Source organism: Leopardus geoffroyi, chromosome E3 (assembly GCF_018350155.1).
Source record: "Leopardus geoffroyi isolate Oge1 chromosome E3, O.geoffroyi_Oge1_pat1.0, whole genome shotgun sequence".
Lineage (NCBI taxonomy): Eukaryota > Metazoa > Chordata > Mammalia > Carnivora > Felidae > Leopardus > Leopardus geoffroyi.
The window spans coordinates 9,078,651-9,200,546 of record NC_059340.1 but is presented as its reverse complement, the minus strand read 5'-3'; the positions used below and the strand labels follow the sequence as shown (position 1 = coordinate 9,200,546).

At 53.0% G+C, this 121,896-nt stretch overlaps 3 protein-coding genes and 2 long non-coding RNA genes across 8 annotated transcripts; 2 read left to right on the top strand and 3 right to left on the bottom strand.

Moving 5' to 3' along the window:
* Positions 1-479: 479 nt before the first annotated feature.
* On the top strand, positions 480-56,864 carry SRRM3 (serine/arginine repetitive matrix 3). 4 transcript variants are annotated; one of them, XM_045460384.1, is made up of 15 exons: positions 480-675; positions 21,674-21,938; positions 28,337-28,438; positions 37,346-37,474; positions 37,575-37,655; positions 38,162-38,191; positions 38,638-38,700; positions 38,820-38,855; positions 40,674-40,724; positions 41,191-41,295; positions 41,649-41,826; positions 51,945-52,312; positions 53,177-53,401; positions 53,511-53,648; positions 55,320-55,713. In XM_045460384.1, exons 2-15 carry the CDS (start codon positions 21,706-21,708, stop codon positions 55,546-55,548), a joined length of 1,968 nt encoding a protein of 655 aa, XP_045316340.1. In that variant the 5' UTR covers positions 480-675; positions 21,674-21,705; the 3' UTR covers positions 55,549-55,713. The 4 variants fall into 4 exon arrangements, with proteins under 4 accessions (XP_045316340.1, XP_045316341.1, XP_045316343.1 ...); XM_045460385.1 differs by lacking the exons at positions 480-675; positions 21,674-21,938; positions 28,337-28,438; ... (4 more) ...; positions 38,820-38,855; positions 40,674-40,724 and adding an exon at positions 53,996-54,075 and having other exon boundaries at positions 55,320-56,864; XM_045460387.1 differs by lacking the exons at positions 480-675; positions 21,674-21,938; positions 28,337-28,438; ... (4 more) ...; positions 38,820-38,855; positions 40,674-40,724 and adding an exon at positions 50,934-50,953 and having other exon boundaries at positions 55,320-56,864.
* A 5,813-nt stretch (positions 56,865-62,677) lies between these two features.
* HSPB1 (heat shock protein family B (small) member 1) lies at positions 62,678-64,202 on the top strand. The gene is made up of 3 exons (XM_045460382.1): positions 62,678-63,193; positions 63,714-63,777; positions 63,883-64,202. Exons 1-3 carry the CDS (start codon positions 62,830-62,832, stop codon positions 64,070-64,072), a joined length of 618 nt encoding a protein of 205 aa, XP_045316338.1. The 5' UTR covers positions 62,678-62,829; the 3' UTR covers positions 64,073-64,202.
* A 14,044-nt stretch (positions 64,203-78,246) lies between these two features.
* Positions 78,247-106,786, bottom strand: YWHAG (tyrosine 3-monooxygenase/tryptophan 5-monooxygenase activation protein gamma). The gene is made up of 2 exons (XM_045461988.1): positions 106,271-106,786; positions 78,247-81,728 (listed from the first exon to the last, which is right to left on the bottom strand). Exons 1-2 carry the CDS (start codon positions 106,355-106,357, stop codon positions 81,072-81,074), a joined length of 744 nt encoding a protein of 247 aa, XP_045317944.1. The 5' UTR covers positions 106,358-106,786; the 3' UTR covers positions 78,247-81,071.
* On the bottom strand, positions 98,625-106,264 carry LOC123589623. The gene is made up of 2 exons (XR_006708423.1): positions 105,533-106,264; positions 98,625-104,593 (listed from the first exon to the last, which is right to left on the bottom strand). It is a non-coding gene; the product is annotated as an uncharacterized LOC123589623 (long non-coding RNA).
* A 1,307-nt stretch (positions 106,787-108,093) lies between the features above and the next one.
* On the bottom strand, positions 108,094-115,184 carry LOC123589622. Its single transcript, XR_006708422.1, has 2 exons — positions 114,724-115,184; positions 108,094-108,359 (listed from the first exon to the last, which is right to left on the bottom strand). It is a non-coding gene; the product is annotated as an uncharacterized LOC123589622 (long non-coding RNA).
* Positions 115,185-121,896: the final 6,712 nt, after the last annotated feature.

Below are 121,896 nucleotides of genomic sequence, written 5' to 3'. Positions count from 1 at the left end.
AAGGTCTTGAAGAGAGTAACCAAAGGGTGACTTTGACTCACAACTCCAGACGCCCAACCAAGCACCACCAAAGGTCCAGCGATTCCATTCCCAAATTCCTCTGCCAGTTACGATGGTCCTCCCCCTCCACCCTTCCCAGCCTCTGTCCAGCTACCAGGATGCGCGATAAAAGGGGCCTCCTGGGACATCTCCCGGCCGGATCCCAGGGCCCTCTTAGACACCAGCTGCTCAGTCAGTGTCCTGGCGAGAATTCAGGATGCCGGGTTCTTTTTCCAGTTCCAAATTAATAACCTCCCTGGCCCCGGTTGACTCTGGAGACTGGAGTGCTCCCACCCGCAAGGACTGGACCTGATATAACTACGGTGAAGGAGAGTCCAAGACGGACGCCCCGTCCCCGGCCTCCGCTGTGGGGGTGGGGGGCCTCCGGGCCTGCGGAGGGCGCTGTGGAGGCCGGACCGCTCTGGCCGGCAGGCGGGCAGGGAGACCGCCTCCATGGTGGTGCGCTGTCCAGCATTTCAGCAATCGGCGGCGGCGGCGCCCGCGGGGAGACGGAGGGCGCGGGGCCGTGGGGGCCGCGGAGCTGCCCTGTCGAGTCGAGCGGAGGAGGAAGCTGGGACTAGCGGGGCCGGAGGGCCTGGCTTCAGCACCCGGCGGAGCGCGGCGGCCAGCGGGGAGGTGAGAACCCCTAGTGGGGCGGGGGCATTTCCCAGAGGGGTTGGGGCTGGGGCTGGGTTGAACCTCGGGCCTCCACAGTCGGACAGGGGCTCGAGGTCCGCAGGCCCGCGAGCAGATGGTAGATTGGGGGACTGCAAGAGTGTTTGATCGAGGGTGCCAGGCACCTGGGAAACAGAGATGAGGAACATTGTTCATTTCACTGAGAGGAACGGAGAAAGTGGGAACCCTGTGGGGTCATGGGCAGGACTCCCCTGGGCATAAATGGCCATGGCCTGGCCCATGAGGATGTTAGGGAGACGCTCAGTTGCAGCCCAGCTGCCCTCCCCCAGCTGAGGAGAAGGACCTGCTCCCTAGGGAAGGGAGAGATTAACGCAGGGACCCTGTGGAGAGGCTGGTCACTGGGAGGGGTGGAAGGCGCAAGCCCCCACCTGAATGCTGGGCTTCTGTCCAGAAGGGGGTGGCAGCATAGGGGACAGCCTGGCCCCTTTCCCAGCTGCCCAAATGCCCCTAGGGAGGCAGGATCTGGCAACGAGAACTGGGTCTCACACAGGATGGCATTTACTCTCACACTGGGAAGAGGATGGAGGGCACAGAAGAGAAAATAGCCACCAGGAGTTTAGGGGGGTTCTCTGTGGCCTCTCTGAATGCCCAGGGAGAGTTTCTGAAGCTCCGAGTGGGCCCAAGCTCAGAGCAAATTCCTGGTAAAAAGGAGAGATAAGAGAAGAGACGCAGCCTCTGCCTTGCATCCTCTCCCCCCCACCCCCCCTCCCAGGGCTCCTGCCCGGGCAGTGTTGAAGCTTCCTGCAGTTCCTGCTCCTGGCAGCAGGTCCATTGTGGGGATGGGTTTGGCGGGTAGAGAAAGAAGGGCACCCAGGTCTGGCCTGGTACTCCAATGCCTATGCTCTGTCCCAGCCATGACTTCTCACTCCCCTAAGACCACACTCACTTGCCCACTTCTGGCATCAGAGGGCCTGGGCTGGCCCTTTGTCCTGTGTCAAGGGAAAAGGCAGGAACTTAGGTGGAGAGCAGGGCAGGAGCTGGAGAGTTTCTCTGTGCATCTTAAGGTCATGGCCCCGGCATGTACCAAATTCTCCCCCAGCCAGAAATAGGACCAAGCTGGCTAGGAAATCGCTCCCACACATTACCAGCTTTTTGGTTCCTTAACTTTATGCCCCATCCCACTCTCCTGTGAGGGGTGGAGGAGGAATTCTTGAAGGGTGAATAAAGTACTTGATTGGATTTTAAGAGGTGGGGGTAGGTGGGTAGGGTGTCATGGACTCTGAAGTCTGAGAGACATGGGTTCAAATCTAAGCTACATGACTTCAGGTAAGCCACTTAACCTTTCGGAGCCCGTTTCCTAATCTGTAAAACAGGTGTCATGTTAACAGTCTCTACTTGGCTATTCCAAGAAATAATCCAGATAAGGACTGAGAAACTACTTTGGGGCTGTAAAATTCTGGGGGAGTGTTTGTCAGTTGAATGCAAGTAAGAATTTCTTAAGGAGGAGCTGGATAAAGGTGGGAAAGTTCTTAGCATTGTTTGAAGCACATCTTTCTCTTCCCAGAGGAGGGGGACACTGGCTGAGGGCCTTGGAGCAGGCTCCACGCTTGGCACAGTGCTACTGTTGATTCAGTCAATCCTCACAAAAACTTCCCAGGGAAGCCATCGCTGTCCCTATTTCACAGCTGAGAAATGAGACTCAAGTAGCTTTCCCAAGGTCACGAAGCACCCAAGCTGTCTTCCCTGGGTGCAGCTGATGACCTGTCCCAGCCCCTTGATATCAAGGCCTACTTAAATGCCAGTTTCTTGATTCATGATGCCCGCTTTCCAGGTGGGGAGCCTGAGGCATATGAGTGAGGGTGTGCAGTGCAGTGAGGAGCTGACTCCCCCAAGGTCACTGGGATATTTGGAGGTAGAATGTGCTTTGAACTGGCCAGCTGTGTGCCCCCACCGCAACCCACCCCTGCCACTGTCACGCCTGCCAGGGGGGGAGTCTGGGTCTGGCAGGCCCAACTGCTCACTGCCGTATCCACTTCTCACCTCCTCTGCCTGCCAGCCTCTTGCTGACCTCAGCAAGCCAGTGACTGCCTGTTCCTTTCTGAGCGGTTAGCCCCCCCCCCCGCCCCCCCGAGATGGGGCCATGGTCACAAGCCACTGCTAGTACTGCTGGGGTCAGCCTCCCCTACTGGCTTTTCTCTTCCTCCACCCACTGCTTGCTGCCCCAGGGGCAGAATCAAGGCTCCTCCTGTCCCAGCAGCCATCAGGGGTTCTGCTAAAGAGATAAGGGGAACTGACCCTCTCCCTTGACTCCTTCCCATATTCTGAGCCCCTGCCATGGACCTGTCACTTCATGTACGTTGCTTCACTTCATCCTCACATAACCTGGTATCAAAGGTGGCCTTGATCCCTTTCACAGAGGAGCAAAACCAGGCCTGGAAGTGATGTGACTTTCCCAAGGTCACAGAGCAAGGTCTTGGTGCAGCCCACACCCACTGCCGCAGGGGCCCAGCGAGGCTTCCACAACATCACTCTGTCCTCAATTCCCCAGGCTCTCCTGAGTGAGGGTCAACCAGGGCACTGTGGGCCGGCGGGAGGTGGGAGGAGGTGTGTGGCACAGGCATCTGAAGGGCTCTGGGACAGGATCCCAAGGACCTTCCTTCTGGGCCCATCTCTGACCCTGGCTGCTTGTGTGACCTTGAGCAGGTCCCTTCCTGTCTCTGGGCCTTGGTGTCCTCAGCCATAAAATGATGGGGGTTGACCGAATGACCCCCCGAAAGCCCTGCCATCATGACGATTTTAAGATCTCTCTGCCCTATAAATCTGTGTGTTGGGAAGCCCGTGGTTCTATTGGCAGAGATAGAAGTCACCGCCAAGTGTTTCAAGGTTTGAGTTATTAGTTGGAGCTGAGATTTAAAATTCACCTGTCCCTCCCAGCTACGAACTTGGGGTCTTAACTAAAGGGGGGGAACAAAGCTTGGAGAGGCCCAGTGGCTTACCTGGAGACCCCAGATTCTTTGGCTGAGCCAGGATTTAGCCTTCCTGGCCCAGGACTTGAGGTGACCTGCAGGGACACTGAAGGTGCCCTCCACATGCCCCCCAGAGTTGTTCGCCAGACTCTAGGAGGCTCCCAGGACACACATACACAGGCCCCAAATCCACGGAAGCAGCAGGAGTGCAGTGCTTGAGGCTTATTCATGGTGTCGTGGGGAGAGGGAGGGATTTTGCAGCTGATGCTCTAAAGAGAGGATGCAGGGCCCTGTAGAGGGAGTGAGTCTGCCTGGTGACTAGTCCAGTCTGAGTGGGGAGGGAAAGCCAGGCAAGAAAGGGAAAAGTTCCTTCTCAATTCTAACACCCACCTGGGCCCAGCGGAAAGGTCAGGGGCTCAGAGAGGTGGGAGGATCAGAGAGGGCTCTCAGAGTGGGTACAGAGAGGAAGGGGGGTGGGCTGCTCTATGGTGGGGGTGGGGGAGAAGAGGTCACTGAGAAGGTAGGAGGCCCAAAGGAGCTGAGGGGGCTTATGACAGGCTCATCACCAACAGTTATAGACCCCAGCCTGGCCCAGGCTAGGTTTTTCACTGTGGCTTTGGTGCCTGCTGACACCTCTGGGTTCTGCCCCTTCTCCTTCCTCTGGGTCATGAGCACAGGAGGGTGAAAGCTCGACCCCTAGAGGCCAAGCCCTGTTGACTCCATGTCATCCAGAATGGGGGGCTCAGGGGGCCTGGGCAAGTGACCAGGTCCAGGCTACCCAAGCTGGCCCTTGGCCTGGGAGAAAGGCCACAGTGGCCATGTGTGCTTTGGCTCCAGAGCAGCCCCCAACCCCCAGGGACACCCCTGTCCCCAACCAAAAGCCGCCAGCCCATCCACCTGCGGCACTGCTTCCTGGGCACTCAGCCTGGCCTCAGCCTCCTGCCGCCCCCAGCCTGGCCTCTTGCCCACCGCAGAGGCTTCCGTGCCAGCTGGAGCTGGCAGGCAGAGCACACTTCCCTTAGCATCTTGCCGGGGTCTTTGAGGCCTATGAGGCGGTCTGGGCCCAGTGAATCGAACCCCGGGGTGCAGGCAGCTCACTGAGCTGGGGAGCTCTTGGCCTATCTATTTTATTCCTAGCTTTGAGTATGGCCTGTGGCTCCGAGACCCCTCCCATACTGAGCTCCATCCCCACCACCATCCCCCCAAACTCCCCGGGATGGAGACAGGTAGATAAAAGCAAGTTTCATTGGATTCTTGTGATTCTAAACATAGTACACCTTCCTTGTGCGAGGCCTGAGAAGTAGAGAAGCCAAGGAGAAAATGGAAATCATCTGTAGTCCCACCACCCAGAGATAGCCACTGTGAACATCAGAAGGTGGGGGGCGGGGGGAGGGTATTTTTTCCAGGATTTTGTCCATGTGTTCATAGATACACAGAGTTTAAAAACCGGGAGCATACTGCTGAGGGAAGCCAGCATCCCATTTTTCACTCTATCATGAGAATTCTCTGATGTCTTTAAAGATTCTTTAAAAAGCTGGCTTTTAGTGGCCATTTGAAGGCTGGACATGGGAAGAGCCACTTCCCAAGGGAGCCCGGGAGACCTGTGGGGAGAACCTTCCACCAGCCCCCCTTCCCTCTTAGGTGGAGCACACCTTTGGAGTCTGCTGGCTGTGGGTTTCCCTTGGTGAGGATGGCTTTGGGCCCTGTGACAGTCAGCCCGGGACCAAGGTGGGGAAGGCCAGAGCTGCTAAAGGGAAAAGAGGAGCATGTGAGGGTCATACATCCCCCAGGAAAGGGGAGAACCTGAATCCAACAAGACCTAAGAAGAAAGCTTAGGCGATTGCCGGTCTCTTGGACTCTGATCTCATTTGGGCCCCAACCTCCACGACCACATCTGTTTCCTCCCTTGTAAAATGGGCGTAATGCTACCTGCCCCCAAGTGTGCTATGAGAAGTGACTCAGGAAAGGATTAAACCCAGTGCGCTCAGTGGCCATCATCTGAGTGTGAGACCACACGGTCAAGATCTACTGAGTGCCTCCTATTTTCTGGGTCCGGTCTGAGCACTGAGGCACAGGTGAACCAGACACCAACCCTGAACTTGAGGAACTCCCTGACTAGTGGGAAAGGCAGGCATGAGGGAACTGACATTGACGACCTGTTGAGGTTCTGCCAAGGCTAAGATGACCATGGTGATGTGGGCAGCCAGAGGAGGCTTCTGGGAGGGGGGCACTTACGTTGGGCTTTCAAGAACGACAGGGAAGGGGCCAGACAGAGAAGGCTGGGGCATGACACCCAGACAACAGCATAGGCACAAAGGTATGAAAAGTCCTGGTGAATAATCTAATGCAGCCGTAGCACACAGGGAATGCCTGAGAATAAACGGCGGAGGGCAGCCCAGCGGGGAGTGAAGAAGTCCCAGCCAGGTCTAGAAATACCTTAGGAACCACTGTAAGAGCAGAGGATTTATTTGGAAAGCAACAGAAGTCATGGGAGGCTTTGCAGCATTGTCATGAACTGGTCAGATCTGCCCTTTAGGAAGCCCACTCTGGCTGCACTGGGGTGGAGGGAAGGATGGAAAGAGGACAAAGAGGCTGGGCGTTGGGGGGAGGTGACTGCAAAGGGGACAGGTACCGGAGACACGCCTCTGGGAGATTTGACATGTACGTGCACGTGCACGTGCACCAGGCTAGACTCATTCAGGGAGGAAGAAAGACCCATGGGCCAGGGGCAGGGCTAGAATGGGGTGGGCAGCCTGTCCCCGCACCCAGCCCCAGCTGCTGGCACAGCCCTCGGGATCAAACAGAGAACCCCAGGCTGGGGGAGCGGGCTTCAGGGCTGGGAGAGGAGCTGAGCCACCACTTCTCCCAACAGGGTGCCACTTCTGGGGACTTCTGGGACGGGAAGGAAGCTAGAACACCCAGCAGGTCCTGCCTCCAGGCAGCCCTGTCCCCCCTCCCTGTCTGGACCTGACACATGCTTATTGGTCTTTGTGAGCCATCCTTTAGTGTCCCCAGAACATCTCTCTTCTCTGCCTCCAAATTCTCTCTCCCTCTGTCCCCCTGCTCTTCGTGTATCAGAAAGCAGAGAGGATCATTCGCTCATTCATTCAATCACTCATTCATTCATCAAACTTTTGCTCAGCAGCTCCTCTCACCTTAAAAGTTCAATTATCATTGTCATCCCCAAATTCTGTGCTAGGCACTGGAGGAAGGGAGGAGCATTCCCCAGCCTGGTGGGGAACAAGGCCCATAACCTGGTGAATGTTTTGAGACAGAATATGGGTTAAGGGGGGGAGCATTCCAAGGACAGCTAGGGCCCTGGCGGTGGGGGAGGTTGCCTGCCCAGTGGACTTTGGGGCCAGCTTCACAGATGGACTTGCTAAGAGGAGTCCAGGTTTGCCAGGGAGAGGGGGAGAGGGGAAGGCATTTTTGGCAGAGGGAACAGCATGTGCAGAGATATGGAGGGAACACCAGGCACTTGGGGAACGGCATGGCTGGAGAGTCGGGGTCTGGACCCAGGCTGGGGAGGGAGGCCTCGCGAAGGGCCACAGTGCCGGTCCGGGGAGCCTGCCTTTCTCCTGTGGGCAGCAGAGAAACCATGGGATGTTTCCAGCAGGTAAGCGAAAGGCCAGAGCTGTTTCGGGAAGGTCACCACTGAAGGGCAAGCATGATTGGAACAGATGGAGAGAACTGGGGGCCTGCGGTGTGTTTTCAGGACACAGGTCACATGGCCGAGGGCCTCTCCTACGGTAGCTCAGCTCCTCCCAACCTGGGACACTCAGAACCACTGCAGCCATGGTCTCTAGGCGTAGGGTACCCGCCTCCGGATTTCTAGAACAGTCCGTGAAAAGCAGATTCCTGGGACCCACCCAAAATGATGGATTCAGAATCTGTGTGTGGGGCCTGGGGGTCTGCAGTTTTTTTTAAAGCTCCCAGGTGACTGTCCATGCTAGAGTTGAAAACCGGCGCCTTATCACTTTGCATATGCTGTTGCCTTTGCCTGGATGCCCTTCCTCCCTCTTCTCCTACCTCTTCGAATTTCAGCCTCTGCTCACAAGTCTTCTGGACAATACCTTGTTCCAAACTCTCCTCCCTCCATGTGCTCCCGAGTGTCCCATGCTACTTCCTTCTCGGCCCCTTTCACATTCTGTCCTGGCGGGTCATTTAGTCACCGTGAACACTCATTTGGCATTTCCCGCTCAGTCCTCAAAATATCCTATGAGGTAGCCAGGTCACAGCAGGGGATACTGAGGCACAGAGAGGTTAACAAGGTCACCAACATCACCCAGCTAAGACATGGCAGGAACAAAGAGGCTGCACCATTTGATGGTACCCCAGGAGCTCTCTGAGGGCTCTCTGCATTACTCACCGTTGTAGGTCCCGGGTGCGAACACGGGGTCTGGCATATGGGAGGTGTTCGGTTTCCACATCTGAAGGATGGGCTTAAGGATGACGATTCCCTTCCAGGGCTACTCTGCAGCTCGGGAAAGTCCATGGCCCCGACAGGGGTCGAAGCAGCGAGGTGCCCAGTCTGGAGCGGGTGTGGTGGCAGCAGAGGCAAGGACTCCTCTCTGCGATTTTAGAGTGGAACAGTCTTCCAAACAATAGGCCTCTCTCCCTCCTCTGCTGTGCTGAGGGGCGGCCTCTCCCACATAAGTCAATCCTGGCCAGGGAGCAGGGGAGGGCATGTTACTGGGGTGGGATCAGACGAGGCCCTGATGAACATTCTGGGGCTGATGGCAGAGCAAGGTGAGACTTGGAGAGGCTACAGCTGCACGAGCCGCCCCCGCCCAACCTGACCTTAAGGGACTCACCCCTTCCTGGAGCAAGGAGAGCCCCCCACCATTCCTGCCTCCCACCCACAATCCCTCAGGAGCCGTAGGTTATTGTCAATGATGTTGTTAATTAACTGCTTAATTAACTATTTAGGCTAATCAGATTAATTGACATTAATTGGCTACCATTTGTCAAGGACCCTGGAAAGCTGTGCCTCTCAGAGTTGACGTGTGTGACTGGGGCTGAGCAGGGGAGGCAGCAAGGAGCTGTCACAGTGCCGCAGAGCTGGGGGAGCAGGTGGCAGGCCGTGGCAGGACCAATGGCACCAGGACTGTGGCTCTCAGGGCTGAGCCCGTGAACTCCTAAGTCTGGCTCTTTATACTTCAGGAAGTGCATCCCTCTTCCTGCCCCTCAGTTGCATTAAAAAAAAAAGGTCTGATGAGGGACCAGAGGGAAAAGGGAGATGCTTTCCATCCCTAAGGGCTCTAAAGACCTCGGAAGGGGGAGAGACCTTAAAATCCTAAATAAGCCATGATATAAGTAGGTCACCACAGAACAAGTGCGGGATGGCATGCATGTATTCAGTTAAAGGAAAAAAAGGACAGATGAGCAGGATAGGGTAGATAAAATGTGCACAATATTAAATGTGATAAAATGATCAGATTTGTATTATTTAGTCAATTACAGCCCCCAAACCCTACAGTACATTTTTGTGCCTGTTTTAAAACACAACTTACAGTTTTAAATTATAGCACTTGAAACAAAAAAGAAAAAACTACTATGAAATGCATCCTACGTTTTGGAAAAAGAAAAAAAAAATGCCAACCCACTCAAAACTGGGAGTGTGAATTTGTCTTCAGAGTCGTTCTCTTAAGATTAAATGGCTCCCACATCTAGTGCAGCGCTGGGCTGGAAGTTGGTAGCCTTGACTTTTTCGCTGACCCCTTGAGCGTCCCTTCTCCTCTCGAGAATCCCTGGCCTATCTTCCTGAGAGAGTGTGTAAGTGCAGCGCAGGAGGTGTGTATTTCGAGTATTCTGGAGATGAATACCAATGTGGGTGGAGAAAGGGGTCCATTTTTGCAAGGAGGGTCAACCTGCCAGGATGAGGGGGGTGGCTTCCTGGGTAAGAGAAGGGCCTTTTGACAGAGATCTCTAGCTTGGTAAGGGAAGACCTGGAGAACAAATGTGGGGTCTCTCTTCTCCCCTTACTGCCCGATCCTGCAGCCCCTGGGGGAGGAAGGACCAGGAGAGACTGGAGGCTGTTGCCTAGCAACGGGAGGCGCATCTGGATCGATGGGAATGGCAGGCGAGGCTCCAGCCCCCAGCCCGGCTCTCTCTTTGATCTCACCCGGCCCAGCAGAAACCTGGGGGGGATGCCCAGGGCAGCCTGCTTGATTAGAGCTGAGTCAATAGAGGGAATTTTCCATAATGAGATTGTGTGGGCAATGGAGGCAGCTGCCCTGGCTTCTCCTGTCACCCTCCCCAGTGGGTGGAAGGGGCTCGTCTGTCTGTCCTGCACACATCCCTCCAGCTGATTACTCCTGGAGCTGCACATCACCAGCAACTTTGATTCTTCTAAGTCTTGGACTGCCAGAGACTCAGAGCCCAGCCCTTCCCTGGCCCCAGTAGTATCCAGGCTCCTGACACTTCGTCCAGATGGGGAAACTGAGGCTCAAAAAGGAAAAGAGATCTGGTCACACAGCTTCTAGCTCATCTTGCCCTTCCTCAGCCCAGCTCCTGGGTGTGAGCCTGAAGGATCAGGTCCTTGAGGGGAGAAGGGGGCAAAGGGGATAATGGAAGCTGATGTCAGCCCACGGGCTCCTCTGACTTCACTCCATGTTCAGCCCCAGAGGCCAACTAGGAAGAGTCCTCAGAGAGCAGGGAGTCCTGGCACACAGATGCCTCTCCCTAGGATGCCTCACCAAGGCCACCTGGCTTGGACCCTCCCCAGGACACAGAGATCACCTCTCTGGCAGCCCATGCCACCAGTGACAGGTCAGCCATACAAAGCTTCTTTCTCAGGCTCCCTATGCCCGAACCTCAGATATCCATTCTAACTCAGGCAGCCACAGGGACACTGTCTGCTCCCTGGCTGAAGACTGCAGCTCCCGAAGGCTAGCGAGGGCCCGGAAGAGGAGTAGAGTGGGCTGAGTGGGATGCGTTCCTTTGTTCCACTAGGGTGAGGGGAAGGGAGTCTAATAAACTCCTTGTTTGTGTGGTCTCAGCACTGGTCTACACACGCCTGCCTTCCGGGTTGAACTGGTCGGCGTTATTGTCAATGACCAGTATTACACGTCCTGCTCTGGTCCACTGGTCTATAATACTGATCTGCGTGGGTCTGTGGGTTCCCGCACTGTCCACTGTTGATGTACCCAGTCTGAACTCCAGCTTCAGGCTCTCTGTGGCCTGTCCTGGGCTACACTGGTCTGTACCAGATCTCACCTGGGCTGAATTGCCTATACTGTGTGCTCCTCTGTAGGGAGCAGAAGGCCGAGGCCTCCTTGTCTCTAGGGACCAGTCACCGAAATCCTCTGCCCTGGGAACCCAAACCAGAGCCAACAGGAGCAAAGACAGAGGTTCTGGGCTGATAGGCAGGGGCCTGGGTCCCAGGGTAAGTCCTTTGTATCCATTCAAGACAAGCTAAACTCCAAGGTTTACAAAGTATATGACAATGTGACCTCTGTGAAAATGTGAGCACACGCAAAGTCTGGGCATACTAAGAGCAGTAACCAGGGACCTTTCCTGCTGAGGTCTCTGGCAGTGGTAAAAACAAAAAAACAAAAAAACAAAAAAACAAAAAAACAAAAGGAGTGAGCTCCCCATCAGTGCAAACACAGGCTGACTTTCAGCAAAATGTCACAGATGGTTTAATAAAGGTTCACAGCTTGGTTGCTTTGTGCCAAGCCCTGTGCTGGGCACAAGGGACACAATTACCCTTGGAGAGCCCTTGGAGTCACTGCCCTCACTAGCCCAGGGAGCAAACAGTCACAGTAGGACGAAGAGAACTGGAGAGTAGTAGCCAGTGGGTAAGGCTCTGAGAGCACAGCAGAGGAGCGTCCCCCAGTGGAGGTTGCAGAAGGCTTCCTAGAGGAGGTGATGCTTGTGCAGAGTCTTACAGGAAAAAAACGGAAAGGGAAGGGCATTCGGGGCAGAGGGAGCAGCGTGGGCCAGGGTGTTCTTAGGTGGACCAGAGTGTCGTGCGTCTGAGACACAGGGTACCTGGACAGATTGTTCAGGACCCAAGGGCCAGCTAAGCTGCCTGGGCTTTGTCCTGTGGACAGTAGGCTTGCCCGCCCTCCCTTGCCTGCCCTGGACAACCCATCCTGGCTCTAGGGACTCAGATAGCCCGGCCGCATCCATTCCATGGCAGACCCAGACTGCAGGGAGGGGACAGCTCAGAGCCCTGCCCGGGGCCCAGTGCAGGGCTTGGATGGGGGGGACCGGAGTGGGACCACGAGTGAGCGCTGCAGCCCAGGCTGTGGTGCCAGCACCCCTACGGGCCAGGCTGCCGGCCCCTCCTAGAACCAGCCGTCCAGGCCCAACCCAGCCAGACCCAGCCCAGGGGCTCCGGCCAGAGCCTGCCTCTGGCTCCAACAGGGGCAGCAGGAAGCTCTGACTGCTGAATAATTGAAAGGAAGGCTTTCAGCGATTCTCCCTCCCCCCTGCCGCGTCTTCTCGAGGGTTGGGTAACAAATAGCAGTGCCAGCACCTCCCAAGAGAGGCTCCAAGGCAGGGAGGAAGCTCACGCTGCTAACCCTCTCGTTGCCAGGCTGGCTGAGTACTTCCTCCCAGGCCTCCTGCTGCAGCAGGTACTGGTCTCAGTGGGTGGCTGGCTGTGAAAAGCCGCCTTGTTGGCCCGTCTTTACAAGTTGGTGCTGATTTGGAGAGGTACTCATCTACCTGGTCCCGTTCTGATTTAGACTGATCTATATGCCTTACTGGTTAACTCACGCCTGTCGTGGTTTAGACCGGTTGGCATCATTTATGGGGAAAACTAGCGGTTAACACTTACTCATAGAACTTACTGTGTACCCTTAATTTAAAGGTGAATTACGTCACCCCTAAGCAGGGGAGGGGTGTAGGTATTTATATGAATCCCATTTTACGAATGAGGAAACTGAGCACAGAGGTTAAGTCGTTTTAAGGCACACAGGAGATGACTTGAACACGGGCTGGCTCTTCGGCCACTTGCTGGTCTGCGCCTGACTAATGTGCATCGGGCTGTCCCTTAGGGCCAGACCGCTCCATCCAAAGGGCGGGGATCACCAAGAGTGAGGGCACTGGGCAGCAAGAGAGAGCTTTCCAAAATGCAAATCTGACCATGACCTCCCCAGCTCAACAGCCTTCACTGACTTCCTATTGCCTGCAGGGTATGATCCTAGCTCCTTGGTTCCCACCCCCCAGCCCCCTGGCCCGCTGTGCTCAGCCCTGCACAGGCCTATGCTCTTCCCTCTTTCCTCTCCAAGCCTTCTTCCCACGCACCCCCACACTGTGCCCACAACTTCCTTCCTTCCCTTCTTTGTCCCACCAGCTCCTACTTCCACTTCAAGATCTCGCCTCCGGGAAGACCTCCCAGCTATGCCCCTCCCCACACCCCCCAGCTCAGTTGATGTCTCTGCCACATCTCCCATCCCAGTACTTATCTTGCTATATTATAGGCATCAGTACATTTTCGCCTGCATCTCTTATCCTCTGAGGGGCCCTGGAGGGGCCACTTGCTGAATAGCTATGACACGAATGAGTGACCCGAACCTAGAGCTGAGGGTGCTGTTACCTGGCCCCGTGGCCCGTGGCCCCCAGCCCCACCCTCTTGCCTGGACAGCATAGGTCTTCCAGTTTGTTGCACCCGCTACTGGATTATCTTTACCCCCCTCCCCATGCTCATGCTTGCGGGCTGGAGGTTTGGAGAAGGGTCCCCACCGGGAAGGGAGGGGTTAATAGCGTCAGTGCCAAGGGTGGGAGGAGGCTAGAGGCACACCTGGATTCCTCTGCACAGTGGAGATGGTCTTTCTTTTCCAGCTTCATAAAATATCTTGACACACAATTATTGTTGCACACTTCCTTCTACGAAGACCTGGACCCAGTTTCACAACCTAAGTACCTGGGTTTCCTGTGGGTAAGGTCCGTCACGTTTCTGACAGCCACCAAGAAATTTTTTTCCTCCAGGAAACTCAGGAGGCGTGTCCCTCCCCACCGCCCTCTCCACACACCGGGCTCACCCTGTGTTCACAGACGCCGCCTGCACCCCATCATGCAGGCCATGCCATCCTGCCCCTCCTAGTCCCAGGTCCCTGGACCCTGCCGTGTCTCTGCCCTCAGCCCGTGCTTTGCCCTGCCTGTGCTCCCCCTTCCTTACATGGACAAGACTCACCCTTCAAAGGGCCAGTTCAAACATCCTTGCCTTTGGGAAGCCTTCTCTGAGCATCACCAGCAAAGACAGGCCCTCTCTGGTCTCTCTTTTTGCTCCCCCAGCATGGAAATCAGGATCTGTCTTCATAACAAGCATGTCACTGAAAGAATGAATGATCCTACCACGTCATCAAGTAGGGAGTATTGTCTTCAGTTTACAGATGAGAAAACTTGAGGCTTGGGGAGGTTTAATGACTTCCCTTGGTCACCCAGACAGAAGCGACAGAACTGGAATTCAGGCTCAAGTCTTCTGACTCTGAATTCAGAGTCTTCTTGTCTACCCCCCATCCCTGTCCTGAGCCAACAGGAGACAGCGGAAGGACCTTACTGGCAAGATGGCGGTTAAATTGTGCGTGGCCATGGATCTAGAGTTTGCTTGAAGCTGTGGCCTGTACCTTGAGGGGGCGGTGGCCCTGAGTCCTGGCACTATCGCTGGGAAGGTGGGTCTCTGGCGCGCAGGGGCAGGGAAACGAGCCCCCAGGAGAAGGGTGCTGTGCTCTGGGCCAGACAGGTTTCTGAACCCCAGGAGCAAAGGCAGCCCCTGGGGGCCTGCCTTGGGGTGCCCCGGTGCTGGGGGCTGAGAAGATGGGGAGGGTGCAGTGGCCTGTAGGGAGGGAAGGGAAAGCGGCCGGGGTCAGTCCGGCAAGCCCCCTGGAATGGTGCCCATCCCCTGCCCTGGCCGGCCTCTGCCCTCTCCTCCCTCTACAATTAACTCCCTGGTTCACTCTGGGGTTTCAGTCTTCCCGATGTAATGACAACCCCCAAATCAGGCCCAGGTTATGGGCTCCTAAGTGCCAGACCCCCTGACCTGAGGCTTCCTAGACATCTTCACCCAGATTTCCGGGGATTCCTCACACCCACCGTGTCCAAAAAGAGGACAGTCAACAACCACCAGTATTCACTGCACGCTAGGCACCCACTGTGATAGCGTTTCCCAGGGGTTAGTCCTTTACAGCAAATCTCTGGGGAGGATGCTATCATTAGTTCCATCTTACAGGCAAGGAAACTGAGGCACAGAGTTTCAGTCACATGACACTCAGCTCATGAGTTCCCAAAGAGCCGCCCTGTCTCCCCCATCAAACCAGAGTTCCCCAGGACAGGGCCCACGCTCCCCCTCAGAAGCATATGTGTCCTGCGGCCGCCTCTCCCAGGCCTGGCCAGGTCGCTACTGACCTGAGCGTCCTACCCCTCTGAGCCCCAGGGTGAGTGATGATCTCATTAGCTGAGAGGCCTCCGGCCCTGTCAGCAGACTGGACCCCACAGCACAGAAGGGCTGCTTCACTTTCACTTAATCTCTACCAGCAGAACTGGACTTGAAGGTACCAGCAGCCAGAAAGTGTTCCATCCTGTTCTCAGCCAGGCCTCAGTGGAGCCCGGCTTGGGTTGAGGAAAGGAGGCAAGCCCAGGGACTCAGTCAGGGCTCTGGCCCTGGAGTCACTTCCTGGCCAGCAAGAGAGGAGATGCTCCCCTGCCTGCCGGCATTAAATTAGAGTTCCATGACTTCATGTGCATATGGGTGTGGCTGGCCCTTGGGACATGACCCAGTGCTGAGGACAGCTCTGACCACTGACTACATCAGCAGGAAGAGGATGGGCTGAAGGCTTGGCAGTATACATATGAGTTAGCATTACCTAGATTTCTAGAGTAAGAAAGGACCCACGGGACCTTTGAGTCCAGTGTCCTCATCGTCCAGAGAGGGAGAGTGACTTCCTCGGGGTCTCACAGCCAATCAGCAGCAGAGAAAACATTTCCCATTTTCTGCTCCACCTCTAAAGGACTCAGTGTGAATGTCCCCAAGGACCTCAACATGTTATGGCTCAGGCCCCACATCTGCCTGCTTGACCCCCACAAGCTCGTCACTCCCGACGCACCCCTCATTTGCCCTCCACGCTCCCCATCACAGTAAATGGCCTGCACCATCCATCTGGTCTCCCAAGCTAGAGACCCACTGTCATTCAAGACACTTCCCCCTGTCCTACATCCAGCCAGTCATGGTCCCGCCAAATCTACCCATTTCTTTCTTCCTTCCTTCCTTCCTTCCTTCCTTCTTTCTTTTCTTCCTTTCATTTCTTCCTTCCTTTCCTTCCTTTTCTTTCTTTCTTTCTTTCTTTCTTTCTTTCTTTCTTTCTTTCTTTCTCTTTCTTTCTTTCTTTCTCTTTCTTTCTTTCTCTTTCTTTCTTTCTTTCTTTCTTTCTTTCTTTTTTAAGTTTATTAATTTATTTTCAGGAGGGGTACAGAGAGAGAGAGGGAGAAAGAATCCCAAGCAGGCACTGCACTCTCAGTGCAGAGTCCTACATGGGGCTTGAACTCATGAACCATAAGATCATGACCTGAGCCTAAATCAAGAGTCGGACGCTTAACTGACTCTTATCGCCCGCATCCATTTATTTCTTGAATTGAGGTCCAGGCCTCATGTGCTTTAGTGTCCCTGTCTCCAGCCCTGCCTCACCCCTTCTGGGAAGCCATCCCTGACCAACCAGGTTGAGCTGCAGAAACTCCTCAAATCCTTTGATCACACTACACCACTGGTCTCCCAAACCAGCCCATGAGCTCCCAGACTTTCATAGGGTAAGGCCCAGAGTAGATGCTGGGTGGGCATTTGCTGAGTGAGTATAATGTCTATCTCGTGTTGGAACATTCCTGTGATGGGGAATTCACTTATCCTGGGATGAAATGAACTGCTTAGTTGTTGTTTTTTTCAAGGCTTGATTGCTAGGGAAAAAAAAACAAAAAAATCCTGTCTCGGACTTAGCTGAAGTCTGCTCTAGATGACTTCCCTGCAGGAGTCCTGGCTTTCTTCTGGAGCAGCCCAGATTGTCTAGGTCTTTCCTCTTCTCAGTGTGATCGAGGACTCACTCACAGCACCAAGGGCACTTGAGAACTTGTTAGAAATGCAAATTCTCAGACACCACCCCAGACCTACTGAATCAGAAACTCTGAAGCTGTGTTTTAACAAACCCTCTGGGTGACTTTGACGCCTAATAAAATTTAGCACTGCTGTTCTAGACGCCAGCCCCCAACTGCCGGTCCAGAGATAGTTTGTATCAGAATCACTGGGCAAACATTAACAATGCCCCAGAGACTTGGATTCAGTAGGTCTGGGGTGGGTCCCAGGTAGGATAGACATATAAGATACGAGACACCCAGTTAAATTTGAATTTCAGGGGTGCCTGGGTAGCTCAGTCGTTTAAGCGTCTGACTCTTGACTTCAGCTCAGGTCATGATGTCATGGTTTGTGAGTTCCAGCCCCACATCGGGCTCTCTGCTATCAGCACAGAGCCTGCCTCAGATCCCCTCTCCCTCTCTCTCTCTCTCTCTCTCTGCCCCACCCTCGCTCTCCATCTCTCAAAAATAAATAAGCATTAAAAAAAAGATTCCCTCTTGGGGCGCCTGGGTGGCTCAGTCGGTTGAGCGTCCGACTTTGGCTCGGGTCATGATCTCACGGCTCGTGAGTTCGAGCCCTGCATCGGGCTCTGTGCTGACAACTCAGAGCCTGGAGCCTGCTTCTGCTTCTGTGTCTCCCTCTCTCTCTGCCCCTAACCCACTCGCATTCTGTCTCTGTCTCTCTCATAAATAAGTAAACATTTTTTAAAAATTAAAAAAAAAAAAAAAGATTCCCTCTTAAAAATTTTTCTGAATTTCAGATAAACAAGGAATTTTTTTGGTATAAGTATGCCCCAAATGCGAAATTCATGAATTTCTAGTTTAATTTTACTGTGCATCCTGTATTTTCATTTGCCAAATCTGGAAGCCCTACCTCATTTTAACAAGCTTCCTCCACCATCCTTCAAGTATTTCGAGATAGGGATTCTGACCACCTGTATATTCTTATCACCTCCCCTTTCTAGACATTGTGTTTTTGTTGATGTAGCCTACGAGAACACACACTTCTGGCACCACGCTATGATACCGACTCAAATTGGGTCTGTGACCATTGAAAAACCCCTAAATCCTTTCTAAATACGCTGCTTTAAATTATGTCTATCCCATTTTTAGAAAGTGAATTCGGGATCCGGTTTCCAAGTGAGGGATTTCTCACTGTCCTGCTCAACCTTCTTCAATTCCTCCCATCTTTCCAGCCTGTTGAGTCCTTCTAGAAACTGATTGTATTTAGAAGCTTTCCCACATGCTGTCCTCTATGAATCTGATCATCAGATTATCAATGTTCCATCCAGTCAGTGGTGAGCATACTGGATCAGACATGGGTGAGGACAGAGCCCTGTCCTGTGGTCCTTCACTAAATACCTCCATCGAATGTGACATCAACCCATTAACCAGCTCCCTTCGAGCACAGGTCAATCTATCCGCCAATTACAACGGTGCAGAACAGGATATTAGTTCCAATAAATCGCAATCTTTCTCTCTCTTTATGCAATTTCACAGGGATTCCATAAAAAATAATGTCAAATGCCTCTCAGAGAGACCGTGTGTCTGCAGTAACTCCCCGGTCCGCAGGCCCAGCAACCGCAACTTGGAAAGAAGCGGGTTTCACGTGCAATGACTCTTAGGGGCCTGGCCCCTCGTCTTGGGGTTCAGGGGTCGTCCTCCAATCCCCTGCCTCTGATTCCTGTCTAGTGGCCTCCAACTCACCAGGTGAAGCTGGGAGAATCCACCGTCTGTCCTAGTGAAAATCCAGACTGTCCCTGCCCCCATGCCTATGCACCTCTCTCTTTTACTTCTTAGAGACACGTCTGAAAGATTACTGGACAGCCCAGCAATCTCACTTAGCCAGGTGTTCTCCTGATTTTAGGGATAGAACAGCTCGGGGTCTGGAGATGTGTGCTCAGCACTGCTCCCACCAGCTTCCCCTCCCCTGCCTTCAAGGAGCTCAAACAAACTTCTAGGCAAGGGCACCACGCCCATGTCAGAAGGAAAGAGTGCAAAGCAGCATCGCTCAGAACCTGGCTCCCCCGAGGCCTAAGCACTTTATCCCTATACCCTCAGCACGCCTCTTCCATTGCCAGTGCTGGGTAGGCTCTGGGGAACCAGAAAGAAGGGATCCATCCCCCCAAAGCGCTCACAGTTCAGAAGGGGGGTCAGATGCAAAGAACAAGTCAAACTTCCGTTATCTATAGAGGGGAGGACAGAGCTAGAGCACAAGGAGATAATGACTCACCCTTCCTCAGAAGCAGGGACAGCTTCCCGGAGGCGGTGACATCTGGGCTGGGCCCTGAAGGATGAACACAAGTCCCCCAGGTGGCAAAGTGAGGAAATGGAATCCCAGCATAGGGGAACCATAGGACACAAAGGAGTGAACACATGCCTTGGGACAGATGACCAAGGCCAAAGGGCTGGATGTTGTTTGCAGGAGGTGTAGCAAGGAATAAAGTTGCAGGACAGCATAAGGCAAAATGCGAAGGGATCTTGCAACCCATATTAAGGACTATACCAGGTAGTCCTCTGTCCTGCCTCGTGTTGTGATATTTTCTGTTTGTTCCATCCACGTGCACTGGGCACCGCCCGCTCGCTCAGGCACTTTGCTGGCACTAGGAGTTGAAAGCCAAACTGTCCCCAGCACAGAGGGAGCCAGACCCGTGAGTCCACAGTGATAACAGTGAGTGGCAAGGGCTCTGGCAGGACGGCACCAGCCACGGGGTTTAAGGGAAGCCTTCGAGAAGGCGGTGATGCCTATGGGCAGTGACTCTGGGGACACAAAGGAGTCAGAAGAGAAAGAGTCCCAGGGAAAGGGAGCACTGAATGGAAAAGCCTGGACACAAGAGAGATGTGGAATCTGTGTGGCAGGGTGTCCGTGGGGTGGTTACAGCTAGACCAGAAGGCAGGCCGTGGCATGACTTTAAGCGACCGGAAGCCACCAGAAGCTGTTACTCAGGGCATGACACAGTCTGATTTGCTCCTGGACTGATCTCTCAGGTTGCTGATGAGGGGGCGGGGTGCGGGCAGGATGCCGGAGCAGCAGATCAGAGTGAGGGGCTTGGATTTTGGTGGCAACAGGAGGGGAGCGAGTGGATAAATGGAAGTGATACCAAGAAGGGATGGGGGACCAAACTTGCTGACAGGTGAGCTGTGATGGGCCGGGGCAGCAGGGGTCTCCAAGCTCCACATGTGTTCCTGGCACAGGTGACCAGCAGCCAGAAGGGTCACCCATGGGCCAAGCACTATGGCCAAGGCAGGTGGAGAACAGGGCTCCCAGAGCTCTGTGTGGGGCTTGATGAGTGTGGGATGCTTGTGGGTGACCCCAGGAGAGGCCCTGGTGGAGCTGGGGTACAGGGCTGGGCTAGGACAGAGGCAGGAAGCTGGCAGGGCTTAGGGATGAAGAGAGAGGTTAGAAGAACAGGTTTGGTCTGTAAAGTCCCAAAAGCCTTCCTCTCCTGAAAAATCTGGATGATGCTCCCAGGCACAGGTAGGGACCAGAGGCTCGGAAAGGGTGACATCCTCAGGGTCACACAGCAAGGAGTGAGGAACCTGGCCTAGAACCCAGGGACTTGGGATTTAGGGGGATGGACACATGAGCTTATGTTCTCATCGCCACCTCATCATCCCTGTCTGTCACTCTGTCCCCTTCTCTACCTTCCAGGTTTTGTGGCTCTGAACACCTCCCACCCCATCACTCTGAGGCCCATGAGGGGAATGTGTGTTGGGAGGTTGTGTTGCAGGAAAGGCCCCGTCCAGGATGTCCAGACATGCCCAATCCCTTCTTCCCACCTCCCTCCACCCCTTCCCTCTCTCCCATCCCACTCGCTGGGAAGAAGGCCTCCCTGTTGCTTAGCAACTAGCTGGAGCCTAGGAGAAAGGAAATGGAAATAGCTCAGGAGGTGCCTCCCCTCTGTCAAGATAGGTCCTTGGTGTGTGTGTGCGCGTGTGTGCGTGCGTGTGCTTGCACGTGTGTGTATGCCTACTCTACTTTGAGCCTAGTGTGGAGTCTTACCTTTCAAGACATGCTGACGCCCACCTCGCCCTGAGCCTGCAGGAGGATGTGGCTGTCTGGAAAGCTAATGTCAGTGCCAATTTGGTTGTATCTTCAGAAGCAGTGTTTCCAGAACAAAGGAGGGGACAGACCTGTGGGGCTTCAGTCTGGATCTGGCCCACCGCTGGAAGGCTGGCTTTGGAAAAGTTGGCCAGATCAACTGCAACCTACATCTGTGGTGGGCATGCAGTTGACTTCATCTTCCTATCTCCGCAGGGCTGCCCTGGGAGCTGGGGACACACGTGACCGCATGGGCCAGCAGGACAATGGGTGTTTGGGGGGAGAGATGGGGGGTTCAACTGAGGCTGAAGGGAAAAACAAAAATAAAACAAACAAATTTTACCTGGGGCACCTGGCTGGCTCTGTGTGAAGAGCATGTGAGTCTTGATCTCAGGGCTGTGAGTTCGAGCCCCACGATGGGTGTAGAGATTACTTAAATAAATAAATAAATAAATAAACAAACAAATAAATAAGCAAACAAGTAACCAAGCTTAAAAAAGAACAACAACCTAACACGTTTTCCCAGAGACCAATGCGATTGCCTACAACCACAAGGGAGTTGCAAGCAGAGGCTAGAATTCAGGCCCAGGAACTGGTACAAGGGAGAGAGGGTTGCCCTAAGCGGTTGCTAGGTCCCTCCCTGGAGAGGACTATTCCAAGCACAGGGCCCTTAGAGGCCATCTAGTCCAACCTGCATGGACCCACTTTACAGATGGGAAAGCCTGGGGTCCAATCTCCCCTCATGCCCTGAGGCGTGACCCGAAGGTGCTAACCTGACGTCCGCCCCCCTCTGCAGCTTGAGGGGGAGCGGATTAGAGCCATGAGTGGGCCTTTAAATCTCCAGGATTAACCCGCGCGGAGAGGAGCTTAGCAGGTGGCCGAGAAGTGACCATCCCGCCTGGTGTCTGTGTCTGTCTCGCAGGGCCGAGGCCAGCGGCTCCGGGGCCAGCCGCCATGTCCTCCACCGTGAACAACGGGGCGGCCGGCATGCCGTCCCCACCGGACGCGGCGAACGGCTTCCCTCAGCCGGGGGCCTCCTCGGGGACCTGGCCGCGGGCCGAGGAGGAGCTGCGCGCCGCGGAGCCGGGCCTGGTAAAGCGCGCGCATCGCGAGATCCTGGACCACGAGCGCAAGCGGCGCGTGGAGCTCAAGTGCATGGAGCTGCAGGAGATGATGGAGGAGCAAGGGTGAGCGGGCCACGGGGCGGGGCGGGTCACGGGGCGGGGCAGGGCGGGGCCGGGCGAGGCTCGGACTGCAGTCAGGCTGGGCGGGGCCACACTCGGAGCCAGTCCGGGTGGAGCCACTGCAAGGCCAGAACTTGCCTTCTTGTATTCATTTATCAACCGTCTTGGCCGCCTGCTCTACGTCAAGCTCTGAACTAGGCTCAGATTCACAGAAGCCAAGGAGACACACAGTCCATGTCTTCCAGAAACATCCAGTCCGGGGGGGAGAGAAGCATGCAAACACCTATGCTAACCAACTCAAGGTCTCAGTTTCCCCTTCTCTAAAACAACTCTATTGAGCTTCCTGGACTGTGCCAAGGTGGGTGCTGCAGCCAGGCAAGAGGGGACGATGGGCTTTTTTTAGTACAAGGCTACCTGTGGTTTCAGCAGAGGAACCCCAGCCAGCAGCCACACCCAGAAGCTTCAGTGTTACCTGTCCAGTTCAGACCCAGTCACAGGGACACACAAGTGCGCCAGCCACCGTGCTGCACAGTGTTGGAGCTGGATCAGGGTCACTTCCTCAAAGACTGCCCCTCACTCCCTCCCCGACTGAGAAGAGAGACAACTATGTTTAGAGCCAACTCCAGCATAAAACGGATTGGAATCGTGGTTAAAGGACAGGACAGGAGAGGACCAAGCACTTCAGGAGCTCCGAGGAGAGATTCTGAGAGGAGACATTCGAATGGGCCTTGAAGGATGAGTAGGAGTTCGCCAGGGCTTGTGCATCGATCAGTCAGTAAGGCTCTTTTTAGGGACTTTCCTCAAAAGTCCAGTGGAGACAGGACAGGCCTGACACATGGGGCCGGAGGCAAAGAAACAGAACAAAGCCATTCCCATTTGTGCAGCTCTAAGGAAAGCTGGTGGTCTTGAGTTTCCATTTTGTATCTACCCTGAGGATTTTGAAACTATTGGGCTGGCTGTTGAGGGAGTCAAAGTGAGGAGCAGGGCCCGCCCATCAGACTGGCACTGTTGGGGAGCTGACAAGTTGGAAATGCCCAGTGCACTGGGGCCCGGAGCCACACTGGGACAGACAGCCTGTGTACAGAAGTGCTCCTAAGCCTCGCCTTTGTCGGTCCAGGCCTCTGGGCTCCCCAAGAGGCAGCCAAGACATGGTTCACCATCACTATAGAGCCCAGGAAGACACTGAGGCTCAGACAGAGACAGTCCCTGGCTGCAGGCAGAGCCAAGGCTGGGCCCAGATCCAGGGTCCTCAGGGAGGCTGCCAGGCAGGGCCCCTGAGACACAGAGACTTGGTGTTCATCTCCAGCTGGGGACCAGGTGGGGGTGGGGGGGTCCCTGCCAAGAGGGATAAATGGATGGAAAGCAGCTGAAGGCAGACGGAAAGGAGGCTTACAGCTGGCAATGATACCAGGTTTGATGAGCCGTGGATGTGGACAGAAGAAATGAGATCCCCAGGGGCAGGGTCAAGTAGGGGTGGGAAGGGGAGAGCCCACGGACCTTATTTCAACCTGCAAATCCCAATAAGTTGGGGAGACTTGGGCAGTGAAGGGTTGACAGGCAGGTGGGCGAGTTGAGGGAACAGGAGGGGCGCCTGGGCCAGAAGAGGGCCAGCCTTCTGCGCTGCATTCTTGGAAACTATCCCCTCCCCCTCCCACAGCCCCACCTCCTTCCTGAGCCCCCTCTCTCCCCCTTGAAGAGCCCCATCCTCCCAGGGAATCCCTAAGGCACCCCTCTCATGGTGCTCCTCCCCTCCCCAAGCCTCCTCCCCCAGCTGAATCTCCCTCTCCTCCAGGAGCCCCCAGACCCTCACGGCACACAAGAAGGTCATTCCTGGATGAGGGCAGCCTCACCCAGAGGGGACGGTCAGGCAGAGGTCATTTGACCATGACCTCAGTGTTGGTCCCCTGGCATCAAGGACCGTACCTCTCTGGGACGCACCCACTAGGTCTCCAGTCAGGACCCCTTACCCTACCCAAGCCCTCACTCCAGATGGTCCTTAGCCTGGAGTCTCCTGTAAAGCTAGCTCTCAAGTCACCAGTGCCTCCCCACCCCCAAACCCCTAGCGGCAGCCTGGTCAGTGGAGGGCACAGCCACTCCGAAACCCAACAATCCAGAACTGAGCAAGCTATGGCTACTGGGAGTTGTTCTACGTCCTGTGGGCTAAAGATGTACAGGGCTCTCCCACCTCCAGCCAGTCCCCAGAAGGTGCTCCACAAACACTGGGGACCCTTGCTCTGTTACAAAATCCGGTCATTAATATCCATTTCTACAAACACTGGTTCATTCGAGTCTATTTACCAGGTTCTCAGGCATTTGACAGATATTCCCACCAGTCACAGGAACACACATTCTTTGGCCCCATTAAAAAGCAATCCCTTTCTTAATATTGATGGATGGATGGCTAATTCACTGGTGATTGATGCTGCATTGGAATCACCTTCACGCAGCCTGCAATCACCATGGGGCCAGGGACAGAGTCCCTCGCCTGTGTGATGTGCTGTTCCCACCCCAGCCCCAACCTGTGCCCCTTCCTCTGCCCCGGAGGCGGGCAGAGCCATGCTCTGGGGCTTGGAGCTTGGAAGCCTCCCTTCTCCCTGTTCTGTTTCCAAATCCGTCAAATGGGAAGAGGAAGACCGCCCACCCTCTCTGAGCTGGAGTCAAGAACAAATTAGTGACCCAGGGACCCAGGAAGTGATTACGTAGAAGCATCCCAGTCTGGGTGGAGACAGGCAGAATGAAACATTTTCAACTCTGAGGACCTCTTTTAAGATGCAGTATTCTGGGGCATCTGTGTGACACAGTCAGTTGGTTAAGTGTCTAGCTCTTGATTTCACCTCAGGTCAGGATCTCACAGTTTGGGAGTTCAGGCCCCGCATCGGGCTTTGCTCTGATGGTGCAGAGCCTGCTTGGGATTTTGTCTCTTTCTCTCTGGCCCTCCGTCGCTTGTGTGCTCTCTCTCTCTCTCTCTCTCAAAATAAATACATTAAAAAAAAATTTAATGCAGTGTCCCCTCACCCTGCCCCAGCCTCAGAGGGCGGTCCAGGAAGCAACGACGAATTTGGCACATCGTTCCCTCGTGGCCCATAGAGTGGAGGCGAGACAAGGGAGCCAGGTTGCCTGAGCCAGGCGGCTGGGGCACTGAGACAGGTGTCATTGCTGTCCCTGTCCCCAGTCCCCTGGCCAAGCCTTCGACTTCCAGTCTGGCTTTGGCACGGCCGCCAGGCCTCTGCATGGCAGGCACTGCCACCTTCACAAGGACGGGGTAGCAGCCTCCCTACCTCGGCCTTTGCCTCTGGGAGAACAGGGAGATGGACCGGAGGTGATTCCCGACCTGGGACACTGCTGACCTGGCAGGGGTGTGGGGTGGAAGAAGGCAGGGAGCCTGGGGCAGCTAGACCCTCGGTCCCTCCTGCTCTGGGACAAAGGGTCCTTGGTCACTACTATTTATTGGGCAGCTATTATGTGCCACGCACTGCGCAGAATGCTTTGTAAGCATCATTTCCCTTAATCCTTGTGACAGCCTTGAAAGACAAGTTACTGTCCCTTTTCACAGATGTAGAGGTCAAGGTCACAGAGCTAGAAAATGGGGGGTGCCAGGACTCAAACGCAGGACCGCCTGGTTCTCGGACCTCTTCCCTTAATCACTGTCCAACGTGGCCTCAGCTGAGGGCTGACCTCAAGAGATACGAGGGAACAGGAGACTTGAAGGCAGAGGTTGTACCTGACACCTCTTTGCCCAGTAACCAGACGGTCATCCCTGGGTCCCCACCTTCTCCTAGCAAGATGCTCTGGGGCATAGAGGGGTCCTCCCTAAGCCTCCAAGTCGATTCAATCCAGCACTCCTGGCCTCCCAATGGCCTGCGCTGAAGTTCGTCAACTTGCCTCAGACCTGCCTGCTCTGGGATGGGCCCTAAATTCCTGCACGTGTCCTGCTCCAGGTGTTAGCGAACCCTGAGTCCTGCTCCTACCTCCCGGCCCCCTATGCTCCATAGACTCCAGGAGTCTGGGGAACTTGGGCCCTGGCCTGAAGCCCATCCCACTCAACTGAGGATGTGGCCCAGCCTCGCTCTTGGGCCATCTCCCCAGCCCCACCAGGTCCAGGGCCCCATGGCCTGAGACAGCCGGCCTGTCTCTCCCACCCAGAGATCCACGAGTCAGGGTGTGGGCAGTGTTGGAAGGGCCTCTGCTGTCTGTCTCGATGTTGGTGCCAATGACAAGCTGGTCCCCTGAGGAGAAGGCGAGAAGGGAGCAGTTCCCATGTGCCTGCGCTGCTCAAAAAAGGGGCCACCACCCCTTCTTTCCGGGAACCAGGACAGCCCAGCCGACCAAGGGCTCTGCACTGCCCAGCAAACAAGGCCAAGGCACCTGCAGCCAAATGCCCGAGTCTGAGCCTAACAGGGACTGAGGTGGACATTGATGAGCATGAGCCAGTCGGCAGGCGGTCCCCAGGTCCCAGCCACCCTGCATCCTGGATGCTTTGCTGTCCACTTCTTCCCCTGGGTCCTCCCGCCCACTCCCCACGCCCACTGCCCAGCTCTGACTTCACGGTCTCCCACACAAAGCCCTGCAGTAGCCAGTGCCGGCCTCCCTGCCTCCAGATCCCCCGCCTCTAGCCACGCAGCCACCAGAGTCAGGTGTCCAAAACGAACATCCAACCTTCAAACTGTTCGATGCCTCTCCGTCACCAGTCACTCATTTGTCAAAGCAATTTGGAGGCCACATGTGGCAGGCAAGGTGCCAGATGCTGGGACACAATGGCAATCCAGACAGACAAGGTCTCTGCCCTCAGGAACCCCCAAGCCAGTGCAGGATACAGAGGAGTCGGTCAACAGGTAACAACACAGGAGCTACCCGCTGGGACCTGGAGGCACAGGTTGCTATGGAAACACAAGCTAACCTGGTCGGGGGTATCTGTCCTGCGGTAAACAGCCCATGAGTCACGTCTTTGTGCTTAGCCATGATTATTTCCACTGGCTAAACCAGGAAGTTAATTTTGTGAGGCAAAAGATGTGCTCATTTCTTCTGGCTTTTGAAAGGAATTGCCAGATTGCTCTCCAAAAAGGCTGGGCCAATCCCAAATGCTTGTTGGAGAAGGGGAGGGAAGGAGGGCAGGAGAAGAGAGGGGAGGACAGAGATGGGGTCCCTGAGAGGCAACAACGTGCCATTTTCATGGACAAACTGAGTGCGGAGGCCTGGGTCTGCTGTGAGGACAGAGTGGATGGTGAGTGAAGGACAGAGACAAGACGGGACCCCGGTCCTATTTTGCCACCATGTTTTCCATCCAGGACAATGACCTGCAGCCCAGAGATGGGAGGGTGAGGGGATTAGGAGGCCAAGATTCATCCGGCAACAGACACGATATCTGCTGTGCGCCAGGCGCAGGGCACGGGGCTGAGCGAAGGGCCCCACACCCTGCCCCAGGGCAGCATGGACACAGGCTGGAGGGGGAAATGCCAGAGGAGCCAAGAGGCTGTCACAGGGATGCAGTGACAGAGGATGATGACTGACCCCAGGGTGGGAGCAAGGGTGATAATTCTGGACTTTGGTCCTTAGCCTGAACCCAGGCTTAGGGAGGGAGGGGGAAGGGAATAGAGAAGTTGGGGGACTCCATTCAAGACCAGACTTGGGGCTCCCGGGTGGTTCAGTCGGTTAAGTGTCCGACTTCGGCTCAGGTCATGATCTCACAGTTTGTGGGTTCAAGCCCGGCATCGGACTCTGTGCTGACCGCTCAGAGCCTGGAGCCTGCGTCAGATTCTGTGTCTTCCCTTCTCTCTGCCCCTCCCCTGCTCTCTCTCTCTCTCTCTATCTCCCTCTGCAAAAATAAATAAACATTAAAAAAAAAAAAAAAAAAGACCAGACTTCACCCACCTCCCCCGCCAAACAGGGAAGCAATGGATCTGGTACTGGGATCTGGGACAAGCCGCTTGCAGCCTCGCTCTTGCAGAGGTTGGGATGAGTTGAGGACTTCCTAAGGCTATTGTAAGGATCAGGAAAGCGGAAAAGTCCTGGACCTTCACTTCTCCCTTAAAACGTCTCCAGAGAGTGACTGCCACCTGGACGTGGGAGGGTGACCTGCCCTGGGAGTGGGGGGGACCAGGAGGAAGGGCACAGCTTCCTCCCCACAGTCTCCCCCCCTTCCCCCACCTCCCGGGACAACTCTTCCCTTTTTTTGGTCCATTTGTTTGTTTGGCTGGTCGTTGCTTGTTTGTTTAGTTGGTTGGTTGTCTGGTTTGGCGCAAAAAGCCTGGAGCTTCCCCAGGGCTGAGAGCCTTGCTTGGTCGTGTGACCTCAGACAGGTCTTTGCAAGCTGGAAGGTGTACTTGTGATGGGGGGGTGGGGGGGGCGGGGGTGAGGGAAAGAAAGCCAAGAGGGCAGCCCTCACCCTCCCTGTGCCCCTGCAGGTACTCGGAGGAGGAGACCCGACAGAAGGTCAGGACTTTCCGGCAGATGCTGATGGAGAAGGAGGGAATGCTGACCAGGGAGGACCGGCCTGGGGGCCACATGTGAGTGCTCGCTGCTTGGGGGTAGGGGTGGGGGAGGGAGGGTGATCCGGAAACGTCAAAAACGTTCTGACCCCAGCGTGGCCACTGCCTGACAGTGTGGCCCCAGGCTAGCCCCAGTTCCCCAGTTATTACCACCTGTAAAATGGGCCCCGGAGTAAGCACGTGTTCCGGAAAGTGGGAACAGACACACCGAATGCCACTGCTAGCGTGGCCAAAGAACCATCAGGTAAAGAGACCAAGGGCTCCGCAGGGGTCACATCTTGCGCCCGTCACAGGACAGGAGGAACACCAGTGTGCCATGGGCCGTGGGCTTGGCATCCAACAGGGGAGCTATGGGGAGGCAGATTTATCTGGGGTTAGAGAAACTGGGGACAAGAATGCCACACAAGAGTGCAGCAGGCTGCTGTAGGGGTGTGAGGGCAGCCCGTCCCTGCGCCGGTCCCGGCCCCACTGGATGGCTGACCGCGCCCCATGCCTGGCAGGCACTGAGGGGGCTTCATGGAATCCACTCAATGGGCCTTCCCCTCCCCTCACTGAGCCTCAGAGCCCCACCCGGTTCTGGCTCTGGGCGGGACAGAGGCTTCTAGAGCAGCCAAGGTAAATACTCCTGGCATTTCTTCTGGGGGGGGGGGCACTAATTTGAGGAGCAGGCATTTTGCCAAGGCCCCTAAACCCCTGTCACTTTTGCTTACACCCCAAACAAAAAGAGAGCAGCATGTTCTGAGAGATTCTCCTGTTGAGGACAGAGAGGGAGACAGAGCACAAGTGGGGGAGGGGCAGAGAGAGCGGGAGACACAGAATCCGAAGCAGCCTCCAGGCTCCCAGCGGGTCAGCACAGAGCCCAACGCGGGGCTTGAACTCACAAGCCTTGAGATCATGACCTGAGCCAAAGTCGGAAGCCTAACCGACTGAACCACTCAGGCGCCCCTCCTGTCGCCATTATCTTTTTTTTTTTTAATTTTTTTTTTCAACGTTTATTTATTTTGGGGACAGAGAGAGACAGAGCACGAACGGGGGAGGGGCAGAGAGAGAGGGAGACACAGAATCGGAAACAGGCTCCAGGCTCTGAGCCATCAGCCCATAGCCCGACGCGGGGCTCGAACTCACGGACCGCGAGATCGTGACCTGGCTGAAGTCGGACACTTAACCGACTGCGCCACCCAGGCGCCCCTTCATTATCTTAAAGACAAACAGCATCGCAGGATGCTGGGTGGGCAGCTGGGAAGCCCTTTCTTTGTCCTTCTGGATGGCTGGGGGCTCCGGGGGTGGGGAAGTCCCGCCGTACCCCACCTAAACCTCACCTCTCTGGTTCAGGTATGGAGAGGAGCAAACACAGGGCAGCGGAGGCTTGCGAGGGGCTCACGGGTGATCTGGGGGAGCCAGGCGATAAGGTGGCGCTAATCACCACCTCCCTCACTGCAGCTGCCCTCAACTCACAGCACCCTCAGCCACTCCGTGCCCTCCCTTCAGTGATGCCCATCCAGCCCCCTGCCCCCCACCCCCACCAAGAGCAGGACAGCACCCCTCTTCCCTTCCTAAAGCTCCTGAGAGCCGGATCCTCCTGCTGCTGCCCGCACCACCTCCAGACTCGGAGGTCCTGGCTTTCCCACTTGTGCCCCCTCAAATCACCCCAGCGCTTTTCTGGAAAATCACCCTCCTATACACAGTGCAAGGGACAGAGGCCTGTGTGGACTCTCCTGCCACTTTCCCTGGCCCTTCCAGCAAGGAGCCTGCCCTTCTCCCCTCTCCCAGGCTCCTTCCTTCCTTCCTTTCTTTTTTATTTTAATGTTTATTTATTTTTGAGAGAGAGAGAGAGAGCGCGCGCGCACACACACACCCGCCCGCTAGTGAGCAGGGAAGGGGCAGAGAGAAGGGGAGAGAGGATCTGAAGCGGGCTCCATACTGATAGCAGAGAGCCTGATGTGGGCCTCGAAGGCACAAACCACGAGATCATGACCTGAGCCAAACAAAGTTGGACACTTAACTGACTGAGCCACCCAGGTGCCTCCCAGGCTCCTTCCTTTTAATTGAATTCCCCGTCCTTCCTCAGCTCTGCTTCTCCTCTGGCCACTGTCCCACGTTTTTCTCTCCTTTTTCAATTGAATTTCTGTAGACCACGAGGCACGTGTTGCCCCTACTTCCTTAGGCCACGCAGCCGTGGTCGGCTTCCGCCCCAATCCCTGGGACCCGCTGACACCAAGGCCTCCAGAGTCCTACTTCCAGTGGCCCGTGCTTCTCGGCAGGCCTGGCCTCTCTCAAGTCGGGGCCACCACTGCGCTTCCCCTTCTGGAAGCCTACTTTTCCCCTGGCTTCTGTGTTTCCTCCTGCCTCCCCTGGTGGCTCTCTCTGTCTCCCTTTGCCCCTGCCCTCCTCCCGGATGTTGGGCCCTTCCCTCTGCCTTCCCTCTTCTCCCCGGGAGGGGGGGATCTCACCTGTTCCCCTGCTGAGATGCCTCCTGTCAGGGGGTGCTCTCAAGTCTTTGCCAGGGATCTTGACCATATCTTCCCCTGTAAGAACCAGGATGCACTGGGAAATTCACCAGCGTGTCCATCATCAGAAGAAATGTCCTTGAGGGTCTGTGCTGGGTGTCCCCCCCACCACCCTTCCCCGTGCTAGTGCTAGGAGCAGGGAGGAGAGGAGGGGAAGGGGGGCCCCCTACCCCCCCACCCCGGGTGGCAACACAAACCTGAAACCTGAAACCAGGAATCACCAGCAACCCCTGACAAGAAACACCAGGGCCGCTTGAAACACGCAGCCCTTGTGTGTGCTCAGTAGAGGAAGAGAGCGACAGGCTGGGGTGGTCAGTCAGGAAGGGTCCCTTGGAAGAGGCAGTGTCTGGAAGACTCGATGATCAGGGAGCACTCCTGCTTTGGAGGCAGAGAAGAGTGTAGACTAACTAGGCTGGGTCCTGGGATTCCGCTAGCTAGCGTGTTAGAAGATGCTATCAGAAGACTGATCTTGATCGGTTTTGTTTACTGCTCTATCTCTGGTACCTAGAACACTGCAGCTCGCCCGATTTTCCCCAAAGCCTGGGTTTCCTCCTCTACGTGGGAAAAGGGGTGGGGCCGGAAGGTTTCTTCTAGCTCAGGGAGCCAAAACGATGTGAAAATAGCACTCCAAACGGTGACTGAGGCAAGCTAAGGAGGCTGATGGTGGCCTGGATAATAACTCGCAGGCTGGGAGGAGCCCGAGGCCCAAGGCAGAGAGGTGACAGAGAGCTGGTGACCGATGGGTCGTGTGCCTTCCTGTGGACCTGGCATCAGACCGTGGATCTTCGCTTCCTAGCTCGGAGTCTGGGGTAGTGGAGGGAGAGTGTGGGCTCTGGTGTCAGACAGGTCACCTGTCCCAACCTCCAAGCTCCATGTTAACCCCCAGGCCCTGGATCCCAGCTCGACCACACCCCGGCTGTGTGACTTGGGCACGTCCTTGACTTCTCTGGGCCTTTACTTCTTTACTTATAAAAGGGACCACTCGGCAATCTCTGTGCTCATGCCTCTGGCTTCCTGACCCCGATACCCCAACCCCCTCATGGACTGGATTTTGAGACATGAAGAAATCCAGTGCCCTCTTAGAGGGAGGTGACAATGCCAGAGCCAGTAGAATGTCACCTCTCAGGAGGAAGAGAGGAGGGATATCTGATTTTAACCCTCTATGGACTGTAAGAGCCTATGGTACCTCCCCTTCAGGAAAAGGGTCTTAAAGGGACAGGATCACTCCTAGTGATCTTAAGTTAATCTACCAGTTTGAGTGACCATCTCTTGAGACAGACCGCCAGGACACCATATTGCTGCAGTATCTGGACTGGATTCCATAGACGGTGGCAGCCGGTGGAAGGTTTGGGGGAGGTGTGATGTGGTCAGACAGGTGTTTGGGGACTTTCTTCTTGGAAAGAGGAATCAGAAGGGTGACAGGCGGGGAGAACCGTGGGGCAGCTGGCATGGTAATCTGGAAACCAGATGACAGACAGGAGTCAGGTCCCAGAGACATTGAGAGAGGACACGCCTTTGTCCTTGCAAACCGATTGATGTTGGGAGCCTGTCTTACCCCCGAAACCCTCTGTGGTTCCCCACCATCCATGCAGCCCTGGACGCCCTGGCCTCCTACTGAAGGTTCTCCACACTCTCAACCCAGCTCGGTTCCCCGCTCCCAGCCTCAGGCAGCAGCCAGCCGACCTGCAGTTCCCAGCTCCCTCCTGCTGTTCCCAGGTCCATGCCTTTGCTCACCCTGGGCCCTTGGTCTGGAACACCCTGGGCCCCTCTGCACGGTTCTAATTCACCCCATCATTCAGGGCTGCCTCTAAAAACCACTCCACCAACATTCCCGGGATAAAAGTAAACCGTTTTCCTCTTTGGAATCCACACAATGCTTTCTTACTTCTCGTGGTTGCTCTCAGTTCTATTTTGTTTTTTCCCTCGCTCTAATAGACAAGCTTTAAGAATAATTGTTTTCCTAGTTATGTAACATTAAAAAAAAAATGCTCAGGAGAGAGGGTTTCTGGAAAACAATATTCATAAGCTACTCCCTAACACAGTGAGCAAATGCCAGTCTTTTTTTTTTTCCTGTGCATCCGGTTTGCTGCATAGTGCGACATCTCTGTGCCTCATTGTTTTATCTGTAAGATGGGAATTTTCATGATGGTACCTATGTCACAGAGCGGTTTGAGCATTAAATGATTAAATGAGATAAATACAGACACAGTGCTTAGAATCGTGCCTGACAATACGCCCCCATGCGCTGTGTGGAGCAAGGGGAGGGGCCTCAGGCCTGACTCATCCCTGTTCCCGCCACCTGTCCTGCCATCCTGTTCATCCCTGTTCCTGCCACCACTGTCCCTGTCCCAGGCCCCAGGCAGACCTGGCATGCCGGCTGAGTGAATGAGCTGGGAAAGCAGACCCTTTGCCTGGAATCCTCCCCTCCTCTGCCTGGACTCATTCATCTGTTGATTGGCCATTATGCTCTTGGCTAATGGGAAACAGAACCAGTTAATGAGAGAAGCTGCTGGCATGAGGAAGAGCACGTGACAGGCAGTCTTTACTCAGGTCAGAGCCTTGGCCGTGGCGGCCGGTGCAACACATGTCCTGTGCGGTGAGGACCCTTGGTCCGTTCGTTCTTGGTCTCTCGTCACTAGACCCAGACTGTTTGGCTGGCTTTGCTCAGCTCTGTGGGGGCTGGGTTCATTGTATCACAGGGGAGTAACGCCTCCCGCACCCATTCCACAGATGTGGTGAGGAGCCAACTAGATGACAAACTCGAATTTAAGGGCAGGAAGTACGAGGGGCACCTGGGTGGCTCAGCTGATTAAGCATCAGACACTTGATTTTGGCTCAGGTCATGATCTCGAGGTTTGTGAGTTTGAGCCCCACGTCAGGCTCTGTGCTGACAGCTCAGAGCCTGGAGCCTGCTTCAGATTCTGTGTCTCCCTCTCTCTCTGCCCCTCCCCTGCTCACACTCTGTCTCTCTCTCTCAAAAATGAATAAACTTTAAAAAAAAATTTTTTAAAAGAACAGGAAGTGCTACACAAATCTAGAACTCCATGCATATCCAGAACTCCGTGCATACACCCACAACTGTGTCTATAGAGGCCAGGGCTGAGCTAACATCGGCAGCAGGGGCTGGCCAGTGAAGTCAAGGCCTGTCCTGTTTGCACATGAATTCTCAAAGCCAATTGCATAAGTGAACTTGTATCCTTTAGTCAAAAGTTCCAAAACCAAAGGGGATGTTCCTTTCCTTCTCTGGGCCTCAGTTTCCTCCTCTGTGAAATGGGGAGGTACAATTTCTCTAAATCAGGTAGTGACTCTGATTGGGATTTGTGGACATTCGAGGGCAATTGAAACATTAGAGAACATTATTGTTTGGTGATATTATCATCCAGGAAAGGCAGGCTAGGAGAACACAGGGTTCTAGCCTTGGGAGATCCTGAAAAACAGATGTGCTGATATCAGCTGCACAAAGTCAGCAAGAGAAGCGTCAGCCTAGGCCCTTTTGTACCCCTGGAACCTGCAGGACACAGAGGTTCTGGAACCAGAAGGTTCTGAGACCTTGTGCCCCTCCCTGAGCCCACTACTCAATGCCCCGTGCTTGTACCTTCAATGCTCCCAGCAGCCGAGAGCCCAAGTAAATCTCTCGGAAGGGACCACAGACTGAGAAAGGCCAGCTGAGAAGTCCCCAGGGAGGGAGACTACAGAAGCTCTGTCCCCAGGACAGAGGAAGAAAGATGTCTGTAGGGGTGCAGCCAGCAGAGCAGAAGGGCACAGTGTGGGGAAGGAGGAGTTCGGATGTTACAGGCAAAAAAGGATCCCTGCCCAGGGCAGTGCCCAGACGGAGCTGTTTTATTTTGTAAATAACCTTTATCACATTTTCGTCAGGATAGACTCCGGAGCTCCCTCCTGCCATCAGCTCACCCACAGTGTTTGAGGTGCCCTTAAGTTTTGCCAAAGACCGTGTTTATGTGTCAGGCATTTGTGCGGCTGAGGGCTGTGTGGGGGTGACACCGTCAGGGTAGGGGACAGTTTGGCGGGGGGGGGGGGGGGGCGCACGGGACAGGCCGAAGAGCTGGAGATTTCAGGAACAGGAAGGAGGCCACTGGCTTCAGGAAGAGGAATGTGGGGAAGAGCAAAGAGGTTTGAATGGAGGGGTATGGGGATGTTTGGCTCTGTGGGGTGCAGGGGGAATGACGTGAAGCCCCCCCCCCCCCGTCGCCCCAGAGAAATCTCCCACACTTCAGGGTTGCCCCGGGTCAGGTCGGGGTTTAGGAACCAAACAGCATTCTTAATACTGGCCTCCAGGCTAGCTAACACTGTCAGATTTGGGGTACATTCTGTTTTTGTTTTTGTTTTTTTAAGTTTATTTTAAGATAGGGAGAGAGAGAATGAACAGAGGAGGGGCAGAGAGAGAGAGACAGAGAGAGAGAGAGAGAGAGAGAGAGAATCCCAAGCAGGCCCCTCGCTGTCAGTGCAAAGCCCAATGTAGGGCTCGAACTCACAAACTGTGAGATCATGACCTGAGCCAAAACTAAGTCAAAACACTTAACCTACTGAGTCACCCAGGCTCCCCAATTCTTTTTTTTTTATACAAGATCAGTTCTTTATTATTATTATTATTTTTTTTTTTTTTTAGTTTTTTGTTTTATTTTTGAGAGAGACAGAAACAGAGTGTGAGCAGGGGAGGGGCAGAGAGAGAGGGAGACACAGGATCCGAAGCAGGCTCCAGGCTCTGAGCTGTCAGCACAGAGCCTGACATGGGGCTCGAACTCACGAGCTATGGATCATGACCTGAGCTGAAGTCAGACGCTTAACCAACTGAGCCACCCAGGTGCCCTACGAAATCAGTTCTTCAAAGAACAGATTAGTGGGTGCTCTACTAGAGATTTGCTCCTGGAAATTCTTTCCCCTTGTAGCTGTGGGGAGAAGGTGAGGGTGCGTTAGTGTCTGACAGGGGTCCCTCTGTCTAACAGTGGCAACCATGTGTGGGACAACCGTCTGGGGCCAGGCCTGTCGCTCATGTCAGGAGCTTCATAGAGTGAATCTCGCTCAATCCTCTCCTCAGCTGGGCTATTCTTTTCCTGCTTGTGGAGATAAGGGCCTGGGGACTCAGTGAGCATGGTCATGCCTGGATTGAGACCTGTCTGTGTGAATCCAAAGCTCGTGTCATCTCCTTAATGCTCTGCCACCCCCAGTGCTGGCCTGCCTTGCTCCGGGCAGGGAAAGAGTGAGCCTGGCGAACAGCACCCAGGAGTGAGGGTAGTGGTACCCGAAGCAGGGCTGAGCCTCCACCTGGGAAGGGCACTGTCTGAGCCAGAAAGAAAGAATGGAAAGTGGGGAAGCCACCACCTTGAAGCCATTACCCTGGAGCTGGGCTTTGGAGGGTCGCTTCTGGGCTTGAAGAAGTTGCACAGTACTGTTTCCCCCAGAGAATCCCCCAGCGGCCCTGTGACAGTTATCACGCTCCTCTCGGAGAAGGGGCTCAGAGAGGGGGGATGACAGGTACAAGTCACACAGGGACTCAGGGCCAGTGCACGATGAGGCACGCCTGCGGCTTCAAAGCTCATGCTCTAGCCGCAAGCCCCGCTGCCTTTAGGAAGAGAGCATCTCTCGGCGAAGCGCCCGCGGAGAGCGAACATCTGTGGCGGAAGACGGCTGTGGGCTCCAGAGCCGGGAGCAGGGACGGGACGCTGCGGTCCCTGCTGAGCGCAGGGGAGGGCTCTGCAAGATAGATGGGGAGCCGCGGAGGCGGCGGAGTGGCGGGGCCCGCGCCGCTGCCACCGGGCGGTGATTGATGACAGCCCGGCAGCGGCAGCGGAAGAAGAGCAGCCGGGCCTCGGGAGGCTGCGGAGAGGAGGGCGAGGAGAGGCCATGAATATTTCAGAGCCGCGGCCCGGGCGGGGGGGACCGGATGGGGGCGGGGAGGGAGGCGCTCGGCGGGGAGGGGGGTGGGGACCAGGCCGGCGAGCGGGGTTAGGCAGCTAGGAGGGTGGGGAGAGCGGGGCTCACGAGAGGAAGGGGGGCTGCGGACGGGGAGTGGGCTGAGCGAGGGGCAGGGGGGTAGGGGTAGGACAGTGGGGCTCAGGGGCACAGGGATCGGGGAAAGGGGCTCTGTGCGGGAAAGGGGGGCTGGGGAGGGCAGAGGAGCACTATGAATGGGAGTGAGGGGCTCGGCGAGGGGAGGGGGCTCACTGAGAGGTGAGACCAAAGAAGGGGCCGAAGGGGCGGTAGGGCCCGGCTGAGGCCGGGTGTCTGCAAGGGAGGCGGCTCTTTGGGTCGCCCAGATCCCCGACTGACCTTCTAGGGGTGGGGGCCGCATCCCGCAGACCTTGCGGGAGGACCAGGCCTCGGGGCGCCGCGCTGAGAAAGGGGCAGGCGGAAGGCCCGGCCCTGGGGCGCGGGTGGTGAGCGTCCCTGTCGCCGGCAGCGTGGCGGAGACCCCGCGGCTGCTCGAGGGCGCGGAGCCGGGCCTGGAGTACGCGCCCTTGGACGAGGACGACGGCCCGGTGGACTGCGACTGCCCGGCCGCCTGCTACCGCGGGCACCGGGGGTACAGGTCAGCGCCCGCCGCGGCGGGGAGGGGCGGGGGGAAGGGGGCCGGAGCCTCCCCTCCTCCCTCACCGCCCACCCCCAACCCCCCACCCCCTCTCACCCAGGACCAAGCACTGGTCCAGCAGCTCGGCGTCGCCCCCTCCCAAGAAGAAGAAGAAAAAGAAAGGCGGCCACCGGAGAAGCCGGTGAGAGCGCCGCCCGGCCCGAGGGGGCGGGAGGGGCACGGTGGGGTCCCCCAGGTGCGCACCCTTCTGCGGGCAGGAGACCCAAAGTTGCATTTGTGAGCCCCGCGCCTCGCCGCGACCCTTTGCCCTTACAGAATCCCGCCCCCTCACTGTGCGGGCCCCCAACGAAGGGCCCGCCCCCTCACCAGGCTCCTCCCCCTCGCGGAGCCCCTCCCTTTCGCCCAGCCCCCTCCCCTTATTGGCACTCACCTACCCCAGAACTAGACACTGATCCGGCTCCTGGGTCGACCCGCTAGACCCGCTAGACCCGCTCGCAGTCCCCCCTTCTCGCTCCCCCCGGCGGTCCTGCACTCACCACAAGTGTGAGTGGCCTGGGGAGGAGGGGTTTAGCTGGGTCACATCTGTGGCTCCCCATCTGTGTGTCCCCCTCTCCTATCCCTTGCAGACTTCTGGAGCCCCAACTAACTCTGTCCAACTGTCTGTCCTTTTCTCTCCCTGGCCCTCAGCAAAAAGAGGAGACTGGACTCTGAGTGCAGGTCAGTATCACTGGTTACCAGGGGCGGGGGGGGGGGGGGGGGGGGGGGGGGGGGGGGCAGGAGTGGGGATGTCTGTGTGTGGGCAAGACTCCAAGACCATCCCCCAGAGGCAGGAAGCCTGCCACATCAGGCCCTGGACACTGCCAATGTGCCAGCTGTGCCCACGGAGGCCAGAAATCCCACCATTGGAGCCTCTAACATTTGGGTTTGAAACAGCCCTCACTCAAAATGCCAAGGAGGCTGAAGGGTGGCTAGGGGACAACACAGGCAGCTCCATCACCTACCTTAGGGACCTTGCTGGCCCTCAGGGCCTCGGTTCGCTTTGTACAATGGGCAGCCGGCTTCAGCTAGATGCCCGAGACACCCAGGTTTCCCCAGCATTTCCAGCTGCTCCTCCCCGTCCCGGGCACCAGTTCACTAGAGCCTACCCCACCCTGTGTCCGCAGCTGTGGGAGCTCCTCACCCCTGCGCAAGAAGAAGAAGAGTGTGAAGAAGCACCGAAGAGACAGGTACCTTCCCTCCCCTGGGGCCTCCTCTCACTCCTGTCGGCCCAGGACCATGGCTGTGCAGATCTGTGTCCCCAGGCCACCCCAGACAAGCTCAAGAGAACCCTTTTGTGGCCCTACAGGTCTGATTCTGGGTCCCGGAAGAAGAGACGACACAGGTGAGTGATGCCCTGCTAAGGATGTGGACAGAGGCTAGTGCCACCCCGTGGGGACCAAGGCCCAAGGGAAGCAGTGATGGGGGGGGGATTGGTGAGGGTCTTCCCTTGCTCCATCCTCCCTCCGGGAAGGGACTCCTTCCGGGAGGCAGGCAGGGAAAGTTGGGGGTGGGGGGCGAGAAGGAAGGCCAATTGTTTGCAAAGCTTTCTGGTCCCATGAGTCAGCCTTGATGTCAGGAAGGGAGAAGCTCAAGACCCCACATTTGCAGGGAAAGGGCATCCATACAGAAGGAAAGCTCAGTGGGTGGGAGACAGGTGGGCGAGCTGTGGCTGTGGCTGGCAGTTGTGTCTGGAGGACAGGTGCCAGCCCCCAAAAAGACCTGACTGACAGGCCAAGGAGCTGGCCCCCAACCAGGCAGGGCTGGGAGCCAGCATGGGGCTCTGAGCAGGACAGAGATTGTTCAGGATGGATTAGGGGAGGGGAGGGAGGAGGTGAAAGTCAAGAGCCCTGGCAGAGGCTGGAGTGGGGAAAGTAGAGAACTCAGCACGGAGGGAAGGAAGATGTAAGGCCGTCCCAGCCCCAGGGTGGGCATGAGGGCCAGAGGACCTCCCAGCAGCCCTGAAGAGGGGCAGAATCCCCAGTCTCAGTCCTGCAGTGGGAATTCACCGAGGGTCATTTGCCAGGTCGGGTAGGAGCCTAAATAAACAATCCTGAATCTCTAATTTCCCCAATTTCCTATCTTCCCTTCCTCTCTTCCCCACTTCTCAGGGGCCAGTATGGGCCCCTACTGCCCCCTAGTGGTCACCATCCATCTGCACAGATCCTCTGGCCAGCTCCCAGGAGTCCTGGGAAGGACCTAGAGACGACCTAGGGCTAGAGCAGCTCCAGGTGGGGAGACTGAAGCCCAAAGCAAGCAACATGGGTTCTAGAACTAAAATCTTTGGCCTCCTGGGCCTGCCCCCACCCACTCTGCTCCTGTGAGAAACACATCCCAGTATTTTCTTAGCATCACTTCATATTTGGTCAGAAAGAGGCATCTGTTCAGGAGTAGAAGCATCCAGCTGGAAATCTGGTGGCATCAGGGAGGGTGGGGCTAAGAGATCTACAGGGACCAGGGGTGCAGTGAGACCTTAGACACCTACTAGGAAACTTTTCAATCCTTTTGTCAAAGGTAGAAGGAGAACACTGTGGGGCCTGGCCCAGGGAGCTGGATGGGATGGGACTGTATGGGAGCAGGACTGGGTGGGATGGAAAACTTTGGGAACAGCCCTTGATGAGAATCCAGAGGACTCAAATGCAGGGAGATCATGCCCAAGGGAAAGCATTTCTTTCCTAACCCCCCGAGGAGCTGGCCCAGAGTTGGGCCACTCTCTGAGGGGGCAGAGAGGCAGGAAGCCTGGGCTCTGCCCTAGAGAGCCCCATCTGAGGGGACCTGGGAACAGGGGACACAAATTAGGTGGGTGTGGAAGGGCCACCCCCACCACCATGACTCATAGAGGGGCCTGTCCTGAGACCGATTCCAGAAGGAAAGGACAAGTCAGCCTTCTGGGGTAGTGGACACATCACTTATGGCACCCCCAGGAGGAGCAGGACTCCGGCCCAGATGGGCAGTGATCCTGGGAGAAGGAAGGAAGGAGGCTTGGCTGTGTGAAAAGGAACCAAAGCAGTGAGGTGGGATGAGCGAGTCCACACCAGCTGGGGTAGGGGTGGGGGGCTCAGATCCCAGACAGGAACAAATCTCAGCTCCCTCAGCTCCCTACCTAGGCACACCCCCTGCTGGGCTCAGGCGGAGCTGTCCCCTCAGCCTCTGCTTTCTGCAGATCTCGAAGCCCCAAGAGCAAAAGGAAAGAGAAGAACAAAGAGAGGAAGAGGTGAGAACCTGTCACCATTCTCTAGCTCTTCCGCCTCCCTCCACTCTTCCCACACTCCGGCAAATCTGGCCTTCTAGAAGCACGGAATTGGGCCCTTGGAGATAGTTCGTTTGGTCCCCATTGCCCAGATGGAAAAATTCCGGCCCAGAGAAGAAGCCAAGAGCCCCTGTGTGTCAGTGGCAGAGCCAGAACTGGAACAGGGGCCTCTTGCCTCCCAGTCCCGGGTTCTTTCAAACTCTGTCTTTGTTACTCCCCGCGTCCCTCACCCCCTAGTCACAAGAGCACCAGCTGAGGAGCCAGTGAGGTCTTGGGGGTCCAGGCTGTCTAGAGAAGAGGGTGCTTTCTCTTAATTCCCACAAATGACCCACATGGACCAGAGAGGCTATTTCTGTAGGGTACTATAGGGGGCGGGGTCCCCCGTGGGGCAGTCAGGCGGAACTTAGGTACTGGCTGGTTTCTCTCCCAGGCCACACGCGGAGTCCCCAGGTCGGAGGCCCCGTCGCCACAGCAGCGGCAGCTCCCAGAGCCCCTCCCTCTCCTCCCACTACAGCGATTCCAGATCACCCAGCAGGTAGGTCCTGGGCCCCTTCGAAACGCTCCAGAGGACGTTCAGCTCGGTTCAGCTCTTCTGGGGGGTGGGGAGTTGCAGATCGAACCCTCCCAAGGGCTGGGGAAGAGGCTGGTGGGCAGAAGAGCAGTTGGTGGGTGGAAGTCTACCAGGAGGGTGCAGGTGCCCACCCCCCTGCAAATGGGGGAGGAAGAGCTTCCGGCCGCGGCTTTTGGAAGTCGAGGCAATAGGTGGGCCAGGGCCTTGCTCTCTAAATGCAAGTGAGAGGCAGGGGAAGGGGCAGCGGTTCCGCTCGCAGAGGGGGCGGTCCCACGCCGGCTGCCCGCCACGTCCCCTCCCCACGCCCCACCCCCCAGGCTGAGCCCCAAGCACCGAGATGACGGGCGGAAGACGGGCAGCCAGCGGTCCAGCGGGAGCCGGTCGCCTTCCCCGTCCGGCGGCAGCGGGTGGGGGTCGCCCCAGCAGAACGGCGGCAACAGACAGCGGAGCGGAGCGCACGGGGGCCGCCCCGGCTCGGCGCACAGCCCGCCAGATGTACGTACGCTTCGCTTTGCGGAGGGTTCCCGCGCCGTGCGGGCTGCGCCGCGCTGGGTGGGGTGTCACCGCCGGGCGGGGCGCGGTGAGTGTGTAAATGGGGGAGGGAGGCGCCGCTTCCTCCTCCCGGTTCGGGAGCGGCCTGGAATGCTTGGTTGTTGCGCCCACCTGGCCCTAGTGTCGGGGCGAGGGGGGGCCTGCAGGCTTGGGCCACCCTTGAGCTTGGCAAACTGATGGCCAGAGGGGGTTGACCACTGGGACTCCCAGCCAGTTGGGTAGAGAGCTGAGGAGAATCCGGGGTCTCCTGCCTCCCTCTCTCCAGGCATATTGGGGTGGGAGGGGCATGGACAATGCTAGGGGCCGCAGTCAGGAACCGGATTCAGAGACGGGGTCTCCCCTGGGCACCACTTAGGCCCTGAGCCTCCCTCTCCCTCTCCAAGCGCCCTCCCTCCCTCAACCCTCTCACTGGCCCCTCCCTCTCCCTCGAAGCCCTCCCCTTTCTCTGTCCCCAAGCGGCCACCGAGCTGCATTTCTAAAGTCCCTTTTCCAAGGAGAGTGTGTCCTTTCCCCCAGGGACTGGCTGCCCACGTGTGGACAGATGTCTCAAACCTGCAGGCGCCCTTGTTCCCCGTGTTCCAACCTTCCTAAAGCACCTGCCAGTGTCCCCATTGCTCCCTCAGAGACTCCACACCAACACCTCCCCAAAACTGTTCCCACCCTTCCTCCAAGAGGGGCCAGGACTCCTTGAGACCCACAAGCAGCTGTGGCGATGGCAGGGGCTGGCAGAACAGACAGGCTTCTCGGCCTTTCCCAGGTGGAGGGGCTAGGCTGGGCTGGGAAGGGGGCGTTCTCCCAAGCCCCAGGGGAGCCCCACATCCCCTTGTATCTGTTGATCTCAGGGAGACGGGGCTGCAGTACTGGCAGGGGCACTGGGTGGGCAGGGGGACTTGGGGTGGACAGGCCTGCAGGTGTCCCCACCCCAGACCCTAAGGCTGCCTCCCAGCAGGGAGGGTGGGGGCTGCCCCTCCCCAGACCTCCGGTCTCAGCAGCAAATATGTCCGTGTTGGTCAGTTTCATTTTGATTTTTGGCTGTTTCCTTCACTCCCTTTATTTTCTCAAACACCCTTACCGCCAAGGCCTTAGTGAGGAAAGCCAAAGGCAGCAGACAAAAGGCTCTTGGCGTCAAGGTTAATTTTTGTTTAAGGACATTACCTGTTTCGGGACTGCCCCACTTGGACAGGGTGCCAGGCTCCTGAGCTCCCAAGGGCCTGGCTGGGCCACATAGGGAGGATCACACCAGTGTCCCTGGATCTGTCCTGGGGGTGGAAGAGGACACACAAAGGTAGCTGAAGGCAGCCAGGACAGAGACGGTGGACAAACTCAGAAGAGAGTGTGCCCATCCCCCCACCACCATGGGCACAGAGCCCCCAAACACCTTCTCAGGGGAGCTTCTCATCCTCCTGGAAAGGCACAGAACGAAGCCAGGGCCAAAAGGAGGCTCCATCCCACTTCTGGTCCCCTCCCCTCCCTGAGCAGTAGGCCACCAAGAGCCCTGGACACGTACAGACAAAATGGCCACAGCAACGAAGTAGACCCCAGGACAGAGCAACCAGGGAAGAGGGTGTAGCCTCCAGCCTTGGGGAGGGTGCCCTGTCGGCCGCACCCAAATCTTGACTGCCTCCCAGAATGGGATTCCATTTCCATTTTGACATTGCTCCGGGAGCCTCCTGGGAGACGGCACTCTGTTACCCCTTTCACAAAGCATGTTCCCCAAATCCTCTCCCTTCCCTCGGGCCCTGCGAGATCTGGGACCTCAGGACATCCAGGCCTCTCACCTGCACCCTTCCAGGGAGGTGAGATGGGGGCGGGGGGGGGTGTGTGTGTGTGGAGACTTTGCCAGTCACCAAAAATGTCTTTGGGGACAAGTACTGGGGGGCGGGGGTATTCTTGGACGCTACCTTAAAAAAAAAAAAAAAAAAAAAAGAGAGAGAACAAATGGAAAAAAAGAAAAGCTCACCATTTTTAACCCCGTCTATGTTTTTGCTTGTTTTTTTAGCCTCCCATTTGAACCGTGGTAATATTGTGATTCCATTTTCCTGTTCAGTTGGCAAGGGAAGAGGGTGGGGAAGTTTATGTAACTTTTTCCTGTTTTGTTTTTGTTTGTATTTTCTTTCTTTTTTTCTTTCTTTCTTTCTTTTTTTTTTTTTTTTCCTTTGGTAATGTACAGAAATGCAAACTATCTCTCTGGTTGTTTTTTTCTTTTTTTCTATCTTCTATGTTGCTCTAGAATTTTGCTTTTGTGCGTGTTACTGTGGGAGCCTCTCCTCCTAATGCAGAGATGGGTCCTGAATCTCAAGTGAACATTGACCATATACATATGTCTTTATACGTATTCTTTTTCCCTTTGTAACCAGAATTTAAAAGGGAAGATAACTCTTAAAAAATGACTCCCACGCCAGCAGCCCCTGCGAAATCTGCAGTGGCAGCCAATCAACTCCTCAACCCCAGGGCAAGTGCTGGAAATGCCTCAGCTTTTAAATGAACAGAAGTGGCCCCCCCCTCCCCCCGCCAGGCCATTCTTCCATGTCCCTGTCTCTAAGGAACGTTGGAGGGAAGCTGGGAGACGGGAGGAAGAGAGATATTTCCCAGGTCACCGGAGGAACATCCAGGGGCAGTGAGCACCCTATGGCTCCCCAGTTCCTTCTAGTATAAGATGGCTGGGGGAGACAGGGACAGGCTGCACAAGGCCTTCAGTGCCAGGCCCCAGATCCTAGAGGAGGGAGCTGTCCACACCTGTAGCCCAGGTGAGGGCTTCAGAGCCGGACATTCCCAGGCAAGACAAAAATCCTCATCTTGAGACAAAGGCCAGCTGGGTGCTGGCTCCCGCCACAGCTCTCTTGTTGTCCCATCCCAGGTCAGGATTAAACCCCCAAAGGGATTTCTGGGTTCTGCTATTTACTGCCAGGAGCTCAGAGAGGTCAAGTGACTGGCTCAAGGTCACACAGCTTTTTAGAGGTAGATCCAAAAGGAGACTCCAGCCCCCTCACCTCGAGACCACCAGCCAGTGGAGAGAGTGGCCAGTGGAAAAGCACACTCTGGGAGCCCTGAGTAAGGGGAGGAGGGCTTGGAGGTGGGTGCTGGTTGTCTCAGCTCCTGCCTTCCCTCTGGGGACCCCTTCAGATGTCCACGGCACACTCCCAGCTCTCAATTCCCTGGCACTGGGGCCCGCCCACACAGAGACCAGGGAATAGGTGGGCCCAGCATTAAGCAAACCCAACTCTATAAAACTGTCACCTCAGTGACTCAGAAACCCTAAGCCCTCACAGTTCACACACGTATGGGGACAGAAATAGTGAGGCAGAGAGGGAAGGGGGCTGCTCATGGTCACGTGATTTGGCGATGGAGAAGTAAGATGCCGAGCCCAAGTGCCAGAAAAGGTGTGAGGTGTTTAAGGACTTAGAAGGAGGGCCCCCTGCCTTGGCTCCACCTGTCCCTGGCATTGGAAGTGTCAAGGGAAGCCTCTCCATTTGGTGAGGGTGACAGAGAAAGAAGGTTCCTGAGCCAGGCCCCCAGGCTCTCTCTCGCCTCCGCCTCTGGCTCAAATTTCATCACGAAATGGGCAGCCTAGGGTGACCCAAGAAGAGGTGTCCGTGGGACTGCCTCACCTGCTCCACCCCGGCCCCCCCCTCCTGCCCCCAGGAAAGAGCAGTAACCACAGCTGGGGGGAGGGGGGGGGCGGTCAGAATAGGAAGCGGCATCTTGGCATTTCTCCCAGGCCGAAGCCAGAAGGCAGGAGGGATGGGTTTTGCTAAAATGACGCCTAAGCAGAGGGGGAAAGCAGTTGACCTGAGGCAGGATCAGGCCTCCAAACTGAATCTGTGGTTGCCTTCCCTTTTAAATGCACTGATCCCTTCACCCCATCTGTCCACTCTGCCTCATTGTAATAGCTTCTCTCTCTTTGTTCTGTCTGGGCCCGCCTCTCTCTATTTCCCTGCCTGTCTGTTTCCTTCTGCCTTTGTTTCCCTCTCTCTCTGCATCTCTCTGTCTCTGTCTCTCTCTCCATCTCTCCCCCCACATGGGCCTCTCTCCCCCTGCTGCCAGCCCCTCCTGAGCCCACCCTCTGGTTCTGCTTCCATCCGCCCGCTTCCTGCATGCCCTCTGGAGGTTTTCTGTTGTTTAAAGAGTTAAGGAAAGCTTGGCTATTGGAGTCTGCGGGTTTAAACACGAAAAGAAAAAGACAAACAAAAAAAGCAGACCAAAATGGCTGGGCAGGAGCCCCCTCCCACCCCTGGGACTAGACCGAAAGCCACCCTGGCTGCACATGCAGGTGCCAGTTCCCAAGGGGGAGCACAGCTTAGAGTCACCGTCTTCCCCCCCGCCTTCTGCATTCCCAATGCGGAGATCTTCTTTTCTTTTTTATTATTGCATTCCTGTCCCTGACCACTGAGAAGGTAGGTATCCCGGCCCCGCTGTGCGCCCCGCTCGCTCCCATCTCCAGATAAGCCCCCTGCCACTCTGCTTGGTTTGAATGCGGTTTTCTTTCTCTCTCTTTCTCTCGATCTCGCTCTGGTTGGTTTTCTCTCCTTCCCTTTTCTTTCTTTATTTTAGTGACTCCTCATTTGTAACTTGCATTTTTTCTCCAAATGAGCTACGTACGAAAGCTGTGTTTCCTGGTTTGTCGTTTGGTTTTCTTGACTTTCCCCAACAACTTTTCTGGTTCGTTTCCCCCCTCCTTTCCACCTTCCCTGCTCCTTCTTCTTCCTCTCCGACCCCACCTCCACCCCCACCCCTCCAAGCCCCGTCCCCCCACTCCCACTCTTTCTCATTTTGTTGTCCGAATGCATTTCTGTGTGGTTAGCATTTCCAAGTTTGTGTTCTCCTCCTGAACTGTATGCTGCGGTTGAGCCAATTTGATTTCTGTTGTCTGGAGTAGCTGCTAAGCCCCCCACCCCTCACCCCTGCCAGCCCCCGGGGCCCGTTTTGGCACTAAGCAGTGGTGGAGGAGCGTGTGCTGGCCTCTTGGCCTCCAGATCCTGGAAGAAGTTCTGGCTGAGGCCAAACCTGGGGAAAGAGCCCTGCCCCACCCTCCAGGGCCTGCTGGGCTCCCAAGGGTCCTGCCCTGGTGGCAGCTGGAGCTTTCAGGCAGGACCTACAGACTCTGGGGCAGCAGCTGGCACCAGGGCTGAACCTCACAGCTCCATCTTTTGGGTGTAATGGTCGTTGAACTTCAGGGGCCCAGTGAGCTGGCACTGGACTCAGAGGGCCTACTTAGTCAAGTTTCAGTGGGGCAATCTGGGGGACGAAGGGGACTCTCAGCTCACCCTCCCCCCTGCCTGGACCACTACTCAGCTCAGACAGGGTCTCCCTCTGCCCCCAGCATCGTTCCATCTTCTGAATTTGAGTTTAATGTGCAGAATGATTCGGAAAGGACAGTCAGTGAGAGCCAGGGTTCCCCGAGGTGTTGGAGCGGAACCGAGCTTAGGTCCTGAGACTTGCGACTCCCAGGCCAGTGCCAATCCAGCCACGTTGGGGGTAGGTCCTCAGACCCCACCACCCACCCCAGCTCTTTAAACTGTTTCCTGTCCCACCTGGGAGTAGCTGCAGAAGTTTGACATCCCAGCCCTTGTGAGGCATCAGTGGACCTCTGTATGCTGGCCTCTTGGCCTCCAGATCCTGGAAGAAGTTCTGGCTGAGGCCAAACCTGGCTCTGGAAAGAGAAAGTCCGGCTCTTCACCCTCCTCGCCCCCCCCCCCTGCCCCGCCGCTCCCCTATGTTGACCCCAGGGGCAGGTTGTGAGGAGCTCACCCACTCAGAATATTGCTCGGCTGTGAGTGGTGTTGGGAGGGCAGACAGGAAGTTGTTCAGGGAGAGAGAAATCACTCTGGGTCCCACGGGGAGACTGTCCCAGCCCGATGGGAGGAGTAGAGAACCTGATGTGACCAGGGACCCAGAAACGGGATCGCCAAATGCTGAGCTAGAGGGGGTAGTTAGCTGAGCCCTGGGGGAGAGGGGGTGGAGCATCTCAGATGCTCACTGTTCTCGTCCTTAAGAATCCCGGGATGGGGCTGGCACACCATCTTTTGCCTTACTCTTTTCCATTGCCTTTTCCCTCCAAACATTTCTTATGTAAGCTAAAGAGAAGGTATCAGAGGGCAGGTGGTACGAAGGAGCAGAGGGGCTCCTGGAAGCCTGGAAGCCGGGCTCAGAGACAGGCGAGGTCCTCTGTGTTCACTGACTCATTCACTCACACACACACTCAGCCAGCATCCGCTGAGCCCTCCTCGGTGCCAGGTCCCGTGCTAGGTGTCCGTGCCTGGGTTTGAGGGAACTGGTTTGCGGCCCCCACCTATCAGGCTGGGGCACTGACAAAGGTCACTCAGAACAACTAGAGGGGAAAAGCCGAGCCAACAGGTGGGGAACTCTGCTCACCACAGTAGGCCTCACAGCCCTGCACAGTCCATACTGAGAGAAGGCCCAAGGGTCTGTGGGATCACAGAGGAATGCACCTGTTTCAGGGTGAGGGTCAGGGGAGGCTTCCTGGAGCAGGTGGTCTTGAGAGCACAGGGCCCATAGGCATTAGCCAGGCTGTGAGGGGGTGGTGAGGGCAGGGAAGGGGAAGAGGGAACAGGAGTCACAAAGAGCACGCTTCTGGAGGAGATGTTTGGAGGTCCCTGGCCACAACAGTCCCGTCTGGCTATGAAATCCCATGGTGTCCCGACGGATTTGTCCCTCAGTTCCTGGGAAAAATGAGACCTGGCCAAGCTGAGCAGGGGGCTCTCACTCTGGCGGGACCATGGCGACCCTTTGTCCAGGGAGGTATGGGTGGATAAGAATGTGAGATTGGCCCAAGGAGTCTTCCCCCAGGGAAGGTGCCGTCTGCCACCCTGCCCAGCAGCGCCTTCGTCCCGTCCTCTGCCATCCTGGCACGTGGCCATGCCCAGACCTTCTTGCGCTGCTCTGACCCCGTTCATCCGTGAGGGGACTGTGAGTCACTTGTGCTCTGAAAAGAACCTTTCGACTCCTATACAGGCACCTCCCCCAGCAAAGACCCCAGGTATCCCCACTTTATCGATGGGGAAACTGAGGCCCCCAGAGTTAGATCACAGCAAACTCGTATCAGGGCTGATTCCAGGTGTGCCACTTTTCCACTTACCATCATCTTAAGCTATGGCATTTGGCTTGGAGGAGGGGAGAGGGAGGACTTGACTTCAAGGCACACCAGGCAGGAAGCTTCCAGATAAGCACAGGGGGTCTGGCACAGAGGTTTGGGCCTCAGTGGTTGCGGGCAGCAACATGATGCAGGTGGGCGTCCACCCAACCCAGACCCTTTTTGCTCCTAACAGTCCCACCACACGCCCAGCCCAACAGTGGGAAGTAGAGAGGACCCCTCCCCCCCACCCTCAGTGTCTGTGGGAAGGAACATTGGGGCCTTCAGTCTCCTTCCCCCACTGCTGGCCTGTCTCCTGGAGTCAGAGAAGCTGGCTCAGATCCAGAGTCTAAGCTGGAGCCAGGGTTCACAGCCAGGTCTTGACCCCCATGTTTACTATTCTGCCCCCTTGCCTGGCTGCACGCCCCCCCCCCCATCAGAATAGCAAGCAAAGGCTTCTTTAGGGTGGGGTCCAGCGTTTCCTGGGTTTGGGTACTATGCCTTGGCCACCAGGGCCCCCACTCCCCTGCCTGGGATCTGTTCACTTTCCACTCTCAGACAACCCAGGAGATAGGAAAGAACTTGGAAATGTGAAGACTCTGGAGATTTTTCTCATTTGCCTCCTCTGGGGGCCTGGGAGCTGTAGGCGCTGGCCACAAGCTGGGGCGCAGGGGATATGTGTTAGGAGAGCCAAGTGTCTCCTGGTAATGTCTCTTGACTTTGGAGCTGCCATCTCAGAGGGGCCATGGCTCCTAGCCCAGGATGAGAGGTGAGCTGGTCATCAGGAGAGCTGGGGTGCTCAGATATCCACCCTGCCCACCTATGCCTGCCTGAGCCCCAAAGGGAGACACCAGGCTCTCCCAGGAGGCCTTTACGGCCCATTTGACTCTGGACAGCTGCTCTCACCTGCTATGGCTAGTGTTCATTGGCTGCTTCAGCCACCAATCAGAGCTGGCTGTGCCTTTCCTCCCATGGGACCGACTTCTTGGCTCTGCCTCCAAGCCCTGGCTGGATCCAGGCTTGCACGGAAGGGCCTGGGCACCACCCCGCCTCCTGCAGGAGGCATAGGCCATGCCAAGGAAACCACGCTCCTTTCAGTCTCTGGCAGCAGGGTGCCCTGAGGGGTGGTAGGTAGCTGGTTTTGTTCTCCCATCCCAGGAACCTGCCAAAAAAGCTTGGCCCAGACCCTGCCCCTCTTTTAGTACTACCTGGTTTGGCCCCGACCCTTGTAATGATTCCTTCTTCAGCAACGGCATTGAGGCCCTACTAAATGCCAAGTTCTGCGATAAAAACTGAGGTTACGGAGCTGAATCCAACCAAAAATGTCTGCCCTGGAGGTGCTTCGAAGTCAAGTTGGTGCTGGTGGTTGGGGGTGGGGTAGACAGGTGGAACCAACTGTTACCAGATAGACAGAAAGCTGGAAACCCGAGGACAAGAGGAGGGGTCTGTTCTGTGAGGGGAGGAGGATGGAGAGGGTGGTCAGGGGTACACAGAGAATCCTGGAGTATTTGCTCTGGTAGGGACATCAGGAAGCAGAGCCCAACCCTCTCGTTTTGGGGATGGGGAAACTGAGGCCCAGAGTGGGGAAGTGACTTAGCCAGGGTCACTCAGTGAGGTAGAGGCAGTCTCTCAGACCCCTGGTTGCCAGCTAGGGCCCTTTTGATGGTACCAGGCTCCCTTTCTGGTTTTCTGTACCCCAACCCTTGTGTCCTAACTGCACTTTTGGAAGAACATTAGACATCTCTATCCAGCAGTCACCCAAGAGGTGCCTGCTCAGGCCCGAGGAGCCGGGCGCGGCCAGTCCTTCCTCCAGAGGCGGTGTGGCCTCCTCTCGGCCTAGAATGGGGTGGTTGCGTTTTTTTTTTCTCTCTCTCTCTATCTCTCTTGCATTTTTGTGAATCTAATGATGAACTTACGCTACCACACTTTTCCCTTCTCTTACACACCTTACCTACTAAAGGAGGAAGTGCCACTTTATTGGTAAGTGGACGTTAACCAAGAGGGACTTAAAAAAAAATCAGAACTTAAAAAAAAAAAAAAAAGGAAAGGAAAAGAAAAGAGAGAAACAGAAAGACAGTCGGGTGTTACTGACAGTTCCACAGGTCTCTGCAGGGCCGGAAAACAAAGAAAGAAAAATGTTAACAGAAAAAATGTCAGTTCCCCAGGAGTTCAGACATTGTTTTTGATTTTGGTATCTAATGACATTTGTGGATTTTGTTTTTTATTTCTGTTTTTCCTCCCTTTCTTCGGTTCAGTTTTGAGTTCAGTTGTCCCGCCCCGCCCCCACCCCCATCTGTGTGCCGTGTGCCCCTTCCATCCCCTCACCCACCCCCCACGCGCTGGGGGGGCCTGGCCTGGGGGGCTGGCCCCGGCCCGGCCTCCCGGTGCCCGTCCTCTCTCTACTCTCTGCCGGGATCGTCCGTCCCATCGGGGGGCAATGCCAGCCCCCGTGCCCGTCCTGGAGCCCCCTCCGTTTCAGCCCCCCTCCCCCCACCGCTCCGTCCCTCTTGTGTTTTGCATGCCGAGAACCTTGCATGAGCTGCACTGTTGAGGCCAGAAGGTGGACACTCAGGAGAGGCAGAGGCAGGGCAGGCGCGGGGAACCGTGTGTGCGATGCTCCGGGACTGGCAGCCCCCGGCCTGGGCCCGGTGAAAGCCCCCTCTCCTTCTCTCCCCCCCCCACCCCACCCGCCCGCTCTCTCACCCTCGACCTCGCTCCTTCTCTTGGCCTGTCCTCTCTCTGTCTCTCCTCTGCTCTCTCTCCCCGCCGTCTCCGCCTTTTCTCTCTGCTTCTCTAACTTCCCCTGCTCCTTCGCCTCCTCCTCCTCCGCCTCCGCCTCTCTCTCTGCTCTGGACTCTCTCGACCTCCTCGGTTTCCTCTGTCTCTGCGGGCGTCTCTTCCGCCCCGTCTCTGTCTGCGCCCCCGTCCCCTCCACCCCCCTCCGTGCCCTCTCTGCCTCTCTCCCCGTCAGAAGCCCAGCTCGCCCTCGCCCAGGGCCCGCGACCAGGCGGAGGCCGGCGCAGCCACGCCGCCCGCGCGGGGCAAGGAGAGCCCGAGCCCGCGCTCGGCTCCGTCGTCGCAGGGCAGAGGAGGCCGCGCGGCGGGCGGGACGGCCAGGCGGAGGCGGCGGCGACGGCGGCGGCGGCGCTCCCGGTCCTCGGCGTCCGCGCCCCGCCGCAGGGGCCGCCGGCGCGCCCGGCCCGCGCCGCCCCGGGGTTCGTCGCGCTCGCTCAGCAGGGCCCGCTCCAGCAGCGACTCCGGCGGCGGCGGCGGCGGCGGCGCCCCCGGCCCCGGGCCCGAGCCCGGCTCCGAGCGAGGCCACGGCGCGCACGGGAAACGGTGAGCGGCTCCCCTCCCCGCCCCGAGCGCTGCCCCGCCCCCGCGGAACACCTGCCCCCACTGGTCCCGTCCATCCCCGCGGAACACCCTTCCCCGCGCTCTCGCCCCTCCCTCCCCACAGAACAGCTTCCCCTCTCCACCGACCCCTCTCCCCCACCCCTCGGAACAGCCCCCCCCCACCGGCCCCTCTGACCACTCTCCCTGCTCCCAAAGACCCCTTACCCCCCACCCACCGACTGTTCTCCCCACACTGACCGCTCTCCCTCCTTCTCATTAAGCTCCCCCTTCTGTGATCACTCCCCCCACCCACGGTGCAAACTCCCTTCCACTCTGCAATTCTCCCTCTCTGCAAACTGCCTCCCATTCTCCTTCCCCACTCACTGAGGTCCCCCCTCACTGATCGCTCTCTCCTCACACACGGAGCCCTCCCTTCCCCACACTGATCACTCTCCTACCCAACAGAGTCCCCCCCCTCCGCCCCGCCCCACACCCAGGATTCTCCTCCCATCAGGGAGCTCTCTCTCTTCCCTCACTTGCCCGCCCCCACCGATCACTCTCCCTCCACACCAGGGAACACACTCTTCCACACTGATTTCACTCCCCACGCCCCTATCCCAGCCCTTTCCCTGCTCAGGAAACCTTCCCCCGCGCCACCAACTCACGCATCACCTCTTCCCGCTCACTAATCCTTCTCTCCTGCATAGAACTCCTCCCCTACTGAATCCCTTTCCCTCCCCTGAGCCCACTTGGTCCCTAGCTGAGCCCGCTCCCTGTCACCCGCACCCTCTTCAACCCCCCCCCCACACCCCGCCCCCAGCCCACTTTCTCCCTAGCTAAGCCCCTGTCGCCGTGCCTCTCCTCCAGGACCAAGGAGCGGCCCCCGCGCGCTCGGCCGGCCAGCACCTCCCCGTCCCCGGGCGCGCACGGCAGGCACGGCGGCCCGGAGGGGAAGAGCTCGTCGCGCAGCCCGGGCCCCCACCCGCGCTCGTGGAGCTCCAGCCGCTCGCCCTCCAAGTCCCGCTCGCGCTCCGCGGAGAAGAGGACCCGCAGCCCCAGCCGCTCGCCGTCGCCCAAGAAAACCCTGGGCCGGTAAGTGCGGGCCCGGGGGTCCCCGCCGGGCGCTGGGGTGGCGGTGGGGCCGGGGCCGGGCCTGGGCGGGCTGGCCGGGCCGCGTCGCTCACCTCGGCCGGGCCCGCAGGGACAAGGACGGCGAAGGCCGCGCGAGGCACGCCGAGGCCGAGGCCGCCCGCGCCCGGCGCCGCTCCCGCAGCTACTCGCCCATCCGCAAGCGGCGCCGGGACTCGCCCAGCTTCATGGAGCCGCGGCGCATCACCAGGTACGGAGGAGGGGCCCCGGCCGGCCCGCTGGGGACCTCCAGGGGAACGGACTGAACCCGGTGCGGGAGGAGAGGTGTCGTTCTGGTGGGGGCGGGGGGGGGAGGGAGAGGCCCCTGGAGGAGGAGAGGGGCCAGAACTGGAGGTGCTGGGGAGGTGGGACTCAGAGGCAGGGGTCTGAAGGCCCACGGAGGGGAGGGGGCTGTGCGCTCGGGTCTGGGTAGGCAGCAGCAGGCATGGAGTTCAGCTCCGGAAGATTCCAGCCATCCCTCCTGGAGCCCCTCCCTCTCTCCTTCCTCCCCACATCCATCTCCTGGCAATGATGTCTCCTTTTCTCCTTCATCTCAAGGTCCAGCCTGCCGAGTGGCCTGTGGCCGGCCTGGGGGCCGAGGGGACCCCCTCCCCACAGGCTGCAGGGGAGATGCCCATGTGAGCTGATCTGGCTCTGTTCAGCTGTCATCTGTCTGCCTCTCCTTTTCTCACTAACCTCACTGCTCACCTCCCAGCCCCCTGGGGAATTTGGAGGAGGGGGCACCAGCGGCCTACCCTCTGGGGCAGCTGTGGGAGGTCCCATCCCTTCCACTGCCCCTCTCAGTCCTATGCAGAGGGTGTGGCTGATGTGACAGAAGCCCCATCAGAAAGCTTCTTTGGCCCAGACCGGTGGGCGTGGGCCTGGGCTTCCGGGTGAGATTATGCTCTGTGTTCGTGGAAATCACTCTGCTAGCCCTAGACCCCTGACGTGGGGTAGAGGGCTACAGGCAAAATTCTGAACCCAACTCTGAGACTTTGCTGGGCAGCCTTGGGAGATCAGTGTGCCTCTCTGGGGCTCGGTTCTCATGTCTGAACAATAAGCAGGGCTCCCTGAGCATCTTTTCAGCTCTAACATGGACTGATTCTCTAACCAGCCCTTCCAAGTCCTTGGTGATCCAGATCGCCATACGCAGAGGGTCCTAAGACAGCTGGAGCCCTGCACCTTCCCCCTGGCACCCACCTCGGCCCCTCTCCCGGGCTGCCTCCTCCTCCTTCCACTAACGTACACCTGTTTTCTTCCTCAGAATTAACCCCACGCCATGGGGCACTGTTGCCCCCTTAACCACTCTCCTTTCTTTTCTCTGGGTCACAGCTTCCTGGCTTCAAACTAACTCCGGGCCGGCGGGAGGTAGCTGAGTGAGGAGAAGGGGCCGGCGGGACTGGGCTGGGCCATGGGCATGGGCAGCGATGGCCAGGGGGTCTCCTCCTTGTTCCCTTGAAGTGACCTGAAAAACCTTCGATTCTGTGAGGAAGAGAGAAGCAGGGCGGGGCTATATCCACAACCGTTCCCACGCACAGAAACCACTACTTAGCTTGGTTGACGCGAGTTGTCTATATTTAAAAGTTTCGTTTATTCAACAAATTGTTGAGCACCTACTCGGGTCAAGCAGAGACTGGGTCCCCTTTCCCTAAAGACAAGTGAGCAAAAAACAAAAGGTCCAACATGAAATTGGCAAGTGACCACTGACTGCCTGATCCTTTTGGGGTAGAGGGCACTCCGAGGCCAGAGCTCAGGGGAAACTGAGGCAGGAAAGCCCTGGCCATTGCTGGGGAAGCCCTGGCCTGAGTGAGGGGCCAAGCTAGAGCCTGGGGCAGAGCTCAGGGACCCGAATGGCCTGTAATCAGCTTTTCCCTCCTGGCAGTGCCCGAAAGCGTCCCATCCCCTACTACCGGCCCAGCCCCTCGTCCTCCTCCAGCTGCCTGAGCAGCGACTACTCAAGCCGGAGCCCCAGCCGCAGCCCCAGTCCCGGTCACAGCCACGGAAGCTACAGCAGCCGCAGCCGCGGGACCCGCAGCCGCACGCGCAGCCCCTCCCGGACCCCCAGTCCCAGCTACCACAGCCGGAGCAGCTCAGAGAGTGGGGGCTTCTGAGCCCGGACAGACCCAGCTTGGTGCCCCCTGGCATAGGGAGAGGCAAGGGGTCAGGCCCCAGGACCCGTGAGGGGGCCTGCACCCCACTGCTACAAGGGGGTCCCCGGGCCAGGGAAGACCTTGAGTGTGGGCGCCCTGCAGACAAGGAGGAGCTGGGTTCTGCTGCTTCTAGAGGGTCCCCACCCCCACCTCCTGCCTGCCCACCGTGTCCAGGGAACAAAGAGCCGTTGCGAACACAGGGATCGCCCTGTCCCCCTTCCTGCTTGATGCCAGCTCACCAGGCTGGGGACAGCTCGGTGGACCCAGGGACACCTCGGAAGGTGCCAGACCTGGAAGCCTCCCGCACCCACTCCACTGGGCCCTCGGCTCCTTTCTATCAACGCGCAGACGAGGAGGTGGGATGGCAGGCAGGATCTAAGTTAGAGGGAAGGAAGAACGACCTAACCCTTGGTGCATCACCATCCAAGCTGGGGAGCGGCTTCCTTCTGAGCTGGCTGCAGGATCCTGGCTGATGGCTGGAGGCTGGCCCCACAGCCTCCCCTGACCCCTCCCCTGGCCCAGGAGGACCCAGACTAGGTGGGCCCCTAAGCCCCAGCCTGAGGAGCCGGGGAGCTTACTCTTGGTCCCACCTCTCCCTTCCAGGCCAGGCTCTCCCCTTCGGCCCTCACCCCATGCGCCCGGGGCCAAGGCCGCAGCAGCAGCCAGGCCTTCTGCATGACAAGAGATGGGAAGTCTAGACAGACTATGCTGCATCCGAGCCTGACATCAAAAGGGGTTCAGGTCAGAAGGTGAAGAGAGAAGAGGTAGATGGAAGAGAGCCTGTGAGGAGTGGGAGAAGGCAACGCAGTCCGATGACCGAGCAAGCCCTGGTGTCCCAGTGTGCCCTGTGTCTGGGACATGGGCCAGATGGCAGCACAGGGTCGCAGGTATAGGATAACAGGCACTTCGGGGCCTGCCCGAGGGAGTGCTTCCTTCTCGGGATTTGGTGGGGAGGTAGTCAGTGGAGGCTACCCAGAGAGGGGTGCTACAGCAAAGGGTAAGATCTAGATGCAGGGCCTCGGCCGGGGACCTCGAGTGGCACCCCCCCACCCCCAGCCCTCTTCTGCTGCTCCCAGCCCACTCCTCCTGGGGCCCTCAGGGATCTCACAAAGTCTTCCTTGGCCCAACAGGGCATCTGCCCTGGGCTCCCACAGGGGGGAGGGGTCTGGGGTCTGGTCCGGGTTCCCCCTCTCTCTATTTTCCCCTCCCTCTTTCTCCGCGGTGCGGATAAAAATTGGACTCTAATAAACACTCGGTGCCCGGATGGCAGGTGGTGAGACTAGGTCTCTGTGGATTTGGGCACCTGGGGAGTGTGGGGAGGGCATAAGGTCCTGGGGTCCTTCCCTCCAAGAAAGGAGAGGGTCACGGACTCCACCCCAGAGAGGAGATCTGGCAGGAAGGAACCAGAACCCAGGGTGTCCATCTCCCTGCCTGAGTGATGGAGCGGAGCGTGCAGCTCAGTGGGGAGGAAAACGGGGACCCAAGAAGACTTTCCTTTCAGCCTGGAGACCCCGTGGGCTTTGAACACCCCCACCTCCCTCAAGCCCCACACCCCACCTAGCTTCCCCTCCCATCATTGTCCTTGACTCCAATACACCCCATCCAGCTGACCCACCTCCTCGGGCCTTCCATGCATGCCCTCTCCACCTCCAAACGTTCAGGTGAGCTCCTGGTTCAGGACCTAGCTCCGCTGCCTCCTACTCCGAGGAGCCTTCCCGGATCTCCAGCTGCAATGCCCACTCTCACCTCTGGGTCCCTCCAGCTCTTTGGGGTCTGTACCTGCCTTTAGGTCCCTAAGCTCTTGTTCAGCTTATCTGTTGGCATGCCTATCTTTCCCTAAATCTATGAGTTTCTGGAGCCAGGCCATGCCTTCTTGGCCTCTGCATCTCCCAAATAAGCACCTTTGAGATGTCTGTCAACTGAGTAAACAAGTGAATCAGGGAGCCAGGGAGCGAGCGGTCCCAGAAACCTTGGGGGAGGGCATGAACCAAAGGCAAGGTGCGGTGGTGGCAGATAGACACTAGAGGGCGACAGAGAGAAAAGGAAAATTGCCTGTTGGTGGCTGGCCAGTAGTGACACAAAACTGGCCTGAATGGAGAGGGAGCCCTGGGGGATGGTCTAGGTCAGCCTGGAAACCCCAAGCTTCTGTCCTCAGCACCCACCCCGGCTACTTGGGGAAACAGCGTCCAATCCCCGGGGAAGGAGGGGGAGAGGACAAAGCCCCTGCCCACCCACAGACTGAGGGTTCAGCCTAAACTCTGCTCTACAGCTTAGGAAAAGAGAAAAAAAATACCTCCAGGAAGGCAAGCAGGAAAATAGAAAACTCCAATTCTGCACCTGGTAGCAAGGGGTGGAGGGGATGGGGCGGGGGGAACCTCCCCAGGACGTGGGCCTTTGGGGTGTCGTAGGTCCTCTCCTGGTCTCTCTGCAGATGGGGGCCTCGGGGACCCCTCTAACCTTGTGCTCCCAATACGGTAGCTGGGAGTCAGGCTGGGCAGGGCTTCCTGTGTTGCGTTCTGGTGGTGTTTTCTCTTCTTAATTGGTTTCCCGCAGTCCCAGACCCAGGGTAGCAAGTCACAAGAGTACACGCCCAGTTTGGGTGTCCCAGATAGTGTCTCCCATCCCCTGCCTCTCTGAGATGCTCTTGAAAGCCCCTTGGACTCGCACCGGCCTCTCGGCTGAGGGCGTGTTCAGCAAACAGGCCCGATCACAAGACACCTACCCTTCCTTCACCAGGCCCCTCTCCTCCACTCAAGGACACCCAAGACATGAAGGCGCTCCGGCTGTAGGGCCTCCCACCTCCACAGACACCACAGGGGATGCCAGGTCCTCCCTCTCTGCCTCCCTCCACTCACCACACACACACCCCTTCCAGCGGTATTAGATGGCACAGCGGGCAGTGCGGAGGGGCTGGGGGAGTGAGGGGGAGTGAGGGCGAGTGGAGGAGAAACTGTTGATTCACCACGCTGGAAGGAGCCTTCGAGAACATCCAGTCCAATGGTCTCATTGTACAGATGAAGAAAATGAGTCACGGGAGCCAGCTGCTGGCCAAGGTCACAGAGCCAGAGACACTGCAGGTCCCCAGACTCCCAGACTAGACAGATTCCTTCTGCTAGACAGCAGGGCGGGAGGGGCCAGGGGATGGATCCCCAGCCCTCCCCACATGGCTCCTCCTTGGCCCCCTTTCAGTGGTGGTGGGGTGAGGTGACACCCAAGGTTAGCCAGAAGCCTAGGGGGTGGGCAGGTTGGAGAGATACTCCCAGAGGGGCAGTATCTAGATGCTTCCAGAAAGATCCAGTGCCCCCCACCCCCATGTGCTCTAATTACTGTTGCCCATATTTTTAATTCCCAGTAAGCCCAGCGACTGGTACAACCCATCAGCTGTCAGGCCTCTCCAGGGAGCTCGGGCAGCTGCCTGAAGACTCTCGAGCTTTCTCTAAGGCTGAGCCAGGGAGGGAGGGGCTGGCTCAGCCACAGTTGGCAAAGGCCTGTCAAAGGTGTGGCTAGTGTGGCCAAGGCCTTGGGCTCAGTGCCAGGCAAGGCGGGTCCGAGGCTGGCCTTGGGTTGCTGCAGAGTACCGCAGACTTCGGGGCTAAGGATGAGGGGAGGGGCCCCTCTGATCAAGGAATCCCAGACCCTGCAGTGCCAACCTCCCCCCGACTCCCCTTGTGGCTACTGGGAAATCTCTGGGGGTGGAGTTGTCCTCTTAATCCCAGAAAGCCTAGCCCTGGCAGCTCAGTGCCCAGAATGATACAGTAGAAGATTGTCAAAGAATATTTGGGCAGGTAGACAAGTAGGGGCTGACATTCAGCCTTTGCTTCCCTTGCCCTGTGCCCAGGGAATAACGGTGTGACCTCCCGAAAGGGGGCCTGGTCAGGGCGGCAAGGGACTCCAGAGAGGCTGGCCCGACCTTCCCTCCCCCTTGGCTGCACACCTCCCCCTGCACCCACAAGCTCACAGACCACAGCCCTCCCTGGACAGCTCAGAAAGTCTCTCCCCTCAGTCAGGAGGCTTGAGTTCCAATCCACTCCCCCACCACCCCCTCCCGCCCCCTTACCAGCTTTGTGACCTTGGGGCAATTCTAACTCCGTTTTCTCATCTCAGAAACGAGACTTTGATAAGATACTTGGACCTGCTCTAGAATGCATACGACTGGGTAATTCACATTAGCCTAAATCTCAGTATCCAAAATGAAAGAACCTCTTTCCTTAATAACAATGAGCACTTACTGAGCGCCAGGCACTTCCCATACATTACTACATTTGAGATTCACCACCGCCCGGCAACACGGGTGCCTTATTATTGCCGACGTTTTGCAGATGGGGTCGGCGGGCTCACAGAGGTCACCAGGCCAGTGAACAGCAGCACCCAGATTCAAGCCCAGCCTTGTCTGACCCCAAAACCCAGTTTGTCCCCCACCCCACCCCCTTACCACCACCCAGAGCCACCCACGTCCCTTCCCTTGTGATTGGCAGGGTCCCTCAAGAACTGACCCGCTGAAGATTGATATGAACTCTCAGTCCTGCCCCCCCCACCCACCATGGGCAGGGTGCTAAGAACTGTTGGGCCCTGGCTTACACAACTTCCCTGGCTAGGGCAACAGGAATGGACCCTCCCCACCCTGGCTTCGGGCAAGATGCAGGGAGCTACGAAGGGAGCTTCTGTCTACAAAGTGTTGGCAGGGAGGCAGCCCAGCAGCCCCCACCCAGAACGTGGCTGGGCCGGGCAGGACCACACTTGAAAGCATCCATGACCACATCTGACAGCTCCCTGTAGGGTGGGGCTCCTGGGCTCCAGTCTGGGCCAAGGTGGGCAAGCAGGGGCGGACAAGGGCCCTCCCTGGCTCCTGACCTCACCTCCACTTTACAGAGCTGGGGATGGGTGGGCCTGGGAGTGCCAGGGAGTGAAGGCCTGGGGCTTGCTAAAGCTGAAACCCTTGTGGGCCCGGGGGGGGGGGGGGGGGCAGCCAGTAGCTCCCAAAGGAGACCCACTGGGCCCATGACACGACCCAGCAAGGGAGGTGGAACAGAAACAGGGGTTCCATCTGCTTTGCACCCTTGGCCCACAAAAGTCCCAGGAGCTCAGAGGTGACCAGAACAACCTCAGACTCATGCCCCGGCCCCTGCTCTTCCTAGATGGGGAGGAGATGGACAAGAAAGAAAAAGAAAGAAAGAAAGAAAGAAAGAAAGAAAGAAAGAAAGAAAGAAAGAAAGAAAGAAAAAAAGAAAGAAAAAAAGAAAGAAAGAGGGAAAGGAAGAAAGAAAGAAAAGAAAGAAGGAAAGGAAGGAAGGAAGGAAAGAAGGAAGGAAGGAAGGAAGAAATAAGAAAGAAAGAAAGAAAGAAAGAAAGAAAGAAAGAAAGAAAGAAAGAAAGAAAGAGGCATCCAGGAGCTCTCTCCTGAAGAGGAAACAGACACAGAGAAGGCATGAGATTTGTTGCTACCCTGAGCTCATCAAAGCGAGTGGCTGGAGTCTGGCTTCTAGTTTCTCAGGTATCTACAGGGCTCCCTGTAAAACTGGTCGGGGTTCAGCCTCAGCGCAGCCCTGGGAAAGGGGCATTAAGCAGAGTGGGCCTCCTAAAGAGCAGAAGTGGAGGACTCCAAGGTGGGAGCCTCACAAGGGTAAGAGCTAGGGCACTAGAGAGGCAAGAGGCTTACTGTGCTAGCGTCTCACAGGAGACAGTACGCCAGTCACTGTATCTCTTTGAACTCCAGTTTCCTCATCTAAAAAGGAGGGATGGGGCCACCTGGGTGGCTGAGTCAGTTAAGCATCTGACTCTTGATCTCAGCTCAGGTCATGGTCTCATGGTTTGGGGGTTTGAGCCCCGACTCGGGCTCTGCACTGACAGCATGGAGCCTGCTTGGGATTCTCTCTCTGCCCCTCCCCTGCTTATTCTCTCTCCCTCTCTCAAAATAAATAAACATTAAAAAAATAAAAAGGAGGGATAATAGGGTATAAATCAGGAGAAAGAATGGAGGGGGATCATGCCTATGAAAGCAGGAGATAGGGAATGTCAGGATTATGGCAGGAGCCTAGGTGCAGCACCCTCTCCCAGAGGTGGGAGGTGGGGGCCTGGATCTCACAGGTGGTCAGACAGGAGGTAGGGGCCCAAGGGCAGGCCTCAGGCTCCAAGCAAGGTTGAGAGAAATGTACTGCCTAGGGCTCTCCCTCCCTTGGTCCTGTGGGAATCATAAACAAAAGGGACTTTGAGATAATAATCTACAAAAAAGGAAACTGAGGCCTGGAGAAAGGAGGGGACTTGCCCCAAATCACAGTAAGTCAACAGCAAAGCCCAGGCTAAATCCAAAGTTACTGCCTTTCAAGTTCCCAGTCCAGGGCTCCTCGAGGAAAAATAAGATATATGGGGGGATTTGCAACAACTTTCCTCCTGACCCCCTGTCAGCACTGGGTTTCCGACCTGGGTCACTGCCTCTGCAACAGAGATACATAACACACTCTCCTTCCTCTTCCCCCCTTTAACTGCAGATAGATAAAATAACAACAATGAACAATGAACAGGTACCAGGCCCTGGCCCTGGCCTAAAATCTCTACTTGCTTTAAGTTGCTGAATTCTCACATCAACCCAATGATGTAAGCATTTTTATCATCATCATCATCATCATCATCATCACCACCACCATCACCATCTCCATTTTCCAGATAGGGAAACTGAGGCACAGAGTCTGACTTGGGCACATCCACCCAGTTAGTGGCAGAACCAGGATGTGAAGTCAGACAGCCTGGCTCCAGAGCCCACACTCTCATCGACGACACCACGCTGCTTTTAAAGACATTATTTCATAGACACCTTGTGGTTCAAATCCCGGCTCTGCCACTTCTAGATACCCGTGGCCTGGGACAAGTAGCCCAGCCTCTCTGGGCTTTGTCCTCCAGGGCAAAGGGATAGGACTGACCACCAGCCGCGCCACCCAGCGCTTTACCGTCCAGGCCTGCGAGTGTCCGGCAGCGGGCACTGCACCAGCACCGGTGCTCCAGTCATTTGTTTTCTCAAACAAGAGAAGGTTCCAGATGTGGGCAGGGCCTTCCTCGGCCCGCCCCCGCCCCGAGTGCAGGGGAGGAATGCAGGGGGAGGGGCTGCCCCCAGCCCGTCATTGCCTTTAATAGAGACCTGAAACACCGCCTGCTAAAAATACCCGGCTGGAGACGCATAAAAGCGCTGCGGGGCCGCGGCTCCGCACTTCTCTCTCCAAGCCTCAGCCAGACGCGCGGAGCAGAGCCAACATGACCGAGCGCCGAGTGCCCTTCTCGCTCCTGCGGAGCCCCAGCTGGGACCCTTTCCGCGACTGGTACCCGGCCCACAGCCGCCTCTTCGACCAGGCCTTCGGGCTGCCCCGGCTGCCCGAGGAGTGGGCGCAGTGGTTCGGCCACAGCGGCTGGCCGGGCTACGTGCGCCCGCTGCCCGCGGTCGAGGGCCCCGCCGGGGTGGCCGCGCCCGCCTACAGCCGCGCGCTCAGCCGGCAGCTCAGCAGCGGCGTCTCGGAGATCCGGCAGACGGCCGACCGCTGGCGCGTGTCCCTGGACGTCAACCACTTCGCCCCCGAGGAGCTGACGGTCAAGACCAAGGACGGAGTGGTGGAGATCACCGGTGAGCCCCCGGCCCTGCGGGGACCAAGCGGGCGGGGTGGGAGGTTGAGCCGTGGGCGCGGGGGGGACTGGGCAGGGAAACTCCACCAAGGGACCCGGAAGACTTGGGACTCACCCTGCCCCCAGGCTCTGGCTCCGGCTCTGGAAAGGGGACTGCGTGTGCTTCCTCAGGGCCCTTCTGGCCCGAAAAGTGCTCTATTTGAGGGAAGAAATGGCTCCTTCCGGAGGAGACCTCCAGCCCCGCCCCCAAATGACCAGATCTCCTCGGGGCCATCCGCAGGCCCGGGCAGAGGGGACTGGCGCTGGCCCTGCTGCTTGCCCTAAGCCCGGGTCCGCAGAGGGGGCGTGTGCGCTTCCTTGGCGCGGCGCCCTGCCCCACCCTACTTTGAACCCAACTTTCCAGAAGCTTCTGAGGGGCCTCGGGCTTAGTCTGGCCACTCACTGGGGCATGTGTGGATTTGGGCGGGCGTCTCCCTGCAGCTTCTGACCTCCTTCTCCCCTCCCCACCCCTTTCCCCCTAGGCAAGCACGAAGAGCGTCAGGATGAGCACGGCTACATCTCCCGGTGCTTCACTCGCAAATACACGTGAGTCTTGGCCCCAGATTGAGGGGGGCGGGAAGAGGGGTGCGGGGCGGAGGGGGCAGTGAGGCATGGGGGTGTAACTCTTGTCTTCCTCCTCTGTCTGTCTAGGCTGCCCCCTGGTGTGGACCCCACTCTGGTCTCCTCCTCCCTGTCCCCTGAGGGCACGCTCACCGTGGAGGCCCCCATGCCCAAGCCAGCCACACAGTCGGCAGAAATCACTATTCCTGTCACCTTCGAGGCACGTGCCCAGCTTGGGGGCCCAGAAGCTGGGAAGTCGGAGCAGCCTGCAGCCAAGTAAAGACCTCAGCCCTGCTGTCTACTGCCCCTGCCTCAGTAGCCATCACTGACCATCCCCACCCACCAACCTGTATGCTCTTTTGATACGTTAACCTTCTGTTTTTCTCAAATAAAGTTTGAAGCAACTGCCAGCCTCTGCCTCTGCCTCAGATCCAAGCTTCTCCAGGCCTTTCCCTGATTTTCAGTTGGGCCTCTCTAATGGCCTGGGGTTCCGTGCCATTTGCTGGCTGACACACTGATCACTTTTGCCCAGGGTCTCCTGTGTGCCGAGCCCGATGCTAGGCCCTGAGTCCACGAAGAGAGAAGAAATGATTGTAACTAGCTGTGATTGGGGAAACCAGGTCCAGGCTTGGGCAGTCAGGGACTCAGAGGCTGCAGTCAGGTGCAGAGGGACAGAGCAGGGCCAGGGGAGGGGAGCTTCTTGGGAGCTCGGAGTCCCTTGCTGACTTCAGTGAGACTTCACTATTCTCCCCGGGAGGGGCAGGACCCTGTAGAAGGTATGGGAGGTGTAGCGCTCCAGGTGACTTTCTGAGAGGAGGTTGACCTTGTCGAAGTTTCCATCCCCCAGTGTCCACACACGCAGGAAGCAGGCCTGGGCTCTCAGGTCAAGGGTGCTCTGCAGAGGGTGAGGGCAGTGCGGCCCAGGCTTTGATGGAAAAGAGGCAAAGACCCTGACAGGGAAGACGTGCACTCCAGGAAGGGCCTGCCTTGACGAGCCCAGGTAGGAAGAGTCACACCTACCTGGGTCCTCTCCCTGGCCCTCATCCTACCCACCACCCTCTCATCTCACCTGGCCCAAGAAGGGTTCGGAAGGATCTGGGAGAGGAACAGAGCAGATGGGGGTTTGGGAGCCCAGGGTGAAGTCTCTGAGAACTTGAGAGATTCCACACCATCTCCACCTACAAGGTCACGGAGCCTGAAGCTGCGGCAAGACACCGTGACATTCTAAGCCCACAGCCCGACTTGCCCGGGGTCTGTGAGAGCAGCCACGTGCACACATACACACGAATGCGTTACCCTCAACACTGCGCAGCTCCTTAATTGCCACTGCTTGGTGCGGGGCTCCCCGTTGGGATACCACAATCTGGAGCAGGCAGGAGGCCAAAGCAGGTCCCTGGCTTTGAAGGCCTCGCTGGACCTGGAGGGCAGCCAACAAGGGAAATAAATAAACACATGGAACGAGGATTGTGCCGGCCCGGCTGGCAGCACAGGTCTGGGCCTGTTGGCCAGGGCGCTGCCCCATCTACCCAGCCCTACCACTATTCATTTCTTGAGCTCCTATCTCCTCAATCTGCCATCCTCCTCCCTGACAACACACATGCCGCATCTCAGGTGTCTCCTGGACGTGTCCACATTCCTGTGGTCCCAACTGAATCAGCCCGTCCAAGGCTCGCCCTCACTCTGCTCGCCAGCTCCCTTCTGGCTGGCAGCAGGATGGCCCTGGCCTCCAGGGGTGTGGCTGCCTCCTCACGTCTTGTCAGAGTGGGAGCAAGGCTGCCAGCGAACTGGAAGTGTGGGAAAGCTGGTGCCAAGCTTTGACAAGGTAATCCTTGCGTCAAGAGGCGTGGCTGGTCCTGCCTTCCACCTGGGCGCCGCGAGCCTCAAAGAAGTGAATGGACTTGCCCAGGTCCACACGGCTAGTCCTGGAGGGGGGGAGGGACATCAGTGTGGCCATAGGCAGGGGAGGGCAGATTAGCTCAGACAGGAAGGCTGGGGAGGAGGAGGGCATATCGAAGTGTCCCACGCTTCAAGCTTGAAGTACAACCGAAAGAGGCTCGGTGGGGCCACAGCAGAAGGGGGATGCAGTGAGCCTAGGGGCCAGGGCTGCTCGAGGGGGCTGAGGGATCCTAGTGTCCAAGGCCATGGCCTGGGGCAGGTAGAGGTCAGCGCTCAGGGGACTGTCAGTGCCTACCACAGGAGTGAGTCCAAGGGCAGCAGCTTTGAGGTCTTGAGGGTTCAGGCCATCACTTGGGACACAGCTGGGCACAGGGTAGGTGGGCGGGAAGGGATTCAGTTCCCGCAAAGGAAACAGGCCCCGGTTTCCAGAGGAAACAAAGCAGAAGACAAGGAAAACTGTAGCCTGCCTGGGCCACCATGGGGCAGAGACAAGAGGGGAGTCTGAGGCTGGGCTGGCCCTATGCCCAGAGCACCACCACTCAGATATGGGGTCTGGGCCAGCACCCCTGGGTAGACTGGCTGGCTCATATCTGCGGGTTTCCACCGGGACAGGCTGGCACTGGGACACCTGCTGTGGTCCAGGAGCATTTCCAAGCTTCTCCAGGCCTTTCCCTGATTTTCAGTTGGGCCCTCTCTAAAAGCCTCTGATGTCCTTCAGGTCTGCAGACTCCAGACATTGGCCTTGATTCAATGAATACTAGCAATAGGGCCCCTCTGCTCAGCAGAAGGGTGCCTGAGAGGCAATGCTCTGTGCTCCAGGCTGATGAGGACCTCAAGTCCCCGTGGCCACCTCTCACCAGCTCCAGCCTCCCTAGGATCTGTGGAGTGCACAAGCCATCCTCAGTTCCAGGCCAATCCCTGGGTCTCTCCTTTTCTCTCTCCCTCCCAGTTGTGAAATCTGTCATCCCCGTTGGCACTGCCTCTGGGCATAGGACCCAGCCAGTCAGTCTGAGTCTCTGCTCAAGGGACCAAATGGAGGAAACCTCTCAGTGACAAGCAGTATTATACCATTAGAGATGGGGTGGGGGGTGGGGGGGCAGGACATCCTGTGGGGTCTTAGTGGAGTAGGAAAAAGGGATTTCCAGAAGTGACCCTTGGATAGGCAAGGGGGAATCACATAGGCCAGGGCTGGCAAACTGGCAAGGTCAGGCTGGAGGAAGGAGAGCAAGAGGGCAAGTGAGGGAGGTGAGTGGGGCCCATCTCAGAGGGCCCTGAAGGCCACACTAAGTGTAAGCGACCACAGTGGAGAGGTTTAAGCATCCTGCTTTATTTATTTAAAGTTTATTTTATTTATTTTGAGAGAGAGAGAGAGAGAGAGCAGGGTGGGGGCAGAAGAAGAGAGAGAGAGAATCCCAAGCAGGTTCCGTGCTGTCAGCACAGAGGCGGACATGGGGTTCGATCTCACAAACTGAGATCATGATCAGAGCCGAGATCGAGAGTCAGACGCTTAACAGACTGAGCCACCCAGGCGTTCCCTAAGCATTCCTGCTTTAGGAAAAAGGGTCCAGATCTTAGAGGAGAGTGGTTGGCAGGAACCAGTCAAAAGGCAGGGGACAGTGTGCTGCTGAGGTGTAGTGGGCATGGGTCCCGCCAGGGGAAGAGGGAAAGGAGGACAGATGTCAGGATGTGGCAGCAGTAGGCTCCGTGGTGTGGGGTAACAGACGGCAGTGTGGGGATGTGGGGGGCAGGGAAGAAAGGGATCCGCTGAGGCTCTGAGCCATTGACTCTTGTGGCTTCCTGCCCAGGTTGCTGATCCCAGTTTCCGTAAGTCCAGGCAGACCCCCAGACCTCTGCTGCTGGGGAATGAATTGTTTCCAGATAGCATCATCTTCCTTGCTACAAAATCGACTCAGGGTTTGCCAGGCACAGACTTCTCCATGGAGAGGTTGGGGTGGGAAGCAAAAGCCTGAAGAATGGCTGCAGAGGACCCTAGTGCTGGGTCCAAAGGGCATGGTCAGAGCACCTGTGTGATGGGGAAGGGGCAACCAGGCAGAGAAAGGAGAAGGCAGGACCAGAGCCTGGCCCATGGTTGATAGAGACCCCGGACCCCCTGGTCTGTTGGCAGCCACCCAAAGTCTCCTGGCAGAGCCTAAGACAGGGCAGGGCTCAGGCTGGTCAGGGTCCTATCGGCTCATTTTACCTTGGACTCCCCTACACCTCCCTACCCTGCCCCACCACCCCATGCAATTGGTGGGACCTGGGGATCTGAGACAGCTCCGGAGCTCAGGGCTTGGCCTCTGGCCCAGACTTGCATGGCAGCAGTGAGCTGCCAGCTCAGGACCAAAGCAGGGAGGAAGCTGCATAGGTGAGGGCAAGCCTAGGCTGGTCTTAGCCAGAATCTGGCACTGGGCCTGGCAGCTCAGACCCAGTGAAATGGGGGCTAAGCCCCACTCCCCCTCCCATGCTGCCCTCCCAGGAAAGTGGCCCCCCACCCCAAAATATGTACTGTCTGTCCACCAGACAATGCTCCTGTGTGCCAGTCCTGAGGAGCACAGGGTTGCACGGGGGGAGACCCACACGTGAGCAGGAAATATCTCCATCCCCAGCACAACCCTCTTAGCTAAGGGCTCTGGGTCCTCCCTTCTTCCACCTGGCCAGGTGACTTTGGATTTCACTGCATGCATCTCACTCTGTATCCCAAGGATGAGCCATGTTCTCATGGGCTTCTCACGAGACAGTTCTGCCAACCATTCCTTGTGCTGGGAGAGCTGGCAGCGTGAAAAATGCCAGGAATCCCAGGCTTGGTGAAGAAGGGACAGCTTCAGATCAGTAACAGAACCGCTGGATGGTTTCACGTAGGAGCATGGAGGGCAGAAGAGCCCTGGCCAGCCAGCCACCTCCTTCTCTTCCGAGGGGCAGACTGAGGGCAAAGGAAAGTCAAGTGCCCAGCCAGGGCTCCCAACACCCAGAGAGAAAAGGTCACATCTGGGGACCCTGGGGAAACCCACCAGCCCTGGGAGGAGTCTCTGTAGCATAATGGCCCCTGCCACCCTTCCTTCCAGCCTTGTACACCTACCAGCCTGGTATAACCACCCTGTCCGGACTATGGTGGCAGTAATTGGATCAAGATGTGGCACCAGTGGTCCAGGGGGCTGCCTCAGAGGAAGAAAGTCTACCCCCGCCCCTTCCCCTGGGCCAAACAGGGCAGAACTTACTAGGAAGCCTTGGATTAAAGAATGGATTGAGGGGCGCCTGGCTGGCTCAGTCCGGGGAACATGCAACTCTTGATCTCGGGGCTGTGAGTTTGAGCCCCGAGTTGGGTGTAGAGATTAAATAAATAAAACTTAAAAACAAAATGGATCGAGGTGGCATAAGCAGTTGTGTTCAGGAAAAAGCACTGGGCTGAGGCCAGCTCCGTCCCTGTTGGAGATATGGTCTGGGGCCCACCCTGCTCTGGGCTCAGTTTCCATTTTGAGAGTCTGGGTGACCTCTGAGGCCCCTCCTGCCTTGGGTTGTCAGTGTTGTCAGCCCTATGCAGAACGGGCATCAAGGGAGAATCGTGAAGATTGGCAGCTGCCCAGGGTCTCCTAACAATGGTAGGAAGGCCAAAGTCCCAGGGGTGCCCAAGGATATAAGGACAGCTCTCTGCAGGACCAACAAGGCCTGGCATGGGGAAGGAAGGCCTTCCTTCAGTCTTGGCCCTGACTCCAGGGCAGGTCCGGCTAACCCTTCCCTTCTCACGTCCTTCCCCTCCACAAGATAGGTTGAAAGGTTTTCTGAAAGTCCCTCCAGGATGGCTGAGTCTGAGTGCTCATTCAGGCTGGCAATGGGACAGGGACATTGAGGACTTACTTAGGTGAATGAATGACCAGAGAGGTCAGTGAGCCCTCTCCCCTAAGCCCCCTCTCTCTCTGAATTCTCCCACCCTCTCCCAGACCCTTCTGACCTTCTGCTGCCCTTCCCTGTCTCTCTCACTGCACCCCCCTTACTCAGACCCACCCCTCACTGCATCCCTCCCCACCCCCAAACCCCTTCTCCAAACCTCCCCCCCTTTTCTCAGAGTTCTTCCATTTTCACTGAACCCCACCCTCCATCGCTGTACTCTCTCACTTCATCATGCCCCCTTCCATTCTGAGCCCCTCCCCATCTGACCTCTACCCCCATCTCTCTCTGAGCCCTGGTGGGTAAGCTATCTTTTTTACAATCCCCTCGGTGGGCCTGCTGAAAACCCCCTTCTCTAGGCCTGAGCAGCCTGGAAGCCTTGAACCCTAGGAGTGGCCCCACAGGCCAACCTTTCAGCAGGGGTCCTGGAGCCTCCTGGGTAGAAGAGAGGTTGTGGGGGAGGAGAAACCAATCCCCACCAAGCATGCTGCAGGCCCTGCCAGCTGGGGCCTTTGGGCTGGTGGTACTGGCCAATTCCAGAAAGGAAGCCCAGCCTAGGCCCCACCTGGGAGGGGGGACGGAGCCAAGTGCCAAGCAAGGCAGGCTCTGACTGCCCCCTGTCGGACCTTCTGGGGCTGGGCGTCCTCACCCTCCCCTCCTCCAGGCCCAAAGAGGACAGTCATGGACTGCCCCCTGGTGCTCTCCCAGAGAGCCAACACGGCCTACCCCAGAACCCTCAGGAGTCTCTGCCCTCCTTCTAGGTCCTGCCAGGCCCAGAGCAGAAATGGGGCAGGGGACTGGCACCCTCAGCTCCGTGCCTTCCGTACCTTTGGCCCTGTTCTCTGCTCTGGGCCTCAGTCTCTGAGAGCTCTCAAGACTCCTAGAAGCTCCGGTCTGGAGGACCCAGCTCACCCCCAGCCACCCCTTTCTCTGCCTTTGCAGGGTCTGGCAGCCAAGGCCTGGAGGCCCCTTCTCTGCCCTGCTGCGTAGATACTCGCCACCATTTCTCTTATCACAATTGGCAGGCACTGGGCACCTGCTAGCTGTCAATCACTGCTTAGCTTAGGAAACCCTCGAAGCAACCCTATGCCACTGAGAGGCAGCAGAGGATTGTGGTTAGGACTTCTGCCTCTTGTGTCAAAACTGCCTGGGTCAACCCCTCATTGGGCCCACATACTAACTGTGGGAACTCGGGCAAGTTACAAAGTCTTGGTTTCTTCCTCTGCAGAGTGAAGCCGACTACACGGACAAATACAAGTCTTGGACACCCAGCCACACTAGGCATTTTTATGAGGTAGACTGTATTAGTCCCATTTTACAGATCGGGAAACTGTCGGCCTGAAAGGCTAAGGGACTTGAGAGATTACACCACACAGCTAGGACGGGGTAGGGTGGGCATTCAAAGCCCGGCCTCCTAAGCTTTCTGCCACTGACACAGCCCTTCCGTTTGGAACACGACAGACATGGCTGAGCGACAGAAATTTCACCTTCGCGAACCGTAGCCAGCTACGCTGAAGCTGACCCAGCCGTCTCCCCTCCCGGACCCTCAGGCTGAATTGGCTCTTTGCTTGGGGAGATGTTTGGGGTGGAGATTGGGGTGCGTGCCCTCCTTTCCAACGTCCGATTCAGGGGCTGGCCCTGGGCGGCCACCACGCAGTTCCAAGTTGGGAGTCTCTCTTCAAAGGTGTCGGGGAAGAAAGGGCTTTTTCAGGGGTGGAACAAGCACTGGCCGAAGGAGGACGAGGCTGTGACGTGAGGCGGGCGGCAGGTGAGGCTGGAGAAGCCTTGAACGCCAAAGACAAGCAGTGGGGGGCTTCGTTGCATCCGGACGCCAGGTTACGGGGCCACGGGGCCAGCATGTGCCAGACCCAAGTCGCCACCAGCCCTGAGCCCTCTCTTCAGCTGTGCGGGTCGAGCAGGCTGTGCCGAGCCCGGCTTCTTCCTCTGCAATCTGCGGGAAACGTGGCCCGCTGGGGCCGGCGCCGGATGACCGCTGCGGAGGTAAGACAGCACCGCAAACCCGCACAGGGCATCTGCGGTCGTGCCGGCCGTTCACAAACTGCGGGGCAGGCACGGGGTCGGGGGGAAAGCTGACGCCTGAGGCCCTGTCCCCTCCAACGCGCTCGCTCCACCGACCGCGGCAATGGACAGGGCCCGGAGACGTGGTCAATCGCCTACACTGCCTCAGAACGCCCCGCACAGCCCAGGCCCGGGTGCTCTCTAGGTGACGACCGCGCACAAGAAGAGTGGAGGCGGGCTGGGAGAGGGCGGAAGAGGGAGGACCGAGTGGGAGGGGCGCCGGGTCGGGAACGAATCGGACCTGGGCAGCTGCGGGGGCAGATCGGGGAGCGGGGCTAGCAACAGGCCGACCAATGGAGGAGCGGGACAGATCGGCCCGTGATTGGCTTTCGCCACTGCCGGAGATTGGAAGGCGGGCCGTGTCCCGCCCAGCTCACATCCGGGTATCTGGCTGGTCCTGGAACCTTCGCGATTCCTGCTGGTCAGACGCCCTGCCCCTCCCCACCCCAGTTCTTGACAGCGCGCGCGGGCTCGTTCTTAGTCCCGCGGCGGGACCGTGGTGGGGGCGAGCACCTGCGGGGGGCGCGCGGGGTTTGTGAGGCTTACTCACGCGGCCTGGCCCGTGTGCCCGCGCAGAACTGAGGCCTGGCGGGCCCGGGTGTCTGGGATGGGAGGCGACCCGAGAAGCCGGAGGATGGAGCTCCTACGTGGGTTGGCGCCGAGGCGGCCCAGAGGTCTGGGTCCAGCCTCGGTGTCGCAGAGGCTTGCAAGAAGCAGAACCTGGGGGGATCCTGGCGGAATCCCGGGGAGGGTGGGGCTCCGTAGACGCGGACCTGCTGCAGAGCCGGGCGGGGCCCAGTTGGGGACAGCGCTTAGGCGGGGCCGGGCCCAGGTGGATGCCGAACCACCACCCCCCCCCCCCCAACCCGCTGCCGCGTGCGCCAGATGTCTCGGGCCCAGCAAACCATTCAGCACCCCCAAAGTAATGGTGCGAGAGCGGCCTGACCACTCGTCGCTGGTCAATTCTGGGGGGAAGCCGTGAGGGATGGGCCAAGGTTTTGTTTTTTTTTTTTACTTCTGCTATGCAGGCTTATTTTGGCCCTGTCCCCACCAGGCTAAAGAATACTTGGGGGAGCAATTATTATTGCTCCTTTTGCTTTTGCCCAGCAGTGGGATGTAGTAGATGGTTTGATGTTGGGGATCTGGACAGAATTTAGGGAGACTGCATGGGAAGGGACTCGCCCCCAAATGAGTCAGCCATAAGCTGCTCCTCCTTTATACCCGGCTACCCAGCCATTATTTCCTACATCTCTCATCTCTATTTTCAATGCGATCTTCAAATTTAGGGCAAGAGAATGTGTTTCACTCTCAGTCTGCCTACAATCCAATGCCCTGCATCTTGGAACTCATCATTGAGGGACCACAACATTCCCCAGAAGAAATGTTTTCAGGGGCACCTGGGTGGTTCAGTCGGTTTAAGCGTCCAACTCTTGATCTCAGCACAGGTCTTGACCTCAGGATTCTGAGTTCAAGTCCCACACTGGGCGCAAAGCCTAAAAATTAGACTGTTTTTAAGACTAAGCAGTTTGCAAATGGAGAAGGCAAAAACCCTGTAAACCATGATGACCTTATACTTCCGTATTTGGGGAGGCAAGGACTTTTGGAAGGCAATATGCTTTGATAACCTTATGGAACCCAGAATCCCACTAGGCTTTAAGGAACCCACCAGCTATCAAAACCCCATCCCTAAAATCTGTCTGGGCTTAGTGCTTAAGAGGTAGAAGGAAGGGTTTGAGGTCTCTTCCTGGTCCCTAAGAGTCAGTAAGTAGGGGAACTTGTCCATCATTGTAGGAAGAACCAGTTTATACCAAGGTTGGTTTAAAACGAGTCTAGATTTATTCTCCTGATGTACATTCATTCAGTATGAAGACAGCCTCTCAGACATGCCTGCCTGTTCCTGAGAACTCCTGGGAACATGGTGGGCGACACTGTTTTGCCACCTTCCCCAGGCACAGGGGGAGAACTGCAGACAGCCAGGACTCACCCTGTGGGGTGCTTGTGTGCTGGCTTGCGAAGTCAAAGTGAGACTGGGTGCCTACATAAGACTTTCTCCACCTGGGGGAGGCAAGAGAGGGCTGAAAGGAGGCAAAACATCCTAGCCTAGAAGACTCAGGTTCCCTTGGGCAGCAGGCACTCCCTCTAGCCTGTCCAGTAGGCTCCAGGGGACAGGCCCTGGTGCTGGCTACTGCTTAAGATCACCTGATTCTCAGTAGAGCACTATGAGGCTCCCATTTAATTTCACGTTAACCATTAGAGACTGGACGGAGGGGCAAAGCAAAACCCTTGTGCAAGGCAAGTGCCCACACAGGGCTGGGAACAAGTTAAAGGACACAGGAGGAAACTGGACAAACCTGCAATGTGGGACATCCCGTAAGACCATCTCTTGAGGGGCACCTGACTGGCTCCGTCAGTAGAGCTCTTGATCTTGGGAGTTGTAAGCTGAAATCCCACATTGGATGTAGAGATTACTTAAATGAAATCTCTAAAAAAGACCCATCTCGTGAAGATGCCTGGTTTCTTGAAAAAGTCATTATCCTAAAAGAAAAGAGGTGGAAGGAATAGAGGCTAAAGAAACCTAATAATGAAATCCAGTTAATGAATTAATTAGATCCGAGCTGGTGGTGGGGAAGGCATTGTGGGGATAACTTAAGGAAACCTGAATATGGGGTGACATTAGCAATTACTGATTTCCTTAGGTGTGATGACAATGGGGTAGTCATGTGAGAGCATGTCCTGATATTTGAGAGAAATATGAATATGGGGAGTAAATGTCATTACTCTCAAAGTTCCACAAGATACAGAGAAATATAAAGCAAAGATGACAAAATGCTAACTACCGTACTAAGCAGTGGGTATTTGGTTATACCATTCTTTTCAGCTTTTTTGTCTGAAATTTCTCAAAATGCTGGAGGTTCAGTGCCCCACCCAACACCACCTCCATTTAAATGGAGTTATATCTTTAGAGTAATCCCCCCCCCCAAGCTTATTTATTTGGGGAGAGAATGAGGGAGGGCATGATCAGAGGAGGGGCAGAGAGGGAGAGAATCCCAGGCAGGCCCCACGCTATTAGTACGGAGCCTGACATGGGGCTCAAACTCACAAACCCTGCGATCAGGACCCAGCTGAAATCAAGAGTTGGATGCTTAACCGACTGAGCCACTCAGGTGCCCCTAAACACGGTTAAAGTATCCAAGTAAGAAGTACTCACTGAGATCACCAAATTTCAATTAACCGTATTTAAAATCACAAGGCAAAACCTTCTTTGGACCAATAGTCACTGCTCGGAAGCAGAAATCCTTCCATCTCAAAGCCAGAGTCAACTCTACTGTCTCAAACTGAGCCAGGTAAGAATAGAGAACAGTGGTTTCCCTCTAAGAGGAGGAAACGGATGGCTGGGAAAGGGTGTGGGAGAGTGAGTTATTGATAAACCAGGGGTCACCCAAATGCTGGCCAGATGGTAAACATTTTAAGTTTCGTGGGCAATATACTGTCCCTTTGCACTTTTTTTACAACCCTTTTAAAATGGAAAACCAGTCTTAGCTCAAAGACAATACAAAAGCCTGTTTTAGACTACACCCTGGTGTACTTTCATGTGCCTGCACTACCTACTGATATAAAACCCCCCAAACCAGCTAATGTTCCCCAAATTCCTGACTTTCCTCTCCTGCAGGTGGATAATTGAATGCCACCTCAGAGTACTACTTAAAATGGGAAATCCTGACCCGTTTGTCTTGCCAGGTGTGGATGAAGTACAAACACAAGATACCAACAAACTTGACCTGGTACTGAAGGTTCTTGTCACCTGGACCCAGCCACTCTTGCCCCCACCCTCTCTCTCACTGACCACAGATATCTGGCTCATTAGAGGCAGGGTTTGTGGCCGTTCCCATTCGACCATTTATCCCAATCCATACCAGAACTGTAAAATTCAAACCAGCAGACTAATGAGCAAGCTGGTATACCACACTGTAATGTTCTGATTAGGCTGGGTTACCGCTTACTGTCAACTCCGAGAATTAGACAAGTGTTACCCAGCTAGTTTTCGGCAGGCTGTTTTTCCACGCTTGGAGAACTGTACACCCAGGAGGGGACCGCCACTCTCAGCCACTCCGATCAGCCAGCGTTAGTCAACACGCAGTCTCAGCTGACCAGCGCAGAGGCCAACGCGTGTGGTAATTACACATAAATAGAGTGCGGGAAAACTGCACTGGCACCGAACAACAACTCGCTTGCTACACTCAAGTGCCCTGCCACTAAATCTTGTTTGACAGCCCTTCCGCCCCAGCCTTGGAATGGAGAATTTGCTTTACAGGGAAGCCCCAAGTAGAGTGGATCCACTCTTCCTAATTGCTTTCCTACCCCTACCCATCACCATTATTTAATTGCTTCACACGTTATTTTTAACACTCTGGAGTGCACTGAGGAAGAGTACTCGATCATTGGTGCCTAACATGGGGCATCCTTCAGTTCCTGACCTCTTCAAGGCCATCCATTTCCAACTACTTCTCCTTTTTTTTTCCCTTTCCAAATACTTCAGCTCAAAAAAACATCACAACAGATCGAGTGCAGGAGCAGGTATACAGAGTCCAGCTGACCTCTACTAAGAGATCAGGAAAACTGTAAAAACAATGCTCTTTTGGGGCGCCTGGGTGGCTCAGTCGGTTAAGCGGCTGACTTCGGCTCGGGTCATGATCTCGTGGTCCGTGAGTTCGAGCCCCGCGTCGGGCTCTGTGCTGACAGCTCAGAGCCTGGAGCCTGTTTCGGATTCTGTGTCTCCCTCTCTCTGACCCTCCCCGTTCATGCTTTGTCTCTGTCTCAAAAATAAAAAACGTTAAAAAAATAAATAAATAAAAATGCCTTTTTTTTTGGCGGGGGGGGGAGGGGGGGAGGAGGGGCACACAATTACTGTTCTTGAAGTTATTACTTAACATGTCATGGGTTTTTATTAAACAAATGAGTTATTTTTAGTATCTGGTTTTTGATATTCTTCGAAACTGGATAGAAGGGGTGCCTGGGTGGCACAGTCGGTTAAGCGTCCGACTTCAGCCAGGTCACGATCTCACAGTCCGTGAGTTCGAGCCCCGCGTCGGGCTCTGGGCTGATGGCTCAGAGCCTGGAGCCTGTTTCCGATTCTGTGTCTCCCTCTCTCTCTGCCCCTCCCCCATTCATGCTCTGTCTCTCTCTGTCCCAAAAATAAATAAACGTTGAAAAAAAAAAAAAAAAAGAAACTGGATAGAAATGCAGCAACAGACAGCGTCCTAGCTCAAGAGAAATTTAAGTGTCCGTCCAAGTACTCTGAGCAAATTCCAGGCACTCGTAATGGGAAGTTACACGGAAGAAATAGGAGTATAATGGCAGCACCTTCCAGGAGCTAACCCTTCTTTCTGATGAGCCTTGGTGAGCCTGTTATACTTAACCCAGTTTGACTGCTCTGATGATGCCCACACCTCTACTGTCCTATTGGCAAAATGTCATCTGATGGTCTATACCCTCAATATCTCCTGCACTGAAAGAGCTAAATCACCATGTGCTGATGCTGGCTGACGCTCAGTTTCTTAGTCTTCCTGGCTGAGCAAAAGCAGCCTGGTGTTTGTAAGCCAAGTTCAGGAGGGCCCAGGACTGGGGCTGTGACATCTTGGGAACTTGGGCACGGCAGCCACTTCTATTTCCACAGCTATGCCTGCAGGGGCACTCTCAGGATGGTTCTGAGTGACAAACGAGCCAACATGGGTGAATTCATCCAGCACGTGGCAAAAACTCGGTCACACAAATTGTTATTCCTAAAATGTGAATTCTGATTACTCAAAAAGTTAAAACAACAACAACAACAAAAAACCCACAACCCTCCACCTCTTTCCTGGAGCAAACCCAACCTGACGAGGAAAGCCTTTGTCCTGGCATTCTTCCTTCCTACAGACAAATATCCCTCCCCACAGTGATCAAGGCAGGACACACCCCACACACCCAGGGATGCAATTCTCATGGTGGCCACACTCTGACAGCTGCCATCAGCCAACAGTGGGCTACTGAGAGCTCAGCCCACACCAAATAAGGCTGCTGGCCACCTCAGAGGGGCTAAAACCACAAGACAGTTTTACTTACCAACACCTTTAAGTGCAAAGAACCACCTCATTTAAGACTTCATGAGACTTCATCTCCAACAATACTGGGAAACTGAGTTACCAAACCAGGCACATGACCCAGTTTTCATTCACACCCACAACCCCCCCCCGCCACCCCCAAAGCTCAGAAGTTCTGTAATTTGCCCGAGGCCCAGAAGGGAGCCAGATTCAAACTCAGGTCTGTGCTTCTCCCAAATGATACCCCCAGAAGGACCTTTAGAGATCTACTTGAACGTGCTCGTTCTTGTAAGAGAAACAACGGAGGCTCCAAAGGTGCTATGGTTTTTCAAGGTCAGCAAACCCGGTCTGACTCCTAGCTAGAGGCTCTTTCCGATAGTCTTGTCCCTTGCCCCCAGTCCAACTTCATTCTTTGAGCGGACAGGGGGACAGAGCCCCCCCCCCCCCCCCCCCCCCCGTCCAAGCAAACCTTCAAAGGCAAATTACACTCATTAAATAAAACTAAGTGGCACTGACATCAGATCTGTAAGTTTATTTGCTCAATGTACGACAGCTACATAATGACTCACATTCATGATATTCCATCACTGAGGAAAACTGCTAAGAATGGTCCGTGTGTGAAAGAATTCCTTAGAGAAACACGGAGTTGGAAAAATAATCACTGATTAGACCTTAAAAATAGTTCACTGCATAACATGACAAAAAAGCACAGAGGCTCATTCAGAGAACATCTTCATTGTTCTCCTACACTGTAATAGTTATAATTTCACCATGACAAACACCAGACATTAAGATTAAGCTAACACTGGTGTTTCTTTTGCTTCCCCCCCCCCTTAAAAACAAAATATATAACTGCATGTCACTATAGCAACATCCAAAACAGATCAATTTGTTACGATCACTATTTGGTAGAGCAAACTGTACCCCCAAAAGGAAAAATTAAATTAAAAAAACTTTAAAAAATTTGAAGACTTAATTTTTTTTGTCATAGGAATACATAACACCTACAGTATAAGTTAATAAATTTCAAGCTACTGTATAGAAATACAACACTAGCATGCACAATATTGTATCAATAGAGTAATGGAGGAGTAATCATTTCACTGGAGAGACAGTATCAGAGGCAAGTGCATTTCTTTAAAAATAAAGAAAAGAAAAGAAACCATTCAAGCTGCTTAAATATCAAGTCTCCCATCCCCTCTTCATTTTTAGCCCTCGGGTATAATTTTATCTTGCATTATTCTAAAAAGCAGCCAGAGCCAAAGCTGAAATTTGAAAGAAAAAATAGGTTTTGTAATTCCAGTAAATCATTTCCAAATGCTACAAGAAAGGACACAACACTGCTCACTGGACATGAAGATAAGTTAAGGAAAAGCCCCACCTACCCCCTCCCCCCACCCCCAATCTTTTCCCATCCATGGCATTGACTTTAGGCCCCAGTGATGGCACAAAAGCTGTACAGCTCTCTTCTAGGAGTTTACTGCTAGGGTTCAGTTAATTGGGACTTCTGCTCTAGCGTATGGAGGGAACCTTCTAAGGAAAGTCACGCTGTATAAACTGTGCGATGCCACAGAGCATCAATTCGTCGTACTTCTGGTCTTCACGGTCACCTGGATCCTGTCACACGTATCCATTTCCTAACCGTAAGTTCAATTTTGGTAACAGCAAAAGCAACGGTCAGTGTTTCCTCAATTATTACTCACACCTCTCCTTGACTAAATAAAACAAAGAAACAGACAAAACAAGTCTGGCGTCATTACCTGTCTCGGGAGTTCACACTGTTACTGATCTTCTAAAAAAGACTGAACACATACTGAACGGTTCGCGTTTTCAGACAGATTTTTTCCAAAATGAGAAATGAAGGACCGAAGGCTAACTGAGAACAAATTTGTGGAAAACAGCAAGGTCGTTTCCCTTCAATTCCAAATCATGCGTCGACCACGCGCGAGAGAAAAGGACTCTCCAGCTTCGATGCTTTCGTTAAAAAGAAAAAATATAGATATATAGAAAAAGTTTTGGTCAAATAGGAGTTATTTATTATCCGAGGATGATTTTAGTTCATCTTCCTACAACAATTACTCGGGGAAGGAGTGTTTTCGGGGAGGAAAAGACTGACATGCTTACGGAGGCTCCCGCCATTGGACAGAATGTGTATGACTAGAAGAGCTCTTCCTTCTGGATTTTTCTACCAGTAAGCTTCTAGCACCTGAATTTTCACACACTGCACCGCAGACTCTCTCAGGAGGACGGCCCAGCCTTTGCAGCCCCACAGCGTCTCCACCCCTGGGCGCCGCCAGCAGAAGGTACAGTGGGGAGCACTCAAGTGAAGAGTGAAATGGCAGCATGATCCCTGAGGAAGGAGCTGTGGCAGCTTAAAAATCAGGAGTTCTCTGAAAATATCAACACAATAAATGACATACAGACCTGAATTTTCTCTATTTTTGTGGTGTGTAACGTTTCTATTAAAGCGAGTAATCCATTTTTGTGGCGGATTGAAGTTAAGAGGAAAGAAAGACAAAAATCCCACAGCCACCTGCCAAGCACCTATTAACCAAAACCTAAAGTAGCTCGGATTCTCCTCAGGCAAGCCTTTTTGGCCTAGGAGACAGGGAACAGCAACACCAACCCGGGTAAAGGCTGACTAAGGATGGAAAGCCAAAAGAACCAGAAAAGAAAAATGCACACTCGATGGCTTGATGTTACATATGGCTGTCATGTAGAAATACTGTAAACTGCAATTTAGTGTTAATACTGTCAACTAATCGGAGACTTCAGAAAACTGGCAAGGCCTAAAACCACAAGGATAAATATACCTTCTGTCCCAAGTCTATCAGTTTGGGATTTAAACTATTCCCTGGCTGGTCGAGTGCACCCTGAAAAAAAACACAACGGAACAAAACAAAAATGCACGGCTAAAAACAGATGAGCTAGGAAGTACCCAGAACTTAAGATTAAGAGCGTATGTACATACAAATCCTTACTGGAACCACAGAACTTCCTGAATGAGGGCCATTCCATTTTTCAGTTTTCTTTTGGACTCCAAACCCTACTCTGGCAATAAGTTAGACTCAAGACAGACAGCTCCACCTGCATTCATCTACAGAACAGTCCGTATGCCAGTGTGAGGCTGCTATTCCAATACCAGCACAGCTAACCTGACTTTCCACTAGTGGTGTTTTGGCAAAAACGTCAAAGAGGCGATCAAAGACAGGACAGGTCGTGGGCTTCTCCCTGGGAAGGTCGTCCCTCCCTTCCCCTCCCCCACCCGACCCCCCACTCATGGGAAAAAAATAAAGACTGCGGTAGGAGCATCAGCGTGCGCTGCCAGTCCACCTGGGGGCCTTAGTTGTTGCCTTCTCCGCCGTCGTCGTCTTGCTGGTCGCTCGTCCAGAGCGTTAGGTTGTCGCGGAGCAGCTGCATGATGAGAGTGGAGTCCTTGTAGGAGTCCTCGTTCAGAGTGTCGAGCTCGGCGATGGCGTCGTCGAAAGCGGTCTTGGCCAAGTGGCACGCCTGCTCCGGCGCATTCTGGATCTCGTAGTAGAAAACGGAGTAGTTAAGAGCCAGGCCTAATCGGATGGGGTGAGTAGGCTGCATGTGCTCCTTGCTGATCTCGTGGGCCTCGCTGTAGGCCTTCTCGGAGGACTCCACGACAGTCGCCCTCTTCTCTCCAGTGGCCACTTCAGCCAGGTAGCGGTAATAGTCCCCTTTCATCTTCAGGTAGAACACTTTGCTCTCGTACTGGGTCTCACTGCAATTCTTGATCAGGTAGTTATCCAGCAGGCTCAGCACATCCTGACACACCGCTTCCAACTCCTTCTCGATCTTTTCGCGGTAAGCACGGACCATCTCTATCTTCTTCTCATTGCCATCTGCAGAGGTCTTCTGCTCAATGCTACTAATGACCCTCCAGGAAGAGCGGCGGGCCCCGACTACGTTCTTGTAGGCCACGGACAGGAGGTTTCTTTCTTCGTTGGACAGTGGCTCGTTCAGCTCTGTCACCTATTAGGAGGAGAGAACGAGGAGTCGTTATGGTCCAGATGATGGCAGTGGATTAATCCTATCTCTGTGCCACTAAAACACAGACTCGTCGGCTGATTAAAGTGATTAACAGCCGAGAACTGAGGCCGTGTGGGTGTACGGAAGGGGATGGAGGCGGAACGAACAACAAAGAAGGAAAACACTGCTGCTCATCAGTGGTGCCTGAACCCCTGCTTCTTCCCCGGGAAAGGACACACGCTTAGCACATAGCTGTTCTGAAGAACGATCAAAGTCGAGCTCCTAGAGGACAAACCAAAATTTGATCTACGTTGCAAAAGGTCAACAGATCTCTCCTGTAACATTACATACCTACCTACCAAATCCCGGGGGTCGTTAAGCACAGGTGGCCAACCTACCTCAACAGTTTTTTAGGAAATCAGATTGACCCTTTCCTTCTAACCTCGTCCTGTCTACTCAGTTCCGTCCCTCTTCAGGGAGAATATTGTGAGTCAACTTCAAGTTGACATTTGAGAAATGAGAAGGCTCTTCTGCTCTTGTGTTAAGACCGTATGAATTACAAATCTCAGAAGGGAAATCAAAACCACCGGGGGCATGGGGCTGAGTCTGGCCACGGAGATACGTCAGCAACTGGGAGAACACGGACCTGTTACTGTGTTCGGCCTAATGCTACGAGCAACACAAAAGAATGGAGAAATGAGCAAGGTATTTCTAAGCTGAGGTGGCCAATAGGAATTAATGCTTCTTTCCATGTGGGCATTTCGACAAGTTTCGATCTTCATCACCCCAAAGATTAATCACCCTGAGGAAGTTAAAGCAATGTCCCACCAATGATCTGTATTTTTAGGACTACCACACAACTGCTTAGAATAAGAAAGTCAGTAACACTGCACTGACTTAATTTATATTACCTGATGTCTGTCATATCAGAGCCAGACACCACTGTCTGACAACATGTGAAATAGAAAATTTTACAAGGATAGGGCTTTTTATTCCTATCCAAAGGCACCTTTTTTATTTGTCTGGCTATCCTATCTACACTGGTAGTTATAGTAAGTCAATGGCTAAGCCACAACATCAGGAACCACGATTCATTCACTATTTCATAAAGTCTTACAGAGGACCAGACACCTCCCTTGCCCTGTCCTCTCCTACCTGTGGCTCCAGTCACGACACCTTAATTGCAACTAAACAAAACAAAAACTTCGCACTTCTGCCCTTTGTTCTTCCCCTCCCTGAAATACTATACAAGTGTCAAGAATCCAAGTTAAGGGGCACCTGGGTGGCTCAGTTGGTTAAGCATCCGACTTCGGCTCGGATCATGATCTCGGTTTGTGAGCCGGAGTCCCACATTGGGCTCTGTGCGGACAGCCTGGAGCCTGCAGCCTGCTTCGGATTCTGTGTCTCCCTCTCTCTCTGCCCCTCCCCGGCTTGAGCTCTCTTTCTCAAAAATAAACATTAAAAAAAGTTAATATCCTCTTTTCGTATCCTCTCTGAAACCTTCCCCATCTCTCCCTCCAACCCCAGTTAAAACTGGACACTCTAGGGGCGCCTGGGTGGCTCAGTCAGTTAAGCGTCCGACTCCGGCTCAGGTCATGATCTCGCGGTCCGGTCCGTGAGTTTGAGCCCCGCGTCGGGCTCTGTGCTGGCTGCTCAGAGCCTGGAGCCTGTTTCAGATTCTGTGTCTCCCTCTCTCTCTGACCCTCCCCCGTTCATGCTCTGTCTCTCTCCGTCTCAAAAATAAATAAACGCTAAAAAAAAAAAAACAAAAACAAAAAACTGGCCACTCTACATAGTGTTATATTACTTATAGATGTGAAGAGTGGGGGGGAGGACATAATCCAAAATGATATACCAAAACTATTTTGAGGAGTTGGGATACCAAGAGACTTTTTCGTACGTGTGAATCATTCACATTCGGTCTGTATGGCACTTTTATAAACTGGGGAGGTAGGGAGGGTTATGCTTAGTGCAACTGGTTGTATAAATTAAACAGTATCTCTGAGGAGATAATTAAATCAGAACACAAACCAAATCATGCATATTAATTTACGGCAAGCAATTCATTCTTTGAAAGAATTAATCATGCTTTGCTCGCTAATTCCCACAATATCCGGCAAATGACGTATTTGCAAGTATTTCTTAAACTCATCAGCCGCTTTTCTTATGTTACCCTTTTGCTATGCATTATTGGTTCCCCATTATAATGCTGGAGAACAGGACCTTCCCCAGACATGGCCTACATGAGACACAGAGTGAAGAGACAGGGTTTTTGTGCAGAAGGAAATCAGGACACAGGTGCTTTCTGTTCCATGACCTCTGACCCCCGTGCCCCTGTGGAAACTCCACTTCTCCAGAATAAGGCGGCTTGTATCATCTCACGTCCAATTCTTTATATGTTCTAGGCTCTGGAGACACTATTCTCAGCCCACAGACCACACTGTCACTCCTGATGATTTGAGGCATATTCAGATAACCCAGAAGACTGGGGTATTCCCAGGCCCACCATTTTACTAAGTGACCTTGGGTGCAAGCATTTCATCCTCCTGGGCATCTCATTTTCTTATCCGTTAAAATGAGAGTTCTGCCTCTTTCATAAAATTACTATTAAGAGTGTATCAGATGAGGGGCGACTGGGTGGCTCGGTCAGTTGAGTGTCTGACTTGGTTTCCACTCAGGTCATGCTCTCACGGGTCACTGCATCGAGCCCTGCGTCAGGCTCTGTGCTGGCAGCATGGAGACTGCTTGGGATTCACTCTACCCCCACCTCTCTCTCAAAATAAATAAAACATTAAAAAAATTTTTTTCAAAATTAAAAAAGCGTATCAGATGAACGGTAAAGTGCTCTTGACTCAATAAAGTGACAAAGAGGTGAGCAATTACTTTTGAGAATGCCTTGAATAGTTTTCCATTTTAATTCTCAGCATAAGAAGCCTCTAAATTTCTTACATAACAATCTGCTAGCTTACATCCCTGTATCAAGTATCGCTTCTCCATTTCATCCTGTTCTCTGTTCAAAGCTGAAATTTCTTTAGCTACCTTACATCACTTCCTTTCCAGAAACTTTAACATCATATAGCTTGAAAAAAAAAACAAAAACAAAAACCTCCCCAGACTGGCTTTCAAACAGGCAGAGGCCTCTGTAAGCCTCAGGCACGCAAACCATAGGACTCCAGCCTATATTCACTGGACACTCGCCTCTAGTGCAACCTGATAACTGTCTCTGATGCAAAAAGAAGCCAGAGTGCCTAAGGCCATTGAGATCGAGTTCTGGCCTTTCCCCTAAACCATGCTGTCCTTATTTCCAGAGCCGGCAACTATTTAAAGCTCAAATGACCTCACCAGTACCCTATACTGTTAGGTCTCCTGCTGCAAATGCAGTAGGGCTGCAGAGCCCACGGGCAGCAATGTGCTTATGTCAAGACGGCACGGTTGCCCCAGACGGGCACATGGAGATTATGAAACGGCAGTATCGCCTTTAGATATAGTAACTTGACCACATTTGGAACATACCCAGATGTTCTCTGCCACTGAAGAACTAAGTGAGAGGGAAAAACCTTGAACTCTTAAAAAGTCTGCTCAAAGGAAAGATGAGGTTCCTCTAGGAGACTTAAACAAGCACTTCAAAAACTCCTTAAGATCAAAATGACTTGTGTGAGAATTAACCTATGATTTTTACGTTCAAACAAGAGATCCCAAACAGGCTAGTTTTAAGAGTCAAGAGAACTTTTGAAAAGGGGAGAAAAAAAATTATTCTCATAGTGTCCAAAAAAAGGTTTAACCAAGATAGAAGGAGAGTGTTCGATGTGGGAAGATGAGAGAGATGTATCATCTGGGAAGGGAGAGACTTATTTTTCAAAAACAGTCACTGAATTGTTTCTACGAATGCAACACATTTAAATATGGTCTCCAAAATATACTGTCACGGCTGCTAGAAAATGTAGAAAGTCTGTATTCTCTGGTGTGTCACATGTTCCGCTTAAAAACAAAATGACACTTTCTGTCTTTTCAACTCCTAGGATACTAGTCCAAGTTCAAATTTCTTTCGGTGAGTTCAAGATAAACAGAGGAGTAAAAAGACCCAGAAAATCTGATATTCTCAGACAGGTTAAGAACTAGAACTCCCCAAATCCCAGCTGCTAAGGAATCAGATATTAATTAGTGTCAACTGTTCTCCCCTAAGAGTTGATGCAGAGACTTTTCAACCAAAGATCAGCAACTCTCAAGATTCCTGGAAAGCTATTTAGAGGACTTTCTGGCCCCAAGATTCAGAGCACTGAGTCATTTACAATTTCCTCAACTCCTCTATCAAGGACCTTAAATCGTAATGAACACAACTTCAAATGTTTAATGTTCTTAAATAAGAAAAAACTTGAATCAGGCTTACTTTATTTAAAACCTATTTCTATTGGGGCACCTGGGTGGCTCAGTTGGTTGAGTGTCTGGCTTCCACTCAGGTCATGATCTCATGGTTTGTGGGTTCGAGCCCTACATCAGGCTCTGTGCTGATACCTCAGAGCCCGGAGCCTGCTTTGGATTCTGTGTCTGTCTCCCTCTCTCTCTGCCTCTCCCCTGCTTGTGCTCTCAAAAAATGGACAAATAAACATTAAAAAATATATAAATAAATAACATCTATTCCTATCTTGCGGAAGCTTACGAAGAAGTTACAAAACATCAGTTATGGTGGTGACCACAAGACATCGTGATTTAAGAAAGCTGAAAATCTCCAGAAAGAACTGAGTTCACATCCCCAAAAAATAAGACAGAAGGGATGAACAGGTGGAAAAAAGGATGTTTAGGGCATGAAACTATTCTGTATGATACCCTAATGGCGAGTACATGTCATTACACACTCGTCAAAATCCATAGAACATGTATCACCGAGAATAAACCCTAATGTAAACAAACCATGGACGGTAGGTCTAGGCCCCCTGACTCTAACAGACCAGTCAAAAGATACTGACAGCACAGGGCACTGTGCAGGCAGGCGGTGGCAGGGCAGGTAGGGGGCACATGGGAACTCTGTGCTTTCCGCTCAATTTCGCTGTGAACCAGAAACTGCTCTTAAAAAAAAAAAAAAAAAAAAGAAAAGAAAAAGTCTATTAAAGAAAAGTAGAAAAAAAAAAGAGGGCTAGCAGACACTAGGTATAACATTTGGCCCCGTCTTCCATTTTTTAGGGCCCTCAGGTGTGGAGTACTAACCACCCAGAAGGGCCAAGAAGAAATGACAAAGATAAACACAGTGACTGCTGTATAGGAACATCCTATGCCAAAAACAGAAAAAACAAGGTGACAACGTGCAGGATGGGCATCAGCGTCCATGTAACGGACACAGTATCTCTATGCCGTGCAGACAGAAGAATAAACCACTGGAAAGAAACACTTTCAAGTGTTCTGCTTGAATACAGAACGAATCCTGTATTCTAGAGATGACCAGTCTACTAAATAACTACAAAAACTTTACAAAATAACCTGAAGCTATGTCCCGCCTGAGTAAAACGCCTTTAAACTTGAAAAACTTGAATTATAGTCTGCGTGGAAGAGTTAACTGGAGACTGCTATCTTTAGAAAGGTCTGCTGGCAAAGCTGACCCCTGGCTGGCATCTGAGAACTTGAATTTTGGAAGGGTTCCCATCATTCCCAGATAAGGATGGCTCCCTGTCCCTAAACTGTTTGCGCAAACAATGTGGTTCATGGTAAACACCTGTTTTCCTTCTAGGAGTCTTCATTTTTGGTATGTGCTAGGCAGGAAGTACTATGTGAATAGTCCCAGAAAAACCCGTGGCCATTACACCTCTTATGAAACTCCTTGGCAGACACCATTTCACACACACACACCCTACGTAGGAGTCCCTAGCAGGAGTCCCCTGGGGGAGAGGATTCTCGCTTGGGCCTGGTTTACTCTTTGCCCGAGGCACCTTTTTTCTTTGCTGATTTCGCTCAGTATGGCTTCACCGCAATAAATCAACAGCCCTGAGCACAACTGTATGCACATCCCTGGGGGTGGGGGGTAGTCTTGGAGACCACCAGTACACTCATTCTGGAAAACTTGACAGAACGTGTCCTGTAAGGTCTGATGACAAGGAAAATGTACTGAAAAGCCATGCATCAGATAATCCACCAGACATTTGTTGAGCATCTATCTAGCACGTGTCCCACACCACCACTCTGTTAAGACAGAAAACAGACATCCTGGAGGGGGCACACACTTATTCACTTTAGGTCACCAGCCACACAGGTGGATCTTCTGAGAGTAGCACGCTACCTGGGCAGTTTAGAGGAAATTTTAATTAGAAAATAACATAAGCTGGGCTTTAAAAAAAAAAAAAAAAAAAAACCCCGGCAGCAACCATCCTGGATAAACACTGTGCGGAAGGGAAACATTTCAGGAAGAGGAACATCCTACAACAGTCATGTAACTTCATATTCATCAGGGCCAACTGCAAGGTCTCACAGGTGACAGGAGAGCTGGCCAAGCACCGGGGCTTTTCTGACAGCCACCAAGTCCTGAGTTTTTTCCACAACCACTCTACAGAGGCGGACATCACACTTACTTCACGGGTGTGAGGCAGAGATACGAAATGATTTTTCCCCCAAAGCACACCACGAACACACAGCAGAGACGGGACATAAACGTGGGCCCTGTGGCTTCAAGCCCTGTGTTCTTTCTCTGACGATATAAACGTTGCTGACACATCACAGAGAAAGGGCTGATTTCTCTAACACAGACCTAAAAAAGAATTTCAGACCAACCAGCAATAGCAAAAGGAGTAAAAGGAACGGACAGTTGAAAGAAAGGGAAACACAAGCAGAGCACCCAAACCTCATCCATTACAAATGTTCGTTTTTTCTCTGATCAGACGGGCAATATCTCAAGTCAGACGACTTATGAAGGTGATGGCGTGGGTAAAGCACTCGCTTACAGTGGGAAACTATAAACGGGCAAGACCTTTATCGGAGGGCAATCTGGAAAGGACTATCAAAATTACAATTGCTCAACAACCTTTTGATTCTGCAATCCCCACCCCCCTTTTCAAAGTAAGCTCTATGCCCAACGTGGGGCTTGAACTCACAACCCCAAAATCAAGAGTTGCGTGCTCTACCAAATGAACCAGCCAGGCGACCCTCTGCAATTCCCTTTCTTGAAAGGGATTCACTGCGTTATTGCTAACAGCTGAAGTCTGGAGCCACCTAAATGGTCTTCGGTAAGAGGCTAGTTATTAGAGTAGGACACATCCATACAGTGGAATTCTTAAGACAGCCAATCAAAAAGTATTTGTGTAGGGGTGCCTGGGTGGCTCGGTTGGTTAAGCGGCCAACTTTGGCTCAGGTCATGATCTCGTGGTTCAGGAGTTCGTGCCCCACATCGGGCTCTATACTAACAGCTCAGAGCCTGGAGCCCACTTCAGATTCTGTGTCTTCCTCCCTTTCTCTCTCAAAAATTAAAAAAAAAAAAAGTATCTGCGTATTCTCAGTGTACTTTCTAGAAAAGTCTGAAAACAGAGTGGCTGGGAGGCAGTCAAGATTGAGAAGGTTGAATTTTGACCTGTTACGGTATACCCAAACAAACCCGCTCCACAATTTACCCTGTTAATCAGATCTACAATTAAAGTTTAAAGCCAATTTTGAAAAATGAGTTTAAAAAAGAAAAAAGCTGAAGCCAGTAATTTTATATAAACTAGTTTATTGATATAAATGATTGTACATCTGCTGGTTAGTGCTCACTACCCCACCCCTACCAAGAACAACTTTTTTCCATTCATTTTAGTTGTATAAAAATCTTTCACTGTATCTTTATACAGATTAGGACCAGTATATAGTATATATACCATAGATTTCAGCCCTGTCATTAAACCAATTATTATTTCGTATATTTTCCCGTTTTATTCCTTACATAATCTTTGTTAAATCCAACACTTCTTCGAATTTTTAAAAAAATATATTTTTTTTTTTTAATTTTTTTTTTCAACATTTATTTATTTTTGGGACAGAGAGAGACAGAGCATGAACGGGGGAGGGGCAGAGAGAGAGGGAGACACAGAATCGGAAACAGGCTCCAGGCTCTGAGCCATCAGCCCAGAGCCCGACGCGGGGCTCGAACTCACGGACCGCGAGATCGTGACCTGGCTGAAGCCGGACGCTCAACCGACTGCGCCACCCAGGCGCCCCTAAAAAAATATTTTAATGTTTACTTTATTTTTGAGAGAGAGAGAGAGAGAGAGAGAGAGACAGACAGACAGACAGACAGACACACAGAATCCGAAGCAGGCTCCAGGCTTTGAGCTGTCAGCACAGAGCCCGATGCGGGGCTTGAACTCACAAACCATGAGATCATGACCTGAGCTGAAGTCAGACGCTTAACTGACTGAGCCACCCAGGTGCCCCTATTCCCTACATAATCTTCTGGTTTCCAAGTATCACTCTCTTTCCCGTAGTTATACTTCCTATACTTGTAATCACATCTTCCCGCATGCACAAGGGCAATGTTACTATCGCTGATCATGGGCATCTTTGTTTGGTTTTGAATTTAATGGAATACTTCCAGTGTTTCATTCTTAAATACTGACTTTCGCTTTAAAAGAGATTTCTCTACCATGTTGAGAAAGTATCCATCTATTCTGTATCTTTCTAAGTAACTTTCGTCATATTAGAAATGGGTTCTGGGCGCCTGGGTGGCGTAGTCAGTTAAGCGTCCGACTTCAGCCAGGTCACGATCTCGCAGCCCGTGAGTTCGAGCCCCGCGTCGGGCTCTGGGCTGATGGCTCAGAGCCTGGAGCCTGTTTCCGATTCTGTGTTTCCCTCTCTCTCTGCCCCTCCCCCGTTCATGCTCTGTCTCTCTCTGTCCCAAAAATAAATAAACGTTGAAAAAAAAAAAAATTTTTAAAAAAAAAAATAAAAAAAAAAAAAAAAAAAAGAAATGGGTTCTTTACCAAATTGTAACTTCTATTTTGGTCCTTCAGATAACGCTTTATGATTTAGTACTGTTATTCCCATTTTAAAGTTAGGAACATTAAGGCTCAGAGCCCCAGAATGGAACCCATACCTAATGGCTCAAAATCCTATATGCCTTCCACTATAGGCCTAGTTCTTTTTTTTTTTTTTTTTTTAAATTTTTTTTTTTTTCAACGTTTATTTATTTTTGGGACAGAGAGAGACAGAGCATGAATGGGGGAGGGGCAGAGAGAGAGGGAAACACAGAATCGGAAACAGGCTCCAGGCTCTGAGCCATCAGCCCAGAGCCTGATGCGGGGCTCGAACTCACGGACCGCAAGATCGTGACCTGGCTGAAGTCGGACGCTTAACCGACTGCGCCACCCAGGCGCCCCAGGCCTAGTTCTTAACCAAGGAGGGGGAAGCTTTTTTAAAGTATCTCCCTACGCAGCCCTAACCCTTGAAGACTCAGTAGTGAGTGGAATCCATACTTCTGTTTCTCCAGGTTAAGAACTGCGGCACAACGTTCCTCAAAATGTGGAGTTACCACGTGACTCAGCAATTCCACCCTTTGGTAAGTACAGAGGAGAGTACTGACAACATAACGTCCACACAAAAACTTGTCAACAAATGTTCACAGCAGCACTAGTCAAAACAGCCCCAAAGTGGAAACAATCTAATTGTCAGCTGGTGAGCAGACAAAATTAAATGCAGTATTATCCAAACAACAGAGGAGGGACACAGGCTACAACATGGGGGACACTGGAAATGCTATGCCGAACGAAAGAAGCCCCTCACAAAAGACCACATACTGTAGGTTTCCAGTTTTAGGAAATGTCCCAAATAGGCAAATCTCCAGAAACACAGACTGGTGGTAGCTTAGGGCTCAGGGGTTTTGGGGGCAGGGGAGTAGGCAGTGACTCCCAATGGGTACAGGGTTTCTTTGTGGGGAATGACAATATTTATTCCAGGACTCAGACAATGGTGCCAGTTACACAACCCTGAACATGCTAAAAACCACTGAGAGGTGTCTGGGTGGCTCAGTCAGTTAAGCGTCCGACTTCGGCTCAGGTCATGATCTCGTGGTTCCTGGGTTCAAGCCCCACGTTGGGCTCTGTGCTAACAGCTCAGAGCCTGGAGCCTGCTTCGGATTCTGTGTCTCCTCTCTCTCTGCTCTCCCCTGCTAGTGCTCTTGCTCGCTCTCTCTCTCAAAATTAAACATTAAAAAAAAAAAAATCACTGAATTGTACATTTTCAATGGGTGACTGGTAGGTGGATTTTACCTCAATAAAGCTATAAAAATAAAACTGCTGCACTGTATCATAGTCTACACAGCACTTTCACACATACCAGCAATTAAACATTAACTCACATGTTTGAGGAGTTCAGAATTCCAGATACTTCGTGCTTCATAATACATGGGCTTATACAAAGAAAAGTAACTATAACAGAGCACAAACCTTGTGTTTTTAATTCTCCTCAAAATGAGAACAAGAGTACTGTGTTATGTTTATTGCTCACGCATACTTACATAAACCTGAAAAGGGCTAAGAAATTTACATTCCCTACCACAGGTTATTTTTCCATTATGATAATAAGCATCCAATCCTGCCATTAGGGGAGGGAAATGCCAAGGAGAGAAACATACTAAGATTACTTAACTTCCCGAAATACAGACAATCCACACGAATAGCAAACCAGAGCTCCCTTCCCTCTTACAGACCGAGTGAATGTCTTCTACCCTCTACCTGCATGCTTTCCGGGAGAACTCAGCCTAAACCCACCTTTACAGATTCACTTCATGTTAAAACCTAGTTCATCTCCCTACAACTGCCACGGGCTAGCCTTAAGAATTTTATCTTTTGGGGCCAGAATCAATTCCTCATACAGGTGAAGAGAGCCCTCCTATCTCGATCTCGCCTGTTTACTATTTTCTATGATCTGGATACAATTCCTCTGCCCATCCTGACTCTCTTCCCCCAAAGAGGCTCCCTGGTCACTGCCCTTCAGCCTGCTACTTAGAATACAAGACTGCAAGCTTCAGCTAACAAATGAGCTAATATTTATAACTGCTGCTTTTATGACAGATCTGTGTTTTGGTGGGAAAGGGGGAACTCCCCCAGCTGAAAATGAAACAAACTGGCGTGTATGAAAGTGCTGTATCAACTATGGTACAGCATAGCAGTTTCTTGAAAACCACTCTACTGAGATATTACCTATCGGGCAAAGGCCAGGGATGCTATTGCCACACAATATACAGGACAGCCATCCTACAGGAGCGAAGAATAATACGGTCCAAATATCAATGCAGAAAAACCCTGCACCAAGTTACCGACACTCGGGTCATGATATTCACATTCTTCCTCATACCACACACTTCTGTGCTCTCATGCTTTTCCAACCACCTAAACACACTTCCAGAACCCATAAAGAAAAATTATATATCCATCAGGTCCTAATTCAAATACTACATACGCTTCTTGAAAAATTCTCAGGCAGCTCTAATCACTGCTTACTCTGTGTAACTTTTACCTTCCACCTTTTATACTGGGTTTTTTGGGGTTTTTTTTGTGTTTTTTTTTGGTAAATTTTTATTTATTTATTTTTGAGGGCAGGGGGTGGGGGAGGGCAGGGGAACACAGAGAGGAAGACAGAGAATTCCAAGCAGGCTCCGTGCTGCCAGTGCAGAGTCCAACACAGGGCTCAAACTCACGAGCTGTGAGATCATGACCTGAGTGGAAATCAAGAGTCAGACACTTAATCGACTGAGCCACCCAGGTGCCCCAACATGCTGCCGATTCCTAACGCTTTGTACCGTTAACTGTATACCTTTCCTTTCCCCAAGAAGACTGAAGTCCTTAAGGGGCAGGTACCACCTTGCACTCACCAATGAATCACCATGTTACCTAACAGTCACTTCTGAATGTGTAAGTGACATGAATTTACACATGATGTATCAAGCCCAGACTGTTTGCAAAAGTGGCAATAATATTTCTTCCCAACCCTGTACACATCTTCCTTTTCACTATGATTTTGTAGCTCCTCCTATGAAGAAATGGAATATAGTTCTCCACCCCATAGGCTGCACTCGGTCATGTGACTTACATTAACTAGTGGAATATTATTGAGTATAAGGCAAGCAAAGGCCTGAAAAGTGCTCGAGAGTCAGGAAGGGCTTGCTGCTAGGAAACTTCCACGGCCACTGTAGTTTCATCTAGCCAAACTGAGGCTGGCCTAAACCAAAAATACTTGGCCAACCAACAGAATCATGAAAAGTAAGAAATCTTTGTTTGGGGTAATTTGATATCAACAAAAACTAACTTATATACTTGTTTTAATATTATTTTGCAGTGTTAAATTCTGCTTAAATTAACTTCTGAAAATCAATCAGACTGAATTCCTACTGCAATCTCAATCAACACCCTAGGTCTCTTTGCCCCCAACAGGTGCTATTGTTAAGTGCCATCTGCACCACATGGAATAATGAAAAGCTGAATTTGGGGGCCAAAATACAAGACTTTAAGCAAAAAAATAAGGCCATTTCATTACCCTAGATTCCACCCACTGCTCCAGTCTGATCTCACTTTCTAACAACTAGGACATTTACCCCACATAGGAGGAAAAACACCTGACCTGAATGTCTTGAAAAAATTCAGGTATACATATTCCAGTGTTCCCTTGGCTGGTAGTCAAATAACCCTATTCTAAAAAGTAATTCAATCAAAATTAGTTAAAAAATTAAACAGCTTCTTCTACAAACCCATACTGACTTTCTTTTACAATAAGTTCCACTTTTAGGCCTTTTCTTTGCTTCTACAACTTCTCCCAGAATCAACGTCACGTTCACTTTCGTTGGGATTGTTCACTTATGTCCATATCTCTTGTTCCACCTCCATTATCCAAGGCTATTCCCCCAAATCCATTATGAACAATAGTTCAGCTATCTCATCAAATTTGACAACTTCTCACCCAAGCTACACCCTTGACCTCTTTGTTCAGAATCACTCACTTTATTTTTTAAGTTTTTACAAGTTTGCTTATTTATTTTGAGAGAGAAAAAGAGCACAAGTGGGAGAGGGAGAGCCAGAATACCAAGCAGGCTCCATGCTGTCAGCATGGGGTCTGATGCAGGGCTCAATCACATGAACCATGAGATCATGACTTGAGCCGAAATCAAGAGTGGGACACTTAACTGACTGAGCCACCCAGGCGCTCCAGAATCACTCACTTTTTTTTTTTTTTTTTTTTAAGTTTATTTTACTTGTTTTGAGAGAGACAGTGCAAGCCAGGGAGGGGCAAAGAGAGAGGGAGAGAGAAAATTCCAAGCAGGTTCCATAATACCAATGCAGAGCCTGATGTGGGACTCGAACTCACGAACCATGAGATCATGACCTGAGCTGAAACCAAGAGTCAGATGTTTAACTGACTGAGCCACCCAGGCGACCCCCAGAGAAATCACTCACTTTTAAAATCAAACTCTTACAACCTCCAGTAATACCAGTCCTCACTCCCACTGTGCTCTTGAATCCCATCCTTTCTCTTCCCCTTCAGACTTTACTCCTTTCTTCTAAGATTCACCAATTCAATTGTTTTTGTTTAAATATAAACTTTCCTGTGCCTTGTCCTTCTGTTCCACGAGCTCTAAAGCATCCAAATGCGCAATCAGTCCAACCACTCAGCCTTTTTTATTCTTCCACCCAAAACTGAAGCGAGTAAAGACAGGGAGGGAGACTGAGACAGACACCAAGAGAAGACCAGCTGCTGCGCATTAGGGTTTTTCTGACCCTCTGCACTCACTGCCTAGCGATCCTTGCTTACCACTGCCTCTTTGTAGAGGAAAGCGACCACTAGGTAAGCAGATTCCAAGGCCTTTTCTTGGCAAACAACTTCTATCGTTGCCTCCTCCCTATGCGCCAACTAAGTGTTTCTTCCCTCTATGTGCCCAGTGGTCAGTCATTCTCTCCCCTGTATGTTCCCTCCTCCTCTCCTGCTCTTTCCCATTAACATATAACCCAAGTTTAGGGTGAAAATAAGTGATGCCTTTTAATCTCATTTTTTTTCCATCTCTTTATTTCCTACAAAATCAAGCTTCTGAAAGTTCAGTCTAGGGGCGCCTGGGTGGCTCAGTCGGTTAAGCGTCCGACTTCGGCTCAGGTCATGATCTCACGGTTTGTGAGTTTGAGCCCCGCGTTGGGGTTGTGCTGAGTGCTCATAGCCTGGAGACTGTTTCAGATTCTGTGTCTCATTCTCTCTGCTCCTCCCTGACTTGTGCTCTATCTCTTAAAAAATAAATAAATGTAAAAACAAATTTTTTTAATAAAAAAAAAGTCTATACTTCCTAGCATTTCCTTTCATTCACTCCCCACCTCACCACCCCTGTACCCATCTAATAAAATGCCATTAACTATCCTTCCCATTTCATATCCCCAACCAATGTTCCCTTAAGTCAACTTAAATTTTTATTCATAAAGGAACCCAACACTGCCGACCACTCCCCCTTTCTTGACACTCTCTTCCCTTTGTTAGCATTCTTTCCTGGTTTTCTGCCTTCATCACTACCAACTCAGCTTCCTCATTCTGGTAACTATAGAAGTGCTATTCCCCAGGGTTACATGTTTTGACTCCAACTCTCTGCTTTCCCTAGGTGACCTTACTACGCCTGGTTTTAACCACCATGGATATACAGTGACCCCCACTAGAATGGCAGTTCTAGGAGGGGAATGGGACACGTGTTCTCCAGCTCTTGGACTAGAACGTAGTCTATAGTTGGTCCTAAAAAAATATGTTTACTTGGGGCACCTGGGTGGCTCAGTAGGTTAAGAGTCCAGCTCTTGGTTTCAGCTCAGGTCATGATCTCAGTTTGTGGGATTGAGTCCCACGTCCAGCTCTGCAGAGCCTGCCTGGAATCCTCTCTGCCTCTCTCTCTGCCCCTCCCCTGCTCGTTCTCTCTCAAAATAAATAAAAATATTTAACATCTAAAAATACACACACACACACACACACACACACGCTTACGTTGTGCCAGGCACTACTCTAAGTGCTCATGTATTATCTTGTAACCATTATCTTTTGTCTACTTCCACTAAAATGCTTCCCCAAACTCTGCAGGACAGCTGCATTCCTCTTCTCCATCATTTTTCCTTCTTCCTCTTTCTTATTCTATCTCCAACCATCAAGTTGTCTCTGATCTACCCTCACTATCCTTGTCCAGGTTCTCCTCCTTCAAACTAGACCCCTTGTAATATTCTAATTAGTCTCCCTCCCTTTGCCTCACTGTCCTTGAGTTTCCAAATCTCTCCAGGCCAAAAATCAGATCATGATCCTCCTCTGCCTAGAATCCTTCCATGACTCTCCAGAGCTTAGAGAAAGAACTCAAACTCCACAAGGCCCTTCAATAAACTGGTTCCTACTTACCTCTTTGGACTCCTTTGCTAATATTCCCTCAAATGCACAGTACTGCAGCAACCAACAGTGAATAAATGAATCCCGCCCCACACTCTGCTCTTCTGAACCTACACATGCTATTCCCTCTCCCAGGACAGTCCTTCCTCTACATGTTCCCCCCTCCCTTGCAGTCCCCCAAGGCACTATGCCAGCATCACTTCTTTAGGAAAGAGCCACTGAAGTCCAGTGTGACTTCAGTGCCATGTTACTCTATTACGCCGTTACTATACCTGTTTGAAGTTTACCATATTATTTTCCTTTCCTCAATAAACGGATCCTGTCCCAAATATCTCAAGTTTTAACTGCAGGACCTTCAGATGGCAAAAAATAAATAGAACGGCAGCATATCCGTCTAAATTACTGCTAACATCATTAGATTGGTCCGCTCCATACTTCTGAGCATGGATTCAAAGCCAGGCTGTCTGGGCTCAGACAGCTATTACATATGCTGACTACCTACCTGCCCATGCATCCCCACACTCAGCAGGACACTGACCTTAAGGCAAAAAGGATTTTTAAAAAATGCCTGGCAAGTAACAAGGCGAAACAAAAGCAAAACGTGTTTACTTGCATCATCCTCTGCAAGTTCATTGGGTTTTAGCTCTTCTGTCAGAAGAATCTACCTCCCCCACCCTAAAGAAAAAAGACAGCAAGAAAGGAATCCCAGTCCTGTAGTGATCACACTCTTACCCCACAGATAACACATCACCTGCATGTCAACTAAAGAGAAGCACCTTAAAATCAAGGGAAAAGTGACAATCAGCCGCCATCTGGGTTAAATGGTTTAAGCAAGAAACTACTTTGCAGGGTGCCAAATTTAAATAAATGTAGGGAGACCCTGCTGCTAACTTGACCATTTACAGCAAAAAAGGGGTAATTTTAGGTCGGTAAGAAGCCATCTTCCAAGATGGTAAGTCCCAAGGGGACCAACCAGTAGGCAAGTACGTAGACAAAAAGATTGACTACTATGCTGCCACCTGGTGAAGCAGGTTATGGGGAGGTTTACTCTGCTATTCATCTCAACAAATGTTTTGAAAATTTTCATATCATTGTTTTTTTATTTTTTTTAAATGTTTATTTATTTTTGAGAGACAGAGCACAAATGGGGGAGGGGCAGAGAGAGAAGGAGACACAGAATCTGATGCAGGGCTTGAACCCATGAACCACAGGATCATGACCTGAGCCAAGGTCAGACACTTAACCAACTGAGCCACCCAGGTGTCCCTTCTTTTTATTTTTTTAACGTCCATTTTTTAGAATATCTCTACACCCAACGTGGGGCTTCAACTTGCGACCTAGAGATCAAGAGTCCCATGCTCTTCAGACAGAGCCAGTCAGGTGCCCCCAGGGTTTTCTTTTTAAAGGCAGTCATTCCAACCAGAAAAAACTAACGAAAGGGAGATCTGTTGAGAGCAGATGTCTTCAGTTTATTTTTCTTCATGTAGTAAAAGGGCAACAGGGCATCCTTGAATTCTGAACCATGTGTATGTTTACCTATTCAGTTACATCTTTCACTACTTTTAAGAACACGCAGTGCTACTGATGATTTCAAAAGGCTTAAAATTTTATGCTTTCAAAAATTCCACTTTTGGGTCTCGGTCCTAATATACAAACTGTGGTCGAAGCTTTAGCCACAAAGATATTCATGGCAATATTACCACAAATTTGCAAAGAGCATGGATGTTAAATAAAAATATAATTAAATTATGACACATCCACAGACTTATTCAGCCATTGAACATACTAGTAACAGAAAAAAAAAACTCCTTGAAATAATGAGTGTCAAGGGAGAAGGCACGGTACAAAAGCAAGCCTAAACCCCAAGGAAAAAAAAGACATGATGGACATATACCCCTGCATAGGGAATTATGGGGATAACTATCTTTTTCCCCCAAATTTTCTAGCATCATAAAGGTCAGACGTTTTTGTCATCAGTCATCACTCCCAACGATGACTCCAAAGACTCCCTCAGAAATTAACATCGTCCCAGGGCCCGTAGGTGGGTGGCTCAGTTGGTTATGCATCAAACTCTAGATTTCGGCTCAGGTCATGACATGATCTCAGTTTCACGAGTTCAAGCCTGGCACTAGACTCTGTGCTAGCCGTCGGTGCCCCTCCCCAACTTGAGCGCTCTCTCTCTCTCAAAATAACTAAATTTTCAAGAATTAAAAAAAGAAAAAAAAAGGACATTAATTAACAGCATCCCCAAATTCAAGATACTCTACCATATTCCTTCCCAAAAGAAAACAAATTAGGGGCGCTTGGGTGGCGGCTAAGCGTCTGAACTTTTGCTCAGGTCACCATTTCAGAGTTTGTGAGTTCAAGCCCGGCATCGGGCTCTCTGCTGTCAGCACAGGGCCTGCTTCGGATGCTCTGTCCCCCACTCCCCACCCACCCACCCTCCCTCTCTCTCTCTCTCTCTCAAGATAAATAAATAAACTTAAAGAAAAAAATTAGGGGCACCTGGCAAGCTCAGTTGGTGCAGCATGTGACTCTTGATCTGAGGGTTGCAAGTTTGAGCACCCACGCTGGGCGTAGAGATTACTTAAAAATAAAACCTTTTCTAAAAAATTTAAAAAACTAAAAAACTAAAAAAAAAAAAAAGGAATATTCCTTCTCTACTACCCACTTGTTCCCAACTAGCTTTTCCTTGCTTCAGGATGCTCTTTTCTGAGCCTATCCTATGAATTCTCCTTGCCCTTCTGGACTGGGTCATCTTCGACTTAGTAGAAAAAATTTAGTGTCTAACGTCTATTTCTATTACACAGATGTAGTTACAAAGACTAGATATGGGTCGTATGTGAAGAGTGGGGCATCATTTGGCAATCGCTTCTATCCCACCCAGCCTGTCCAGCTCAAGCAGAACTGCACTGGCAGGGGGCATGGGATTACCTGCAAGGCTACCATCCATGCTGGGCCACCAGGGCACACACATACTCATTTGCTAGTTCTTGTTAGCTACAAAAGGAGCGCTGTATTGAACTGAAGGGTCCGGAACTGGAACAATTCAGGCAAAAGAAAGTTTATTTCCACATCCTTAAAGTACTGGCACCAGAGACCACGGTTTCCTAGATCCAGGTTATGAAAGTATGGGAGCTCAGGTGTTGGACATTTCAATGATTTATCTCAAAACAAACCTGCGTCTTTAAAAAAAAAAAGCCTTCCTCTTGGGGCGCCTGGGTGGCGTCCAAGCTTGGTTTTGGCTCAGGTCATGATCTCAGTTTATGGGATTGAGCCCTGAGTCTGGCTCTGCACTGACAGCGTGCAGAGCCTGCTTGGGATTCTGTGTCCTTCTCTCTGCCCCTCCCCCGCTCACTCTGTGTCTCTCTCAAAGTAAACAAACATTAAAATAAATAAAAATGAAAGCCTTCCTCTGATTACCTCTTACCCTTCTCTCCACCGCCACAGCTGCCCTACACACTTGGCTGTGGGGGAGGGCGGCTAAGGGATTCCTCTTAAGCTCCTGTCATTACATGTGCAGCTGCCCACTGCTGTCACTGTCCTATTCCCAGCTCTGACACCCCCGTTCTAGTAACAGAATTAAGAGGAGAAAGCTGACACTACACCTGGGTCCTACTCAGTTCAGCTTTCATCCATCTCTCCAAAAATACGGTATTACTCCAAAGATTAGGAGGATAAGACCGAGGAGTTTCTTTGGAAATTTATTTTCTAAACCTCATGTTTAAAAATTTCTGTATGTGGGGTGCCTGGCTGGCTCAGTCGGAACAGCACACAACTCCTGATCTCGGGGTCATGAGATCACTTAAGTAAAAACTTAGAAGGGAAAAAAAAAAAATCTGTGTATGTGAGAACACTCTCATTTCCATTTACCTAGTCACAACCAGAATTAACGTTACGCAGCACATTAACAGTATTCAACTTATGCAAGGAAAAGTCTCCCTCTGTAGGACACACCCTTACAGGTGAAATGCTGATGAAAATTTAGCTTAGACTTCGCCAGTTCTTTAAAAAGAAAAGAAACAAAAGACTCATGCCAAGTCCTTAAGACGTAATTTTTATTGTTGCTGCAAGATCATGGGACCAAACCAATTATTTAACCGTTTACCTTTAAACTAAAGCTCTCCTTTGGGAACTTCTACTGATCATTTCTCACAGAACGGTTTTGTGCACTATTCAAATTTATAAATTAGAAAAAACAAAACTCAAGGATCTCTACAAGTGCCCAATTTAAAAAGTAGGATGATGTGGTGGTAGTGAACCAAACTCAACAGCTCATACCTAAAACAGAATTTGGGGAGAAGAGGAAAGGGATTATGAAAGGCAAGGCCAAAAGGCAGATGATATTGGCAGCCTTCACAACCTACAAAGGCAGCAAACATAGCATCCTCTGATTATAACCTTAAATATCTGGTTAAGCACTAATAGAACTTAGAAAATAAGACAAAAGATGGGCGCCTGACTGGCTCAGTGGGTAGCACATGTGACTCCTGATTGCAGGGTCCTGAGTTCAGGCCCCACGTTGGGCACAGAGCTTACTCAAACGAACAAAAGACGGTGGTTTATGTGTAATTTTTTTCCTCCTTTGACTATTAAGTACCTAAGATGGCCTGTGCTCTCTTTCTCCCACATCCCACGGAATCTGATAGCAATACAGAAACAGTCAGATGCCCTGCCAGATAAAAGGGTTAAGGCTGGTGATTATGGGAGGGAGAAGCTCCTGGCAGCCTCAGAAGCCCCCAAACGATGTGTGTGACATCATATACACGGGACTATCAGTGTAGCATCCGTGCTTGAACAGCTCACCCTCTCAGCACTGGGCGGTGCTCATTAGGGTGCCGTGCGGTGCTCATTAGGGGACTGCTGCCACACAGCAGAGAAATCACTTACAACGAAGTCAGCACTGGAGTGGAAAATGAGTCCTAGTACGAACCCAGCAAAATTTCCATAATCTCCAAATGATTAATAGTTTGTTCCGATTTCAGATACATTGTTACTTATTTGGGGGACCATCATATGGTTTTTAAGCTCTGGAACTTCGATGGAAATCTTAATCTAGTTGAGACAAGTCTCTTTTCCTTTCAATTTATGCCAAAAAGGTCCAGATGTTAGAAAACAAAGAGAAGGATCCCGATTACCAGTGGCTGTAAGCTGCTGTGGTTACTTCATTATTGACACATTCCTGAATCAGTAATGTTTTGAAATCCAGCCAGTTATAGCCAAGCCATCATCCTTTTTAGAAACGGCATTCTCCCAGTTTTTTAGCTAGAGGGGATGGTTGCACAACATTGCAAATGTGCAAAATGTTACTGAACCGTACGCTTGAAAACGGTTTGCTGCATGTTACGTTGACTTTTACCTCAATAAAAACAAAATTATTTTTTCTTCTTAACGATTAGGAGTTAGGCTTAACAAATAAGGCTTCCTGCCAATACTAGGGGATGAAACTCCCCCACGGTCTGCTGTTAACACAAAGCTCTGTTAACAAGAATACACGTTTAGCAGCACCTTTTATCTGGATAGAATTCAAAAGATCCATGGGAGGTTGCTTTTTTTTTTTTTTTTTTTTTTTAATAATTAGAAAAGGCACTTAATCGTCATTTCAGTTACTGCAAAGACTACTACATAAAAAGCCAACTGTTATCTGTATCCTTCCCACCCCAAAGAAGAGAACAATTGAAACCACATGACTTAGAATAATGGCTGGCAGAACTCCACCTCTGAAGTCTACAGAGGTGTCATTACTCCATTAGTGATAATGGCTATTGATCTGGCCCCTCCTGGAAGGGCTAGTAGGAAAAACACAATATTTAAGATAGGAAGAATTTTCAACTATATTGATTCCAGCAAGACTTTTTTTTTTTTTTTTTTTTTTTTAATAGAATTAAGAAGGCCTTTTGCAAGCAAACCCCCCAATCGGGTCACTTCAACAAGAGGAGCCCAGAAGCTTTTCTCCCTCCGGAGGCGAATACTAGTAGCCTACTTAGATTATTAACTTCTCTTCAGAGGCTATTAGAATCCAAAGGACAGGACAGAACCATCTAACAAGAAACATCTAGGTGTTCCCTCTCCCCTTAAATGGAAGACTACACACTTCTCTTAAAAATTAAACCTTGAGGTGCCCGGGTGGCTCAGCTGGTTAAGCATCCGACTTCGGCTCAGGTCATGCATGATCTCATAGTTTATGAGTTCAAGCCCTGCGTCGGGCTCTGTGCTGACAGCTCAGAGCCTGGAGCCTGATTCAGATCTATCTATCTATCTATCTCTCTATCTCTCTCTCTCCCCCTCCCCCACTTGCAGGCTGTCTCTCCCTCTCTCAAAAACATACAGTAATAAATAAATAAATAAATAAATAAATAAATAAACAAACAAACAAACAAACTGGCTGTCTCATTTGGAAGCGTGTGATTCTTGCTCTTGGGGTCCTGAGTTCGAGCCCCACACTGGGCATAGGGATTACTAACACAAAAAATAATAACTTAAGGAAAAAACCCAACACTAAACTTCCCTCTTTCTTCCTTTTCAAAATATTGCATGCTGATTTTCATTCCTATTGTGTTACGTCACCCACACACAATTTATTCCTCCACACAGGCCCCAGTGACATTATTACTAGGATAATTTCATTAAATGCAAATAGCCTTAATCCCTCTATCATTAGGATGATTTCAGCCTTAGAAGAACGCTCATTTGAGTGACAGGACAGAGTATTTTTCTCTGTATCTTTCTGTCTTTCCCAAATTCTCCATGAGGAGATGATTCTCATAAACAGGGGAAGAATCAAAGTTTTAGAAGTAGTTACTATTTTCGAACACCTACTAATTTCTTAATCCTCACACCTTTTTCAAGGGGATATTGACCTATTTCACAGATGAGGAAAATGAGGGTCGGAGAGGTAAGCACACTTCCTCATAAGTGGGTTTGAAGAAAGGTCTGCTTTATTTTACAACTGCCCTTTCCTCCATACTGACAAGGACCAGAGGCACAAGAGAACTTTTGCCTTGTGTTTTGTAACCAGTTCTCACTCTCTAACATTACTGAAAACGACCCAGTAGGAAGTCAAGAGTTTTTTAAGGTTTTTATTAACACCTGCCAAGTTAATAATCTGCAAAAAACCCAAGTATACAGCCCAGCCCAGCACTATGATTAAGACATATTCTTGTTTAAAATTTCTATCTTTATTCCATTATTGTCCAATTTTAACAATGAGACAAATGTTTAAAAATACAAATGTAGCTTATAAACTTTTGTGGGTAAACTAGAAATTGGAAAATGAATTGGCATATCTAGAGGTCACTGCTCTGCATGCCTAAAGGTAAATGATATTCTTATTTTCTGGACCAATTCTTATCTGGCGGATAAGATGAAGTCCTCAATTCCACCTGCTTATCTGCTAATTTCTGCATTACCTTGGACAAATGCCATTTGCATACTCCCTACCAGCCCTTAGGTGCATTGCAGCCTCTGTGTCATTGTGTGTGACATCACTGGGTTGCTATGGATATAGGTGCGAGGTCACTCACTTTCCTGTGAAACTAGAAATATGGAAAAATTAGAAGAGTCTAAATAACATGAACTAAACATATTTCCAACACTGATCTCTATTAAGAGCAGACCTTCTCATTTGAGCTTTAAAATGTTTTAAGGTAGCATCTGTGGCAATACATTAACACAGCAATACTCCCCATTTCAGAATCAAGTCTCTTCCTTAATGAGATAAAAATCTTTTGGTAAGGTAGCCGGCTTAAATAAAAAAGCATCAGCATTGTTATCTTTTATGAACCGGCAAAGTTGTTCAAGGATTAAGCTGGGATACCTACATTGCTTCATTAAAAAAAATTAACACGCAAGATACACTCCTGAATCCACTTCACACTGGAGATGCATTTTAAAAACCTTTGTTACATAAGACAGGAAGTTAAATGTTAAGACAGTGGGAGACCTAAATCATTAACCAGATAATTTCCCATGTTTTATTTAATAATGCTCAATATTTGCCCCCTCCTCTAATATCAAACTCTTTGATAGCCCATTAGATAAATGTAGTGTTACTGACAAAATGGTGCAATACAGGCAGGAATCTGCATCCCAGACAAAATGCGACAACTGGCGATCAGTATTCTCTTTTCATCAGCATGAGGATGCGCTAGCTTTTTTTTTTTTTTTAAGCCTCGGATGTATCTAACAGAACAAATTATTTAAAAAAAAAAAAGACTTTTTCCTCCTTTAAAATAACTCCTCCCAGCCTCCACCCAGTCTAGGCTCTCTGCAATATGACAAATGCAGAATCTTCTAGAATGACTTGATACTGCCTCCCACCACTGCTTTGTTTGCAATATCAGATTAGGGAGAATATTTTTTCGACTTATAGGAATTTCAACAGATGTGTGCCTATTTAAAAAAAGAAACAGCATTTGTCACAAATTAAACCAGTCAGCTAAATGCATAACCTTTATTTTAAAGACAATACCTACCCTTTTCAATACAAAACACGTTAGGAAAAAACGGAGATGACATGTCGAGAACGATCAATGAAAACGCTAGCGAGAAATACGTTCCCCGCAAGAGGACGTGCTTTGGGGTATAGAGAAAGAGGAGCCTTTTGTTAACAAAAACGTGAGAGCAGCAAGGTTTCGATTTTGCACCATTGAGCCCAGGTTTTCAGGAGAGCCTACGTTTTTTCTGTGGAGGTTCTAAAGGATCTGTCAGGAGAGGCAATGGGGAATATCGGGGGGGGGGGGGGTTAGAAAACCAGGAGACCTGATGAGTGAATGGGAAAGGCGCCGCCCAGACACCAGGGAGAGAAAGAGGAACCGCATCCATGCGGTCCCCCCGCCCCCACGCCCAGGCTGGGAGGAGGGGAAGTGGGGCACAAAGGATGTTCACGGCCCCCGCTCAAGTCCCCAGCGGACCCGGAGACGCGGGGGCCAGAGACCCCGCTCCCGAGACCAGCCCTGCAAGATCCCGCCCCAGCCCGAGTCCGAGGAGGGCCGAGAAGGCAGCGCCGCCGGCCCTGGGGGACGCTCGGGGAGAGGCCGCGTCACAACCCGGGTCCCTATCGCTGCCGGGGCCCTCCCCAGCTCCCCGAGTGGGTGGGGAGGGGCAGTCAACGCTACAGTCGCGAATGGCGACTAGTCCCTGGGCCGTCCACGAGAAGGCCCGCGTCTGCGAAGGGACTGGGGCGAGGCGGGGGGAGGGGAGGAGAAACTCACGTTCTTCATGGCCGCGGCCATGTCGTCGTAGCGCTCCGCCTGCTCGGCCAGCCGGGCTTTCTGCACCAGTTGCTCGCGGTCCACCATCTTCGAGGGCTGGATCGGGCCGGGTGAGGAGACCGGGGCGGCCTGAAGGGCTCGGAGGGCAGCTACGGCGCGGCTGGAGCCCGTGTGCCGGAGAGACCGACCCACGAAGCGAGCAGCTAAGGCGACGGCGACGGCGGCGGCGCGGAGGCTGCGGCTTCAGCTGCGACCGCGGGACCAGGCGCGAGGCGGCTGCGGCTGCTGTGCGTGCCGCGGGCGGACAACCCCCTGCGGCCCCGCCCACGCCGCGTGACGCAGACGGTCCCGCCTACCCGCCCGCGCACCCCGCCCCGGCCCCGCCCCGGCCCTTCCGCCTCTCGGGCTTCTCCCCAACTCAGCTTACCTTCGCTTTCTGGGCGTCCCTCCCTTCCCCGATGCCCCCCCCACAGTGCTCCCCGTTCTTCACTTTACCCCGGTTCCTGCGCCTCAGCTTCTCCAGATCACCCCCAACCTCGCCCCTCACACCGCCCCCCGCCCTGCCAGGTCCCTAGCGCGTGGGCCCCTGGGAATTGTAGTTTGCCCGGGAGTGGGGTGATATGTTGGAGAGATCAAGGACAAAGGGGCAGTTAGGACTACATCTCCCAATGGTCATAGCGCGCGAGCGGAGGTGAAGGGAGGGGTTCTAATTCCGCGGCCACGGGGGACCCCTGGCGGGGACTGAGGCTGCTTCAGTCATAGCGAGTGCTGATTCACGGCCCCGCCCCATATTCTCCGGGAAATTACGAGGTGAGGGGGCCAGGACCTCAGCCCTGGACCCCGTCTCAGAGATAAAGTAGCAGCAGGCCAGAGAGGGACAGAGGAGAGGACACGCGTTCACCGTAGGTCCAAACTTGCCAGGGTGGTGCCCGCCAGCAGGATGGGTTGAATTACGGAGCTTAATATTGGGAGCTAAACTGTCACCCTCCCCCACAGGCTTCCATTTCCCCACACGCACTTTGAGGTTCTTGGACCCGATGAGGTGAAAACATGGAAGGACAAATACTGGCCGGGCATACTGGTTAATTTACAGAAAGGATGCAGCTGTCTTCAGGCTGACCCCCGGGGGAGCTTCTTCCTCTCCAGCGTGGAGTGTCAAAGATTAAGTTCTGTTGCCAAGAGCCTACTGTATGCTTCACATGAGGTTGTTATCTGAGGGTTGACCAAACCTTCTCTCCCCACCTAAGACGCACACACTGAGGTCGGGCTGACAAATTCTTGCTCATATGCTTCCATTTTCAACGTTCCGTGGAGCTTACACAACCATAGTTTTGACTGCACATTTTATTGGCTTCATTTTTTTTTTTCCCGGCAGTTATCTGTTGAGCACCTACTGTGTTCCAAGCACTGTTCTAAGCAATGGGGTACAGCAAGGAACGACACAAAAAAACCCTACCCCCAAAAAAACAGGTAAGATAAAGATAAATATGTCGAGTAAAATGTTAGGAAGTGATAAGGAGTTAAAACAACAGGATATGAAGTGTTGTGTATGAGAATCTAGAATGAAGGAGTCTCTGTGAAGGACTATTCAGGCTCTATGCTAGATGGTAGAGGAAGAGGGCACAGAATCCTGCCCTCAAGGAATTTAGAATGTTTTAAGTGCTGTTAAGTTTTGTTTGTTCGTTTGTTAATTCTTTCAGGCTGGATAGGAAGAGGTTCTGAAAAGCTTCTCCAGGAAGGTTGGTAACGTTTCCAACCCAGCTCTTAAAAGGATGTGTAGCATTTGAGAGCATGGAAAGGACACAGGCAGCAGGACTCAGAGGCACGTTTTCCCCTGACATATTTATTGTTAGGCAAAGAATCCAAAGTGTTTGTTGCCTTAAGTGACCGGGAGTGGGGTTGGGGATGGAGTCGGGAGCCAGAACAGGAGGAGCCCTGAATGGCAGGCAAGGGAGTGAAGTCCTTATCCTGAAATAAGTAGGAAGCCTGTGAGAGATTTTAACGAGGGCAAAAAATGATGAGATTTGCATCCTGCATCCATCATCGTGGCCTCCTCAGAGCACTGCACGGTGCCTGGCACACAGTAAATCTGTAGAATGTATGAAATAAAGAAATGGATTAATGAATGCATGCACTTTAGGGAGGCTGCCCCTGCAGAAGTGGAGGAGATGGACTGAGTGAGGAGAGGGTCTAGAAATTGCTCTCCCCACCACTGACATAGCATCTAGTCCCTCCTCTTTTACTACAACACTCAGCAAAATGCAGTCCTGGGGGTGAATAAACTCTCCCCCTTCTCCTGTCTCCTACATGAGTGTTCACCAAGTCATTCTTCTTCCTCTCACTTCCTCTCTGGTCCAGGCCTGGGCATCACAGATCCATGGCAATGAGCCCTCATAGCCAACCCTGCTTGTCCTCCTGTGCATTAAATGTGTCAATGATTCAGGCCCCAAATGCAAAATCTTGGGAACTTCCTGGCTCATTTCAGGCTGCCTCTCTGACCTCTCCACATCAGTTCCTTCCCCCACCAGTTTAATGTGCATTAAAATAATAATAATAATAATAATTATTATTATTATTATTATTATTATTATTATTATTATAAAAATCCAGGCCAAATCTGGTTGGGAAAAGAAAGCAGATGCAAAGAAAAGGATGTTCCAAAGCCAAAGAGGAATGACATCTGCAGTCCCCACATCAAAGCTTCCCTCCAATGGTGCAGGGGAGAGCTGGCCCTGCCCTCCTTTCCTTTTTGATTTTTTTTTTTTTTTTTTTTTTTTTTTTTTTTTTTGAGACTCTAAGCTTAAAGCTGCAGCAGCCCAGCCGTGCCTGGATGTTGAGAGGGCTGCTTCAGAGGTATAGCGACATTACACAGAACAAATGGCTTAATCTTCTGGCTTCTTTCGCCACTGCCTGGTACTGCTGAAAAACACCTGGAGCAGGGAGGTGGAAAACTAGCATCCTGGCTTCTGCCTGCCCCCCCCACCTCACTCCCCCCCCACCTCACCCCCCCCACCCCCCCACCCCCGGCTCTGTGTGCAAAGCCTGCCCCTTCTCAGGGTTTTAATTTCCCCAACTTTGAAGTGAGAAATCAAACGAAGTGAGCGCTAAATGCCCCACCCAGCCGCGACAAGACAAAGTTCTAGATTCAGCTTGTTCCTCTTCTTTAGCCTCTCGGCAACAGGGAATCTGTACCTGCAGACCTGGGAGATGATTCAATCCCAAGGATTGAGAGGCTCAAAATCATCCCTGTTTTGTAGATCGGGAAGCTGAGGCACGGAGAGGCTGTATGACCAGCCAAAGATCACACATCAGTGACTGAGATGATCAGTGACTGAATTCAAACCCAGGGAGATCGTCCAGACTCCCAATGGCAAGGGCACCCTTCCCTGGCCAGGCTGTGAGGATCTACCCTTTGGCATCTGCTCAGGAAGGGAGGGGCCTTGCCCTCTGGTGATGGGCCTGACACGAGGGCCCTGGGCAAGCACCCTCTATGGCTGACCCTCTGCCCCATCTCCAGCCCTGGAGGACGTGACCTTTAGATCCATGCTCTCTGGCTGAGCTGGCAGACAAGTAGGCCGGCCAGAGACATTAGTGTCCTGCTGTTTCTGTGCAGTCATAAATCACTGCAGTCCCATCCCCTGGCTCCTAGCTTCCTCCTGCGGCTAGAAAGCTCCCTGATTGGCGGGGAGGCGGCAGCAGCGGTGGCAGCAGCAGCAGCAGCAACATCTTCTGAAGCAGGCAATACTCCCCGCCCTGTCCTCTGGGAACACTTCCCTGTCACTCTCCTCGAGGGTTGGGCTGTGGTAGGGGCAGAGCACATAACAGATTCAGAAGCAAAGGACAAAAAAGAAATCTCAGTGGGTGGCCCACCCTCCTGAGGAGAGTGGGGCAGTGAAGGAAGCCTGTGCTGGGAGGCAGGACCCACAGGTTGAAGCCTTGACTTTGCTATTGATCTTGCTGGGTGACCTTGAGCAAGTCACTTGACCTCTCTGGTCCTCAGACTGTGCATCTATAAAAGAATAGAATTAGACGGCTGCTTCTTAAGATCTGCCAGCCGGTAGCAACAGCCTTTCAGCTGGCCTGCCTCAATGTCTTCCCAGCCTCTCCAGTAAAAGATCTAAAAGATCTTTCCAAATAGACATCCCATCTTCTCCTTCCCTTGCCTTGGCTCCACCATACATGTCACTCCCCTTGCATATGGGCCAAAGTCACTTTGCTTTAGCCTGGAGTTTAAGGCTTTCCTAAGGGCCCCTGCCTACGTCTCTAGCTTCATTTTTCACAGGGCACTCGATTGGCATTTCCTAGCCATGTAGTACCCTCGTCCAACTCCTGGCCTTCTCAAAAGCTATGCCTTCTGCAGGGAACTCCTTCTACTCCTACCCCCATTCAATCCTTACCTCCTATCTTTCAGACTCAGATACTGTAAGTTAAACTGAACTGCTCCCTTTTGGAGCCCCTACCGGCTCCTATGCTACAATACTTCCGGCAAGGGGTTTAAATCTTCTTATTACCCTTATATGTATGAGTCTGTCTTTCCCTGAGGTCTTACAAACAGGTTCCTCAAAGACAGAGCTCCCTCCACCTGAGCCACCTCTGAGCTCCAAGCCTAGCATGGAGCAGGTTTTCAGGGCAGTTTGGTTCAATGAAAGGGACTCTCCACTTCGAGAAAGGATTGGCCCGGTGATGGTCTAGCCTCTTGAGGGGGATTTGAAAAGTTTTACCCCAAAAGCAATGGTCATGGGCAAGTTGCAGCAAAAACTCGGGAAAGCAGAACCGTAAACAATCCCAGGAACAGATAGGGCTATGGCCAGAAAGGATAGTTTTGAAGAACATCCGTACAGGATTTCAAAGAAGGGCCTGTTGACATGGGGCTCACTACCAGCAGAAATCCTCTGTTCTGCCTCCCTGGAGGCTGACCACTCGTCACCAAACCAGCTTCCCTACTCCAGGACCAAACTCTCAAATCCCCTAAAATCTCCTATGAAGAGGAAGAGATTGAAAAGTCTAATAGATCTTTATATTTTTTTTGAAGATTTCATTTTCTTTCTTTTTTTTTTTTTTTTTTTTTAAGTAATTCTACATCCAGTGTGAGGCTTGAACTTATAATCCTGAGATCCAGAGTCACATGCTTCATCAACTAAGCCATCCAGGTGCTCCTGACATATCTGTACATTTTAAGTTTTGCATTCCCCTAAAAAGAACCAAATTCAAAATTTACCACACCAATGGAATGTCTGTCACAGTAAAAAAAAAAAAAAAAAAAAGGGTCATTGTCTCAAACAAAGAGGTAAACTGTGCCATTCCCAAGAGATGGGCGTTCCTGGCGCACCTGGGTGGCTCAGTGGGTTAAGCATCTGACTCTTGGTTTCAGTTCAGGTTGTAATCTTGCAGTTCGTGAGTTCGAGCCCTGTGCTGGGCTCTGTGCTGACAATGTAGAGCCTGCTTGGCATTTCTCTCTCCCTCTCTCTCTGCCCCTCCCCAACTTGCTGTGGTGCACTTTCTGTCAAAAAATAAATAGGGGTGCCTGGGTGGCTCTGTTCGACTTCCTCTCAGGTCACGATCTCATGGTTCCTGGGTTCGAGCCCCGCGTCAGGCTCTGTGCAGACAGCTCAGAGCCTGGAGCCTGCTTCAGATTCTGTGTCTATCTCTTTCTCTGCCCTACCCTACTCATGCTCTCTCTCTCTCAAAAATAAATAAGCATTCGATAAATAAACATTAAATAAATAAATAAATAACCTTTAAAATAATAATAATAAAGTAAAAAGAAAGAGATAGGTGTTCCAGAGCAGAGGCGCCTGAGCTAGGATCTTCTCCCAAAACTCAGCTATGTAAACTTGGGCCAAATGCTTCACCAATCTGGACCTCAGATTCCCTACTGAATCATTTTTCTGTTTAAATTTATTTAATTTTTTGAGAGGGAGTTAGAGCACGAGTGGGGGAGGGTCAGAGGGACAGGGAGGGAGAGGATCCCAACCAGGCTCTGCACTGAGCCCAACATGGGGCTCCAACGAACTCATGAAACATGAGATCATGACCTCAGCTGAAGTCAAGAATCAGATGCTCAACCACTCAACCGACTGAGCCACCCAGGTGCCCCTCCCCACCGAATCTTAAAGAGAAATCTCCACCCTGCTCTCTGAATTGTACAATGGCAGGAATATGTTCTTTGACTTGGTAGAGGGGTCTGAAGCAGCGTTCTGAGGCTTCGAACTCCAATGGAGGACTCGTGGGAGACTGATAGTGATGAGGCGGTGGCAGCCTGCCAACTGATCACACGGAGTGAGGTGGACCTTTCTATCTTTGGAGGATTGCAAGCTTCAGAGAGCCCACCAATGCCTGCTCATCTCAAGGAAGCAATTTCTCCATCAGCTGGAGCTGTATGGTGATGACACGAGTGGGTCTGGAGGGCTTGGGGCAGGAATCAGGGGTCAAGGGTCAGCAGATAAACAGTGATTCTCAAGCTGGCTGGACATCACTGCTTCCCAATACCTGGGGTTGGGGGAGTGTGTCGAGAATATAGAGTCCCAGGTGCAGCTTAGACATCCTGGGTCAGAATCTCTAAGGGTGGGGTCCAGGGAACTGTATGCTTTCAAAGCTCTCTGGGGGATTCTTCCTATCACCCATGGTCTGCCAGGGTAACCTCAAAAGGGCCTGGTGACTTTGAAGGAGGCAAGGCTGGGTTGCCTGAAGAGGAAGTCAAGCAGCCATGAGGCCTTCTGAGAACTGGCTGGGAGAGGTGGGGGAACTGGCATTTTCTCGTGTTGGCCATTCTGCCGAGTCAGCCCAGCACTAATGCTTCCAGAGTGCAAATCCCACTCGGTCATGTAATAGGAACACTGGTGCTGACGCAGGAGGCAGTCGGGAGCCCAGGCTGCACCAGGGGACAGACGCTCCGCACCAACTCCTCACTCTGGGCCCTGGGACAGGCAGGGGCCAGAGGCACTCCCTCCATGCCAAGCCTCGAGTGAGCCAAGACGACTCGAGAGCATGGGGCCTGCACCGTGCTCTGAGTTTCGGGCCCAGCCAGGCTTCCTCTCTGTCTTCCTGGAGTTTGGGGTTCATAATTGGAAGGGACAATAGAGGGACTCCTGTTAGTCCAGGAGAGGAATCCCTTCCTTACGTGGCACCCCACCTCCTGGGCGTCGGCCCTTGCTAGCACCCCTCCAGCCACAGATCATTTGCTGTTCTCCTGAGGTCCCCCTTCCTCTTCGGGACAGCACTCCTGTTCCCAGAGCATCTGTCCATTGTTCCTCATTCTGCCTCCCAGCATTGCAAGAAGGAGGAGAACGCTTCTCCCCAAAAACCTTTTGTGTGTAAGACCAGAACCCTGAAGCCCTGTGGTCTCCACACTGGATGGTTTCCCCAGCAGCGGAGAGTAGGTTTGAACACATGCTTTTCTGCCTCCAGAGTGCCTGATATGCGATGCAAACGGAAAGATGGCCAAAAAGAGATTGCCAGGACACGCAGTACCGATTCCCTGCTCACAGAGGCTTCTATGAGGCCGAAGGACACTTTGTGACAAAGAGGGGTTTGGTCTCCAACCTCATGGCGGCGGTGCCCCTTTCCCCAACCCAGGCTGGGTGGGTGCCCAGCTACATCCAAGTCTTACCTGGGGGTCTATAATCGATGCTCCTCCCCCCAAGTCCTCACCTTAGTCTCTAATACTCAGAGAGCCTGGAAAGGCCAATAGGTGAGAAAAAAGAACAGGAGAGTGGATGTGATTGTTCCCATGCCCCTATAGACACTAGAGAACCCATAGCACAGATGAGGAACCCAAGGCACACAGAAGATAAGTAACCTGTCCAGGTCATACAGCCAGTAAGTGGAGGCTTTGGGTCATAACGGAGGTTCACATGTCTCTTACTCCTTATCCACCATCCAGAAGCACCCAGCTGGGCCTATTTCTTTTCTTTTTCTTTTTTGATATTTTTATTTAGTTTTGAGAGAGAGAGAGAGAGAGAGAGAGAGACAGGGTGTGAGCAGGGGAGGAGCAGAGAGAGGGAGATGCAGAGTATGAAGCAGGCTCCAGGCTCTGAGCTGTCAGCACAGAGCCTGACGTGGGCTCTAACTCACAAACCTCGTGAGACCATGACCTGAGCCGAAGTCAGGGGCTCAACTGACTGAGCCATCCAGGTGCCCCTCTTGGTTTTTGGTTTTGTTTTGTTTTGTTTTGTTTTTAACTTTTTTCAATGTTTCTTTGTTTTTTCAATGTTCCAATGTTTTTTTTTTTAACTTTTTTCAATGTTTATTTTTGAGGGAGAGGGCGCACAAGTGGGGGAGGGACAGAGAGAGGGGGACAGAGGATCTGAAGCCGGCTCTGCACTGACAGATGCAGGGCTCAAACTCACGAACCGTGAGATCATGACCTGAGCCAAAGGTGGACACTCAACCGACTGAGCCCCCCAGGCACCCCCAGCTGGGTCTGTTTCTAACGGAGGGAGGAATTAAGTGACTTACTCACGGGAAGGAGTGTGGTCTCTAGGAGAGTGAATCAGAGCAAAGGCCCTCCCAGAGAAGTTGGAGGGACCGCAGTTTCCAGGTGTACAGCCCACGGGGGTGGCCATCCATGCTGGGTTCCGGGCCCTGGGACAGTGAACAGAACTGCTCCGCTAATGACTTGCTGAATAACTTTAAACAAATTACTTCTCTTCTCTGGAACTCTGTCCCTCCTTTGCCAAATGAGGAACCAATGACTCATGATGCATCAGGTCAAAACAAGCCACTTGGGCTAATACTAAAACCTTTACATTTTGATACCTTCTCTAAAATGATCTGAACTCAGGTTCTCCCGTGCAGATCAGAAGCACCCAATGATGTCATGGGGCTTTGCCGGCTATCTGTGATATCATGGGGCTTTCCTGGGTTCTAGGGAGGAGAGAACAAGTAAAAAGGTGCCAAGAGGAACCAAGGTTGGGAATCTCAGAATGGACCAGCCCTTCAGAATCTTCAGCTAGGAGAGGTTTCACGCAAGGCAGAAAAAATTGGCATTTTAGAACACAGGCACTGTGGCAGCTGGGACAGAGGATGGACTGGATGGGAAGAAGGCCAGAGGGAGGGAGACCACTTGGGGGGTTCCTGTGAGAGGTGGGAGGTTGGGTCAGGGCCGGCCGTCGTAGTGGCTGTGGGAGGTGGGACATACCCAGCATGACTCCCAAGATGATCCCATTCTCTGAGATAGAACAGGCTTAAGGGAAAGGTGATGGGCTCAGTTGGGAAGTGACAAGTGTGAAAGCGTATCTAGGGGCGCCTGGGTGGCTCAGTCAGTTAAACGTCTGACTCTTGGTTTCAGCTGAAGTCATGATCTCACAGTTCCTGAGTCTGAGCCCTGCATCCAGCTCCGCCTCACATGGCAGAGCCTGTTTGGGATTCTCTCTCCCTCTCTCTCTGCCCCTCCCCCACTCGTGCTCACTCTCTCTCTCAAAAACAAATAAATTAAAACAAAAAGAGTAAGTATAGGGTTGTTGAATCATTGTATTGCACACACGAAACTGATACAGCACTATATGTATGTTAACTATGCTGGGCTTAAAATATAAAAAACAAATTAATAAAATTTAAAATTTAATTTAGTTGAAAGAAAGAATGTCCGAATGAGATGCCCAGGGGCCGGAAGTAGAAATCTGAAACAGCAGGCCCTCACGCATGGGCTCAAGAGGAGACCTGGAGGGAGCACCAGGAAAACCAGAGTTCCTGTGTCTCAGGGATCATGGAATGATGTGATCACCATATCCTCCTGGTGCTCTATGGCCATGTTGCCAGATGCCTGCAGAAAACTCATGTGAGGGCAGAAAGGAAGACCTTTTCTTTCTTTCTCTCTTTCTTTCTTTCTTTCTTTCTTTCTTTCTTTCTTTCTTTCTTTCTTTCTCAATATTTATTTTTGAGAGAGAGAGAGAGAGAGAGCAAGCAGGGGAGGGGCAGAGAGAGAGGGAGACAGAGGATCTGAAGTAGGCTCCACACTGTCAGTGCAAAGCCCAACGTGGGGCTCAAACGCACGAACCACGGGATCATGACCTGAACCGAAGTCGGACATTCAACCCACTGAGCCACCCAGGAGCCCCAGGAAGGCCTTTTCTTGAGTTAGGGCGTCCTTGTTGACCTAGGCCAGCAATTTGGACAGCAAGGGGGAAAGGGGTGAAGAGTTAAAATGTGGAGCCGACTGCTTTCATCAGCAATTTAATGGTCAGATGAAGGAGAGAGAAGCCTATGTTCTGGCAGCTCAGGCAGAGGGAGGGTTTTATTTGTTCCGGAGGAGGCTGAGGGTGGTTTCAATGCTCAGAGGAGAGGCTGGGGAGAGTGGCTGAAAGAGGAGAGGACTGGGAGGGACAGGGGGGTGAGCTGAGGTGGGAGAGGGCAGGGTCCCCGGATGAGGGGTCAGCTGGGATGGCAGGTGGGTGGATGGGTCTCTGAGTGAAAAGCAGGGAGGTTCCTGGGAACCTCTTTCTCTGAGAAGGAGAAGCTGAAGTCATTCGCTGCTGAGTCATGAGAGGAGGAGGGAGGTTTGAGGAAGTATCTGGGGAGGATGGGGGAGTGAGCTGGGGAAAGACCGGCCATTCCAGGACTGGCTGGACCCAGAGGCCACCACACAGGGCCCCTGTCCGCACAGACTTGTGCTTTTCACCTGCAGCCCTGGCAATGTGAGTCTTAGCTAAGAAGGCGAAGGTCAGATCACCCGGAGCAGGCAGTGGTCAGCTGTGGCCAAGTTGTTGAGGGGCCAAGGGTCTGGGGGACAGGGAAGGAGCCTGATACAGCAAAGGAGTGAGGGCCCAGATGGGCCAAGGACTGAGCTAGGTAAGGGAAATAGAGGCCAGGAGGGAGTCAGGTGCGGGAGGCCTCAGGGACAGGGAAGAGCAGGGAGTGGGGAGGAGGGAAGTGGATGTGACACAGGAGTGTTGTCATTCTCAGAGGACCCCCAAGGCCTGAAGAAAATTCTGGGGAGTAGTCATGGCTAAGGTTAAAGGTTAAAGAGCTTCCCCTGGAGGCTCTGATGCAAGACGCTTGTCCTGTGGATGCTGGAATCCCAGGAGGCAGGGCCTGGGGAAAAGGCAAACTCCCATCAGGCCACAGGCCTCAGGAATGCCACCCGGGACCGGCTGTTTGGGCAAAGGGACGAGTCACAGAGCTGCAAGGCCCGAGCCCCAAGGAAGGGGACTTGCTCGAGGCATTTGGAAGGAGCAGAACTGGCAGGACACCTCATGGCTTGGACCTTCATACCTCTCCCTTCTGCCTGGCACAGAGGCCTGCCACTCACACATCTTGTTCCCCTAACTGATCTCTGGGGCACACTTCCGCCTCCGAGATGGGTACGATTCAGGCCCTCTTGAGCTTCATAACAAAGGGAAGAGGAAGTCAAGGGCTTGAACAAATAGGAGCGTGACCACGGTGTACCCTGCTTGGTCGTTTGTGGGTTTTTTTTGTTTTGTTTTGTTTTTTTTGGGGGGGTTGTTTTGTTTTTAGTAGTTTTTTTATCCACTGGGTTATGCAGAGTAGAGAGCATTCCCAAGGGGCTGGATGTCCTGGGGATCCTCCCAAGGCAGGGGAAAGAGCAGGGAGAAGGTCCTGAGGCTGAGCTCCGTCCCTCCCCCCCCGAAAAAAACAGAGATTAGAGAACGGTAATGACAGAGAGATAGACACACTGTGGTAGAGACAAGAGACCCAGAGAGAGAGAGAGAAGGAGAGAGACAAGGATTCAACAGAGGGACGGACAGGAAGACAGACCGCCTGAGACAGAGACGGGGAGAGAAGGTGCTGAGCAGGCTGGCCAGGTGCCCACGGCTCATCCGGGAAGCTGCTGGGCTGGACCCAATCAGTGCAAGATGGATGGCTGCTTTGGGAGGGCGAGAGGCCGCCAGGCAGGGCAGCTGGGCCGTCTCTCCCATCTGCACGACGCGCTGCAGAAAGCCCGGCCAGCTGACCCTGTTTCCCAATAGGCCGATGGTGGGGTGCGCCCTCGGAGCTTCCTCAAGGACAGCAGGAGGGTGAGGAAGGGCTCTGCTTTGGAGACACGGACCCCAGCTCTGCCTCTCACTAGCTGTGAGGTCTCGAGGCCATCGAGTTCCCTGGGCTGTCTTCATTCCCAGCTCTAAAATGAGAACCACCACCCCGGTCCTCAGTGATTCTGACATGTTTTCACCTGCTCCGCAGAAACAGGGACCTGGGTGAGCTGGGACGTCACAGTGTCCTTCAGGTCCAACAGGAACATGAAGGGAACAGATGCCTTCTGTGCCTGGCACCCTTTGGGGCTAGTTCCAAAAATCTGGCCAAGCAGTTTGGGCTGAGGGTGGTGGTGAGTCAGGAGAATAGGTTGTGACCCCAGGTCCCAGACTTGCACAACTGATAAAGATCCCACCAGTAAAAGGCTCCTATCCAGCTCCCCTTACTTCCAAACCCCGGCACTTATGCTCGGTGCCAACCCCCACAGCAACAGGGAAGTAGACAGGGGCAAGTTTCATCGTTCTGTCCTAACCATCCAAGGGCTCTACTCCAGACAGTAGCCCTCAGCAGCAGGACTGGGAGAGACTCTTGCTCCTGGTCACCAAGGCCACCTGCACACTAGCCTCATCCAGTCTCTCTGCCATTCATTTACCCCTTCATTCACTCAAACATCGAACGTCTACCAGGTGCACTGGTAGGTGTGATGAGCCCAGGATGCGGGAAGAGGACACAGAGGGGATCAATCACCCTCTCCCCACCTATCCAAACCCCAGCTTAAATGTTCCCTCTTCCAGAAGGCTTCCCATAACATCTACTAGGATTGAGGCCTTTTTCCACCTCTGAGCCCATAACACTTCTCCAAAGACCCACACCCTGGGATTTTATACAAGGTCTAGGAACGTATATGCATTATATCCCTATAGATGGTCTCCTTTCTGGAGGCAGAGCCCACTCCCTGTTCATCTTTGCCTCCTACAGAGCCCAGCACAGTAGCAAGGGGTCAGGTTCGAAGGATACATATTTGCCAGTCTTTGAACCTCAACGATGCATGATAATTACTGTCTTTAAACCTCAGTCTTTTCACTTGTAAAGTGAGGACAATAATCTTCACTTGCCAGTGTGGCCAGATGGATCAAATGAGATATTGCATACAAAGTCCCCTGGCGAGCTGGAGGCCCTACACTCCTTGCAGCCATGGGCTGTTGCTAATAATATAGCAATCTCAGGGCCAGAGCTGGGCTCAGAGAGGCAGGGAGCAGGCGCCCCTCTGTCTGCAGCTTCCCCTGCCTGACAGTGTGGAGGGGTTCTCTGAGCCTGAAACAACCCAAATGTGGACAGCCAGACTGCAGGGGCAGGAGAGAAGCTGTGGGAACCCGGATACCCAGTTTCCAAGTCTGCCTTTAGCTCAAGGTGAGTGACCTTGGTCGGGGTAGTCGCTTTTCTGAGCATGAGGTTATCCATCTGCCAAGCGGGAATAGTAATTCCGGGCTGGCAGCAGAGAGGAGGCGAGGCCCCGATGAGGGCTGCAATGCGTAGGAACCCCCACATCAGTGTCCAAATACTGTGCACTTGTGGGGTCACAGAAGAGGAGTGTACCAACCCCTCTGCAGACATCACCTCTTGCCTTCTATCCTGACTGGGTCAGACAGCAGCCCCTTTCCCTGGCAGACTAGGCATTCATTTCTGGGCCAGAGTGGTGCTCAAATACTTGCTGAATGGGAGAATGAATGAATTAATGAATGAATGAATAGGAACCCAGGAAGCATTAGAGCTCCCTTTAGACAGGTCAACAGCTCATCCTGTGCTCACTGTCTACCACTCCCACCAGAGTCCAACCACCCTCACCTCCCCTGCATTAATGCGGCAGTCTCTAGTCTCTCTACTTCTATATTATTACCCGACAAGCTCTCTCTTCTCCATAGGATGCCCAGGGTGATCTTTATAAAATTCAGATCTTATGTCTCTCCTCTGCTTATAAACCGCTAGTTAGCCAACTGGTACCCTCACGATAATCTCCATAATCTTTAATGAGCCTACAAGGCTCTCCTCCCTTCTAAACCCACCATCTCGATTGAACCTCCATTCCAGCCATCTGATTTTCCTCCCACCCCAATAAGGCCAGCCTCCTTTTCCTCTTCTGAAAAGTAACTTTCCTCTCAAAGTTTTCCCTGGCCTCTCCCCCCAGTATAAATTAGGGGCCCTTGTAACCTGACCCTCACTTAACACTGTTCTTTCCCATTGCAATGCTCATCAGGCTTTGATGGAATCTTTGCTTCATCTCCCGCCTGGACTGTAAACTCTTGAAGAGCATAGACCTGGTTTGCCCTGCAATGGAGCTTTTCATCCCTGCCTGGCACAAGGAAGGGGCTCAGAATATTTGATGAGTAGCTGAGTGAGCTGGAAAGAAAGACTGCAAGGAGTCTTTGAGAGTAAGCGCAAGCAGGAGCAGAGGCCAGGATGGGTGGCCGGAGAGAGGGGCAGAGCCAGCCTCCGAGACAGAGCATCTGGCCTTGACTATGAGTTTGAGAATCCACTAAGAGCCAGAGATCACCTTCCCAGCCTTGCCTGTATCACGAAAGCCCTGAGAGCCAACTCCAGAGACCACATGGGCCACATCCTCAGAGTATGACCCTGCGCCCCTCCCCGTGCCTTTGCTCGGGTGCCTCTAAGAGCGCGGCTGGTTGTTAGACTCTCAGTCTAGTGTGCATGTCTGGGAGTGTTCAAGGGTGCCCTTCTCTAATTTGTTCACTCAAAAACTGGCTTTACAGTTTTAACAAGCCTCTGTAGGTTAATCCTCCCCTCTGGAAACAAGAGTGGAGACCTCAGCCGGCCCGAGTGGTGGGCCAGTCTTTTAAGCTGCGAAAGGCCTCACAGACTAGAAAATGTCGCCTGCACTCCAATCTCCCGGCGGTCATTCCCCATCGTTCCTTCCCACGCCGCCGAGATAGGCTGCACCAGGGCTCCCTGGCCCAGGTTCCGGCCAGCCCCACCCGTCCAGTGGCCGGGGCCGAACACTCCCAAAAGCTCCAACGGGTGCGCCCGGGAGGGGCTATTTCCCGGGAGGAGAGGGCGTCTCCTTTGCTTTAGGTTCGTCTCCACGGCACTTCGCAGCTTGCTGTGATTGGCTGTGCCGTTCCCAGGCTCTCCAATCGGGAGGCTAGCGCGGAGCCAGGGGTGGGGCTTCAGTTCCCACGCGGGACGGGCTCCTACTCGCTTTTTCTCTGTCCGCCACGCCCCGCCCCGCCAGCGCCAGGGCGGTGACTCAGCTGGAAGGCGCGACCCGACTGGGCCCGAAAGGCCAAGCCGTGTGGCTCCCTCCGGGCCCGCGGCACTGAGCACTGAGCGGGTGGGACTCGGGCAAGGATTTGTGGGTTGGGGTGGGAGTCCCTACATCTGATTCCCCGATCTTTCCATGTGATCCGGAGAAGCTCCAGAGCCTTCTCTGTAGTTTCCCTTTTCTGCAGTAGAGATAAGAATACTGGGAGATCTTGAGACAAGCTAGGACTAAGTAGTTAGTAGAAAGAGCGTGGGGCTTTTGGGAATTTACTCTGGCTGCAAATCCCTCCCCCTAGTTAACCAGTTGTGGGATCCTGGCCAATCGCCAAAGACTCGTGTGTAAAATCAGAGAAGGATGTTACCTTCATCCTCTGGTTGTGATGGTGAAAATAAGACAAAATGACATAGATAACACAGAA

Excerpts from the sequence above, each read along its gene's own strand:
- HSPB1 (XM_045460382.1), top strand. The coding sequence starts at position 62,830 with ATGACCGAGCGCCGAGTGCCCTTCTCGCTCCTGCGGAGCCCCAGCTGG. Across the intron at positions 63,194-63,713 it reads CGGAGTGGTGGAGATCACCG|GCAAGCACGAAGAGCGTCAG; the intron begins GTGAGCCCCCGG and ends CTTTCCCCCTAG. Across the intron at positions 63,778-63,882 it reads TGCTTCACTCGCAAATACAC|GCTGCCCCCTGGTGTGGACC; the intron begins GTGAGTCTTGGC and ends CTGTCTGTCTAG.
- YWHAG (XM_045461988.1), bottom strand. The coding sequence starts at position 106,357 with ATGGTGGACCGCGAGCAACTGGTGCAGAAAGCCCGGCTGGCCGAGCAG. Across the intron at positions 81,729-106,270 it reads TGGCCGCGGCCATGAAGAAC|GTGACAGAGCTGAACGAGCC; the intron begins GTGAGTTTCTCC and ends TCCTCCTAATAG.
- SRRM3 (XM_045460383.1), top strand. The coding sequence starts at position 51,508 with ATGAGCTGCACTGTTGAGGCCAGAAGGTGGACACTCAGGAGAGGCAGA. Across the intron at positions 53,649-53,995 it reads GAGCCGCGGCGCATCACCAG|GTCCAGCCTGCCGAGTGGCC; the intron begins GTACGGAGGAGG and ends CTTCATCTCAAG. Across the intron at positions 54,076-55,319 it reads GCTGCAGGGGAGATGCCCAT|TGCCCGAAAGCGTCCCATCC; the intron begins GTGAGCTGATCT and ends CCCTCCTGGCAG.